Genomic DNA, 144,179 nt, shown 5'->3' on the forward strand with positions numbered 1-144,179 from the left:
ACAAAACATCGCTAATGTGAAGGAACCCACTGGTAACATGGGATTCACTTAGATGCCATTTGTAGCATTGTCGCATTTAAAGAAAATCATGCGATTTTCTTGCCTGTGTGAAAGCGACCTTAATCTACAATGACACAATGGCGCAAATATGAATTCTATTCTTTTGAATGAAGTCATACATGAGCGTTGCTGCAAGGTAAAAAAAAAATCGTTGTATGGCCTTTTTTTTCGCTTCCATCGGAACGCATCGCCCGTTGTTTTCAATAGGGCAGTCAAACACCTTGCAGGCCGTGCGATGTGATGTCATGGAAATCAATAGGAAGCACTTGCCGATTCTGCGATGCGCTTGAAACAAGCGCTGGAGGATTACAATTTCCCAGAATCGTTGGTGTTTGTGCATGAAAAACGCCGCGCATCCGCGGGTAAAACGCACATTGACGCCTGATATCGCGCTCACCTGTGATTACAGCCCTGCTCTGATTACATCTGGATGTGAGAAATCTGCAACGACAATTCTACAAGCCGTCCTTAATTACCCAGCAGAAAGCTTTTCCACTGCGGAATTTGAAGTAAAGATGCGCGGACTTTAAGACATGCGGAAGTCCAGCCCCATAGTGACGACAATGTGACGCAGAAATGTCCGCGTGGACCAGTTTCGTCCCATGTGAAAAATCTCTTAAAGCAGCGGGGCATACTACTTGGAGTTGGGACGGGTTCACATCTGTCCCTGGACCTCGCAGATCCCGCATAAAATACTGAAAGAAATAGCGCTGTGGGCAGCTGAGCACAAACTGAGCGGACCGTATCATAGTCAATGGGGTCATAGAATGGTAGAGTTGGAAGGGACCTCCAGGGTCATTGGTTCCAACCCTCTGCTCAATGCAGGATCACTAAATAATCCCAAACAGATGTCTGTCCAGCCTCTGCATGAAGAATTCCATTGAAGGAGAACTCACCACCTCCTGTGGCAACCTGTTCCACTCATTGATCCATTGATTCCCTCTCAGTCTAATATCTAATCTGTGTCTCCTCCCTTTCAGTTTCATCCCATTGCTTCTAGTCTTTCCTTGTACAGTTGAGAATAGGGCTGATCCCTCTGCACTGTGACAGCCCTTCAGATATTTGTAGACAGCTATTAAGTCTCCTCTCAGCCTTCTCTTCTGCAAGCTAAACATTCCCAGATCCTTTAACCGTTCTTCATAGGACAAGATGATGACCTCACGTGATCTAGACTCTATGCTTCTCTTAATACATCCCAGAGTTGTGTTTGCCTTTTTGGCTGCTGCATCACATTGTTGACTCATGTTCAGTCTATGATCTATTAGTATACCCAAGTCTTTTTCACATGTGCTGCTGCTTAGCCCAATTCCTCCCATTCTGTATGTGCTTTTTTTCATTTTTCTTGCCGAAATGTAGGACTTTGCATTTCTTCTTGTTAAATACCATTCTGTTAGTCGCCGCCCACTGTGCAAGCTTTTCTAGATCTTTTTGAATCCTCTCTCTCTTCCTTTGTATTAGCTATCCCTCCTAGCTTTGTGTGGTCAGCAAATTTGAACAGTTTCCCATCAATTCCCTCCTCCAGATTATTTGTAGAAATGCTGACCAACACTGGGCCTAGGACAGAGCCTTGTGGTTCCCACTTGATACTTCATTTGAAAGGATGAAATCTGCAGTAGATCCGGGTGAGTTTTTACAGAACGAACAATGCTTTTTTGCACGCGTATCGGAGTATTTTGCTGTACTTTTCCTGCCTGCAAAATATGGTCATTTGCACACGGCAAACAGCAAGCACCACTTGAAATGTCTAAAAAGTTCCAGATGTGTTTTTTCTAGCAGAATTACGCAGCGTATCACGTATCTCCTTCATGTTGCACACCCCACATTAACTTTTTTGATTGGCCAATTCAAAAATCCCGCCTCCACAACATGATTGGCTGAGCAGAGTTTGAAGAACCCAATCTATGCAGAACTGGATGAACCAGTCAGAGCCATCGCTTCCTGGAGGAGGGATTTCTGAGTCTTCTGTGGGTGAATAAGGACTACAGGATGACTGGCGGAGCTCCGGCCAGCAGCGGGAGGACCCAGACCCAGCCTTTTAGGTAAGTAATCTTTTTTTTGCAGCTAGGCTTTATTTTAGGGGTAGGGAAATGCATCGGATCTTACGAAAAAAGCTAGTTCTTGAGATGCGATAAACAAGGAGGTTCCATAGGGTGACGTGGGCTACAAAACATCTCCGCTGTATAGAGCATACCGCAATTATTTCCCCCTGCAACATTGCACCCGGCAAAACATCGCTAATGTGAAGGAACTGATTGGAAATCACGGGCTGCACATACACGCGATTTGTAGCGCTGATTTTGTTGCCCGTGTGAAAACGGCCCAAGTCCTCATGTTACAGAAATGCCGTGTAAAATCTGCAGCGCAGTTATTGCGGATGACATTTCAAGAAATCCCATTCACACGCTGCGTAAGCTGCCACGTGGCGCGGATTTTAAACCTACAGCATGGTCGGATTACGCCCCGGATGTCAGCTCTTTAAAGAAGCGGGAGAAAACGAAAGCAAAATCCACATTTAACAACTGCAGATTTTGATTGAAATCCGCACCAAAACCCGCAAGAGATTTTCCCCAGTGAAATCGATGAAACACGTGAACTGAACCGCGGGCGCTGGGATACTCGAAAACATCCGGTGTGTATAAAAAGCAATGGCAGCGACTTTTCTTGCATTGAAAGCGCCCGGCCTTGTTGTTTATCGGCTCATACCGAACGTCTTCTATCTGCACGGAGCGGGTTGCATGAACGGGGAGTTTGCTATTTTAGTATTTCGCCGAGCTCAGCACTTCTGAGTGATAATTCCCGAAGCTCTGGAGTCCGCATATCATATGGAATTCTCAGTGAAGGCGGAAGGAAAGTGCCGAGAGGATGTTCTTCATCATCATCCTCATCATCCTCATCATCCTCATCATCCTCATCCTCCTCATCCTCCTCTCTACAGATGGATGCAATGACATTATATTACCTTCACTAATGTAATCCTACGCCGCCAGAGATATAATGAATGGCCCTTTATTAGGGCCCCCAGCCCTCTCATGATTGGCGCTTCCCTGGATAGTAATTCCCCTGTGACCCCGGAGTGCGGCATAAAATTACGTGACAAGTTTTCCGCGGATCCGTTTCAGTGTGAATCCACATTAGATGGGAAAATCCAGCGATCGGAGCGACTTCCAATGTGGTCCGGTCATCGGTGCTAGACTAGCCGGGGTCTCACTGCCAACCGCGGGGTGGCTTCTCGTGTAACAGTGTGGAGAGTATACCGATAATGGCGCGATCGAGGAAAACCTCCAGTGAAAGGGGATCCTGCGGACGGAAACAACTCATCACTGAAAGGGGTCGGAGGAGGATGTCAGGAATCGTTCTGACCAACAGGCTGCACAGTCAGCTGAATACAACGCTGGAGCTCCAACTAACGTGTCCGAACGCACAACTCGCCGTTCCTTAGAACAGATAGGCTATAACAGCAGATTGTCAATTCCTGCGCCATTGTATCTGAGAGAAACTGAAAGACTCCAGCGGGCAAAAGAGCGCAAAACTTGTATCACTGAGCAGCGGAAAAACATCTCCTGGTCAGATGGATCCAGATTTCTGTTGCTGATGGCGGGGTCAGAATTTGAAGCAAGCAGCATGAATCGCTGACCCCTTCCTGTCAGCTAGTCAGAACATGTCAGCACCTCCATCTAATCTGCAGCAACTACAAGAAGCTTCCTGTCCGCAGGGGCCAATATTCCTGCAGAATGATTTCAGCACCCAGTGGAATCTACCACTATCCAATTGCTACTAAATGGGGGTCTAAAATGTAAAGTAATGAAACTTTTCTCCTTGTCATTAATAAGATTCTATTCAGTAATGTTACAGGTTTTATCTGTTTTCAGGAAAGCTGGGTGACAACATGGGCGGGGGCGAAGCAGCCGCACGGAGGCCTTAGCACCATAGGGCCCTCTGCTGTATTATAAGCAGCACCTATATGGTACAGGAGGGTATTGGCAGTTGGAGGGTCCGCCTCTAGTGTGGGCTGCTGCCCAGCTTTCCCTGATTCCTGCATGTGCAGCGATACATCCTTTCCTAGGAAGAGATAAAACTCAGAATGGATGTTGTGAGACGACTGCAGGAAGGATTACTGACGGCTCCATATGATGTGCAGCACGATTATGGCTCTACGACGCAGCAGTCGGCGTGAACGTGATGGAAAAGCAAAGGATGAAGGAAGCAGCGGGAAGCGTTTCCACATTCCTCCGTTAACCCCTGGCTGCCCGCTGCTATGTTATACACCTACTACCAGATGGAGGGGCCAAGCCAGACGCTTCGCTCATTGGATGTATGGATTTGGCAGCCACCCACGTTTCATGCTGGCGGCCATAAAGTACAAACCGCTCATTGTGAAAGGACGAATGTCTCCAATCTGCTCAGCACTGTACACATATAGGGGAGCGACCCCCCCCCCCCCCCAGATAGTCACATCCTGGGCATTCTGTGCATCAACCCCAAAAACAGAATGTGGCAATTGGGGTGAAATACATGTCCCTAATGAAGTAGCAACGCAGAGCAAAGTATGTCAGAACGCACTGATCTGTCCACCTATGCGGTATTAATAAGGAGAGGGGTGTAAGGGACAGAACCTACTTGGTCAACCCAACTGCCAGTGTGTCATTATCCCGTCCCCCAAGTGTCAGCGTGTCATTATCCTGTCCCCCAAGTGTCGGCGTGTCATTATCCTGTCCCCCAAGTATCAGCGTGTCATTATCCCGTCCCCCAAGTGTCAGCGTGTCATTATCCTATTCCCCAAGTGTCATTATCCCATCCCCAAAGTGTCAGCGTGTCATTATCCTGTCCCCCAAGTGTCGGCGTGTCATTATCCCGTCCCCCAAGTATCAGCGTGTCATTATCCCGTCCCCCAAGTATCAGCGTGTCATTATCCCGTCCCCCAAGTGTCAGCGTGTCATTATCCTGTCCCCCAAGGGTCAGCCTGTCATTATCCTCTCCCCCAAGTGTCAGTGTGTCATTATCCTGTCCCCCAAGTGTCAGCGTGTCATTATCCAGTCCCCCAAGTGTCAGCGTGTCATTATCCCGTCCCCCAAGTGTCAGCGTGTCATTAAGTGTCTGCTTGTCATTATCCTGTCCCCCAAGTGTCAGCGTGTCATTAAGTGTCTGCTTGTCATTATCCTGTCCCCCAAGTGTCAGCGTGTCATTAAGTGTCTGCTTGTCATTATCCTGTCCCCCCAGTGTCAGCGTGTCATTAAGTGTCTGCTTGTCATTATCCTGTCCCCCAAGTGTCAGCGTGTCATTAAGTGTCTGCTTGTCATTATCCTGTCCCCCAAGTGTCAGCGTGTCATTATCCCATCCCCCAAGTGTCAGCGTGTCATTATCCCGTCCCCCAAGTGTCAGCGTGTCATTATCCCATCCCCCAAGTGTCAGCGTGTCATTATCCCGTCCCCCAAGTGTCAGCGTGTCATTATCCCGTCCCCCAAGTGTCAGCGTGTCATTATCCCGTCCCCCAAGTATCAGCGTGTGATTATCCTGTCCCCCAAGTATCAGCGTGTCATTATCCCATCCCCCAAGTGTCAGCGTGTCATTATCCCGTCCCCCAAGTGTCAGCGTGTCATTATCCTGTCCCCCAAGTGTCAGCGTGTCATTATCCCGTCCCCCAAGTGTCAGCGTGTCATTATCCCGTCCCCCAAGTGTCAGCGTGTCATTATCCCGTCCCCCAAGTGTCAGCGTGTCATTATCCCGTCCCCCAAGTGTCAGCGTGTCATTATCCCATCCCCCAAGTGTCAGCGTGTCATTATCCCGTCCCCCAAGTGTCAGCGTGTCATTATCCCGTCCCCCAAGTGTCAGCGTGTCATTATCCTGTCCCCCAAGTGTCAGCGTGTCATTATCCCATCCCCCAAGTGTCAGCGTGTCATTATCCCGTCCCCCAAGTGTCAGCGTGTCATTATCCCGTCCCCCAAGTATCAGCGTGTCATTATCCCGTCCCCCAAGTATCAGCGTATCATTATCCCGTCCCCCAAGTATCAGCGTGTCATTATCCCGTCCCCCAAGTATCAGCGTGTCATTATCCCGTCCCCCAAGTATCAGCGTGTCATTATCCCGTTCCCCAAGTATCAGTGTGTCATTATCCTTAGTTTCCACCTATCAGTTACCACTAGTGGATCTAACAGTCGTATGTCAGCGACTATGTCACAAAGTATGTCAGAACGCACTGATCTGTCCACCTATGCGGTATTAATAAGGAGAGGGGTGTAAGGGACAGAACCTACTTGGTCAACCCAACTACCAGTGTGTCATTATCCCGTTCCCCAAGTGTCAGCGTGTCATTATCCCATTCCCCAAGTGTCAGCGTGTCATTATCCTGTCCCCCAAGTGTCAGCATGTCATTATCCTGTCCCCCAAGTATCAGCGTGTCATTATCCCATCCCCCAAGTGTCATTATCCCATCCCCCAAGTGTCAGCGTGTCATTATCCCGTCCCCCAAGTATCAGCGTGTGATTATCCTGTCCCCCAAGTATCAGCGTGTCATTATCCCATCCCCCAAGTGTCAGCGTGTCATTATCCCGTCCCCCAAGTGTCAGCGTGTCATTATCCTGTCCCCCAAGTGTCAGCGTGTCATTATCCCGTCCCCCAAGTGTCAGCGTGTCATTATCCCGTCCCCCAAGTGTCAGCGTGTCATTATCCCGTCCCCCAAGTGTCAGCGTGTCATTATCCCATCCCCCAAGTGTCAGCGTGTCATTATCCCGTCCCCCAAGTGTCAGCGTGTCATTATCCCGTCCCCCAAGTGTCAGCGTGTCATTATCCTGTCCCCCAAGTGTCAGCGTGTCATTATCCCATCCCCCAAGTGTCAGCGTGTCATTATCCCGTCCCCCAAGTGTCAGCGTGTCATTATCCCGTCCCCCAAGTATCAGCGTGTCATTATCCCGTCCCCCAAGTATCAGCGTGTCATTATCCCGTCCCCCAAGTATCAGCGTATCATTATCCCGTCCCCCAAGTATCAGCGTGTCATTATCCCGTCCCCCAAGTATCAGCGTGTCATTATCCCGTCCCCCAAGTATCAGCGTGTCATTATCCCGTTCCCCAAGTATCAGTGTGTCATTATCCTTAGTTTCCACCTATCAGTTACCACTAGTGGATCTAACAGTCGTATGTCAGCGACTATGTCACAAAGTATGTCAGAACGCACTGATCTGTCCACCTATGCGGTATTAATAAGGAGAGGGGTGTAAGGGACAGAACCTACTTGGTCAACCCAACTACCAGTGTGTCATTATCCCGTTCCCCAAGTGTCAGCGTGTCATTATCCCATTCCCCAAGTGTCAGCGTGTCATTATCCTGTCCCCCAAGTGTCAGCATGTCATTATCCTGTCCCCCAAGTATCAGCGTGTCATTATCCCATCCCCCAAGTGTCATTATCCCATCCCCAAAGTGTCAGCGTGTCATTATCCCATTCCCCAAGTGTCAGCGTGTCATTATCCTGTCCCCCAAGTGTCGGCGTGTCATTATCCTGTCCCCCAAGTGACAGCGTGTCATTATCCTGTCCCCCAAGTATCAGCGTGTCATTATCCTGTCCCCCAAGTGTCGGCGTGTCATTATCCCGTCCCCCAAGTATCAGTGTGTCATTATCCTGTCCCCCAAGTATCAGCGTGTCATTATCCTGTCCCCCAAGTGTCAGCGTGTCATTATCCCGTCCCCCAAGTGTCAGCGTGTCATTATCCCGTCCCCCAAGTGTCAGCGTGTCATTATCCTGTCCCCCATGTGTCAGCGTGTCATTATCCAGTCCCCCAAGTGTCAGCGTGTCATTATCCCGTCCCCCAAGTGTCAGCGTGTCATTATCCCGTCCCCCAAGTGTCAGCGTGTCATTATCCCGTCCCCCAAGTATCAGTGTGTCATTATCCTGTTCCCCAAGTATCAGCGTGTCATTATCCCGTCCCCCAAGTATCAGCGTGTCATTATCCTGTCCCCAAGTGTCAGCGTGTCATTATCCCGTCCCCCAAGTATCAGCGTGTCATTATCCTGTCCCCCAAGTGTCAGCGTGTCATTATCCCGTCCCCCAAGTATCAGCGTGTCATTATTCCGTCCCCCAAGTGTCAGCGTGTCATTATCCTGTCCCCAAGTGTCAGCGTGTCATTATCCCGTCCCCCAAGTATCAGCGTGTCATTATGCCGTCCCCCAAGTATCAGCGTGTCATTATCCCATCCCCCAAGTATCAGCGTGTCATTATCCCATCCCCCAAGTATCAGCGTGTCATTATCCCATCCCCCAAGTGTCAGCGTGTCATTATCCCGTCCCCCAAGTATCAGCGTGTCATTATCCCGTCCCCCAAGTATCAGCGTGTCATTATCCCGTCCCCCAAGTGTCACCGTGTCATTATCCCGTCCCCCAAGTATCAGCGTGTCATTATCCCGTCCCCCAAGTGTCAGCGTGTTATTATCCCGTCCCCCAAGTGTCAGCGTGTCATTATCCCGTCCCCCAAGTATCAGCGTGTCATTATCCCGTCCCCCAAGTATCAGCGTGTCATTATCCCGTTCCCCAAGTATCAGTGTGTCATTATCCTTAGTTTCCACCTATCAGTTACCACTAGTGGATCTAACAGTCGTATGTCAGCGACTATGTCACAAAGTATGTCAGAACGCACTGATCTGTCCACCTATGCGGTATTAATAAGGAGAGGGGTGTAAGGGACAGAACCTACTTGGTCAACCCAACTACCAGTGTGTCATTATCCCGTTCCCCAAGTGTCAGCGTGTCATTATCCCATTCCCCAAGTGTCAGCGTGTCATTATCCTGTCCCCCAAGTGTCAGCATGTCATTATCCTGTCCCCCAAGTATCAGCGTGTCATTATCCCATCCCCCAAGTGTCATTATCCCATCCCCAAAGTGTCAGCGTGTCATTATCCCATTCCCCAAGTGTCAGCGTGTCATTATCCTGTCCCCCAAGTGTCGGCGTGTCATTATCCTGTCCCCCAAGTGTCAGCGTGTCATTATCCTGTCCCCCAAGTATCAGCGTGTCATTATCCTGTCCCCCAAGTGTCGGCGTGTCATTATCCCGTCCCCCAAGTATCAGTGTGTCATTATCCTGTCCCCCAAGTATCAGCGTGTCATTATCCTGTCCCCCAAGTGTCAGCGTGTCATTATCCCGTCCCCCAAGTGTCAGCGTGTCATTATCCCGTCCCCCAAGTGTCAGCGTGTCATTATCCTGTCCCCCATGTGTCAGCGTGTCATTATCCAGTCCCCCAAGTGTCAGCGTGTCATTATCCCGTCCCCCAAGTGTCAGCGTGTCATTATCCCGTCCCCCAAGTGTCAGCGTGTCATTATCCCGTCCCCCAGGTGTCGGCGTGTCATTATCCCATTCCCCAAGTGTCAGCGTGTCATTATCCTGTCCCCCAAGTGTCGGCGTGTCATTATCCTGTCCCCCAAGTGTCAGCGTGTCATTATCCTGTCCCCCAAGTATCAGCGTGTCATTATCCTGTCCCCCAAGTGTCGGCGTGTCATTATCCCGTCCCCCAAGTATCAGTGTGTCATTATCCTGTCCCCCAAGTATCAGCGTGTCATTATCCCGTCCCCCAAGTGTCAGCGTGTCATTATCCTGTCCCCAAGTGTCAGCGTGTCATTATCCCGTCCCCCAAGTATCAGCGTGTCATTATGCCGTCCCCCAAGTATCAGCGTGTCATTATCCCATCCCCCAAGTATCAGCGTGTCATTATCCCATCCCCCAAGTATCAGCGTGTCATTATCCCATCCCCCAAGTGTCAGCGTGTCATTATCCCGTCCCCCAAGTATCAGCGTGTCATTATCCCGTCCCCGAAGTATCAGCGTGTCATTATCCCGTCCCCCAAGTATCAGCGTTTCATTATCCCGTCCCCCAAGTATCAGCGTGTCATTATCCCGTCCCCCAAGTGTCAGCGTGTCATTATCCCGTCCCCCAAGTATCAGCGTGTCATTATCCCGTCCCCCAAGTGTCAGCGTGTCATTATCTCGTCCCCCTAGTATCAGCGTGTCATTATCCCATCCCCCAAGTGTCAGCGTGTCATTATCCCGTCCCCCAAGTATCAGCGTGTCATTATCCCGTCCCCCAAGTGTCAGCGTGTCATTATCCCGTCCCCCAAGTGTCAGCGTGTCATTATCCCGTCCCCCAAGTATCAGCGTGTCATTATCCCGTCCCCCAAGTATCAGCGTATCATTATCCCGTCCCCCAAGTATCAGCGTGTCATTATCCCGTCCCCCAAGTATCAGCGTGTCATTATCCCGTCCCCCAAGTATCAGCGTGTCATTATCCCGTTCCCCAAGTATCAGTGTGTCATTATCCTTAGTTTCCACCTATCAGTTACCACTAGTGGATCTAACAGTCGTATGTCAGCGACTATGTCACAAAGTATGTCAGAACGCACTGATCTGTCCACCTATGCGGTATTAATAAGGAGAGGGGTGTAAGGGACAGAACCTACTTGGTCAACCCAACTACCAGTGTGTCATTATCCCGTTCCCCAAGTGTCAGCGTGTCATTATCCCATTCCCCAAGTGTCAGCGTGTCATTATCCTGTCCCCCAAGTGTCAGCATGTCATTATCCTGTCCCCCAAGTATCAGCGTGTCATTATCCCATCCCCCAAGTGTCATTATCCCATCCCCAAAGTGTCAGCGTGTCATTATCCCATTCCCCAAGTGTCAGCGTGTCATTATCCTGTCCCCCAAGTGTCGGCGTGTCATTATCCTGTCCCCCAAGTGTCAGCGTGTCATTATCCTGTCCCCCAAGTATCAGCGTGTCATTATCCTGTCCCCCAAGTGTCGGCGTGTCATTATCCCGTCCCCCAAGTATCAGTGTGTCATTATCCTGTCCCCCAAGTATCAGCGTGTCATTATCCTGTCCCCCAAGTGTCAGCGTGTCATTATCCCGTCCCCCAAGTGTCAGCGTGTCATTATCCCGTCCCCCAAGTGTCAGCGTGTCATTATCCTGTCCCCCATGTGTCAGCGTGTCATTATCCAGTCCCCCAAGTGTCAGCGTGTCATTATCCCGTCCCCCAAGTGTCAGCGTGTCATTATCCCGTCCCCCAAGTGTCAGCGTGTCATTATCCCGTCCCCCAAGTATCAGTGTGTCATTATCCTGTTCCCCAAGTATCAGCGTGTCATTATCCCGTCCCCCAAGTATCAGCGTGTCATTATCCTGTCCCCAAGTGTCAGCGTGTCATTATCCCGTCCCCCAAGTATCAGCGTGTCATTATCCTGTCCCCCAAGTGTCAGCGTGTCATTATCCCGTCCCCCAAGTATCAGCGTGTCATTATTCCGTCCCCCAAGTGTCAGCGTGTCATTATCCTGTCCCCAAGTGTCAGCGTGTCATTATCCCGTCCCCCAAGTATCAGCGTGTCATTATGCCGTCCCCCAAGTATCAGCGTGTCATTATCCCATCCCCCAAGTATCAGCGTGTCATTATCCCATCCCCCAAGTATCAGCGTGTCATTATCCCATCCCCCAAGTGTCAGCGTGTCATTATCCCGTCCCCCAAGTATCAGCGTGTCATTATCCCGTCCCCCAAGTATCAGCGTGTCATTATCCCGTCCCCCAAGTGTCACCGTGTCATTATCCCGTCCCCCAAGTATCAGCGTGTCATTATCCCGTCCCCCAAGTGTCAGCGTGTTATTATCCCGTCCCCCAAGTGTCAGCGTGTCATTATCCCGTCCCCCAAGTATCAGCGTGTCATTATCCCGTCCCCCAAGTATCAGCGTGTCATTATCCCGTTCCCCAAGTATCAGTGTGTCATTATCCTTAGTTTCCACCTATCAGTTACCACTAGTGGATCTAACAGTCGTATGTCAGCGACTATGTCACAAAGTATGTCAGAACGCACTGATCTGTCCACCTATGCGGTATTAATAAGGAGAGGGGTGTAAGGGACAGAACCTACTTGGTCAACCCAACTACCAGTGTGTCATTATCCCGTTCCCCAAGTGTCAGCGTGTCATTATCCCATTCCCCAAGTGTCAGCGTGTCATTATCCTGTCCCCCAAGTGTCAGCATGTCATTATCCTGTCCCCCAAGTATCAGCGTGTCATTATCCCATCCCCCAAGTGTCATTATCCCATCCCCAAAGTGTCAGCGTGTCATTATCCCATTCCCCAAGTGTCAGCGTGTCATTATCCTGTCCCCCAAGTGTCGGCGTGTCATTATCCTGTCCCCCAAGTGTCAGCGTGTCATTATCCTGTCCCCCAAGTATCAGCGTGTCATTATCCTGTCCCCCAAGTGTCGGCGTGTCATTATCCCGTCCCCCAAGTATCAGTGTGTCATTATCCTGTCCCCCAAGTATCAGCGTGTCATTATCCTGTCCCCCAAGTGTCAGCGTGTCATTATCCCGTCCCCCAAGTGTCAGCGTGTCATTATCCCGTCCCCCAAGTGTCAGCGTGTCATTATCCTGTCCCCCATGTGTCAGCGTGTCATTATCCAGTCCCCCAAGTGTCAGCGTGTCATTATCCCGTCCCCCAAGTGTCAGCGTGTCATTATCCCGTCCCCCAAGTGTCAGCGTGTCATTATCCCGTCCCCCAAGTATCAGTGTGTCATTATCCTGTTCCCCAAGTATCAGCGTGTCATTATCCCGTTCCCCAAGTATCAGCGTGTCATTATCCTGTCCCCAAGTGTCAGCGTGTCATTATCCCGTCCCCCAAGTATCAGCGTGTCATTATCCTGTCCCCCAAGTGTCAGCGTGTCATTATCCCGTCCCCCAAGTATCAGCGTGTCATTATTCCGTCCCCCAAGTGTCAGCGTGTCATTATCCTGTCCCCAAGTGTCAGCGTGTCATTATCCCGTCCCCCAAGTATCAGCGTGTCATTATGCCGTCCCCCAAGTATCAGCGTGTCATTATCCCATCCCCCAAGTATCAGCGTGTCATTATCCCATCCCCCAAGTATCAGCGTGTCATTATCCCGTCCCCCAAGTGTCAGCGTGTCATTATCCCGTCCCCCAAGTATCAGCGTGTCATTATCCCGTCCCCCAAGTATCAGCGTGTCATTATCCCGTCCCCCAAGTATCAGCGTTTCATTATCCCGTACCCCAAGTATCAGCGTGTCATTATCCCGTCCCCCAAGTATCAGCGTGTCATTATCCCGTCCCCCAAGTGTCAGCGTGTTATTATCCCGTCCCCCAAGTGTCAGCGTGTCATTATCCCGTCCCCCAAGTATCAGCGTGTCATTATCCCGTCCCCCAAGTATCAGCGTGTCATTATCCCGTCCCCCAAGTATCAGCGTGTCATTATCCCATCCCCCAAGTGTCAGCGTGTCATTATCCCGTCCCCCAAGTATCAGCGTGTCATTATCCCGTCCCCCAAGTATCAGCGTGTCATTATCCCGTCCCCCAAGTATCAGCGTTTCATTATCCCGTACCCCAAGTATCAGCGTGTCATTATCCCGTCCCCCAAGTGTCAGCGTGTCATTATCCCGTCCCCCAAGTGTCAGCGTGTCATTATCCCGTCCCCCAAGTGTCAGCGTGTCATTATCCTGTCCCCAAGTATCAGCGTGTCATTATGCCGTCCCCCAAGTATCAGCGTGTCATTATCCCATCCCCCAAGTATCAGCGTGTCATTATCCCATCCCCCAAGTATCAGCGTGTCATTATCCCATCCCCCAAGTGTCAGCGTGTCATTATCCCGTCCCCCAAGTATCAGCGTGTCATTATCCCGTCCCCGAAGTATCAGCGTGTCATTATCCCGTCCCCCAAGTATCAGCGTTTCATTATCCCGTCCCCCAAGTATCAGCGTGTCATTATCCCGTCCCCCAAGTGTCAGCGTGTCATTATCCCGTCCCCCAAGTATCAGCGTGTCATTATCCCGTCCCCCAAGTGTCAGCGTGTCAATATCTCGTCCCCCTAGTATCAGCGTGTCATTATCCCATCCCCCAAGTGTCAGCGTGTCATTATCCCGTCCCCCAAGTATCAGCGTGTCATTATCCCGTCCCCCAAGTGTCAGCGTGTCATTATCCCGTCCCCCAAGTGTCAGCGTGTCATTATCCCGTCCCCCAAGTATCAGCGTGTCATTATCCCGTCCCCCAAGTATCAGCGTATCATTATCCCGTCCCCCAAGTATCAGCGTGTCATTATCCCGTCCCCCAAGTATCAGCGTGTCATTATCCCGTCCCCCAAGTATCAGCGTGTCATTATCCCGTCCCCCAAGTGTCAGCGTGTCATTATCCTTAGTTTCCACCTATCAGTTACCACTAGTGGATCTAACAGTCGTATGTCAGCGACTATGTCACAAAGTATGTCAGAACGCACTGATCTGTCCACCTATGCGGTATTAATAAGGAGAGGGGTGTAAGGGACAGAACCTACTTGGTCAACCCAACTACCAGTGTGTCATTATCCCGTTCCCCAAGTGTCAGCGTGTCATTATCCCATTCCCCAAGTGTCAGCGTGTCATTATCCTGTCCCCCAAGTGTCAGCATGTCATTATCCTGTCCCCCAAGTATCAGCGTGTCATTATCCCATCCCCCAAGTGTCATTATCCCATCCCCAAAGTGTCAGCCTGTCATTATCCCGTCCCCAAGTGTCAGCGTGTCATTATCCTGTCCCCCAAGTATCAGTGTGTCATTATCCTGTACCCCAAGTGTCGGCGTGTCATTATCCTGTCCCCCAAGTGTCAGCGTGTCATTATCCTGTCCCCCAAGTATCAGCGTGTCATTATCCTGTCCCCCAAGTGTCGGCGTGTCATTATCCCGTCCCCCAAGTATCAGTGTGTCATTATCCTGTCCCCCAAGTATCAGCGTGTCATTATCCTGTCCCCCAAGTGTCAGCGTGTCATTATCCCGTCCCCCAAGTGTCAGCGTGTCATTATCCCGTCCCCCAAGTGTCAGCGTGTCATTATCCTGTCCCCCATGTGTCAGCGTGTCATTATCCAGTCCCCCAAGTGTCAGCGTGTCATTATCCCGTCCCCCAAGTGTCAGCGTGTCATTATCCCGTCCCCCAAGTGTCAGCGTGTCATTATCCCGTCCCCCAAGTATCAGTGTGTCATTATCCTGTTCCCCAAGTATCAGCGTGTCATTATCCCGTCCCCCAAGTATCAGCGTGTCATTATCCTGTCCCCAAGTGTCAGCGTGTCATTATCCCGTCCCCCAAGTATCAGCGTGTCATTATCCTGTCCCCCAAGTGTCAGCGTGTCATTATCCCGTCCCCCAAGTATCAGCGTGTCATTATTCCGTCCCCCAAGTGTCAGCGTGTCATTATCCTGTCCCCAAGTGTCAGCGTGTCATTATCCCGTCCCCCAAGTATCAGCGTGTCATTATGCCGTCCCCCAAGTATCAGCGTGTCATTATCCCATCCCCCAAGTATCAGCGTGTCATTATGCCATCCCCCAAGTATCAGCGTGTCATTATCCCATCCCCCAAGTGTCAGCGTGTCATTATCCCGTCCCCCAAGTATCAGCGTGTCATTATCCCGTCCCCCAAGTATCAGCGTGTCATTATCCCGTCCCCCAAGTATCAGCGTGTCATTATCCCGTCCCCCAAGTATCAGCGTGTCATTATCCCGTCCCCCAAGTGTCACCGTGTCATTATCCCGTCCCCCAAGTATCAGCGTGTCATTATCCCGTCCCCCAAGTGTCAGCGTGTTATTATCCCGTCCCCCAAGTGTCAGCGTGTCATTATCCCGTCCCCCAAGTATCAGCGTGTCATTATCCCGTCCCCCAAGTATCAGCGTGTCATTATCCCGTCCCCCAAGTATCAGCGTGTCATTATCCCATCCCCCAAGTGTCAGCGTGTCATTATCCCGTCCCCCAAGTATCAGCGTGTCATTATCCCGTCCCCCAAGTATCAGCGTGTCATTATCCCGTCCCCCAAGTATCAGCGTTTCATTATCCCGTACCCCAAGTATCAGCGTGTCATTATCCCGTCCCCCAAGTGTCAGCGTGTCATTATCCCGTCCCCCAAGTGTCAGCGTGTCATTATCCCGTCCCCCAAGTGTCAGCGTGTCATTATCCTGTCCCCAAGTGTCAGCGTGTCATTATCCCGTCCCCCAAGTATCAGCGTGTCATTATGCCGTCCCCCAAGTATCAGCGTGTCATTATCCCATCCCCCAAGTATCAGCGTGTCATTATCCCATCCCCCAAGTATCAGCGTGTCATTATCCCATCCCCCAAGTGTCAGCGTGTCATTATCCCGTCCCCCAAGTATCAGCGTGTCATTATCCCGTCCCCGAAGTATCAGCGTGTCATTATCCCGTCCCCCAAGTATCAGCGTTTCATTATCCCGTCCCCCAAGTGTCAGCGTGTCATTATCCCGTCCCCCAAGTATCAGCGTGTCATTATCCTATCCCCCAAGTATCAGCGTGTCATTATCCCGTCCCCCAAGTATCAGCGTGTCATTATCCTGTCCCCCAAGTGTCAGCGTGTCATTATCCCGTCCCCCAAGTATCAGCGTGTCATTATCCCGTCCCCCAAGTGTCAGCGTGTCATTATCCCGTCCCCCAAGTATCAGCGTGTCATTATCCCGTCCCCCAAGTGTCAGCGTGTCATTATCTCGTCCCCCTAGTATCAGCGTGTCATTATCCCATCCCCCAAGTGTCAGCGTGTCATTATCCCGTCCCCCAAGTATCAGCGTGTCATTATCCCGTCCCCCAAGTATCAGTGTGTCATTATCCCGTCCCCCAAGTATCAGCGTGTCATTGTCCTTAGTTTCCACCTATCAGTTACCACTAGTGGATCTTACAGTCGTATGTATTCCCGCAGCTCGGGTTGTACACCTCTGATCTATATTGCGCTGCTGCCGGCGTTTGCTTAGTAGCAGACATGATCAGACGCTGTTACCGGAGGGGACATCTTACCTACAGCTCATCTTGGGACTTTCAGGCCTTTAATATGTCTTGTATGCGGATAAATTCCTTTGTATTAGGATGTGGATGGGGCTGTAGACACCGGCTCAGCCCAGGAGCTTTCAGCACAGCCGACAGGTCTCTCTAATGCAAGGACGTATCCAGCCTTTCCGGACATTACCCTTGGACAGCGGCAAACGGCATTTTTGAAATGTTCATGTCATGTTGCAAACCTTGCGGAAAGTGATCGATCCGCTGTTACTAAATGTTTGACTCCGCCTTTCTACGGAGGGAGGCAAGAATGGCGCTAGCTGCTACTTGATACAGTGTAATCCATGAATGTAGTCTTAGACTTTGTGTTACTTTTTAAAGCTGCTCATACATTAACCACATGGTTGCCATACGCTCAGTAAGGCCAGGCCTACAAGACGCATCATGCCACAATGGCGCCAAAGACCGACACTGAGTGCAACTTAATGGGGAGAGTTTCTAAAGCAATTTCGTTGTCTGTCCTGGCCGCCAATCTTAGGGTTTCTTCACATGTAGTAGAAATGCTACGTGATTTTCCACAGCGGCCATACCAAAAGTGTGGGTGTGATTTCAAGACATTTCATCCAGACGTTGTGGTAAAAATGTGTTAATTGACCTGCGGGGTGGATTTTAAATCCACAGAATGTGAATGTATATTGTGGCTTACACCTCTTCAAAGGAAAGGGTAAAATCCGCATCAAAACCCGCATGTTACATGTAGAAGAGCACCGAAATACACGGAGGAAAATATGCTGTGTGCATGTAACAGTCGGCCCTTTTACATGCAGCGGATTTTACTACGGATCTAAAGAGGAATCAGCGACAATTCCACAACAAGTCGGCTCTTGGCTGCAATGGAAATTCATGTGCATAAAAAAGTGACCCGTCTCTTCTTAACACAGATTGTGTATAGGGAAATCTGCACCCCGATTCACTCTATTGGGGGTGCGTTCACACGAAGCAGACTTAGCGCGGCTTTTCTACAGGGAAAATCCACACAAGCCTGAGGATTGCAATTTCAGAGAAGCAATGCGAGGCATGTTAAGACGCCTTGCATCAGTGTGAAGAGCTCACGTTGGTAAGCGCAATATCGGGCCATGTGAATGTAGCCTTAGTATGAAATCTGCTGCTGATCCACATCGAAAGGTGCAAATCTGCACCAACATTCGCAGCACAAAATATACTGCGGAATTCGGTGTGGATTCGCACTAAAATCCACCATGTGTGAACGCACCCTGAAAAGGGCTAAATCTAGTGATGAGCGAGTATACTCGCTAAGGGCAATTGCTCGAGCGAGCATTGCCCTTAGCAAGTACCTGCCCGCTTGAGACAAAAGGTTCGGGTGCCGGCGGCGGGCAGGGAGCTGCGGGGAGGAACGGAGGGGAGATCTCTCTCTCCCCCCTGCTGACAGCCGCTACTCACCGCTCCCCCGCATCGGCACCCGAACCTTTTGTCTCGAGCGGGCAGGTACTCGCTAAGGGCAATGCTCGCTCATCTCTAGCTAAATCCACATGCACATTGGTAATAAACTCAATTGCAAATTTCTGAGCCTATGCTCCCATGATGCAGATTTACTATGAATGTTCTACTGCGAAAAATCCACAGCAGCAAGATCCATACCAAATTGTGGGGATTTTGCCTCGGAGTTGGTGTGGAAATGCTGTGGATTTGCCACAGATTTCACCTACTTATCTGAAAGGCTGAAATCGATGCTGAAAGTCCGCAGTATTAATAGACGTGTTCTGGATTTAAAATCCACAGCAACAACCACTTTACACGGCGCTTTTTCTTTCGCAGCGTGTGGACGACGTTTGTTTAAACTTCACCGCCCCTCCTCGTGCTGTAAAAATGCTGCATATTTTCTGCAGTAAATCCCGCTGTAAAAAATCCACAGCATTCCCACAACACACAAGGATTTTACTTTACTGATGCAAAATATTGGCGTGTGCTTCAGATATCTGCTTTAGGAAATTTTCATGGTAGGTAGAACTTGGCATCGTTCAGTAATGAGCACCTACCGCGGGTGATGGCACTCACTACATTCCAGATGATCAATCTGTCCCAATGCACTGATGTCACTATGGTCACAGAAAGTTACAGATGACTTTTGTGCGATGGCCACGCTCCATAGAAATGAGTGGCAGTTGCATGTCATCACCACAGCCACATGATGGCTTCGTTGACTTCTAGTGGGAGGAATAAAGTCTAATTAAAATCATACCAGGTGGGCTGAGTTACTTGAGATCTTTAAAAGGGTCGTCCAGATATAAACCATTGATAGCCTATCCTTAGGCTAGGACATCAATAATAGATAGGCTGGGGTCCACCTCCCAGGAACCCTGCTGATCAGCTCTGGGCGGGTGAACTGAGCACATTTCTGCAGGAAGCAGATAGCTCCATTCCCCCTGCAGCGCCAAGGTTTGGTATTGTAGGCATAGTTCTCATTGAAGAGCATGGCTTGTAATTATAAGCCTGCCCACTGCAGTGAGAATGAAGCTGTTTGCTTGCTGCAGAATTCAGCTCTCTGCATGAGTGCACCAGCCCAGCAAACAGTTGATCAGCGAGTTTTCAGGCAGGAAACTTCAGCTGATCTACTATTGATGGCCTGTCTTTAGGATATGCGATCAATAGTTTGCAACTGGACACTCCTTTATAGTTTGAGCACCCCAGTCTTACCTTATTATGTTTGCAGACTATTAAACACCATTCAGCAGAGATTTTTTTCATTACGTTTATTGATTTCCAGACATGACGGATTCTTCATCTTCATACATCATCCCCAACCCATAATTCATCCCTCCCTCCCAACATCCCTTCCCATTAATTCTTATCCACCCCTCCCCCTATTATATCCTGATCCATCGGGCTAGAACTTTTTTTTAAGTCACAAATTGGCTCCGTTCTGTGAAAAAAAAACCCTAATGTGCAAATAGCATGATCCCATGGGACGTGATGACACTGCTTTGTTGGTAACCCCAATCCCTCAGTGCCCCAGCTCTGACGGTTCTCCAACTGCTCAGTGTCTCCGCCCTGCTGGCATCTCTGGAACACAAGACTTCTTTTGTGAATCTGGTCAGTCCCACCATCAAATGTCTTAGGCTCCGAGTCCTTACAATCAAATATGAAATCCCTGCATTAAACCTTGAGTTCCTGAGCAAGTCAAATCTGAGAAATTCACAAGACGGGGAGAGGATACCTAAAATATACGAAACATCGCCCTATTCCTCACCCCACCCTTATCCCTAAACATAAGCCCCCAGCTTGAAAGAATGAGCCCATCCCAATGTCCTGCCCCCCAAAAATATCTGTGTCCCCCAAAATACCACCCCCTAACAAGATATACCCCACCCTAAGGAATGCATTTTGGTCCCTCAAGTTCTGGCGCTCTTTCCTGTGCTGCCCCTGCCAATATATAGGCACATGCATCTTGGTATATAAATATACAGAATATATACAGTGTAAGGGTGCATTCACACTGGCGAATGAGATATTGGTTGGCGAAACTCGAAACCGATTTTGCACTTGCAATTCTGCGTTTCTGCTGTTAGAGCGATGCGGTTTGCAAGAAAGAAAAACGCATCACATCTCTGCGGCATGCGTGAGAAATCGCATATTGTTTCAAAAGCGAATATAGAAAAATTGCATCGCACTCGCATGAAATTCGCATCTACGTGGGTAGAATCACCCAAAAATAGGGCGTGCGGTGATTTTTCCCATTTGGACCGTCGGTCGGTGACAGGAAGCAATGCGTTCTTTTCACACGCGATGTCTGACTACATCGCAAGCAGTCAGACACGGTGCGTGAAAATCGCCCATGTGAGTACACCCCGATTGTGAACGTGACTAGCACGGTTATTGCACAGCGGAGACCGAATGCTGCACATTGGAGGTGCAGCGCAGACATACATAATATATACATGCAGCGAAGCAGACAATGCACCTATGTACAGACACGCGAGAGACTCAGCAACCAGACGGAGTGATATATATGGAAAGTGGCCGGCTGTGAGGAGCTGGAAAGTGGCTGGTCGCCCCCTCCTTGCTATACGAGGGGTTCTGAGGTCAGTAACGTTTCCTGAGAGCTTCGGAGGATAAAAGTGAGACGAAAGGGAGGGGGATTGAGTGCCGAGGGGGTCCTGAGGTCTGTAGAGGGTTTCTGAGCCCCTGAAATACAGGGAAATTAGTCCTGAGGTCTCGTCCTGAGGTTCATCATTGTATAGAGAGAGGGGTGAGAAATTGTCCTGAGAGAGAGAGACAGCGCAAAAGATGATAGATAGATATTAGATAGATAGATAGATAGATAGATAGGATAGTCCTTACCTGTCTCTTAGCTCTGAGTTAGTCACACCTGTCCTGAGTGCAGGGCAGACAGACAGTGGCACACGTGTGTTGTATGGAGACATGTATGTGCACACTGTAGCTAACCGGCCCGGAGATGACGGCAGCACGGGAGAGAGCGCTCACTTTGGAATGACAGACAACTCTTTTTAGGGACAGCTGCAGAGAGTGAACTAACAGACAGCTTAAAGAGACAGTTAAAAAAAAGATTCAGACAGCAACGTGAGCGAAAGCGGGGAAGCCTGTCTGCGAGCTGGAAGCTGAAAGAGACAGCAGAGAGCACCCTGAGAAACTGTAAAAGTGTCTGCTGGAGAGACAGTCAGGACGGAAAGTGCTCAAAGACTGACGGCAGAGAGTGAGAGTGTCCATGCGTTCACCTTTTCTCGTTGGGCAGGTGGGGGTAGATGACAGTTCCGGGAGGTGTTACCTGCTGCTGACGCCTCTCGTTAGGTTTGGGTTCAGAAGGAGAACACTAGGTCGGACACACTGCCGAGGAGACCGCTCCCGGATATCATCTCCACCACCTCAGGGGTGCAGTGATCGGGAAACTCGAAATGGGACCCACTGCTTGGAAGAAGCTCTTTCTCTGGAGGGACGCAAAGGGACCCCGAACAGAGCCCAGGCAGACTTTCTTCCAGGGTCTCTTCATCTTCAACTGGCTCTGGGGAGGAGGGCAGAGAGCGGGCATGTGAGTAGGGGGGCATTTCTGGGCTGCGTGCTGACGACTCCCGATTCAGCGTCTCTTCTGATTGGCCTGCTTTGTGCCCCCCCCACCCGGGATTTTCCTCCCCCCAGTGCACGCTGGAACCCAGATTCACTTCCGACTGGCACGGCGAGGGAGCAGGTTGGCACCTAGACGTGGTACGGGGCAGCCTGGCACGTGTTCTGCTTGCTGGATCCCGAGTACGTCGGCGCGGCCGATATTTGTAGTTGGGATAGTCAGCCATGTGTTTGAGCCGCAGACGTTCAGCCTCCCGGACGTAAGGGATTTTATCTGTGTCCTCCAGTAACTTCCAGCGTTGGCCAAGGCTGCGAGAGATGTCAGCATTGTGCATGTTGGGGCACAGAGACATTAGCTTACGCCTCTCTATCTGAGACCATACCATAAAGGCATTCATTGGACGCTTGATGTGCCCGCTAGGGGTCTTACACCAGCTGGGACCCCCAGGAACAGCATCAGGTGTCTTTGGGTTTCCCCCAACAGCCTTGTGTTGCACCATCCTGAGATTTGAAGCTGCTACAGAAATGCCATGCTGCTTCTAGCAGACAGTCCAGAAGTGTTGAGTTGGCAGGTGAAGTGGGTACCAGGAACCGGCTGCCCACGGCAAGGATGCAGGACAGGTGGCAGTGGGAGGATGTGAGCACTGCAGGAGAAGGTCACGGTGCCAATGAATGCCCAGGAATGTCTTTCTCTGTCTATCACCCCCAGTTCTTCTCTCTTCTCTTCCTTCCTTTGTCTCTGCTCTTTCTCTCTCTGTCCCAGACGCTGCCTCACTGCCTGTCTCCCCACTTCAGTCTGGGGGGGCCGGTGTAAACACAAGTCTGCCTGCAATCCCCCCCCCCAACTCTTCTCCTGAGCTGCCATTGGCTGCTGGGCGGGTCTGAGTCTGCACCAGCTCATTAATGGGCAGAGAAACCGAGATCAGCTCAGAAAAGGCTGCTGCTTTCTACCGACCGTGTGTGTGTATGTGTGACAGCACAGAGAGCCGTGTGTGACTGGGAAGGGAGGGGGGCAGTCGGCACGTGTCACCCTGTGTGTGTGGGGGGTAGATGGGCGCATGCACCCTGCATGCATCATTGTAGTGCCAGACACCCGGGCATGTCTGGAGTACAAGGATGCTCCAGCAGTGTCGGACTGGGATGTCTACGGCCCAGATGCAAATATTACCTGTCTGCGATGCTGCATGCTGCCTGCAGTGCAGAGGGTGTACTGTGCACCATGCATGCAGCAGGCGGGGGCGCCCTCCTGGCTCACAGCCCACCGGGGCATTCACCTGTTCCCTTGTGGGCCGGTCCAAGCCTGGGCTCTAAAACTTCAAGTGTATTTCATAGATACAACATGGGGGACAATAAGTCTTCTTACCTCCCGCTAGGTGAAGGTGTCATTATCCAGGTAGTGTCCAAGGCAGGAATTCCAAGGACGTCTTCTGGGTCACGTTCATCCCAGGGGATCTGCAGGAGGTGAAGTGTTCAGCCTCTGTCTGCCGGCAGCCATGAGTTCCGGATTTAACCTCCGAGCTCCCAGCAGCTGGAAACAACCTAAATGGAAAAACCATGAACGTTAGAAAGGAAAACCATCTCTGAGTGATCAATATCCTTCCATCCCGGACCTATAGACTCCTATGGATCTGTCGTAACCTTAAAGGGAACCTTCCACTAGAGCAGGAATAGACTGCGCTCCCCTATAACTCTTCGTTAGACAATGCCCTTTAAGTGGCAGCTCCAAATGCAAATAAGGGGTCTTGTTATTGCTTTCCATATCCGCCCCCCCCCCCCCCTCCTGCTGTACATTATATTGTTACATATATACTGTATACTGCTCAGACTCATAGGGGATTGGTATAGTGAAGAGTTCATTTACACGTAGCTATAATCATTCGCCCGAGCGGAGGCACAAACCATGCCACAGTTCGCTCAGTTATAAATAGTTTATTAGTTTTTTACAGGACGGTTCAGTCTCCGTATAACTGAATGAGAACGAATGACCGATCGGGGTTTAATCCGAAAGATCAGCGAACGAGACTGTGAGGATTTTCATGCTACTATGAAATAAACAATGAATCATAAGCAAATTATTGTTCGTCGTTCCATCGTTGCCCCTGTTTACACCGAACGATTATCTTCTAATTCAAATGATCATTCTGTATAAAAGCACCTGAACCCCTTCCTGGCATCCACCGCGCCCACGCCATCCGCAGCGGGAGCCAGGTGTGACTGACGAGATTGGTAAGAAAATCAATCCCCAATGTTAACCCTTTACATGCCAAAACAAATGTTGATCACAGCATGTAAAGTGTTGACAGAGGGAAGGCGCTCCCTGATCTGCGATCACTAAGAAAAGCAATAATGCATTGCAGTACAGAGGTACTGCAGTACATTATTGCTTACAGAAGCACTGCAAGGTAGTATCAGTGCGATCATAGCATCACGGGTTTAAGTCCTCTACACGGACATAAAAAGAGGGTAGTATTATAGTAGTTGTATTGTTGTACATAGGGGAAGTATTACTATAGTAGTACCACTAGTGAAACAATGAGTAGAACAGCCAGGGTTAAGGAGAATATTAAATTCATGCCTGATCCTGAGTCTTTTAAATAGGGGGCAATATAATAGCAGTTATATTATTGTACATAGAGGCAGTAACTACCATAATACTGCCTCCTATGTATAACAATAGAACAACTATACTACTGCTCCTATGGACAACAATATAACTACTATAATACTGCCCCCTATGTACAAGAATACAACTACTATAATACTGCCCCCTATGTACAAGAATATAACTACTATAATACTGATCCTATGTACAAGAATATAACTACTATAATACTGCCCCCTATGTACAAGAATATAACTACTATAATACTGCCCCCTATGTACAAGAATATAACTACTATAATACTGATCCTATGTACAAGAATATAACTACTATAATACTGCCCCCTATGTACAAGAATATAATTGCTATAATACTGCCCCCTATGTACAAGAATATAACTACTATAATACTGCCTCATATGTACAAGAATATAACTACTATAATACTGCCCCCTATGTACAAGAATATAACTACTATAATACTGCTCCCTATGTACAAGAATATAACTACTATAATACTGCCCCCTATGTACAAGAATATAACTACTATAATACTGCCCCCTATATACAAGAATATAACTACTATAATACTGCTCCTATGTACAAGAATATAACTCCTATAGTACTGCCCCCTATGTACAAGAATATAACTACTATAATACTGCCCCTATGTACAAGAATATAACTACTATAATACTGCCCCCTATGTACAAGAATATAACTACTATAATACCGCCCCCTATGTACAAGAATATAACTACCATAATACTGCCCTCTATCTACAAGAATATAACTACTATAATACCGTCCCCTATGTACAAGAATATAACTACTATAATACTGCCCACTATGTACAAGAATATAACTACTATAATACTGCCCCCTATGTACAAGAATATAACTACTATAATACTGCCCCCTATGTACAAGAATATAACTACTATAATACTGCTTCTATGTACAAGAATATAACTACTATAATACTGCCCCTATGTACAAGAATATAACCACTATAATACTGCCCCTATGTACAAGAATAGAACTACTATAATACTGCGCCCTATGTACAAGAATATAACTACTATAATACTGCCCCTATGTACAGGAATATAATGACTACAATACTTCCCCCTATGTACAAGAATATAACTACTATAATACTGCCCCCTATGTACAAGAATATAACTACTATAATAGTGCCCCCTATATACAAGAATTTAACTACTATAATACTGGGCTCTACTTATAATAGTTATATAATTGTACATAGGAGCAGTATTATAGTAGTTATATTCTTGTACATAGGGGGCAGTATTATAGTAGTTATATTCTTGTACATAGGGGGCAGTATTATAGTAGTTATATTCTTGTACATAGGGGGCAGTATTATAGTAGTTATATTCTTGTACATAGGAGGCAGTATTATAGTAGTTATATTCTTGTACATATGGAACAGTAGTATAGTAGTTATTTTCTTGTACATAGGGGGCAGTATTGTAGTAGTTATATACTTGTACAGAGGGGGCAGTATTGTAGTAGTTATATACTTGTACATAGGGGCAGTATTATAGTAGGTATATTCTTGTATATAGGGGGCAGTATTATAGTAGTTATATTCTTGTACATAGGGGGCAGTATTATAGTAGTTATATTCTTGTACATAGGGGGCAGTATTATAGTATTTATATTCTTGTACATAGGGGGCAGTATTATAGTAGTTATATTCTTGTACATAGGGGGCAGTGTTATAGTAGTTATATTCTTGTACATAGAGGGCAGTATTATAGTATTTATATTCTTGTACATAGGGGGCAGTATTATAGTAGTTATATTCTTGTACATTGGGGGCAGTATTATAGTAGTTATATTCTTGTACATAGGGGGCAGTGTTATAGTAGTTATATTCTTGTACATAGAGGGCAGTATTATAGTATTTATATTCTTGTACATAGGGGGCAGTATTATAGTAGTTATATTCTTGTACATAGGGGGCAGTATTATAGTAGTTGTATTCTTGTACATGGGGGCAGTATTATAGTAGTTATATTCTTGTACATAGGGGGCAGTATTATAGTATTTATATTCTTGTACATAGGGGGCAGTATTATAGTGGTTATATTTTTGTACATAGAAGCAGTATTATAATAGTCATATCCTAGTACAAAGGCAAAGTATTAATGTAGTAGTAACAGTAGTGCAACAATGAGTAGAAGAGCTAGGGTGAGGGAGAATATGAAATTTATCCCCGATGCTGAATCTGCTTGGAATATATTTACCATTTAGCTTAGGCATAATCACTGCAGCATTGATGTGAATATCATTAGTAACTAGAACAGCTCTATGTGCATCATCAGCCACTTTTGGGTACAATGTTTACCTGCCTCCAGGCATTTATTTATTCAGCCCATCTGTGCTAAATAGGATTATAACGTGATGCTGCGGCCATCCTCCGGTCACCGTGATCTCAGCTAAATTCTCCAATGTGTGTATTCAGCATTAGGTACTTAATAATGCGGCTGTTGCAGACAGATAAGCAGTGCTTCATGGGAACTGAAGATCAAGGACTATGAACATCTGAGAAGATGTAAAAGAAGATTAGAAGAACACGAAATAAAAGGAATATACATGAATACATCTTCAGGCTCCTCCGGATTCATAAAGCAGCCAAACTGAACAATTATTATTTGCTCTGCAATCTGCAGTGCCTTGTGAGTCAGGGGTGAAGCGGCCCAGGAACCTAAAGTGGCACCTATGTGTTGGTACAGCAGAGCTTAACCAACGGGTTCACTGGGGCCTATGGATCGTCAGCAGAGCCATCACAGTTGGGAGAGTCACCCATAATATAATTATGTCTACTGCCAGAATTAAAGGGCAAGTTCACATGAACACCATGTAGAACCTTCTGATATAAAGCTCTAAATCCACTACTAAGCCAAGACGTCAAAGAATATACTAAATGGGCGGCATGGCAGGGACGCTGGCATGTGGGGCAGAAGGAGCCCCACAACTAGCCTCTGAAGCTGCTACGAGCTGCATGTAAATGACGTTGGAGTGGTCTGATGGGTGGTCCAATGCTACACAGTAGTCCTGGATTACTGCATTATGTGTTCGTCAACCCCTTCCCTGGATCTTGATTGACAGTTCAAGTATGATGCGAGCAGCTGATCAAGAGCCAAGAGGAGGGCTTAATAACAGCTTAGTGCAGAAAGCTCAGGACTGCGTCTAGCAATAGAGAACCCTTTAGACTGCTCTACAGTCATTTACATAAAGCACCTGATGTTTCAAAGGCTGATTTCAGGGCTCATGAGGTAGGAATGTATGTAATCTGTTCATGTCGGTGTCCCTGACGTGTTGCTTGTCGAGTTGCTGCAGGGACGCAGATAGAGGTTTTTTAAATTATTCAGAATTCTAAGTGCTTTTTGCCACCACTAGGAGGAGCTCAATGCCTACAACTCCAATTGAGCTCAATTACAATACATTTTCAGTAAGCTGGTAAACTCCCCCTAGAGGTGGCTGCAGGCAGAAGGAATTTCACCAACTGTGTCTGTGTGAAAGGAAGCAGGAGATTACGGAGACCTAAAAACAAAATGGTGTTAAAAGACAGGCAATCATTTTAAGGTCGCACTCCATTATCTGACTCTTGTCAGCGCTGCTGGATACTTAATGCGCTGTTCAAAAAAGTTCAAGACCATGTAGATATCCTAGTACAACCCAAAGTCACTTACAGCTCATTCACACAGGCGTATTCAGTTTCGGTCCATGAAATATGCAGCTTTTTCATGGACAGAAACTGAGCATATTATGTGCTTACTGCGTTTTATTTTCTGTATTCATTGTTTTCCACATGCGCAAAAAAAAACAAAAAACAAAAGGCCGCCCTATTAATTTAATTGGTAAATACCATGTGTATTCACTGCGTTTACAAAATCCTATTGATTTTAATGGGATATTTTGGTCTCATGCGCGTGCAAAACGCATGCCGGAATACCAAAATGCAAATCATAGAATGGTAGAGTTGGAAGGGACCTCCATGGTCATCGGGTCCAACCCCCTGCTCAGTGCAGGATCACTAAATCATCCCAGACAGATGTCTGTCCAGCCTTTGTTTGAACACTTCCATTGAAGGAGAACTCACCACCTCCCGTGGCAACCTGTTCCACTCATTGATCCCCCTCACTGTCTAATATCTAATCTGTGTCTCCTCCCTTTCAGTTTCATCCTATTGCTTCTAGTCTTTCCTTGTGCAGATGAGAATAGGGCTGATCCCCCTGCAGTGTGACAGCCCTTCAGATGTTTGTAGACGGCTATTAAGTCTCCTCTCAGCCTTCTCTTCTGCTAAACATTCTCAGATCCTTTAACCGTTCCTCATAGGACATGATTTGCAGACGCTCACCATCTTGGTAACTCTTCTCTGAACTTGCTCCAGTTTGTCTATGTCTTTTTTAAAGTGGGGTGCCCAGAACTGGACCCAGTATTCCAGATGAGGTGTGACTAAGGAAGAATAAAGGGTTAATGACCTCACGTGATCTAGACTCTATGCTTCTCTGAATACATCCCAGAATTGTGTTTGCCTTTTTGGCTGCTGCATCACATTGTTGACTCATGTTCAGTCTATGATCTATTAGTATACCTGTCTTTTTCACATGTGCTGCTGCTTAGCCCAATTCCTCCCATTCTGTATGTGCTTTCTTCATTTTTCTTGCTCAGATGTAGGACTTGCATTTCTCCTTGTCAAATACCATTATGTTAGTCGCTGCCCACTGTTCCAGCTTTTCTAGATCTTTTTGAATCCTCTCTCTCTCTTCCCTAGTGTTAGCTATCCCTCCTAGCTTTGTGTCATCAGCAAATTTGATCAGTTTCCCATCAATTCCCTACTGCATTTATAACAATGTTGACCAACACTGGGCCTAGGACAGAGCCTTGTGGTCCCCACCTGATACATTCTTCCTCTTGGATGTGCAGCCATTTATGACCCCTCTTTGAGTACGATCACTCAGCCAGTTGTGAACCCACCTAACAGTTGCCTTGTCAATCCCATATTTGGTCATTTTTTCAATAAGTATAGAATGAGATACTTGGTCAAATGCTTTACTAAATTCAAGATATACTATATCCACCGCATAACAAGTCCCATTACAGAACATCAAACCCTCATGGAGTCTGTGTATGACAGTCTGGTCTTAGTCCGCTGGGGGGTAATTTTGTAGGTCTGTTTCAGTGTTCCTCCAGTCCTGATGCCGGGTTCTTTCCCTTCTCCCTGTCCAGTCCTTCTCATGTAACGGTCCGGCTGTCTGCTCCAGGCTCTGGCGACTGTGTTGGGAGACACAGCAAACCTTCTTGCTCCGGCACGTATAGATGTACTACCCTGGAGAAGCAGGACTACCTGTACAACCGGTTGGGCTGCAGGTACTCCTCATGTACCAGTAATGACGAAGACACCAGCAACATGCAGAACTGGAGAAGAATTCGTCAGGAAGGAGTGGGGAATTGTCTCCAGTCCCTTTTTGGGATTTCTTGCTGTCGCCTTTCCTGTTGTCACTAAAGCCCATGAACTGGATTCACTTCTGCTTCCCAACTGGACAGATTGATATTTCTAAAGCATTAGGCTGGATTCACACGGGCGTGTTGGCGCTCTGTATTGTTTTGGGCATTTAAGGGCTTCTTCACACAACCATATTAGCACACGGAAAAAGTGCAATACATGGAGAATAGAAGCCATTGATTTTCACCAAAGAGCGCCAGAATTGGCGGATCCAGTATTGGCACCCCATCCTATTCACAGGTGAGAGCAGGTTCACACTGCAGATAATGGAGGTCAGTGAGATCCCATGTGTGATTTTAGTGTTTTTTCTTCAATTTTTGAAGCAGAGTATTATTAGGGCAGCTGGACATTATTAATTGATTTGACATAGGCTATATTGGGGAGAGGAGGATAACAGATTATTACACTGCGCAGCAAAACTCAGTATCAAAGCAAACGACCGACAACGTGCTCCATTACAAGATCCAACAATATAGCCATTATAGTCACGATATATAAAGTATCTATTCATGGTTCCGATCCCTGGCGTAACTATAGAGGATGCGGTTGTACCCGGGCCCAGGAGCCTTAGGGGGCCCATAAGGCCTCTCTTCTCCATATAGGGAGCCCAGTACTATGAATAAAGCATTATAGTTGAGGGCCCTGTTACAGGTTTTGCATTGGAGCCCAAGAGCTTTAAGTTACGCCTCTAGTTTCGATTCATGCTACCATGGATTGTCAGCTCTTGTGGTCAGCATATATATGCATGTGATATTAGATGTCACATGGGCAGACACAAATGCCGCTATATACAGAATATAATAAGGTTATCTTGCCCGTGATAACCTGACACAGAGATAGGCACCCGTTATTGGATAAGCTATGGTCCTGATATATGGAGATGTCCAACAATCTGCTCTCTGTTAGATAATTGAGAACATAAGGCTCCTTCATTTCCTCATAAGAGACGGAGGTGTAATTGATAAATTGAATCAGAGCTGAGTATCCTCGGCTGGGAGTCTCCGTACAGACAGCTGGATGAAACACTGGGCCATTTAAAGGGCAATTCATATTTTAAGACGCATCAGCATCCGTACATAGATATAGAGCTAGCGGTGATTTACCTTTAAACCGTTTAGGACCATGATGCTTTACAGTATTCAAATGTCTACTTGTCTGGTGAGGTTTTCCATCCTAGCAGGGGGAACCTGTTGAGGTGGGTGCAAGACCTCCGAGCATCACAAAGTATTTGGAGTATTTATACTATGTCACAGTTTACAAACGGAAATAACCTACATAAAAGAAGTGTCACCTTGTATGTACATGACTAAGGCCGCCTGCAGACGACCAGGTCAGATCCGGCTGCAGCGGGACCCGGCCCGAGCGCCTGCAGAGAGCACCGCGGACTCACCTGCTCCCGCAGCTCCTGCTCTTTCATGTGCCGGCTGCGCAGAGCGGAGCTGGCAGCGGGTGAGTGACGTTTCTGTGTGGGGCTCTGCGAGCCCAGCACAGAATTAGTGCATGCCGCGGTTTGTTTGCTGCCCGTGATTTCGCGCAGACAAACCGCGTCCGTCTCCATAGGATTGCGTGCTGTAATACAATCCTATGCAGACGTCCAGGGGCGGAAATTCTGCGGGGAATCCCGCCACGGAATTTCCGCCCGTCTGCAGGCGGCCTTATCCTGTACTGATCCCTGATTATATCCTGTATTATCCTCGAGAGCGGCACTCACTATTCTGCTGGTGGGGTCACTGTGTACATACATTACTGATCCTGAGTTACATCCTTTATTATATTCCAGAGCTGCACTCGTAATTCTGCTGGTGGAGTCACTGTATACATACATTACTTATCCTGTACTTACCCTGCGTTACATCCTGTATTATACTCCAGAGCTGCACTCACCATTCTGCTGGTGAAGTCACTGTGTACATACATTACTTATCCTGTACTGCTCCTGAGTTACATCCTGTATTATACTCCAGAGCTGAACTCACTATTCTGCTGGTGGGGTCACTGTGTACATACATTACTGATCCTGTACTGATCCTGAGTTACATCCTGTATTATCCTCCAGAGCTGCACTCACTATTCTGCTGGTGGAGTCACTGTGTACATATATGACTGATCCTGAGTTACATCCTGTATTATACTCCAGAGCTGCACTCACTATTCTGCTGGGGGAGTTACTGTGTACATACATTACTTATCCTATACTGATCCTGAGTTACATCCTGTATTATACTCCAGAGCTGCACTCACTATTCTGATGGTGGAGTCACTGTGTACATACATTACTTATCCCGTACTGACCCTGAGTTACATCCCGTATTATACTCCAGAGCTGCACTCACTATTCTGCGGATAGAGTCACTGTGTACATTCAGTCTGTCTCTGTAGACATGAGATTTTCTGCAATTATCTAATACTGTATATATAACCACTGCAACACCAAAATAGTGCATCAGGCAGCAGCAGGCCGCACCCCGTGACCGCTCAGAGGCGGCATCACACACCCCCTTCTCTCCAAAACTCCAACTCAAGTTCTGTCCCGTGCAAATGATTAAGTTCAGCCTCGGGCCATTATGGACATCCTTATATTGCTGGTTAAGAGTCACCACAGACATTTCAGACTGCAAGCGAGAAGAGACACGGGGCAGTGATGCACAGCAAGGAGGACCTCAGGTGAGAGTTCTGCATGGGGCACGTAGGGAGGGCTTAGTCACTGAAGTGATTTCCACATCTGTGTGTTGCCAGTGTTTGCAGCCGGCCGCACACGGACCCATGCACACGTTATTTTTACATGCACTAAAGATCCATGTGAAAAAAACAAATTACAGCATATCCTATTCTGATCTGATTTCTTGAATTCACCCATTCAAGTCAATGGGAGCACAACCCCCCCCCCCCCCAAAAAAACACGGAGCAGCCCGCTGCACTTCATACAGGGAGCAGAAGACTGTATGTCATCCCTTACATTGAGCACACATTAAGGAAAGAGGCGTGGCCTATATGTGACAACATGAGACAAAGTTTTCGCGCAAATTAAGCCAACTAATTAAGCCAACTATAAAGTTGTACAACTATCTACAAACGCATCGTGCACCTTTGATCACTGTGATTAATTTGTCGTACCTTTAATTTTCCCATTGCGACTGAAAGCCATGGTCTGATTGGCTGCTACGGGCAACACCTCCATTTTTAGTTTGCACTAAAGGCTATACTTATCCCCTCCGACCCCCCACATCCTCCCCAAAGAAAACATCTCTTCTACCATTGTCTCCTGCCTAAACAGATATGAGGACTGCGAGGAGACGGCTCGTTGGCTCTTGGACCGGATCCAGTCTCCCCCGGACATTGCCATCATCTGTGGTTCTGGTTTGGGTCTCCTTGCAGAAACATTAAGTGACCCCAAGACCTTTGATTATACCCAAATCCCACATTTTCCAGCAAGTACGGGTAAGCGGCAGCGGCAATCTATGCAAGGAATTTCTGTAAGTAGTTTAAAGGGTTTTTTGGGAACATTTTTTAAAAAAAGTTTACAAATGGTTAAAATGAAAAAAATTGAATACTCCCCTATACCTGCTGCAGCCTCGGTGCCCGCCGCAGGGAACCCTGAAGAAGCAGTGGGCGATCGCGTACCATTCAGTGTGCAGCTGACGCTCAGCTAGTCACGGGCTTCACATTTGACAAACTTTCCTTTTTTTAACAATTTAGGAGACGTACAAATATAACATTAATTATTAACATTTTGAGGAACACTTTTTTTCCTGCATCAAGCCAACATTGCAAAGGCTCATGGGTGTCAGAATGATAGACACCCCCACAAATGACCCCTTTTTAAAAACTACACCCCTTAATGTATTCACTGAGGGGGTCAGGAGGATTTTGACTCCACAGTTTCTTTTCAGGAGTCAATGCGATTTAGAGGAGAAAACATAAAATTTAATATTTTTAAAATGGTATTTTAAAGACAGGATTTTTTTCTAGAGTGAACATGAAAATGAGGATTTGCAGCCCAAAATGGATCCCCCTGTTTGTCCTGTGCTCAGAAACATACCCGTTGTGGCCCTAATATTATGTCTGGATGCACAACGGGGCCCAAACCGAAAGGAGCAGCCGGTGGCTTTTAGAACAGACATTATGCATGAAGGTGATTTAGGCCCCATTGCACCCTTGTGGAGCCACTGAGCGGCCAAAACGATGGAGAACCCCCACAAATGACCCCATTTTGAAAACTAGACCCCTTAACGAATTCATCTAGGGGGGTCATGAGTATTTTGACTCCACAGTTTTTGAATTAAACTAAGCAAAGCAATTTTTCATTTTTTGGGCAATTATGTCATTTTAAAAACAGTTTTTTTTGTAAAGCACACCTATGAATGAAGACCTTCACCCCAAAATAGATCCCCTTGTTTGTCCCGTGTTCAGAGACATACCCATTGTGGCCCTAATCTTCTGTCTGCATGCACAATGGGGCCCAAACCGATCAAAGCGTCAAACTTCAACTGCCTTTTAAATTTTACATGATGGCCGTTATCATTGGATAACGGTGACCACATGACTGGAGATCGCTCACCGCGGCCCTCGGTCACTGTTCCAGGCTCTCAGCTTGTAGATTTTAAATTTCCCGCCCATCCGCAGCTTCTGCGTTTGCGTCTGCCATTTTGGCAATTGGTGTATGCGCTGAAGTTGGGGAAAAGTCCACGAATAAAAAAGACCCCATCAGGGGAAATCGCTGGAGGCCTTAGGTAAGTAATTTCACCTCTCCTCACGAATCGGATCTGTGACGGGAGGTGAAACTTTAACATTTTTTTTTACTTTTACGTGATCGCCGTTATCCATTGGATAGCGGCGATCACGTGACCAGGGAATGCATACCGTTGCCCCCCCGTGCAACGTTCAATAGCCAAAAGCGGGGAGATTTTATATTATCCCGGCAATCTGCAGCGGCTCCTGGTGACAGCTCCCTGCTCTCGGCTACTCATACCAGCAGGGAGTTTTTAAATTTCCCGGGCCTCTGCGCAAGTGCATGACGTTATGCCGTCTGGCGCACATACATAGATGCCGGCGTCAGCTCCTGAAGGGGGAGAACGCCACGGGACACCGCGGAGGACGGGGTGAGTATCCTCAGTTCCCCTTACAGATCTGATCTGTAAGGGGAGCAGAAACTTTTTTTTTAACTTTCCATTGACTTTAATGCGATCGCGTGACCAGGAAACGGGGCTTTCCGTTGCCTCCCACGACAGCTCCAGGTTGTCGGCTACCTCCAGGAGCCGGCAGCCTGAAGCTGCTATGTCCAGAGCCTGCAGGGCTTTAATCCCCAGAGGATGCATGTTTATACGTCCTCGGGGATTAAAGCCCAATTAGGCAGGACGTAAAAACACTATGGGGTGGTCACTAAGGGGTTAAAGAAGAAAGCATTTTCACAGTAAGAGCCGACACTTTGTATCACTGTTAAGTCACAGGCCTCAGTGGGGATTCTCCTATGGCCGCTGAAGCCTCTGAGTTGCTGAGCATCTTGGGCGCAATAGACGGAACGTCACCTTCAGCCACTACAGGATGGGCAGCTGCGGGGGCAGGGGAGTACAGTATTCAATTTTTCTTCAGTTTAACCTTTTATAATTTGTTTTTATTTTCCCGGAAAACCCCCTTAATACCAATAGACATTATCGGGATATTCTCACACGTTGTGGAACAGCTGCAATCTCAGTTCAATCCGCAGCAGGCTGAGCTTTGGTGTTCTGTCTCGGATTTCATGTAGATTCACACGCAGATTAAGCCCCATTCAATGCGGCAAATCCCCGTGCAGCACCCGGCGCGGTTTCCGCACCAAGAACTGACTTGTCAATTCTTTTTTTCTGCGACGCAGATATCAGAAACTACATGCAAAAAAAACCCACAACATATGAACTATGTCATAGACTTCCATAGCATTCGATAGAATGCTAAAACGGTGCGGATTTAGTCCGTTTTGGGCTTAAAATACCGCCGTGTGAACGAGGCCTTAGGGTATGTTCACACAATAAAACACAAGTGAGATTTCATTGAAAATCCTGCAGAGGAAATCCACACGGCAATTGCGGATTTCTGCCATGGATTCAATCAGGCCAATCCAAGTGCAGAACACCCAACATGGATTCCATGCAGAATCCGTGTAAAGTGATGTCTATTTTTTATCCATACTGCGGCATAACTAGGTAGATTTGTCATTCAGGACTTCAGGAAAGTTGAAATTGCAAATGGATAATGTGCCTGGTTATGCTGTGATATTGGAAGGGGTGAGTGCTGCTGCACAACCAAGCAAACTTGTCCTTCAGAAGTCTGAGAAAGTTGGGTGACAACCCATGTGGGAGTTGTAAATGCAGTTATGTTGGTTGTCACCCAGCTTTCCCAGGAACAGATATAACCTGGAAGAATATTTTGAACTGTCTGCATTGACTCTTCTGTGTTTTCAGTGGCGGGACACTCGGGGCAGCTGGTGTTTGGCACTCTGCAGGGCAAGTCATGCGTCTGTATGAAAGGTCGATTCCATGTCTATGAAGGATATCCCCTATGGAAAGTAAGACCTGAGATCTGTGCGTGTGACAACCTCCTGATCAGCTGTGTTACATTGTTTCCCACAAGACACTTTATGTAATTGCGCTCCTATTTAAATGGCTCCTGTGGCACGATATGACTGCCGCCAGGAGGCTGCTATTCTTCTGAGCCTGTCAGCACGGTGTGCAGCGAGATAGTCCGACAGACTGCTTGTTAGGGATAAGCAACCTTTTAAGAGGGTTGTAAGGCAGCCTTTCCCTAGCAAGTTGGTCCTTTCTTGGAGAGGCAGAGAAGGGCAGAATTAGAGTTATTCAGATAGGCATGTTGTGTCCAGGAGACTCAGGCGCAACAGACGCCCATCCGTGTGTTACCTGTTCTGCACGGAGAGTGCATGTTGTATGTCCTATTCATGTCTGTGAAAATGGATTAGATTAGGACATACAGGTTGGCCTGGCTAAACATGCATATATTCTCAATGGGGAGACAGGAATAAGCCGCTGCCAGACTGCTGTGAACCCTCCAGATCCCTCTGGCAGCAGCTTATTTTTCTTGAAAACATAAGAATCCAACTGGCTGATCCTTTCTTTCTGCCATCAGAGGAGACCCGGGACATCACTATACACATTATATAGTCAGCAGATCTGTCAAAATCAGCAAATCAGCCAACATTCAGCTAATACATGTGGTCCACCTTACAGTTTAGTATCTGGAATACTGTATATAGGCACTGCACAGTTCGTCTGCCTTTCTGTATGCTGGGTGTAATTGCTATTAAAAAGTTTGTACCAATATTACCTTCTATCACCCCTCCATAGGATAGGGAATAAAAGTCTGATCTGTGGGGGGCTTACCACTGAGACCCTGTATAATGCCAAAAAAGTGACCCATGTCCCCCTCATATGCTCACAGCACCCTCCACAGTGAGGACGAGATTGAATGCAGTGACGGTCACACACGCGCGGTGCTGCTCCATTCATCTTCAATGACAGAGATAGCAGAGTGCTTGTACTCTGCTATTTTCATCAACCTCATTGAAATGAATGGAGCTGCTCCGCACATGTGTGACCGTCGCTCCATTCAATCTCCACATCACTGTGGGTGGGTGCAGCGAACACTCAGTGATGAGAAGAGAGGGACAGGGGACCCCTGTCCTTGCGATCAGTGAGACCCCCACAGATCAGACTTTTATCATCTATCCTGTGGATAAGTGATAGAGGTCAATCTTGGTACAACCCCTAACCTTCTGTATAATATTACATGGTACTTCTCATGCCCTGTATGCTGAGTGCAATTCTCATTGTCAGGGCTTATTCAGACGACCGTATTTTGGCTGGGTATTCACGCCGGCCGATATACGGCATACCTCTCTGCAGGGGGAGGAGGCTGGAAGAGCCGGGAGCAGTGCACTGAGCTCCCGCCCCCTCTCCGCCCCTCAGCACGATTTGCAATGAGAGGAGGCGGGGCAGAGTTAAGTTTCAGGGACTTGGCTCCACCCAATCCAGCCCCCTCCCATTGCAAATAGTGCCGAGGGGCGGAGAGGGGGCGGAAGCTCGGAGCACTGCTCCCGGCTCTTCCAGCCCACTCCCCCTGCAGTGAGGGACGCCGTATATCGCGCGGCGTGAATACCTGGCCTGAGCCTGTATTTTGTATATACAGACACTACACAGTACCACGTATTCTGTACAGTACTTACGGACATTAAACAGTGCCATTTCTTACTCTGTAAGGGCCCTTTTGCACGTGACGACAGTTGGAAACAGATGCCCAATGGGTCATCCCAGCGATAATCGTTCCTGGCCGTTACACAGGAATGAGTATTGCTGAGCAAATGGAAGCGGAGCGGAGATTGTTACGGCCCGTCCGCCTCCCATTCACAGTAAACAGGCCATCATTCACAATGGGCTGATCTATCGTCCAGTTTCATGCATGCATAAAACTGAACGACGAAGGAGAAGAGAACGATAGTTGTTCAGATTCCCGCTGGATGCCAAAATCTGAATGATTTATCGACCCGTGAAAAAAGGCCAACAGTTAAATGGGGATTTCCAGGAATGAACTATTGATTGCCAGGGGGCTGCTGCTTGGGACCTCCAGTGATCAGCTGTTTTCAGGCCCACCATCAGTGTACAGGGAACCGTAAGCTAACAACTCCCTCTCCATTGTAGCAAAATGGGTTGGTAATGCAGGCGCAGCTCCCATTTAATTCAATGCAATACCAACCCAAGCCGTCAGAGATTCCAAGCAGCAAACCCTCATCAATGATCTATTACTGACCTATCCTGTGGTCATTAGTCCCAGAAAGCCCCCTCTAATGGATGAATAACGGCACAGCACCACTAAGCAGTATATAGCGTTTACTATATTTGCATTCTCCATACATGGCATCCACTGCACAGTACGGCTTCCCTTCAATTGGGTATAGGGATTAAATCACAGAATATGTACGTACAGAGAATTACACGGCACGGGTTCCATTGGTACTGTTTAGATTCTCTGTATGTATGGAGCTTAACGCTATAGTTCTTACCTTAAACCATAAGGGCGGCTTCACACGGGCGTATTTGCGCACGTAATATGCAAGTAAGGGTGCGGGCAGACGAGCGTAGGCGTATTTACGTTCGCACAAGCGCAACGTATAATCGCCCGAGCGATCGTTTTTCACTGATCACGACCAGAGCTAGAAAGCGTATTTTCGTTTGTTCCTACTTTGCAAACGGTCTTTTCGGCGATCGAATATGCGTTGGCGCGTATTTCGGTCGCATATGTTCCGTTTTTTTTTTCGAATTGCCGTTTTTACGTGCCGTAAAATCGCCCATGTGAACGAATACATTCGAAACCATTGCCTCAGATGGTCACGTATATACGTTTGGTCGCAAAAACGCGCCGTTTATGCGCTCGTCTGCCCGCACCCTAATAGAGCTAATTGGTATCAATGAGTAAGCACTCTTTCCAAATTTTGATAGCACCAAAAAACAACACACTAGCTCCTCTTCTGCGCATTTGAAGGGTCCCCATAGAAGTCTATGGGGGGTGGGCAAATGCACGTGCAAGGAGATGCACAATCGGCTGCACAATTTCGCTTGAAAAAGGACACATCTGGAACTCGTTAGACTAAATAATCATTTAAATTGGGGCATGTTTCTCTATAAACTAACATGCCCTGCGGGCACTAAAGTTGCAGTAATATACGCCGACATGTGCACAAAAAAATCTTGTTCATAGAGCAAATACTGAGGCGTGTGCAATTGTGCATAAACCAGAGTGAAGCCACCCTAAATCTGTGACATTCTGATAATGTTCCTCCAGGTCACTTTCCCAATCAGAGTGTTTAAGCTTCTGGGAGTAAAGCTGCTGATGGTGACGAATGCGGCGGGATCCCTCTGCAACACCTACAGACCAGGAGACCTGATGATAATTCGGGATCACATCAACATGCCGGGACTGGCTGCTCTGAGCCCTCTGCGAGGTCCCAATGATGAGAGGTGACTGCCGGGTGGGGATATAAACCAGCAACCAACTAATACTTCCATGGCTTCTGCTTATCAGTACTCAAAACCTGGAGAGTAAACATAAAAAAATCAAGATAAGTTCTACCGATATATACATTCATGCAGGTTTTTACTTATACTGTGAGGAGGTTCTGCAGCAGATGAGGCAGTGTATTGAACTATAAACTACAGCTACTTTAGAGCTTCGTTAACCACAGAGTTAAGCATTGTCTGTCGACTATGGACTGACTCCATCCCATTGTGAGGGAAGCAAAGATTGGTCACTGACCATCAATATTTTTTACATTTCTTGCAGGTTTGGCCCGCGGTTTCCCTCTCTCTGGGACACATATGACCATCAGCTGCGTACTACTGCTCTGGAAATCGCCAGTAAAATAGGTCAAGCCGATCTGATCCACGAAGGGGTTTACTGCATGGTGGGGGGTCCAAACTTTGAGTCAGTTGCAGAAGCCAGATTTCTTCAGAAGCTGGGGGCAGACGCTGTAGGTGAGTGTTGTGTAAAAGAGGTAGGAGCTACTACCAGACTGCCATTAATCATTTCTGATCCGGTGTTGGACCAACTATAATACTGCCCCCCTATGTACAAGAATATAACTACTATAATACTGCCCCCTATGTACAAGAATATATCTACTATAATACTGCTCCCTATGTACAAGAATATAACTACTATTATACTGCCCCCTATGTACAAGAATATAACTACTATTATACTGCCCCCTATGTACAAGAATATAACTACTATAATACTACCCCTATATACAAGAATACAACTACTATAATACTACCCCCTATGTACAAGAATATAACTACTATAATACTGTCCCCTATGTACAGGAATATAACTACTATAATACTGCCCCCTATGTACAACAATATAACTACTATAATACTGCCCCCTATATACAAGAATATAACTACTATAATACTGCCCCCTATGTACAAGAATATAACTACTATAATACTGCCTCCTATATACAAGAATATAACTACTATAATACTGTCCTCTATGTACAAGAATATAACTACTATAATACTGCTCCTATGTGCAAGAATATAACTACTATAATACTGCCCCCTATGTACAAGAATATAACTACTATAATACTGCCCCCTATGTACAAGAATATAACTACTATAATACTGCCCCCTATGTACAAGAATATAACTACTATAATACTGCCCCCCTATGTACAAGAATATAACTACTATAATACTGCCCCCCATGTACAATAATATAACTACTATAATACTGCTCCTATGTACAAGAATATAACTACTATAATACTGCCCCCTATGCACAAGAATATAACTACTATAATACTGCCCCCTATGTACAAGAATATAACTACTATAATACTGCCCCCCATGTACAATAATATAACTACTATAATACTGCCTCCTATATACAAGAATATAACTACTATAATACTGTCCCCTATGTACAAGAATATAACTACTATAATACTGCCCCCTATGTACAAGAATATAACTACTATAATACTGCCCCCCATTTACAAGAATATAACTACTATAATACTGCCCCCTATGTACAAGAATATAACTACTATAATACTGCCCCCTATGTAGAAGAATATAACTACTATAATACTGCCCCCTATGTAGAAGAATATAACTACTATAATACTGCCCCCTATGTACAAGAATATAACTACTATAATACTGCCCCCTATGTACAAGAATATAACTACTATAATACTGCCTCCTATGTAGAAGAATATAACTACTATAATACTGCCCCCTATGTACAAGAATATAACTACTATAATACTGCCTCATATGTACAAGAATATAACTACTATAATACTGCTCCTATGTACAAGAATATAACTACTATAATACTGCTCCTATGTACAAGAATATAACTACTATAATACTGCCCCCTATGTAGAAGAATATAACTACTATAATACTGCCCCCTATGTACAAGAATATAACTACTATAATACTGCCCCCTATGTACAAGAATATAACTACTATAATACTGCCCCCTATGTACAAGAATATAACTACTATAATACTGCCTCCTATGTAGAAGAATATAACTACTATAATACTGCCCCCTATGTACAAGAATATAACTACTATAATACTGCCTCATATGTACAAGAATATAACTACTATAATACTGCTCCTATGTACAAGAATATAACTACTATAATACTGCTCCTATGTACAAGAATATAACTACTATAATACTGCTCCCTATGTACAAGAATATAACTACTATAATACTGCTCCTATGTACAAGAATATAACTACTATAATACTGCTCCTATGTACAAGAATATAACTACTATAATACTGCTCCTATGTACAAGAATAGAACTACTATAATACTGCTCCTATGTACAAGAATAGAACTACTATAATATTGCCCCCTATGTACAAGAATATAACTACTATAATACTGCTCCTATGTACAAGAATATAACTACTATAATACTGCCCCCTATGTACAAGAATATAACTACTATAATACTGCTCCCTATGTACAAGAATATAACTACTATAATACTGCCCCCTATGTACAAGAATATAACTACTATAATACTGCCCCTATGTACAAGAATATAACTACTATAATACTGCCCCCTATGTACAAGAATATAACTACTATAATACTGCCCCTATGTACAAGAATATAACTACTATAATACTGCTCCTATGTACAAGAATATAACTACTATAATACTTCCCCCTATGTACAAGAATATAACTACTATAATACTGCCCCCTATGTACAAGAATATAACTACTATAATACTGCCCCCTATGTACAAGAATATAACTACTATAATACTTCCCCTATGTACAAGAATATAACTACTATAATACTGCCCCCTATGTACAAGAATATAACTACTATAATACTGCCCCCTATGTACAAGAATATAACTACTATAATACTGCCCCCTATGTACAAGAATATAACTACTATAATACTGCCCCTATGTACAAGAATATAACTACTATAATACTGCCCCCTATGTACAAGAATATAACTACTATAATACTGCCCCCTGGAGATAAGACTATGGATCACGATGTGCTTTTCGATCGATTGAGGACATTACACCATTTGGGCTTCTGTCCATTATTATTCAGTATATGCATTACTAGAAGGGCTGTTTTCTCTCTGTCCTCTGGCATTCTGGGACTTTTCACGCACCAGTGGGTTCCTTATATTGGTCACTGAACCCTGCATACAGGGCAGGGGGCTTCAGAGTTCAATCTCGACTGAGCTGAAAAGAAAAATGTTTGTCGGTTTAAAAAAGAAGCCCCTGTGACCATACCCCTTCAGATCAGCGGCTTCTACTTCTGTCCAACTTTGTAACAATATTTCTCCTCCATAAATTGGTCAGAAAATATTGATTGTGTGAATGTGTAATTACTGAGAACAATCACATTTGGCTGCGCTGAGACACAGCTGCTTATGGGGGAACTGCTTACATAGCAATCCCTGAATTGATTACTGCAGAATGGAGAATGGCTGAAAACCTGCCTGCAATTCTGCATCACAATCCACAGATCTGCTGTGGAATTCTCCAGCTGCGGATTTGGCTGCGCAGTTCCATCCCGTGTGAGAGGTCCTTTACCACAAGCCTCCAGACTGATACATTGTAACAGACTATCAGGAGGAGAGAGATTTGTGCTGCTGAAGTGTTCATCTAGGAGTTTCTTACAGTTTATAATAAAGGGGCTTCTTCTAGAGAAAAGGGGGCCAAAACTGTACAAAAATTCACCATGTGCCAAAAAGTGGTGCAATTTTTGTTGTGAACTAAGGCCTCGTGTCCACGGGTAAATTAATATTTAAAATCCGCAGCGTTTCTCCCGCACGCGGATCCGCGCCCCATAGGGATGCATTGGACACCTGCAGGTAGTTAAATACCTGCGGATGTCATTTTTACCGTTAGGCGCGGATCCGTGTGTGGAAAAAAAAAATGGACATGCTCCATTTTCGTGCGGGTCTCCCGCGAGGACGGCTCCCGAAGGCTTCTATTGAAACCTATGGAAGCCGTCCGGATCCGCGGGAGACCCGTGCCTGAATTAAACTCACCTGCTCCAGACGATGCGGTTCTTCCCTTCTTCGCGTCCGGATCTTCTTTCTTCGGCCCGGCAGATGTGCCAGCGCATGTGCGCGGCATGCCGAGCACATCCGCCGGGCCGAAGAAAGAAGATCCGGCCGCGAAGGAAGGAAGATCCGCATCGGCCGGAGTAGGTGAGTTTATTCTGATTTTTAGGCCTCATGGCCGCGGGGCAGGAGGGACCCGCTGCAGATTCTACATGGAGAATCCGCGGCGGGCCTGATTTTCCCCGTGGACATGAGGCCTAAGCCAGCTAAAAAGGTGGACTAGACAGCCTTACAATGTAGCAGATATATCGTGTAAACCTGACGCATTCTAAGACGGTCTAGGCCAAAGTTTGCAGCATGAGGGCGCATTCAGACGACCATATATCGGCTGGGTTTTCACGCCGGCCGATATACCGCGTCTCTCTCTGCAGGGGGAGGAGGCTGGAAGAGCCGGGAGCAGTGCTCTGAGCTCCTGCCCCCTCTCCACCCCCCTGCACTATTTTCAATGAAGAGAGGCAGGACAGGGCGGAGCTGATTCCCAGAATTTAGCCCCGCCCCCATTCTGACTCTTCATTGCAATAAGTGCAGGGGGGCGGAGAGGGGGCGGGAGCTCAGTTCCTGCTCCCGGCTCTTCCAGCCTCCTCCCCCTGCAGAGAGGGACGCCGTATATCGGCCGGCGTGAAAACCCGGCCGATATACGGTCGTCTGAATGAGCCCTTAGACCGTATTAGTAAATAAGCCCCAATGTCTCCATTCTCTATGGTGTCTCTCGCCAGGACAGAATTAGCTGCGCGCCACTTCACTGTATAGACACAGTACATCCTTGTTGCGTGCGCCAATCTCAATGCCCTATCTGGGCATGTATATGCGCGTAACACGCTGCAAAGCGCTGCAGAATAAGTTGGCGCTATACAAATAAAGATTATGATAATAGGACATTCTGTAATTTTTCAGTTTTGCGCACGTATTTCGGAGGCACAATTAAATTCTATGGGAGATTGGTACTCTGTATCACCTGATGTTTAACGCCGGCACTGAGATATCACTCTTCTTCACAGGTATGAGTACGGCCCCAGAAGTGGTGGTTGCAAAGCATTGTGGGATGCGAGTGTTCGGTCTCTCGCTGATCACTAACCGGGTGGCGCAGGCGTACGAGCGGCAGGAGACGGTGAACCACAGCAGCGTCCTGGAGGTGGGGAAGCAGCGCTCGCAGCTCCTGCAGGCCATCATCACCGACCTGGTGCGAAGCGTCCAATTCGAGAACCACCAAGAGCCGGCAGCATGAGGCAGCGCACGGGACGGCGGCAGGACCTGACGGGACACCATCGTCATGTACTCCAGCCTAGAGGAGACGGGACTGCGGCGGCACGGACGACCGCACGGGATTTACTGCTTTATATTGTAGACCTCATACAATGTGATAGGTCAGAAATAAAAGTATATGGTAACCAGAGAACCGCGCACTACAACCCCCATCATGTGATAATGTCCCATCAGCCTCGTGTCTCATCCTCTAATGAGTGATACAGTCTCCTGAGCTTGTATCTAATCCTCTCATGCATGATACTGTCTGCTGGGCTGTGTATCTAATCCTATCATGCGTGATACTGTACTCAGTGCTGTGTATCTAATCCTATCATGCGTGATACTGTACTCAGTGCTGTGTATCTGAGCCTGCTGTGTGTGACACTGTACTCAGTCAGGGGCGTAACTATAGAGGGTGCAGGGGATGTGGTTGCACCCGGGCCCAGGAGCCTTAGGGGGCCCATAAGGCCTCTCTTCTCCATATAGGGAGCCCAGTACTATGAATAAAGCATTATAGTTGGGGGCCCTGTTACAGGTATTGCATTGGGGCCCGGGAGCTTCAAGTTACACCTCTGTACTCAGCGCTGTGTATCTGAGCCTGCTGGGTGTGATACTGTACTCAGCGCTGTGTATCTGAGCCTGCTGTGTGTGATACTGTACTCAGCGCTGTGTACCTAAGCCTGCTGTGCGTGATACTGTACTCAGCGCTGTGTATCTGAGCCTGCTGTGTGTGATACTGTACTCAGTGCTGTGTATCTCTGCCTGCTGTGTGTGATACTGTACTCAGTGCTGTGTATCTCAGCCTGCTGTGTGTGATACTGTACTCAGTGCTGTGTATCTGAGCCTGCTGGGTGTGATACTGTACTCAGCGCTATGTATCTCAGCCTGCTGTGTGTGATACTGTACTCAGCGCTGTGTATCTGAGCCTGCTAGGTGTGATACTGTACTCAGTGCTGTGTATCTGAGCCTGCTGTGTGTGATACTGTACTCAGCGCTGTGTATCTGAGCCTGCTGGGTGTGATACTGTACTCAGCGCTGTGTATCTGAGCCTGCTGTGTGTGATACTGTACTCAGCGCTGTGTACCTAAGCCTGCTGTGCGTGATACTGTACTCAGCGCTGTGTATCTGAGCCTGCTGTGGGTGATACTGTACTCAGTGCTGTGTATCTCTGCCTGCTGTGTGTGATACTGTACTCAGTGCTGTGTATCTCAGCCTGCTGTGTGTGATACTGTACTCAGTGCTGTGTATCTGAGCCTGCTAGGTGTGATACTGTACTCAGTGCTGTGTATCTAAGCCTGCTGAGTGTGATACTGTACTCAGTGCTGTGTATCTAAGCCTGCTGTGTGTGATACTGTACTCAGCGCTGTGTACCTAAGCCTGCTGTATGTGATACTGTACTCAGCGCTGTGTATCTGAGCCTGCTGTGTGTGATACTGTACTCAGCGCTGTGTATCTAAGCCTGTTGTGTGTGATACTGTACTCAGCGCTGTGTATCTGAGCCTGTTGTGTGTGATACTGTACTCAGTGCTGTGTATCTGAGCCTGCTGGGTGTGATACTGTACTCAGCGCTATGTATCTCAGCCTGCTGTGTGTGATACTGTACTCAGCGCTGTGTATCTGAGCCTGCTAGGTGTGATACTGTACTCAGTGCTGTGTATCTAAGCCTGCTAGGTGTGATACTGTACTCAGCGCTGTGTATCTGAGCCTGCTGGGTGTGATACTGTACTCAGCGCTGTGTATCTGAGCCTGCAGGGTGTGATGCTGTACTCAGCGCTGTGTATCTAAGCCTGTTGTGTGTGATACTGTACTCAGCGCTGTGTATCTGAGCCTGCTGGGTGTGATACTGTACTCAGCGCTGTGTATCTGAGCCTGCTAGGTGTGATACTGTACTCAGTGCTGTGTATCTGAGCCTGCTGTGCGTGATACTGTACTCAGCGCTGTGTATCTAAGCCTGCTGTGTGTAATACTGTACTCAGCGCTGTGTATCTAAGCCTGCTGTGTGTGATACTGTACTCAGTGCTGTGTATCTAAGCCTGCTGTGTGTGATACTGTACTCAGTGCTGTGTATCTAAGCCTGCTGAGTGTGATACTGTACTCAGTGCTGTGTATCTAAGCCTGCTAGGTGTGATACTGTACTCAGTGCTGTGTATCTGAGCCTGCTGGGTGTGATACTGTACTCAGTGCTGTGTATCTGAGCCTGCTGGGTGTGATACTGTACTCAGCGCTGTGTATCTGAGCCTGCTGGGGGTGATACTGTACTCAGCGCTGTGTATCTGAGCCTGCTAGGTGTGATACTGTACTCAGTGCTGTGTATCTAAGCCTGCTAGGTGTGATACTGTACTCAGTGCTGTGTATCTAAGCCTGCTGTGTGATACTGTACTCAGGGCTGTGTATCTGAGCCTGCTAGGTGTGATACTGTACTCAGTGCTGTGTATCTAAGCCTGCTGAGTGTGATACTGTACTCAGTGCTGTGTATCTGAGCCTGCTGGGTGTGATACTGTACTCAGCGCTGTGTATCTGAGCCTGCTGTGTGTGATACTGTACTCAGTGCTGTGTATCTAAGCCTGCTAGGTGTGATACTGTACTCAGTGCTGTGTATCTGAGCCTGCTAGGTGTGATACTGTACTCAGTGCTGTGTATCTAAGCCTGCTAGGTGTGATACTGTACTCAGCGCTGTGTACCTAAGCCCGCTGTGTGTGATACTGTACTTAGCGCTGTGTATCTGAGCCTGCTGTGTGTGATACTGTACTCAGCGCTGTGTATCTAAGCCTGCTGTGTGTAATACTGTACTCAGCGCTGTGTATCTAATCCTGCTGTGATACTGTACTCAGTGCTGTGTATCTAAGCCTGCTGTGTGTGATACTGTACTCAGTGCTGTGTATCTGAGCCTGCTGTGTGTGATACTGTACTCAGCGCTGTGTATCTGAGCCTGCTAGGTGTGATACTGTACTCAGCGCTGTGTATCTGAGCCTGCTGTGTGTGATACTGTACTTAGTGCTGCGTATCTGAGCCTGCTGTGTGTGATACTGTACTTAGGGCTGTGTATCTGAGCCTGCTGGGTGTGATACTGTACTCAGCGCTGTGTATCTAAGCCTATTGTGTGTGATACTGTACTCAGGGCTGTGTACCTAAGCCTGCTGTGTGTGATACTGTACTCAGGGCTGTGTATCTGAGCCTGCTGTGTGTGATACTGTACTCAGGGCTGTGTATCTGAGCCTGCTGTGTGTGATACTGTACTCAGCGCTGTGTTTCTAAGCCTGATGTGTGTGATACTGTACTCAGGGCTGTGTATCTGAGCCTGCTGTGTGTGATACTGTACTCAGCGCTGTGTATCTGAGCCTGCTGGGTGTGATACTGTACTCAGCGCTGTGTATCTAAGCCTGCTAGGTGTGAAACTGTACTCAGGGCTGTGTATCTGAGCCTGCTGGGTGTGATACTGTACTCAGCTCTGTGTATCTGAGCCTGCTAGATGTGATACTGTACTCAGGGCTGTGTATCTGAGCCTGCTGGGTGTGATACTGTACTCAGCTCTGTGTATCTGAGCCTGCTGTGTGTGATACTGTACTCAGCGCTGTGTATCTGAGCCTGCTGTGTGTGATACTGTACTCAGCTCTGTGTATCTAAGCCTGCTGTGTGTGATACTGTACTCAGCGCTGTGTATCTGAGCCTGCTGGGTGTGATACTGTACTCAGGGCTGTGTATCTAAGCCTGCTAGGTGTGATACTGTACTCAGGGCTGTGTACCTAAGCCTGCTGTGTGTGATACTGTACTCAGCGCTGTGTATCTGAGCCTGCTGTGTGTGATACTGTACTCAGTGCTGTGTATCTAAGCCTGCTAGGTGTGATACTGTACTCAGTGCTGTGTATCTGAGCCTGCTAGGTGTGATACTGTACTCAGTGCTGTGTATCTAAGCCTGCTAGGTGTGATACTGTACTCAGCGCTGTGTACCTAAGCCCGCTGTGTGTGATACTGTACTTAGCGCTGTGTATCTGAGCCTGCTGTGTGTGATACTGTACTCAGCGCTGTGTATCTAAGCCTGCTGTGTGTAATACTGTACTCAGCGCTGTGTATCTAAGCCTGCTGTGTGTGATACTGTACTCAGTGCTGTGTATCTAAGCCTGCTGTGTGTGATACTGTACTCAGTGCTGTGTATCTGAGCCTGCTGTGTGTGATACTGTACTCAGCGCTGTGTATCTAAGCCTGCTAGGTGTGATACTGTACTCAGCGCTGTGTATCTGAGCCTGCTGTGTGTGATACTGTACTTAGTGCTGTGTATCTGAGCCTGCTGTGTGTGATACTGTACTTAGGGCTGTGTATCTGAGCCTGCTGGGTGTGATACTGTACTCAGCGCTGTGTATCTAAGCCTATTGTGTGTGATACTGTACTCAGGGCTGTGTACCTAAGCCTGCTGTGTGTGATACTGTACTCAGGGCTGTGTATCTGAGCCTGCTGTGTGTGATACTGTACTCAGCGCTGTGTATCTGAGCCTGCTGTGTGTGATACTGTACTCAGCGCTGTGTATCTAAGCCTGCTGTGTGTGATACTGTACTCAGCGCTGTGTACCTAAGCCCGCTGTGTGTGATACTGTACTCAGCGCTGTGTATCTAAGCCTGCTGTGTGTGATACTGTACTCAGCGCTGTGTATCTAAGCCTGCTGTGTGTGATACTGTACTCAGGGCTGTGTATCTGAGCCTGCTGTGTGTGATACTGTACTCAGCGCTGTGTATCTGAGCCTGCTGTGTGTGATACTGTACTCAGGGCTGTGTATCTGAGCCTGCTGTGTGTGATACTGTACTCAGCGCTGTGTATCTGAGCCTGCTGTGTGTGATACTGTACTCAGGGCTGTGTATCTGAGCCTGCTGGGTGTGATACTGTACTCAGCGCTGTGTATCTGAGCCTGCTGGGTGTGATACTGTACTCAGCGCTGTGTATCTAAGCCTGCTAGGTGTGATACTGTACTCAGGGCTGTGTATCTGAGCCTGCTGGGTGTGATACTGTACTCAGCTCTGTGTATCTGAGCCTGCTGTGTGTGATACTGTACTCAGCGCTGTGTATCTAAGCCTGCTGTGTGTAATACTGTACTCAGCGCTGTGTATCTAATCCTGCTGTGATACTGTACTCAGTGCTGTGTATCTAAGCCTGCTGTGTGTGATACTGTACTCAGTGCTGTGTATCTGAGCCTGCTGTGTGTGATACTGTACTCAGCGCTGTGTATCTGAGCCTGCTAGGTGTGATACTGTACTCAGCGCTGTGTATCTGAGCCTGCTGTGTGTGATACTGTACTTAGTGCTGCGTATCTGAGCCTGCTGTGTGTGATACTGTACTTAGGGCTGTGTATCTGAGCCTGCTGTGTGTGATACTGTACTCAGCGCTGTGTATCTGAGCCTGCTGGGTGTGATACTGTACTCAGTGCTGTGTATCTGAGCCTGCTAGATGTGATACTGTACTCAGGGCTGTGTATCTGAGCCTGCTGGGTGTGATACTGTACTCAGCTCTGTGTATCTAAGCCTGCTGTGTGTGATACTGTACTCAGCACTGTGTATCTGAGCCTGCTGTGTGTGATACTGTACTCAGCTCTGTGTATCTAAGCCTGCTGTGTGTGATACTGTACTCAGCGCTGTGTATCTGAGCCTGCTGGGTGTGATACTGTACTCAGGGCTGTGTATCTAAGCCTGCTAGGTGTGATACTGTACTCAGGGCTGTGTACCTAAGTCTGCTGTGTGTGATACTGTACTCAGTGCTGTGTACCTAAGCCTGCTGTGTGTGATACTGTACTCAGGGCTGTGTATCTAAGCCTGCTGTGTGTGATACTGTACTCAGGGCTGTGTATCTAAGCCTGCTGTGGGTGATACCCTGTTGCCGCCGCCTGCTGTCTTCACCTCAGACCAGGTAAAGCAAGTTCCCGCCTCTTTGAGGAAGAAGCTACAGTTGCCGCGCGCTCCCCCTGGCATTTCAGCCGCAGTTCAGCAGCGCTGCTGAATAGAGCCACCTGATTGGCTCTTCGGCACCACGTGACTACACAGCGTGCACGCTCAGCCGTGCACTACACACTACACTTAAGCAGCACGGGGTTAGGTTTAGGTTTACCTAAACCTAACCCTAAACCCTAACCCCGTGCTGCTTGCGTGTAGTGTGTAGTGCACGGCTGCTGAAGGCAATCCGCGTGCACGCTGTGTAGTCACGTGGTGCCGAAGAGGCAGTCAGGTGGCTCTATTCAGCAGCGCTGCTGAACTGCGGCTGAAATTCAAAATATGCCTCCCCCTGCTGGCCAGCTCAGCCATTACACTCTTTAGAGGGAGCCGCAGTATCGTGTAAAAATGCATAGCCACATTGGTACACCCCCTGTTGTGGGGTGTGGTAACATGGCGGCTGGTGATGACGTCAGCTTGTTGCCACAGTAACGGAAACAGGTGAGAATAGAACGGAGAATGGAGAGGCAAATACAGAGAAATCAGACACAAAAGGAGCGCAGGACACCGCCGGGTACCGTGTGCAGACCGTCTGATAATGTACGCCGAGGCTGACATAATATACCCCTTCCTCCAGAGACTGACTGATAACTGCACCCCCGGAGACTGACTGATAATATACCTCCCCCCCCCTCAGAGACTGACTGACAATATACCCCCCTGAGACTGTCTGAATCTACACCCCCCCCCTCAGAGACTGACTGATAATATACCCCCCCGAGACTGTCTGATGATATACCTCCCCCCCTCAGAGACTGACTGATAATATACCCCCCTGAGACTGTCTGAATATACACCCCCCCCTCAGAGACTGACTGATAATATACCCCCCTGAGACTGTCTGATGATATACCCCCCCCCCCAGAGACTGACTGATAATATATCCCCCTGAGACTGTCTGATGATATACCTCCCCCCCTCAGACTGACTGATAATATACCTCCCCCCCCCCCCCCTCAGAGACTGACTGATAATATACCCCCCGGAGACTGACTGACAATACACCCCCCCCTGAGACTGTCTGATCATATACCCCCCCCTCCCCCCGAGACTCTGATAATATACCCCCCTGAGACTGTCTGATGATATACCCCCCCCTCAGAGACTGACTGATAATATACCCCCTGAGACTGTCTGATGATATACCTCCCCCCCTCAGACTGACTGATAATATACCCCCCTGAGACTGTCTGATGATATACCTCCCCCCCCTCAGACTGACTGATAATATACCCCCCTGAGACTGTCTGATGATATACTTCCCCCCCCTCAGAGACTGACTGATAATATACCCCCCTGAGACTGTCTGATGATATACCTCCCCCCCTCAGACTGACTGATAATATACCCCCCTGAGACTGTCTGATGATATACCTCCCCCCCTCAGAGACTGACTGATAATATACCCCCCTGCGACTGTCTGATGATATACCTCCCCCCTCAGAGACTGACTGATAATATACCCCCTCAGAGACTGGCTGATAACTGCACCCCCAGAGACTGACTGATAATATACCCCCTCAGAGACTGGCTGATAACTGCACCCCCAGAGACTGACTGATAATATACCTCCCTCATAGACTGACTGATAATAAACTTCTAGAGTCTGACTAATCCCCCCCCCCTCCCCCAAGACTAACTGATAATATACCCCCCCTCATAGACTGACTGATAACTGCACCCTCAGAGACTAATAATATACCCCCTCTCAGAGGCTGACTGATAATATTCCACCCCCCCCCCCCAGAGGCTGACTGACAACATACCCCCCTTAGAGACTGACTGATAATATACCCCCTCAGAGGCTGACTGATAACTGCCCCCCCCCCCCCATGGACTGACTGATAATATATCCCCCACACCCCCTCAGAGATTGACTGATAACTGCACCCCCAAGAACAATATACCCTCTGAAGCTGACTGATTCCCCCCCCCCCCGAGACTGACTGATAATATTCCACCCCCCAGAGACTGACTGATAATATACCCCCCCTCAGAGACTGATAACTGCACCCCCCAAGAACAATATACCCTCTGAAGCTGACTGATCCCCCCCCCCCAGAGACTGACTGATAATATTCCACCCCCCAGAGACTGACTGATAATATACCCCCCCCCCTCAGAGACTGATAACTGCACCCCCAGAGACTGACAATATACCCCCTGAAATTGACTGATAACCCCCACAGATACTGAGTGATAATATTCAACTCTTGCAGAGACAGACTGATGATATACCACCCTCAGAATGACAATATACAGCTTGAAACTGACTGATAGTATACCCCCCCCCCCCCCGAGTCTGACTGATAACTGCCCCCCCCCCCCCGAGACTGACTGGTAATATACCTCCAGAGACTGACAATATACCCTCTGAAACTGACTGATACCCCCCCCCCCAGAGACTGACTAATAATATTCCACCCCTTCTGAGACTGACTGATAATATACCCTCAGAGACTAACTGATAATATACCCCCCCTGAGACTGACTGATAATATACCCTCAGAGACTAACTGATAATACACCCCCCAGAGACTAACTGATAATACACCCCCCAGAGACTAACTGATAATATACCCCCCCCCCCAGAGCCTGACTGATAATATATCCCAAGAGACTAACTGATAATATACCCCCCCAGAGACTAACTGATAATATACCCCCCAGAGACTGATAATATAGCCCCTCCAGAGACTAACTGATAATATACCCCCCAGAGACTAATTGATAATATAGCCCCCCCAGAGGCTGACAGATAACGCACCTCCAAAATGACTGATTGAAAATGTACACTGATTATACTGAAACTGACTGATGACAACCCCCCCCCCCCCACCTACCCCAAACTGACTAATAATATTCCTCTCCCCCAGAAACTAATAATGTACCCCCAGAGGCTGACAGATAATGTGCCCCCCCCCCCCCCAAAGACTGACTGATATGGTAATATACACCCAGAGACTGACTGATAATGTAGCCCCTCCCCCCCACACAAACTGATAATATTCTCCTCCCCAGAAACTGATAATGTACCCCCAGAGACTGACTGATAATATAGCCCCCTCCCCCCAAACTGATAATATTCCCCTCCCAAGAAACTGATAATGTACCCCCAGAGACAGACTGATGATATACCACCCTCAGAATGACAGCATACCACTTGAAACTGACTGATAGTATACCCCCCAGAGTCGTCTGACTGATAACTGCACCCCCCCCCCCCCCAGAGACTGACTGACAATATTCCACCCCCCAGAGACTGGTGATAATATACCCCCCCTCTGAGACTGACTGATAATATACCCCCTCAGAGGCTGACTGATAATATAGCCCCCTCCCCCCAAACTGATAATATTCCCCCCCCCCCAGAAACTGATAATGTACCCCCAGAGACAGACTGATGATATACCACCCTCAGAATGACAGTATACCACTTGAAACTGACTGATAGTATACCCCCCAGAGTCTGACTGATAACTGCACCCCCCCCCCCCAGAGACTGACTGATAATATACCTCCATACCTCCCTCCTCAGAGACTGACTGATAATCTACCAACAGAGACTGACAATATACCCTTTGAAACTGACTGATTCCCCCCCCCCCCAGAGACTGACTAATAATATTCCACCCCCCAGAGACTGCTGATAATATACCCCCCCTCTGAGACTGACTGATAATATACCCCCTCAGAGGCTGACTGATAATATACCCCCCCAGAGGCTGACTGATAATATACCCCCAGAGACTGACAATATACCCTCTGAAGCTGACTGATACCCCCCCCCCCCCCCCCCTGAGACTGACTAATAATATTCCACCCCCCAGAGACTGGTGATAATATATCCTCCCTCTGAGACTGACTGATAATTTACCCCCAGAGGCTGACTGATAATATACCCTCAGAGACTAACTGATAATATACCCCCCCCAGAGACTAACTGATAATATACCCCCCCCCCCCGAGACTGACTGATAACGCACGCCCAAAATGACTGATTGATAATGTACACTGACTGTACTGAAACTGACTGATGACCACCCCCTCCCCCAGACACTGACTTGATAATATAGCCCCCCCAACCCCAAACTGACTAATAATATTCCTCTTCCCCAGAAACTGATAATGTACCCCCAGAGGCTGACAGATAATGTACCCCCCCAAAGACTGACTGACTAATAATATACTCCCTCAGAGGCTGACTGATAATATACCCCCCCAGAGGCTGACTGATAATATACCCCCAGAGACTGACAATATACCCTCTGAAGCTGACTGATACCCTCCCCCCCCCCCAGACTGACTAATAATATTCCACCCCCAGACTGACTGATAACGCACCCCCAAAATAACTGATTGATAATGTACACTGACTGTACTGAAACTGACTGATGACCACCCCCTCCCCCAGACACTGACTTGATAATATAGCCCCCCCAACCCCAAACTGACTAATAATATTCCTCTTCCCCAGAAACTGATAATGTACCCCCAGAGGCTGACAGATAATGTACCCCCCCAAAGACTGACTGACTAATAATATACTCCCTCAGAGGCTGACTGATAATATACCCCCCCAGAGGCTGACTGATAATATACCCCCAGAGACTGACAATATACCCTCTGAAGCTGACTGATACCCTCCCCCCCCCCCAGACTGACTAATAATATTCCACCCCCAGACTGACTGATAACGCACCCCCAAAATAACTGATTGATAATGTACACTGACTGTACTGAAACTGAGTGATGACCACCCCCTCCCCCAGAAACTGACTTGATAATATAGCCCCCCCAACCCCAAACTGACTAATAATATTCCTCTTCCCCAGAAACTGATAATGTACCCCCAGAGGTTGACAGATAATGTACCCCCCAAAGACTGACTGATAATATAGCCCCCCCCCCCCCCACCCCGGAACTGATAATATTTCCCTCCCCAGAAACTGACAATGTACCCCCAGAGACTGACTGACAGACATCACTACCCTCTACCAGACAGTCTGACATAACTGCCCGCAGAGACTGTCTGACTATAATTCTTGTCTGATTGGCCCAGAGCTCCTTGAAGATAGACGAGGATGCAATGCCACATGCTTCCACAAGGTGGCGCACTGCACTGCAGGAACACATTATACAGCTATGACCTCTGGGCAGAGGATAACAGATTGAATTATGTATCCGTCACCTTCTCTTATGTCACATGCACCCTGAATACTGTCCAGACCCCCCGCCGCGCTCGTGTCACACTACAACTCCCAGCATCCTCTGCAGGCTGTCCAGTAGGCCCGGGTACCACCACTACATGAGGCCTCGTATGCGGTCATGTTGATGGGATGTGATCACTTGTATACAGCCCCTCCACATCTCATATTGTACTATTCTCTTTGTTTAGGGTCACATCATGTCTCAGCCGCTGATGCCAAGTGGACATCACTGTACGGTCAATGGAGGGACCGCCGCCTGCCGCCATGTGACTCGCCGAACGCACGAGAATATGACGGATACCTCTGTAAAGAGATGGATGGGTAATACTGGGGATTGTACTGACCTATCAGGATACAGCTTTTGTTTTCTACTATCATTTAACCCTTTCATGGGTGCTTACAGGTGATGAGAACCTCACAAAAGTGAGCGCTCAACGAAACGCCTCAGACTGTCAGCTACGTAAGAACTGTAATACGGAAACAAGCAAAATCAAAAGCAGCGGTCTCACTCTGACGGTACGTGTATCTCTATGTATTTATCTGTACAAATCATGTTCTTACGGACTATTTAACATCTTTGAAATGGGGGCATTGACTCCTCTGTGGTTCCTTCAACCCCCATCAATGCCCGTTCATATATTGGCTTATCTTTGTGTATGCAGTACTTCTATTTACCAATAGATGGCAGCAGAACAACAGGAAATATTCTCTTATCACATACAGATGTAGGGTTTATCAATCACCCATTATAAGGGTCCAGTCGCATGTAGCATTCGCGCATAGCTGGGTTGTGACCGTGATGTGGCTGACAATCTGGATGGGGATACAGGTCCATGCAGCTTGTTAATGAACTTAATGTTCACTAGCCATAACTTACAGAAAAAGAAGCCAAATACGCACCACCTGATAAACTGTAAGGAAGGAGCAATCACCATATACCCTAGTGGCATGCAGAAAGCCAGATTGCAATATGGAGGAACTAAATGTTCAGTGCAGACTAATGAGCAACCACTCAACCCAATATTGGGGAAGGGGTGACGGCTGGCAAACATAGTCTGCATATATGGACCAATACCAAGGATGCCAGCCATAAATAAATGTCCACACCATGCAGGAATAACCCCCCTACTGGCAAAGCAGTGGATTGGCCTGTATCACCACAGTGCCCCTCACTGGCAAGGCATCCTAGGCTCCCCCAGCATCTATAGCACACTGATAAATGTAGGTGTTAGCTTGTATTTCGGCCAAAACACGTAAGCTGACGAGTCGCAGTAAATCCACCACACGTCCGTCAGAACCCACGCTATCTCACTAATAACCAAATTAAAATCACAGAGGTGAGAGAAAAAATGTACAAAGACATGACTCACAGAAAAAGAAGCCAAATACGCACCACCTGATATACTGCAGGGCAGGCTCAATCACCATATACCCTAGCAGCATGCAGAAAGCCAGATTACAATATGGAGGAGCTAAATGTTCATGTGTTAATGAGCCACTCAACCCAAGATGAGGGATGGGGTGACTGCAGACAAACATAGTCTGCATATATTAACCCTTCCCAATCCACTGTCTGACGTCTCAAGACATTCTGATTGAAGGCTGTACAGCTCCTATGTTGGAAGACATAGGGTATTCTTACTGTAGATTACTGGCCGCGGTGTTGTCGGGGACCTCTCCAGCATGTCCCATACTGCAGTACTGGCTCTAGCCAGCAAATGGCGCCTTGGTATAATGGCAGAAAGAGAGAACCCCCTAGGAAACCCTGAATCCAAAATTGGATTGCAAAGAGTTAACCGTTACCAAGGATGTCAGCCATAGATAAGTACATACAGCAATGCAACCACTACTGGCATATTGTAATCTGGCTATCTGCATGCCACTAAGGTATATGGTGATCGAGCCTGACCTGCAGTATCAGGTGGTGCGTATTTGGCTCCTTTTTCTGTGAGTTATGCCTTTGTACGTTTTTTCTCTCACCTCTGTGTTTTAAGTGTTCACTGGCTGTTCATTGTTAATAGCCATGTGATTTAAAGGGGTTGACTTTACTATTGATAGCTTATCCTCAGGATAAGCCATCAATAGTCGATCTACGGGGGTCTAACGCTCAGAATCTTGCTAATAAGCTGTATGCTGGGCCCACTGTCAGTGTGGACAGAGCCAGAAGCAAACAGCTGTCAGCAGTGCAGCGGCTCGGGTTACTATTGAATGGAATTAAGTGGAAACTGCACTTGCAACACCAACTCAGGCCGCTGCATTACGGACAGAGCGGTCTGCTCTCTCCGCAGTGAGAGTGGGCCCTGCGAACAGCTAATCAGCGTGTATTATGAGCAGCAGACCCCCACTGATCAACTATTGCTGACCTATCCTGTTCTAGAAGTTTCCCACTGCGTTTCTGGACTCCCTGAGGGTACATTCACACAGGTGACTGCAATATTGGTCTGTGAAACTCAGACTGATATCATACTTGCAAACATGCAAATTTTCTGCAAGTGTGATGAGTCTTATAAGAAAACACATTGCATTGCTGTAAATGTGAATTTGGCGTGCAATGCGATTTTTGCCTCCCATAGGAAACAATCGGTGATATTGCCCAAAAATCGCACGTCAATAGATCCATTGCGAATAATGGGTTCTATTTCGGTGTGTGTTTTGTGCATCTCACAATGCATGAAATTCACACTATAAGGGCGCATTCAGACGACCGTATATCGGACGGGTATTCACGCCGGCCGATATACGACGTCTCTCTGCAGGGGGTGGAGGCTAGAAGAGCCGGAAGCAGTGCACTGAGCTCCCGCCCCCTCTCTGCCTCTTCTCCACCCCTCTGCACTATTTGCAATGAGAGGAGCCGGGATGGGGCGGGGCTAAGTGCCAGGAATTAGCTCCGCCCCCATGCCGCCTCTTCTAATTGAAAATAGTGCAGGGGGGAGGAGAGGAGGCAGAGAGGAGGCGGGAGCTCAGAGCACTGCTCCCGGCTCTTCCAGCCTCCTCCCCCTGCAGAGAGGGACACCGTATATCGGCCTGGCGTGAAAACCCAGCCAATATACGGTCTTCTGAATGCACCCTAAAATTGCCTGTGTAAATACAGCCTTAAGTTATGGCCACATGGGATATTTCGTTTCCAGAAGCAACAAAGTGGATGGGATTTCACCAGATCTTAACACGCTGTGGGGAAAAAAACAGAATTGATCTGCAGTGTGCATTTGAAATCTGCAGCATGTCGAGTGTTTGCTGCGGATATTCACTGCGGAATTCACTCCTTTCAACAGAGTGAATTTCAGGCAAACTCCACTTGTAACCCTGTATAATTCATTACTGAGTCGTTGGTGAAGTTTTCCACAGGATTTGGTAAAATCCATGGCAGAACTTGCTCTATGGGCGTTACACCCCGTGTGGCAGTACTCTGTTGAAAAGTAGTTAACCACTTAAGGACCAAGCGGCACTTGGTCCTGGGCTTTAATCCCAGCCGATCGCAGACATACGACACGGGATTAAAACCTCTGCTTTTGCAATCAAGCAGGGGTAGGTCGGGTTCCCAGCGGTTAGTCACAGCTGAGAACCTGGAGGAGAAGGGAGAAGCGGTTTTTAACCACTTCTGCCTTCTCCTTCCCTCCGGTGCATAGCATACATATTATATATCAAAATGTCTGAAACAAACTGGAGGAACCATATCTATACTTTATTTTAGCGTAAATATACTACAAAAAAAAAACTATAAATGTTAAAAAAATCTTTTTTTTTAGCTTTTTACCCGCAATAAAACAAAAAAAGAACGGGAAAAAAAAGTCAGTGGAAAAGATATTTAACCCCTTAACGACCAATGACGTACCGGTACGTCATTGAGTCGCGGGGTATGTATGAAGAGAGGTTGCGTGGCAACCTCTCTTCATACAGTGCGGGCGTCAGCTGTTTATAACAGCTGACACCTGCGGGCAATAGCCGCGAGCGGCCGCGCGGCCGCTCGTGGCTATTAACCATTTAAATGCCGCTGTCAGTTCTGACAGCGGCATTTAAATCCCCCGAATGATGTTCGGGGATCCCCCACGGCCCCCCCCCGCGGTGAGATCGGGGGAGCCGTGCAGGTGTCATGGCTGCTGGGGGCCTAATGAAAGGCCCCAGGGCTGCCTTAACAGACTGCCTATGAAGCCATCCCCGTGGGGTGGCTTCATAGGCTGCCTGTCAAAAAGCAGTATGACGTAATGCTATAGCATTACGTCATACTGCAGGAGCGATCAAAGCATCGCATGACTTCAAAGCAATGTAAAAAAAAAATCAATAAAGTTTTTTTTAATGGAAAAAAAAAAAAATTGCAAAAGTTTAAATCACCCCCCTTTTGCCATATCTATTATTAAAAAATCTTAATAATAAATTAAAAATATGTATTTGGTATCGCCGCGTCCGTAAAAGTCCGATCTATCAAAGTAGCGCAGTATTTTTCCCGCACGGTGAACGTCATCCGAAAAAAAAAAAAAACAACGCCAGAAATACACTTTTTTAGTTACCCAGTCTCCCAGAAAAAACGCAATAAAAAGCGATCAAAAAGTCGTATGTACTCCAAATTGGTGCTATCAGAAACTACAGAACATCCCGCAAAAAATGAGCCCTTGCTCAACTACATCGACGGAAAAATAAAAAAGTTATTGCGCGCACAAAATGACGGCAGAAAATAATTGAAAAAAATTCAATGTCTTTGAAAAAAAAAAGAGGAGTATAGTAAAAAAAAACCTATACAAGTTTGGTATCGTAGTAATCGTACTGACCCATAGAAAAAAGTTATGTCATTTTTTTTACTGTTTGTGCGCCGTAGAAATAAGGCGCACTAAAAGATGGCGAAATTTCGTTTGTTTTTTTTTTCATTTTACTCCACTCAGAATTTTTTTAAAGTTTTTCAGTACATTATATGGTACTTTAAATAGCACCATTGAAAAATACAACTCGTCCCGCAAAAAACAAGCCTTCATACAGCGACGGTGATGGATAAATAAAGGAGTTACGATTTTTTTAAAGGGGGAGGAAAAAACGAAAATGGAAAAAGAAAAAGGTGCCGCGTCATTAAGGGGTTAAGCATAGCCCTACATGTCATGAAAAAAAACAGCCCAAAAATAATTTTGGTAGCTGAAGGAAATAAAAATAGGGCAATAACACCAGCGCATGGGTAAAATGCCTAAAGTGTCTGGTCCTTAAGGGGTTAAGGGCTATTACCTGCTATTTCTTTTCTGTAATGCCGGCTGCCTTTCAGCTTCGCTCCATTAGGTCACATCAATCAATAACCTTTGCTCAGCTTCAGGCTCTATTGGAAATGTGGGTAGAAATTCATCTCTTTTCTCATCAGAGGCTCATCTGTCCTTTCCTCATGCTTTAGGGCTTATTCACATGGACGTATATTGGCCAGGTTTTCACACCCGGCCGATATACGCTGCCCCTCTCTGCAAGGGGATGGGGCGGGAGCTAGTGTGCTGAGATCCCGCCCCCTCTCTGCCCCTCACCACTGTTTGCAATGGGAGGGGCGGAGCTTAGCTTCACCCCATGCCGCCCCTCACATTGCAAACAGTGGCAGGGGGCGAGAGCACAGCATACTAGCTCCCGCCCCGTTCCACCTCGACTGATGCAAAAGGGCCCTTAGTGTATAAAGGACTGATTTTCATCATGAGTACAGGATGATCCTAAAACACAAGCAACAAAACCCTCAGTGTAGTCTTCATTGATTGGTTGACAGTATAGCCTCATTTCTGGGGTCCGTGTTTTTGGTGTAATGCGAGCTCCGGGGTCAGACTATAGCAGTGTATAGATTTAGTAGTGGGCTTTTCTCTATGTCTATGTTCGTGTCTCTTCCTCTTCCAGTCTTATACAAGGCCGCCCCTATCGAGTCTGGTCTCCCAATGTGAGCGCCTAGAGGAGGTGAATGCCTGCATGCACAAACGAATCATGGAAATGGAAGACAAAGCCATGAAGAACGCCACCCAGCAACTTGAGCAGTACGACAGGGCAGACGTGAGTTCGCATCCGCATTTATTTGATTTATTAAAGACTCTTGCTTCTGTCCGCGTTTGATATAACTCATTATAAGGTCATGATTACACGGGCGATCCTCCATCCCATTGGGGTACACAGCTCTAGACCATGGGATATACGACTCACAGCTACTGATCACTAGGAGGCGGCACTAAGCAGAGAAGTGTTAGCCCCTTACTAGCTATATCCCTCCTGCTGGCACTGAGCTGACCAGTTTTAGCTTAGTGTCTATAGGAGGCAGACCTACCTATCACACGTCCGCGAAGCAGGGTGATAATGGGAGGCAGGATTCTCTCCCGTTACCCCGAACGAGGCAGGCGAACAGAGGACGAATCCTTACTTTACTGTTGTCAGCGCCAACCTCTGAAGAAAAGGTGGCCCATGCACTGAAAACTAACAGGCTTGTTAACCCGCCAGCTATAGTGTGCCCCTGTAATTTATATACGGAGTACCCTCATACCTTGCTCTAAAGGATGGTTGCTGTAGGGGGTACTGCTGGAGGCCAGGACTGCTTTTTCCTTCTCTCTACAGTGGGTGAGTAAGGGGTCCCTAGTGGCAAAATATCTGTCCTGGGCCGAGGAACATCTGTTGGCTCACTCAGCCATTCACATTCTCGGGGTGAACAACTGGGTGGCTGACTCAGCAGGAGGACGGCTATCTCGTGGGAGTGGGAACTGCATCTCGAAGTATTTCGGTTGATATGCCGCAGGTGGGGCCAGCCAGACGTGGATCTGATGGCCTCCAGGTTCAACTACAGGTTACCGACCTTTGTGACCCGATCCTGGGATCCCCTAGGTGGCGCGGTAGACGCACTCATAATCCTGTGGGAAGAATTCGGGTTCCCATATGCATTCCCTCTGTTCCCGCTGATCTTGCGACTGCTCAAGAAAATCAGGCAGGAAGGCCTTCCAGTCATCGTCGTGCCTCCAGATTGGCCATGCAGAGCACAGAACGCGGAGCTCATCGACCTCCTAGTCGACACTCCATGGCACCTTCCAGTACGACCCCACCTTCTCTATCAAGGACCCCTCTGCCACCACAATTTGCCCACGCTACATTTATCGGCGTGCCTATTGTGACCGCCGTCTTAAGATCTCACAGCTTTGGAGAGTCGGTCATCCAGACTATGATAAAGGCTAGGAAGCCCTCTTCTCCCAAGGTTTATCATTGGGTATGCAGGAGCTTCTTCCTCTGGTGCAAGCAGCGGAATGCTCACCCTATGTGGTTCTCCCTGCCCCGAATCCTTTCCTTTTGGCAGAGTGGTCTGGAGTTGGGACTGGGCCTCAGTTCCTTAAAAGGACAGGTGCCGGCCCTCTCGGTGCTTTTTCAGCATCCTCTGGCCTCAAGGTCGGCGGTCTGCACCTTCTTGCAGGGTGTCGCTCATGCCGTTCTTCCCTATCGTTCCCCGGTACCACTGTTGGACCTAAACTTGGTACTGACTGCTTTACAATCTCACCCCTTTGAACCACTGAAGGAGGTTCCTGTGCATCTCTTGACGTGGAAGGTTGCCTTTTTGGTGGCTATTACTTTCATTTGCAGGGTATCTTAGTTGGTAGCTGTCTCGGCTAAGCCACTGTTTAGGGTGGTATTATAACCTGTTCCGTCATTTCTTCGTAAGGTGGTATCGGTCTTCCACTTTAATGGGGAAATCGTTCCTCCCCTTTTTTTGCCCTGCCCCCGATCATCTGAGGTCACGGGCCCTCCATAGGCTGGACCTGGTGCAGGCTTTTAAGATCTATCTCTCGCAGACGGCCTCTTTCAGGTGTTCTGATTCTCTTTTTGTCATCCCTGAAGGGTCTGATACGCAGGGCTTCTCACCTCCAAGATAGCTATCTCCCGCTGGATTCTTTTGTCCGTCTCTGAAGCCTACCATGCAGGAGGAAAACCACCCCCCTTCCGGGTCACACCACATTTGGCTCGGACAGTAGGGGCTTCTGCCAACCAAGTGTGTAAGGCCGCCACTTGGTCCTCCTTGCACACTTATTCCAAATTTTATCAGGTCGTCAATTTAGCATCCACAGACCCCACTCTGGGGCGCAGAGTTCTGCAGACTACCATCAGCTGATTGTATATGTTCTCGAACTCCCACGAGCGCCTTGGCTCAGCCAATCAGAGCCAGTGCTCGATGAACCAATCACAGCCATTCGACCGAAACGTTGCCGTAATTTTTGTAATGGGGAAATAAATCTTGTATTTTTCTACATTGCTGAATGCTGCCAGTCACTATTTCCTTATAGCCATTCAGTGATGTCATTCACTCTGATTGGCTGAGCCAGTGGTGCTTGTGATCTAATGACAGCACACGCTTGCTGGAGGCGGGAAGTATTCAGAGCCCCGTTACCAGGAAGAGAATGCTGTCAGTGCAGAGGACACGGCAGCCTGCCACAGCGCGAGGGACCAGGATGCTGCCGGCTAGGTGAGTATTGCTGTTTTTTTTTAATCTATTGTAGCTAAGGCTTATTTTTGGGGGAGCGTTTATATTTCAAATTGCGGTAGGCCTTATTTTGGGGGAAACATGGTGGTACATTGGGCCTAACTCAATGGTTTCTGTATCCTCACACAGAGTAATGTCCATACAGTACAGATTTGGGCACAAGAGCAGATTCGCAATGCTGAGCGGGATCTGGAGCTGACCAGGAACAGGAGTGAGAAACGTGTGAACGGTAAGAGGTCACTAACTCCTTCCTGCATTATAGGTTTCCTTCGGGGACATGGACGCTGCAGATATTCCTGCCTGGGGACAATCTGCCGCCTTTTACAGGATCAGCCATTGGATGAGATTCAGGAAGTCTCATCCACAGGCTGCAGAATAAATCTGCCACGTAAACGGACCTGCGCTGCGGATTTTACATTTAACGTGAATTTAGGTTACAGAATTTCATAGAATGCAGATCACAATGATCCCATGAGCGGATCTAGCCTAAACATCCTGTGATCCGGCGTCAGTGGAAGCAGAACAGTGGTTGGTTATTAGAGGGAATCCATCACTTGTAGCCCTGTAAGGGCTTCTGGCTGAACGTAGGCGACCTGCTGAGTCCGGGGATCCCTAAGCGAACTGCACATCTGGATTATCAGGTGCCGGATTAAAAGAATGTTACTGTATTTAGGCCTAGTAAAAAGAAAAGTGGGATTGGCCAGTAAGGGACGCACCCCCGGCAGGGAGGTAGTCGTTTTGGACTATAAGGCCTCTTGTCCATGGGGAAAATCAGGCCCGCCGCCGATTCTTTATGCAGAATCCCGCTGCGGGTCTCTCCTGCCCCGCGGACATGAGGCTAAAAAGGAGATTAAATTTACCTGTCTGGACGCTGCGGATCTTCCCTCCTTCGCGGCCGGATCTTCTTTCTTCGGCTTGGCGGATGTGCTCGGCACGCCGGCCGCGTGCATGCGCCGGGCACTCCATTTTTTTTTTTTAACCCTGCTCTCCCGCGCCGGAGAGCAGAAATTCAGGTACTGGTGTGCCGTGGATCCGGACGGCTTCCAGAGGCTTCAATAGAAGCCTGCTGGAGACCCGCACTAAAAATGGAGCATGCCGCGGGTGTTTTCCCGCACACACAATCCGCGCCTCAGGGGAAAATGACATCCGCAGGTATTTAACTACCTGCGCGTGTCCAATGCATCCCTATGGGGCGCAAATCACGCTGCGGATTCTTAATTTTATTTTAGCAGTGGACATGAGGCCTAAAGCTACACACTGGTGATGTGACTGGTTAATAGACTCCCGCCTACCATTAAGGCTATACCTCTTTGTTGTCTTTTATTTATCCATGCTGCAAGATGTAGCGTCAGCTTAGGCTATTTAGCATCTAGCTGGCAATATGGATGAAGGAGTAGCATAGGCACCAAAGATGAGTTTAGGCTGAAGAAAAAGAATGTCTGCACTATACACCTGGTCAATCATTAGACAGCAGGTCTTTGTGTCCGTGTCAGCAGTAGAAAGCGTTCACACCTATTTGATGTGTACGCTCCTACTATTTATACGAGTAACAACTAGTAAATTAGGAGTCCTTCAACATTGGGTTCCTTCCTGAATATAAAGAATTGGTTCCTGAGAAGTCGGAAACAACAGAAATGCGTTGAACCAAACTTCATAGAGTTAAATCATAAGAAGTCAATGACCCGATTGTCATATCTGACATTTGATATCTAGTAGGACAGACCTTTATATATCTGCGGCATCTGACCTACTCTTCACCTAGTGCATTATTTGTAACTCGACACACCAATTTATGCAGTGATGCGAGCAGTAATACTTATAAATGAATGATTGATCCGGAGGACTAATGGCTGGTTTAGACGCAACGATTCTCGCTCAAAAGTCGTTCGAAGGACATCTTTTGAGCAATAATCGTTGCATGCATTTGCAGGGCAAGGTGATCAAATGGCAGTTTGATTGACAGTTTTGAGCGATCACTTTGCGCTCCGAGCGGGGTATACAGAAGACATCTGGAGCGCTGTATACTCCTGCTGTGTTCACGGAGCGCATAGCTGTTATACAGCTGTGTGCTCCATGCGGGGTATGCAGAAGACAAGCGGGGCCACCTATCTTCTGCATCCAGCTGTTCTCTTCTCGCAGCACTCAGCCGTTATACAGCCGAGCGCTCCGAGCGGGGTATGCAGAACACAGCCGGACCGCTCTGTTCTTCATACCCCGGCTGTGTTCATGGAGCCGTAACCCGCTGAGAACTCCTGATAAGGCTGATCATTCTCTTTCAGCATGCTCTCCGTTGAGCGATAATCGTTGTGTCTAACTGAACCATTGCAGTACCCCGATATTAGTGGGGAATAATTTATTGGGGCAGCCACATGTTGATATATGCCCTTTGAGTGTTGATGCCAGTCGGAGTATCTTGAGATTGGCATAAAGTATATGCGCTCCAGGCCCATAAATACACCTTAGAACATAAGGAATAGATGCGATCGGAGTGATTGGCATTGCTGAATGTTATGGTACGCTTACTGTATATGTGAATCCCGGCTGCTCAGGGATTGGCATAATATAAAAAGTATATATACACTGGGTTCGACCTTAGTGTTTGGCTGTGTTGTATGTCCTCCTGTTTTATAGTTTGTTTTGTCTATCCGGGCATTTTTTTTATTATCTGGGAATTAAAAGTTAAGTTTTATAAACTTCCAGAAATCAGAACTATGAAAATAGTTTAAAAAAAAGGCAAATTCTAAAATATCTGCTCACTTGTGAAAATTCTAGTATTGCTTTATTTTAATATAAGAAATATGAAAATGTCTTAATATCTTATGAAAGATCACGAAACATGAAGCCATGTCTGATTTCACAAATACCCAATAGGTAAGTCATGTGACTGCGCCCTGCCGGGAACGTTCACAACCGACCAGGAAACATATTTTGTATTTCCGCCGCACTTCAGTAGCGGTGAGCGATTCCAGCGGCCTGATTGGTTGTTGGGGACACCCCCCCCTTTGGAGATCTGCACGAGTGGGTGGCCCGTTAAATAAGCAGCAGCACGGCCGTAGAAGGGTCGGCAACTAACCCTAACCCTAAACCCTAACCCCCAACCTTAAACCCCAACCCTAACCCCTAACCCCCCCACGGGTCTCGTGAAGTAGTACTCGTGCAGAGTACTACTTCAAATACACACTCCAAAGGGGGGGGTGTACCCAACAACCAATGAGGTCGCTGGAATCGCTCACCGCTACTGAAGTGCAGCTGAAATACAATATATGCAACCAGGAATCTGTTATTATTACACAATGAGACCTTTCATGGAATTTGCACTTGGCAGCCATTGGAAAACTTTTCTCAAAATCTTAAACTGTGGTAATTCCTTAATTGCCCCAAAGACGGTAACATTAACTCCGTGTAGCCGCGCTTGTGGAAGGCAGAATGTGCTGCGATGGGGGCGAAATGTGTAGAATTCACCAATTAAATACTATATTATAACCTTCAACGACGCGTCAAAGTGTTCTTAAATGGACACTAAACTGATATTCTATCTGCTCTGCAATTGCAGTGACGTCTATTGCTAGCTGTTATCAGCCGTGCAGCGAACTTGTGTAAGCTGGGGCTACATATAGACTTTCTGGTGCTGATACAGATACATGGGACGACTATTGTCCGAATATTCGCTCAGTAGAGTAAATGTAAGTAAACACGGCCACCAAGCGGTGGATGACCGAGAGTTTCTTTACTAGTCGCTTCACCTAAAAGTAGTCGCTGGTTCATTAATTTTCTTCTGGTGTAAACGGGCAATTGTTTGTCTTTCAACAACTTGCCAATGATTTTGCCGGGCGGTGTGCGCTTCAGCGAGGGGAAAGCTGGATGACTGGACGATAATCGCTCTGTGAAAGCACAGAAACAACACTTGTTCGTATGCTAACAGTTTGCTGTAGCGACTACTTCTGGGGACTGTTCGAACGATAGTTGTCCTGTGTAAAGCCACTTGTAAGGCACGGGCACACAGATACTGATCCAGCCTGTGATCCGTGGCAGGAAACCACAGATGAGCCACGGAGTTCTGCCACAGATTGTACATGCAGGTACCACGGGTCCACATATGGATGCAGCCCATCTTAGGGCAAATTCACGTGCAGAATCCACTTTTTGCACAACGTTGAGTTGAAATCCGTGCGTGGAAAAAATCTGCACCTTATAAAATACAACCTGGATTTTCATTCAGATGAGGGGGACACTTATTTATGTGGATTTCGCCGCGAATCTTATGCGAAATCGCCTTGAATTTCATACAGATTCCACTTCCAATACTTACGCAATCCGCCATGTGCGCGGCCCCGGGGTATGTCCACAAGGGGCATGTGGCAGCGAGTCCTCAGCAGAACCCACATATTGCAAGCAGATTTGGCGCAGATTTCCCTTGAAGGGGTAAAATCCGTTGCAAAGGTTGACATATTGTGGATATAAAATCTGCGTCATAAGTCGGTTTACGCGGCGGATTTATTCCGCAGTATGCGGATACGGTTTGGGAAATCTCATCTTTTTTGTTACTGCAACACACTGCGAATTTTCCACATTCAGATCCGCAGTGAAGTATATGCAGCCTGTAAGCTACACGTGATTGGACTCTTGGGCTTCATTCACACGGGTGTAAACTGGACCAGTGTCGCCGTATGTGTATGTGCGTGTTGTATGTGTGTATGTGCGTGTTGTATGTGTATATGTGCGTGTTGTATGTGTATATGTGCGTGTTGTATGTGTGTATGTGCGTGTTGTATGTGTATATGTGCGTGTTGTATGTGTGTATGTGCGTGTTGTATGTGTATATGTGCGTGTTGTATGTGTATATGTGCGTGTTGTATGTGTGTATGTGCGTGTTGTATGTGTGTATGTGCGTGTTGTATGTGTGTATGTGCGTGTTGTATGTGTGTATGTGCGTGTTGTATGTGTGTATGTGCGTGTTGTATGTGTGTATGTGCGTGTTGTATGTGTGTATGTGCGTGTTGTATGGGTGTATGTGCGTGTTGTATGGGTGTATGTGCGTGTTGTATGTGTGTATGTGCGTGTTGTATGTGTGTATGTGCGTGTTGTATGTGTGTATGTGCGTGTTGTATGGGTTTTTGTTGTGTATGTGTGTTTTGTTTTTTTACATCCATCAGTTTTTCACTGCATTTGGGCAAAAAAAATGCAAGTAGGCCAAATTTTTGGTAAATCGCGAGCGCTAGCGCCGTAGTAGTAATGGGGTGATTACTGGAGTTGGAGATTCCTCTTTCTGATCCTGAATTCTGTTGTCTCCAATTTTCAGTTTTGCATCTTCAGCTGCAGAATTGTGAGGAAAGGATGCAAGAGACCCAGAAAGACCTCCAACAGCTGCAAGAGTACCGGGACCGCGGCCATTCAGTACAATCGCTTCAAGCTGCAGAGCTCGATAGACAGTTGCTTGCGCTAAGTGAGCTGCATCAGGTGAAAAGGGTCATGATTTGGGGGGATTGTTCAGGGAGCCGACTTCACCCTCCGTTCATTAGTGTGGTGAGAACTAACCTTAGTTTCATCTATGCAACCGTAATAGGATGACTGTCCCAGCTGACCTGCGGTCATACTACCCCGAACTCAGACCATCAGAGGAACCTATAGTGCTCTGTGTTCGGGTCAGTAGATCCGTGGTTGGGACGGGACATTAGTCCATATTATGGGCACATAAATGCACCCGTAATGTGAATTTGTAGCGTTCCAGTCCGTAGAGCTTCCAGCGGGTCTGGACACTCACCCACATTATGGCATAAATGCACCCGTAATATGATGCTCTGAGTTTTGGTTAGTAGAGCCGCAGTTGGGCCATAACACACGTCTGCAGACATGTGCCCATAATACACGCCACCCCAACTGCACAGTCTGAACGCACCTATTCTCTGTGTGTAATGCAGCGATGCGGCTGTCATGCTTCACCAACTCACCTACAACAGCGTTCAGCGTTCTCCTCCTGGACGCCACTCTGCTCCTGCACCATGGCACTCTTCTCACCACTCTGCTCCTGCACCATGGCACTCTTCTCACCACTCTGCTCCTGCACCATGGCACTCTTCTCACCACTCTGCTCCTGCACCATGGCACTCTTCTCACCACTCTGCTCCTGCACCATGGCACTCTTCTCACCACTCTGCTCCTGCACCATGGCACTCTTCTCACCACTCTGCTCCTGCACCATGGCACTTTTCTCGCGGGTAGTGTGCATGTGCTGGCTCCCAGGCTTTTAAAGGGATAGTGCACTCAATGCACTAATGTACCCCAGCCTTCTTAAGGATCCTACTCCCAGTGCTACTAGCTCAAACCATAAGGACCTTTTGCCTCCTGCTCTCCACAGAGGTGTTTGTTTCTGCTTTTTCTGTTTCCCATCCGACTTCCTTATTTCACCATGTCTACCTACCTGCTACACATCCTGACCTCAGCTTGTAATAATAAGGCTGGGTTCACACAGTCCAGAATTTCAGTGCAGCAGATCCGCCTGCGGCCGCTAAGCCCAGAATTAGCCGGCCATCTGGATGAGATTTGTCAAAAACCTCGTCCACATGGGACGGCCAATCCATCGCGGCACAACTGACAGAAGCCGGCACTGCGGCGCAGAAAATCCCCCGGGCGCAGGATGTCAGGTTTTTTTCCCCGTTGCGGCCGTGCTCTCCTCTATGGGAGCACCGGCCGCAACAGAAAAGCATGCAGCCAAGATGCTCCAAAACCTGCGGCTAAGTGCCGCGGGTTTTGAAGCAGTGCTTTCCTGGCGGAAATCTCGCAGTTTTTCACTGCGGCCAATTCGTGAGATTTCCACCAGGAATACATCCTGTGTGACCCCAACCTAATAATCTTTATTTGTATGGCGCCTTTTTATTCCGCAGCGGTTGTGTATTGTTGCTGACCAAGCACTGTCTGACTAGGATTCCTGTCTGCTGCCTTGACACCCCCTCCTGGTGTCTACTTTCCATCTATGCACCAGCCATTGCCAACGGAGACTATTCTGAGGGTAGCAGCCTTGGGGATTCCTTGTGGAAAAGTCCAAACTTCCGTACAGGAACTAAGAATGAAGGATGCACCATCCCTTAAGGGCCTTTTACATGGCCCAATGATCGAACAAAAGTGTTCATAGGAACGTTCATTTGCCTGATCATCGGGTCGTGTGACAATGTGGCTGATCACCCCATGACCGAACAAACGCTCAGTCATGGGGTGATCACATATTTCATGTGGCACCAAAAATCACTGTTGTCGTCAGCATGTCGGTCCTTGTGCTGCAGATGGCGATGAAACAGTGAGGGGCTAACAATCGTATAAAGGATCCTTCGTTCTCCATACATTCTGAATCGGCCTACGTGAAGACCAGATAGATAGGCGCCAATCTCGTTGATCGGTGCTCATTACACATATCAGATCGCTCCTTCTAAAAGGACCTTTTACATGCAGCGGAAAGGGTGCGGCAAATGGAAAATCCACGGCAAAATCTGCATTATTTCTGCATCAAAAAAGGCACAGCACTGGTATGGATTCTGACTCGGATTCAGCTGTAGATCCTCAGCTGATTTCACCCACCGCTAGGACCTAGCAAGAGCGCGTACACACACCTACAAATGGCCGCTCACTGCCAGGACATAGCGGCGCTGCTCTCACCTCCAAATACAGAGCACTCACAGCCGGCACCAAGAGCGCAGCGCACACCATCACCCCGCAACCGCTACTGAATGCCACCGCTAGTCAGGTGATGCAGAAGTAGGCTGCCTGTCACCGGGGCAAAGATGGCGGTACTCATTAGTGGTTGTCGGTTGACGATGCGCGCTGCGCTCTTGATGCTGGCATTGAGCGCTCAGTATTTGGAGGCGAGAGGAGCGTCGTTATGTGCTGGCAGCGGATGGACATGTACAGTAGGTGTGTATATGCGCTCCTGTTAGGTCCTAGCGATTGCTGAAATCAGCTGTGGATCTGCAGCCGAATCGGAGTATAAATCCTCATCAGTGGTGTGGAATTTGCTGCCGATTTTCTGCTACGTGTGAACGTACCCGAAGACTCCGTTACCTGGTTTAGTCTCTAGCCAAATCCTTTAGTGACCCTGTGGAGTCACTGGTCATGTTTGCCCCCCTGCACACTCACAATGGGGGATCCTGACTCCACTAAAGCTGGTTTCACACATTCGTATGCGAGTTGCGCTCAAGATATTCGGATGCAACTTGCATCGGACCACACACAGACGCTCGTCCTTGTGCTGTCTGATATGCGCGGAGCTTGGACATTGCATATCCAGATGAGAATAAGGGCAGATTCACACGAGCGAATGCGCAAAACCCCTTGCACCATGAACGATGCACTTCTGCGCACATTTTTGGGCATATTACTGTCCTTTTTGCACTTCCAGGGCCGGTTCACATGGGCGCAGGTCACACTGCCACCGTGATTTGTGCACGCAAAAAAATGGCGATGTGAATGAGCTCGTTGAAATCAATGAGTTAATTTCTCTGCGTATTGCATACACAAATACGGTCATCTGAAGGGCCCCAAGACTTGCAGCGACTCTCTTATACACGGACCCTCAGTGCCGTGCGATACATCAGGCATGTGACTAGCCTCATAGGCCGTTATGTTGCTGTTTGCTTCCTGGGGAATACATGAACAGCACACGGCCTGGATATACGCCCGTGAGAATCGGTCCCTACGAAGTCCCGCAGTTGGTTAGCTGAGGTTTATTAAGTCTACTGCAAAACCCTTCATTTATGTGTGCAGGGCCTAAAAAGTCCCTGCGGCTTTACAGCGTTGTCCTTTACTTCTCCTTCCTCAGGACCGGGCGGCTGATGTGGAAGCGTTGGCACAGAGAGAGATTGCAAATGTGTTGGAAAGTCATCAGAAACTGAAGGACGACGTGCTGGAGGGAGTGGTGGAGGTGAGCAAAGCCACTAGACTGTTCTATGGGAACTACTACATGTATGGCCGTCTTCTGGAATACTTGGAAGAAGGATCTGGTTGCTGCAGGACGGTCCGCCAGTCCATCAGTACAGCCCTATTATTACCAATGTAGATAGAGGCTGCCTGGAACTGCTGGGGCCACACATAGACTTTTTTAGTGTAACAATCATAATGGCCTTCATGCTAAGGAACGGCGTGCGTTCGGACACGTTAGTTGAAACATTAGCATTGCATTCGGCTGACTGTGCAGCCTGTTGGTCAGAATGATTCCTGACATCCTCCTCCGACCCCTTTCAGTGACGAATTGTCTCCATATACTGGATCTACTTTCGCTGAATGTTTTCCTTGATTTGTTGACTTACAACATGGGAGAGAACAGATACAAGAAAAAAGGATACAAAAACCACAGTTACATGAAGTAATCAGTTGCTGGAATCAATAGTGGCGAGAGTCCTGCTCCAACGAGCTTACATACTACAAGTAATGGGGTGAGACAGAAGGTAAAGGGGCTGGAGATGTGCAGGTATGGCGGGGTGGAGATGTGCAGGTATGGCGGGGTGGAGATGTGCACGGTATGGCGTGGTGGAGATGTGCACGGTATGGCGGGGTGGAGATGTGTACGGTATGGCAGGGTGGAGATGTGCACAGTATGGCAGGGTGGGGAGTTAGGGGTGCTATACACATAGATAACGGTCAGACATAAGCTGTACAGTGGCTGAATCGGTGTGACTGCAGGAGCAGTTTATTATGGCTAGCAGGAATTGCAGTCGGTAGGACAAGGAGCATGCTTTCAGGCGGAGTACAGAGGGGTTTGGTTTAGGGGATAGAGGTACCTTTTTAGAGCACACCTGAAGTTCTGCGAGTCCTGGATTGCTCGGGTAGCCTTTGGTAGTGCGTTCCAGAGGACCGGTGCTGCTCTGGAGAAGTATTGGAGGCGGGAATGAGAAGTTCATATTAATGTGGCACTCAGTCCTATTTCATTAGCGGAGCGGAGGGTGCGGACTGGGTGGTGGATTGAGATGAGGGAGGCATTGTAGGGCGGCGCTGCGCTGTGGAGGGCTTTGTGGGTGAGGATGGTGAGTTTAAATTGAATTCTGTATATGACAGGCAGCCGGTGCAGTGACCAGCACAGGGCAGAGGCGTCCGAGTAGGACAGGAAGATGAGCCTGGCTGCTGCATTCAGGATGGATCGGAGAGGGTAGAGTCTGGTGCGGGGAGGCCGATCAGCAGCGAGTTGCAATAATCGAGCCGGGAGTGGATGAGGGCAACAGTGAGCGTTTTTAGTGGATTCACACTGAAACTGATCCACAGAAAACTTGTCACATGATTTTATGTTGCACTCCGCGGTCACGGGGAGAATTACCGTACAGGGAAGCGCCAATGGTGAGTTGGATGGGGCCGTAGTGAAGGGGCCATTCAGTACCCAGTGCTGCCTCTTTTAATGCAGTCTTGCATATTGCTGGGTGAGATGTTCTTTGCATTCGCTCGAGCGGTGAGTATAGACAAACCTTATAAACCATGTACAATGTATAGCCTCCTGCATCACCTCTAGAGATCTGCAGTAGATTTGTATCAAGCACAGGAATCCCTGGCGCGGCTGCTGGGGATATCAGGGGATCTCCTCGCTTCCCGGAGGTATGTCTGGCACGCACCATGCTGGCTCTGCGCTGCCTCTGTTTTTTAAGCTGCATTCTTCCTTTGGGTAAATCTTCCAGAAACGCTCCAAAAAAGGAGCCGAGTCATTTCACCCATTTGGTCAGTACAGTTTAGTGCCGCTACCATTCCCCCTATGCATATACATGTTGGTGCCCCATTAGTCCTGGTTGGCACTGCTGCCCTTTATGTAGGTGAAGATCACTCAGGCGCATACAGTAGATGGGAGGTGAAATGTGATGCCTACGTTATAAACGTGGTTAGTTCTTGACATGGAAGAATGATTTCCATACATGCCAGTTATCTATTTCATCATTAACCCCTTAGTGACGGAGCCTCTTTGCACCTTAGTGACTCATTGGCGCATTCCAAGAGCCATAACCTTTTAATTTTTTCGTCGACAAAGCCGTATGAGGGCTTGTTTTTGGCAGGACAAGTTGTATTTTCTTTAATGCCATTATTTTTGGGTACATATAATGTATTGTACTTTTATTATAAAAAAGTTTTAGGGGGATTTGGCACAAAAATACCGCCTTGTGTTTTTATTTCATTTTTACGGCATTCAGTGCGCAAAATAAATAATGCGATAACATTATTCTCTGGTTCGGCCCGATTCCCGTGACACCAAGTTTATACACTATTTAAAATTTTTGAAACACTTTTTCTTTTAAAGATTTGCTTTTATGTCATCGCGTGCCAAGAGCCGCAGTATTTTTGTATTTTTCCATCTATGGGGGCTTGTTGTTTGCCGGTTGAACTCCTGTCTTAATTTATCCGATTTTGGAGAACATGTAAACATTTTGATTGCTACAGTGCTGAATTGGGAGCCACCGGGATAGGCGAGCGTGAATTTTTCTTCATTTTAAGCCCTTTTAACTATTTTTTGAATGTCCCGGAAAACCCCTTTAACGGATTTCGGGAAGAATTTTACAGCTTATGTCTCAATCTTGAGTAACTGTAATGATCTTGAATTACATCTTGCCTTTTACTTCAATCATATCCAGAGCTGCATTCACAATTCTGCTGGCATCTTAACACTCTGAAATCTGCTTGTTCAGCAAATTCTCTGGGAGATGTTTTCTTACTTTTTTCTTTTCTGTCCCCAGCAACAATTGGAGTCCGTGCCTCCATCTCTGAAAAGGATGTGTCTTCAGAACCAGGAGATGAAGAGCGAAATCAAAGCCCATCAGCAGGTGACTGTCACAGCCAATGGTTATTGATGATGCCTGATTACTGTGCTGCAGTTCGAAGAGGAAATGGTACAATGCTTTTGCAGCGCCTCCTATAGGAAGGCAGCTTCCCTATACGTGCAGGGGCATTATACCATCTCCTATTTGCATATCAAGTTTCCCAGGGAGCATTGCATGACCTATAAGTCTCCCTATGCCTGCTTCATGCTCTCCACAAGGAGAAATGGTACCTAATACAAGTCATGCTGCATCTGTGGGAGTAGGAAAGGTTTTATATTCTTCATTCTAGCTCCTCATGCTCCTGATGATAAACAGTCTCCATTTGTTTAGTCTTATTTATTATCTCTATAACTAAGAAAAGACTTGTCTTATTCTGAAGAGGAGACAGACTGCTCTGTTTTCAGCAATACATTCTTTACCTCTATCAGTCTCTTCCCACAGATGATTATGGACCTTCAGGATGACATTAAGAAGTTGCTGGAAACTGGAGAATCTCTTCGTAAATCATGGAAAGTGGAGACAGACAGACTCTGCAAAGAGCTGCTGTTAATAAACCCCACGTAGGTATAATGCATTGTTGTATAGAAAGCTTATTCAGATGAATGTGTCCAATTACAGTCTGCAAAAAAGGTTGCAATGATAATCCGTGTGTCATCAGCTTTTCTTGGCTGCGTCATTGGGAAACACAGCTTGAACCATGGGTATAGCTACTGCTATTAGGAGCCGGAAACTAAGCAAAAAAGTGTTAGCTCCTCCTACCAGCTTTACCCTTCCTGCAGGCACCAGGCTAATCAATTTTAGCTTAGTGTCCGTAGGAGGCAGACCTCTTCGTTCATTGGTCTTCAACTGTGACCTTCCAGACTCTCGTAATACAGGTCTGGCACTAGAGTCTCTTTCTGATGCTGGCCCTGCCTCAGAAAGCAAGGAGGCACGGTCAACAATTATTTTAACCCTGACCTGCCAACTATAGTGGCCCCACTAGCTGAAGCACTTCCTTCCTACTTAAAGGCAGGAGAGCACAGGGGCTCATACCGCTGGAGCTGTGTCTTCCCCATGGCGGAAAGGTAAGTGTACCTTCAACGTAGGTAAGTATTCAGCCCCTTCCCACCCCATCCTATCGTTCTCCTTGCCACTACTACCACCACCACCATCATCTCCACTAACCCCTTTCCTGAAGCCTGCTCCTCCAGCTGCTCTGGGACCTAATTACTGTACCTCTCATACTTTAGAGGGGTGCAGGTAACTCCTCTTCACCCTCCCTGCTGCTTATTCTGCAGCTGTGTTCCAGGAGGGGGTGGGTGTTTTTCTTGCTGTGCGTGACCCAGGCTGCTGTATTCTCCCACGGGGTGGAGGTCCTCCCGCTCCTGGCTGCAGACGCTTTTCTTCCGCTGCTTCTCACTGCTGCCCCCTTCCCTTCCGATTCATATGTAGCATGCACCATGGGTCTAGCAATGGTGAGTGCAAATGTTCCAACAGCACTGTTTTGTATGACGCAATCAGGCGGCTGCGGGCACATGCGATTCCGGGAAGGGGGGCTCTCCATGCCGGTGGGCACAGCCGCAAATCTAGGCCCTAGCTTCAGGCCACTCCCATCAGGAGTTGCTCCCTCCAATCACGGCTTTGCTGTGCCTGGGGGTAGATTTTCTTCTTTCAATTCCTTTATTGCGTGCGAATGCTCTGTCCTGCCATTGGATCCCACCCTTTTGTCCATATAAAGCCTGCCCTCAGGTGCTCTGCTACATACAATAGCCCTCAGTTCTCCTCACACCAGCAGGCTGAGATCAGTAGTGCTTCCAGGCTGCTTCCATCATATCATAGTGACCGAGTGGCACTTTAGCTCCTCTGTCAGACCAGATAAGCTCTGCCTGGCAGCTAGCTCCCCTTCCATATTGCTCCTTCTGCAGTGCCCAAAGCAGGCCTATACAGCAGTGCTCGAAACTATCTTTGCGGCCTTCCGTACCATGTCCGACTCCAGAACTAAAAGCTCCATACAGGGCGCAGCCAAAGCCGCATATTTTGTGTGCTCTTGCTGTAACACTAAATTTTAATGCAGACAGTCTGAGCCGTTTTGTTAGAACTGTCTTCTATCGAGGCAAGCTACCATCAAACCGCCTACAGTCACCCCTTCTGTCCAACCTCCATCGGTTGCTGAACCAGAATGAGCGCGATCCCTGTGCCGTGCGATTTTGGACCTTACTAAAGCATCTTCTGCCATCATAGACAGGTTGGACTATACTACCCATCAACTGTCCCCAAATGTGTCTGAGGGAGACAAGTCCTCCACGCATGACCTCTCCTGTGGTAGACCCCAGACGTGGACTAAGCCTTGACGCTCAAGGCAGTCTTCCAGGTCCCGTGTATCGCCATCTCAGCCAATCTCCATTGGGACGCGATCCAAACCCCTCCTCCGGAGACGATAGTCAATCAGAGGGTGAAATTTCCGACTCTACCTCAAATTCTGATTTGGAAGATCTAAGATCTCCACATCATTGATAGCCTGATAGTCACCGTAAAAGACACCCTTCAGGTGAAAGATCAGACACCTACCTACAACATCTGCAGAAGCCTTTTCTTTCAGATGCCCAAAACATTCTCCAAAGGTATTCCTCTCTCATATGGAGTTTGTGGGACATCTAAGCCAGTGTTTGTACAATATGCATCCCTTTACGGATGAGTTAGTCAAGTAGTGGTCATTTTCACCAGCTGTATAAGATTTCCTAGTGTCACATTTATCAAAACACTACCCTTACGATGGTGGACGCTTAGTTTTTTCAGGATGTGCATCGCAAAAAGCTGGAATCACTAGATAAAACATCCTTTGAGGTAGTGGGTTCAGCACTTCGGCCTGTTTTTGCTTCTACTTAGGTCAGTAGGGCCACTACTGAATGGACCAAGCAGTTACACTGGAGCATTTCTTGCAGCTATTCTCCGGAAGAATTAGCAGACATTGTGTTTCAGATAGGCTAAATGGGAAAGTTTATCTGCGAAGCCTCCCTGGATATGGCCAAACTCTTGGCTCACACCTCGGCAGCTTCAGTAGCCGCACGCAGAACTCTGTGGCTCAAATCCAGGGCTTTGGATGCCGCCTCTAAGAGATCCCTAGTTGGTCTCACTTTTGTAGGATTGCGCCTCTTTGGCACTAGAGTGGACAAAGTTATCTTTGAAGCCACTGGTGGCAAGAGCTCCATCTACCGCGAAAAACAGCCATGCGTGGTCTACCTAAAAGAAAAGGCCTCAGTTTCATTCTTCTCATTGATCCAGTCCCCTGGTCTCGGAGAACAAGAAATCATCTCAGGAACAAAAGCAGAGCCCCTCATTTAAACCAGGTTCCTCCTAGCGCCCCACAGCTGTCTTCTACCAAATCCTCCGCATGAAGGGTGGTCTCTATCCAAATCATCGAGGGGTGGGGGGTCTTTCCCTATTCACGACGACCTGGCTTGCTCATATCTCAAATGCCTGAGTTTGGATGGTATTTCCTTGGGCTACGCCATAGAGTTTTCAGCACACCCTCTGGATCACTTCTTCAGCTCCAAAATTCTAGGGTTTCCTTTAAAAGCCAACATTGTAGGTCAGGTGATACATGCGCTATCCACCCAGGAAGTAATTGTAGATGTCCCTCCCTCAGAACCTTTCAAGGGATTCTATACCAATCTCTTTGTGGTTCCTAAAAAGGATGGCATTATCAGACCCGTACCGCATTTGAAGAAGTTGAACCAGTATGTCAAGGCTCGACACTTCTGCATGGAATTGCTAAGATCTATCATTGCATCCATGTTCTGTCATCCATCGACCTCAAGGGTGCCTATCTTCATCTTTCAGGCCCATCAGCGATTCCTCCACCTCTCCATCCGGTTAACACACTACCAATTCATGACCCTACCATTCGGCCACTGGAGATAGTTGAGATCAAGTAATCCACTGTCTCTAGTATTGTCATTCCAATGAATGGAGTGGTGGCCCCACTGTCAGAACCTCAGGAAGCACCAGGGGTGAAATCTGACTCTACCCATTGACAGTGACCGCTGAGGTCTACCCACTTGGCACATTCCAAGGAGAGCCGGTACGAGGGAACTGGGGTAAGTATAAACAAAAGAAAGGCTGTCATAGAATCAGTGGGGCCACAACTACAAAGCTGCACAGCCAGCCCCGCTGACATGAGGATGTGAGGTCCTCTTTAAGAAATGCATGAACACGGTATTGTGCCTGTATAGTGTTATAATGGATATGTATAACACCTACTGTACTCTGATTCCCATCCTCTCGCCTCCCTACAGATGTCCACCTGATGAAGACGTGGTCCTGAACATCCCCCTGAACCAGCAAATGTATATCTAGCGCAAGACCCGGTCTGTAAGCTGGAGACTCGCTCCATCCTTCATGTCAGCTAGCACTTCTTAAACTGAGCAAAACCTGGAACTTAATGACTCTGTCTCTGAATTTAAGTTAAGATGCCAAAAGGTCCAGTGTGATGTAGGTAAGGGCAGAGGCTCATGTCCATTGGGGCGTCAGACCGAATAAGGACATCAGCTTGTGTACATCTTGTTGACCACCAGACATGCCTCCAGGACGCAATCAAAGAGATTTTGTCCAGTTCACAGAGTTTCATTCGATTCCGCTAACTCCTTCTAGGAGCTTGATATTTTCTGACAAGGAGTATCACTGAGCCTTCAATTGACCTTTGATGGGAACAATATTCAGAGGTGTTTCACACGTAGGCTTTTGTTGCTTTTTTTTTCTTTTTAGCCAAAGCCAGAAGTATATTCAACGTGAAATATGCAGACAGGACGTCTCCTTCTCCTTCTTACTGGATGCACTTCTGGCTTTGGCTCTGTGGCATGAATAACTAGCACAAAAACCTGCGTGTGAAACACCCCTAAGGCCACCATCCGCACCATTGTGACTTGCAGTTGAATGCTATGGAAATTTGCATTGTAGGTTTATACAGCATAAAAATTTCCATGTGCGGATTTTGTAATCCGTTTTATTAAAACTTTTTCAATACATTCTATGGTGCAATAATTGATGCCATTCAAAATTGCAGCTCGGCCCACAAAGATCAAGCCCTCATACGACGATGTTGACAAAAAACAAAATTATAGCTCTTGGAATACAGGGATGAAAAAACTAGAATGAGAGTGTTAAGGCAGCAGAAATGCAGTCCTAAGCTCTCGCTCATGACCTGAAGGTTGCAGGTTCAATCCCCACTTGGTACGGGTAGCCGACTCAAGGTTGACTCAGCCTTCTGAGTTCGGTAAAATGAGTACCCAGCTTGCATGGTAAAATGGTGGAGGGAGGGGAGAGAATGGCCGAGTGTAAAATGGTGGAGGGAGGGAGGCGAGAGAATGGCCGCATGTAAAATGGTGGAGGGAGGGAGGCGAGAGAATGGCCGAGTGTAAAATGGTGGAGGGAGGGAGGGGAGAGAATGGCCGCGTGTCAAATGGTGGAGGGAGGGAGGGTGGGGAGAGAATGGCCGCGTGTAAAATGGTGGAGGGAGGGGAGAGAATGGCCGCGTGTAAAATGGTGGAGGGAGGGGAGAGAATGGCCGCGTGTAAAATGGTGGAGGGAGGGGAGAGAATGGCCGCGTGTAAAATGGTGGAGGGAGGGGAGAAAATGGCCGCATGTAAAATGGTGGAGGGAGGGAGGGGAGAGAATGGCTGCATGTAAAATGGTAGAGGGAGGGGAGAGAATGGCCGCGTGCGTGTAAAATGGTGGAGGGAGGAAATAGTTAACAATGATCATAAAAAGGTTGTAAATGACTAGATTTTGTATATTGTGTAAACATTTTGGGTAGAGGTGCCCTTGTGAAAAAAATCGCATGTGAACATTGACATTCAATGCGGAATATATAATGTCGTAATAAGCCACACCCTAACCATGCCCCTGGCCACACCCTAACCATGCCCCTGGCCACACCCTAACCATGCCCCTGGCCACACCCTAACCATGCCCCCTTTTGGTAGGGGCGCCGCACCGTAAATTTTTTTTTCCAGGGGTGTCCCAAGGCTGAAAAGGTTGGGAGCCACTGCTTTAGAGGCAGGGCTTCTCTCACACCGATTGAAGCAGTTTCTCATGAGACCTCAGTAAACGGCCTTGCATTCCTGTGATAGAAACAATAATATGTTGTAAAGGACAGAGGGAAAGAAGAGCAGCTTACAAGACAAAATGAAGAATGGAAAATCTTATAGCTCCTCTCCCTAAACGTAACAAGTCTAACACTGACGAATGAATACATAATGTGACCTGTGCTTACTTTAGAAGAGTCAAGAAATGTGGACACAATGGCTAAATATGGTCTCCAGGAAATGTTCAAGCCCCCCCCCCAAGTATCGAGGACATTTCAGTCCAGCTTTCGTTGCTTCATGAGCTTTGGGCTAATCTATATTAACCCTTGGATAACAAGTGTAACAGAGAAGGCCTTCACATCTTCCTCTTCCCTTTTGATTGCACTTTTATTCCCAAACAAGCTATATCCCATGGGCTAGTCCCACAGGGAAGACCTCAGTGCTTCACCCTTCTGGAGCCTCCATAGACAACTTGTCTTCACTCCATTCCCCAATTTGAGAGCTCTTCTGTGTTCAAGAAACCTTGAACACTATGTGACACAGATTTTAGTTGTGACAGGGGGTGAGCATCTTCACCTGGGCGTTCGCTAGGGCCCACAACTTTGGTAACTCGTTTGATTTGTTTCTTACACATTGTAAGCAAATAAGGTATAAGCCATTAAGATTCTAAATGCGGCACAAACAGCTAAGAATAGCAATAATATTTGGAACAAAGCTTGAACCAGATCCAACCCAGTAAAAATCTGGTCATCACGATAGTCAGCGGCTTCTACTAATTCATTCCACATTTACATAAGCATGGGATATAATATCGCATAAAAGCAGATCTAGTTTTACCGTTTTTTTGTCTAATTCTATTAACCCCTTGAGTGGTGGGTTTCCTACCACCCTGTCGTGCCCACCAGGGCAGGTTTTTTAAAATGGTCTAATCATTGAATTTCAACTAATTTTGCAGTTGCGTCTCAAGAGCCATAACTTTTTCATTTTTCCGTTGACATGGCCATATAAGGGCTTGTTTTTTGCGGGACAAGTTGTGATTTTTTAAACAGGGGGGAGGAAAAAAAGAAATGGGGAAAAAAGAAAAAAGGGGCCATGTCATTAAGGGGTTAAATAATGTATTACCTTCCTTCTCTGGGTCATTACGACGCATGGATACCACATGTGTGATTGTATTTTTGATTTTTTACAAAGTAAGGCCGCCTGCAGACGAGCGGGTCGGATCCGGCAGCGAGAAATCTCGCCGCGCGATCCGACCCCAGAGCCTGCAGGGGCGAGCGCGTACTCACCCGCGCCTGGCGGCCCCGGCTCTTTGATGTGCCGGCTGCCGCGCAGCCGGCGCATGCGCAGACCGGAGCCGGCGGCCAGGTGAGTGCGTGCTCCGCACAAAATTAGAACATGCCGCGGTTTGTTTGCCGCGCGAGATTTCGCGCGGCCAAACCGCGGCCGTCTGCATAGGAGTGCGTATTGTAATGCACTCCTATGCAGACTTTCAGCGGCGGAAATCCCGCGGGAAATCCCGCGGCGGGATTTCCGCTCGTCTGCAGGCGGCCTAAAGTGAGACAAGTCTGTTTATTATTTTTTTATAATTTTTTTCCTTTTTTTTTTAAATTTTTTTTTTGTCCCTTTAGGGGACTTCCACAGGGACCCATCAGGACCCCTGATCACATTCCGGGGGTCTGTGGTGACAGCCCTTTACATGCTGCAGTGACAGCCCTTTACATGCTGCAGTCACATAGACTGCAGCATGTAAAGGGTTAACACAGCAGAGATCGGAGGTTTTCTCTGATCTCTGCTATAAGAGCAGGTACGTAGCTGTCCTCTGACAGCTAACAACCAGCTCTCCCTGCCACAGAGACCATCGGCTTGCTTCTGACAAGCCGATGGTCTCTATGGCAACCTGTAAACAAACCAGTGCAGGAGTTTGCCGGCATATCGGCAATATCTTCTGCTGGTTTTTCATAGCCCTTGCTTTGTTTTCTGTGTGGGTCTGTGCAGGCAGAGCACACTGTCACAGCTTGTGGCATTGTGCTCTGCAGCTCCCATAGTGATACATAGCCCGGAAATCTTCGGGGCTATGTCGCTATGAGCAGTGGAGCTCGGCCCGGAAAATTTCCGGGCGTGCCACTCAAGGGGTTAAATGCCTCGGTCCTTGTGCAATCATTCTTCCCGCTGCATATACCCTCTGACGAGTAAGAGTAGGCCTAATCATCCTTATCCCTCGACAAGTGAGGCTAAAGGTCTTATAGTTGTCCATTGGAAAGGACTGTTTTGCTCCTGTCATTTCAGACACACTCTTGCACCGTCTTAAGCTGCTTCTTAAGACATAACGTACACTTGGCTGTCTCTCTTTGTCTGATATGAGTCGTCTTACAAAGGGGAGAGGGGCTTGTAAGTATCAGACTGGCATCAGTGACAGATCTAGTGCTATGAGAAGCAAACAAGGTGTAAATATTTCCAAGATACATCTGATAATCAATTTAACAATAATGGTGAAGCAGACGTGTGCCGCTATCAGTGTCGGAACTAATATATATCATTCCAGAAACTAAAACAAACCATCTTGCAATGCCCCTGGCCCAATTTTATAGGGTTTACTTATAAATCCCCATCAAATGCAGGTACCTTGTACCATTCTGTGCAGAGCTTGTGTCTGTTTAGGGGCCCCACTCTATACCCGGGGCCAAACAAGATATAAAGGCTGAAGTGACGACTTTCCATCAGCTGTTCCCGATATACAGTCATAAGTAGACATTATCCTTGGTTTCGGTTTCTCCTCGCTAATCTTACAGGTTGAGGCTCCCATTGGGTCCATCTTCCTTCCACTACTTTGTGAAGTGTGAGAGACTTGTACAATCACCAAGACATTCTGAATCCTCTCTAGAACTCCAGTAACAATATGTGTCCCCCTATCACTATCACTATCTATTACCTGAAGGGGCTCCATGTTGACATGCTACCTCAGACATCAGCTTCTGGGCCATATTCTTTTCTAGCTGCGGTCACAACCTAAAAAGAGATCAAAACAGTCAAGGATACACTCATATCAGCCTGCCGCTGGCAGTTGGATGAGGCCCACTTGCAGTCTCTGAAACGGGCAAGATGGTCATACAGCGTGTTGGGCGCGTACCTTCACCATTTTACCTGGGCTATGACTGGCACAGACAACACCGGCCCATACAAACCTTGTTGTAACACTGTTGAACCCTGGAGCAATCCAAGCAGAAGACACTAAGTCACACATTACCTCCTTTGACTGATTTTTCAGTCCAAGGGTTAATCCTTTCCACTCCAATTTGTATCCTGGTTTTCCTAGGGGGCTTACTCTTTGTCTGTCGTTATACAATGGCGCTATATGCTGGCTAAAGCCAGTACTGCATGAGGAGACACGTTGGATAGGCTCCGACAGCAGAGAGGCTGGCAATATACAGTAAGAGAACCCCGATGGACGTCTTCCAACATCGGAGCTGTACAGCCTGAAATCATAATGTCTTCAGACGTCAGACAGTGGATTGGAAAGGGTTAAATGTGTCATCATGGGGTATAACACTCGTGGGAGGCAGGTCAGTTTACCTCTTCGCCAAATACCATCTCTCTGTTTAGCCCTTTTTGCTTTCTACTCCTCCAATTTCTTCTGTGGTGCTTGTGCCTGCAAGACCGATAACAAGGAAAGGTCCATACCCTTTTCATGGGGGGGCGCTAGAGGAGCCAACATTAGTTTGGATATAAGTAAAAGAGCTGCAGCCTTAGCAGCATTATTCGCCCTCTTGTTTCCTCTGGCCTCTGGAAGAAGGTCTCTTCGGTGTGAGCCTGGACTTTGGCAATTGCAACCTGTTTGGGTAGAGTTAGTGTCGACAACAAATCTGTTACAGCTTCTGCATGTCTAATTGGGTTGCCCGAGGACCCCACAAAGCTTCTACTACACTAATTGGCCCATAATTGCAGGCGATGCTCAAAGAGTACCTGGACCATGCGGGAAGCTTACAGTCTTACCTCCAGCCATCTTACATGCCTCAATAAATGCTGTCAACTCCACCTCCTAGGCGGACATCCTAGGTGGGAATGGTTGTCGTAATAGTACTTCACATTGCATGGCCAGTGCACATCCTGTCTTCCATGACCCGTCTTTGTAATATCTGAGGCCATTTACAAAAAAAAACCTTAAAAACTATTTTAGCAATGGACTTCTTGACATTCCTTAATTTTCTGATTTCATGAGTTAGACAGTTGTAGTCTTTACCGTATTTCTGATTCCTCTTGTGTTCCCTTCCTCCCTTTTGGACCCATATATAGCTGGGTTCAACACAGAAAATCTCCTAATGGTGAGATTGGATGGGGTTAGGAGAACGCCCTTGTATTTTTTTCTTTCTGTAATTTTTATTTGAAATTTTCAAATTTTACGATAATGCAGTAAACATTTAACTGAAATACTTCACAGTCTCAGTAGAACACAACAAAAGTATATAGATTGGGGGGAGAGGAAAAAGACAACATGGCTGGAGTTACATTTTTGAACAGTCTTCTCCCCATTGTCCCGGTCCAATCTTGAAACTAGACTGTAAGTTGAGAACAACAGAATACTAACGGCCAGGCCAGGGCCTTACCTGAATAAAAGGGGGGATTGGGAAGATTTGGGAAAAGGTAGAACGGGGGAAGGGGTGACTCCTGAGACAGGTGGAGTTTTTCCCATGGGGTGGACACTACAAAACACAGCCTCGGGCTATTGGGTGGTAATTCAGTAGGCATGTATGATTGCTTTTGTTTTCACAGGGAGGCTAGGGATCTATTATTTTGCAGGGGGAGGGAGTATTCTGGCCATGGAGTCCATATTTTCAAAAATTTCTCATGCCTATCAGTTAGAATAGAGGTCAGTTTTTCATTTGTTAGATACCAGTCCATCCTGCGCTTAACCTCGGTAAAGTCCAAGGAAGCTTTGTGCCACGAACGGGCAATGACTTGTTTCGTGGCCAGAAAAAGGAAGGAAATTAGTTTCCTAGAGTCGGGGGACATTACTTATGCCTTTGTTTAACAGCGCCTCCCAATGGTTTTTGCGTATGTTGTGGCCTGTGACTGAGTAAATTAGGGAGTAAACCCAAATCCATAGCCTTTTAACCCAAGGACAGGACCACCAGATATGGAGCATATCTCCCGAAACCGAACATCCGCGGAAACAGTTGGGAGAGTGTCCGGGTATTGCATGGGCTAATCGATCCGGGGTTAAGTACCAGCGAAACAAGATTTTAAATGAAGTTGAGCACCCTTGATTTAGTGAGCCTGGCAGCAGAAAGGTAGTTAGTTTGTGTCTGATGAAGAGTTTCCTGGACTCCATTAAGAAGAATTAAATAATATTCCAGGTTATACCTGTGACTTTTGCTGTGAGAGATGTAGCAGCGCTATGACATTAATACCCGTAAGGAGGCCAGCATGTAGGTGCACAGCAGTAAACCACCTATCTATGGCTTAAGACGTAATACCTTCAAAATAAAGATCAGGCTTGTCCAGTACACAGTTGAACACGAAGCCCTTCATTCTGAATCCATCATCATTTAACCATCATTTACAATCACTCTCAAACATTACACTATAAAACAAATTTTAACTTTTTTTTCTGTCCTTGGGCATTAATTGTGTTTTCCTGTTTCCCCATGTCTGGAAAGTACAGAAAATAGCCAGTATACCTTCCAACGTTTGCTTTTGTGCTCAGGAGAACGAGTTTTATATTTTGCATATCCCCGTATACATAAATGGGTAACACATTTTTATTTTTATAAACAGGCAACATCTAGATCAAAAGTAATGTTTATTTATACTTCAAAATAAATACAATATTTAGAAATCTGTGGTTTTTCTAGATTTACGGTGGTACTGCGCACCACTTTCTCGAATTAGTCCCCATGTGTCGTCTCCCATCATGCTCTCATTGTACTGTCCTTGGTATCGACGTTCAAAGGCCATAATATCTTGGTGGAAGCGTTCGCCGCGCTCCTCTGAGTATTCTCCCATGGTCTGCTTGAAGTGATGCAAGTGAGCATCAAGGATATGAAGTTTTAGAGACATCCTGCAACCCATCTTGCCATAGTTCTTAACCAGAGTTTCAACCAGCTTTACATAGTTGTGGGCCTTGTGATTTCCAAGGAAACCTTTAACTAATGCCACAAAGCTGTTCCAAGCTGCATTTTCCTTTCTGGTCAGCTTCTTTGGGCATTCAGCGCACTTGATGAGCTTCTTTACCTGTGGTCCAATGAAAACACCATGATGAGTTAATTTTCTCTGGAACCTCAAATAGGCCCCAAAAACATGGAGCCAATTTGTAAGAGGGTACCCTCAACCTAATATTCTTCGAGAAGAGCTAAACTTTACCCCCAGGTGCAAAGTTGGGGGGCAGCCTTTGTTTGCGATCGGAAAACCTCTTTATGGCCGCCACCGATTTTGCAAGATTTGTCTCTACAAATTCTCTACCGAGGATGCTGCCGCAGAAACCTCAGAGGTGGTAGACATGGGCCACGGAATCCCTGGTTGCTGCCCATAGACAATGAAGAAGGGAGAGGTCTTAGTAGAGTCGCCAACTTTCTGGTTGTAGGAGAACTCTGCCCAATCATTCTGATGGGCATTGATGAAGTGACAGAGGTACTCAAACAGAATTTGATTCGTCCTGTCACCCGCTCATCATTAGACATAGGACAAGAAGTCCAGGGATATAGCTTGCAGAGGGAACTCCAGAACTTGGACATAAATTGTACCCCTCTGTCCAATACAATATGTTTAGGAAAGCCGTGGAGGCGAAAAATGTGTTCAATAAAGCTCTTGGCCAGCTGCTCCACGGAAGGCAGACCAGGCAAAGACACAAAATGTGCCATTTTAGAGAAGTGGTCGACCACTACCCATATAACAGTACAGTTGTTGGAGGATGGTAGATCCAGATTGAAGTCCATGGCAATATGTTGCCATGAGGTCTCGGGTATGGGTAATGGACACAGAAGGCCCGGGGGTCTTGACTTCATCGTTTTGTTCTGAGCACAAGAGGTACAGGCTGACACAAACTCACGAATATCATGACCTATGGACGGCCACCAGTACTGCCGGTGGATGAGTTCGTTGGTCTTTTGTAGACTGGAGTGCCCAGCTAACCTGGACCCACAGCCCCAGGCCAAAACCTTCCTTCTTTTGGCCTCAGGTACGAAGGTTCTCCCAGGTGGCACATTTCTTAACCGGACAGGTGCCACGGTTACCAAACTAGCAGAATTGATAATGTACTGTGTAGGCTACTCTATGTCCTCAAAATTGAAGGCTCTAGATAGCGTGTCTGCTTTGATATTCCAAGCAGTGGGTCGGAAATACAAAAGGAAGTCAAAGCGTGTGAAAAACAAGAACCATCGAGCCTGCCGAGAGTTGAACTGCTGAGAGGTCGGTAGGTATGTCAGGTCTTTATGGTCCGCATAAATTATGATAGGATGAGAGGCTCCCTCTAGTAAATATCGCCAGAACTCCAAAGCCATTTTAATGGCCAACAGTTCCCGATGGAGTAGTTCCGTTCTGCAGGAGAAAATGATTTTGAGATAAACCCACAAGTTTTCCTTTTGCCAGATGTGGCTTTTTGCAGTAAGACCGTCCCTGCTCCAGATGAGGACGCATCGAGCTCAAGAAAAAATTGTTTCTACTCCTCTGGTCCATGTAAAACCAAGGCCGACGCAAATGCCTCCTTAAGTGCCTGGAAGGCAGATTCTGCCTCTGAAGGCCAATGCTTGGCACCTACTCCCTTTCTCCTGAGGGCAGATATCGGCGCCGTCAGGGAGCAGGAATGCGGTATGCATTGCCGATAGAAATTGGCAAACCCCAAAAATCGCTGAGTAGCTCATAGTCCCAAAGGACGAGGCCAATTCAAAACCGCCAACACTTTCTCTGTGTCCATTTCCAAACCTTGCTGTGAAACAATGTAGCCAAGAAAAGGAAGAAAGTCTCGTTCAAAGAGACAATTCTCTAACTTGGCGAACATACTTTTCTCTCTCAGATGTTGCAGAACTGTACGGACCTGTGTTCGATGAGTGTGAATGTTTGGGGGAAAAAAATCAGAATCTCATCCAGGTACACAACCACACATAGATGAAGAAGGTCCCGAAAAGCATCATTGACAAAATCCTGAAATATGGCTGGCGCATTGACTAAACCGAATTGCATTACCAGGTATTCATATTGTCCATCATGGGTATTAAAGGCCGTCTTCCACTCATCGCCATCACGGATGCATATGAGGTTATAGGCGCCATATAGGTTGAGCTTGGTAAAGACTCGGGCCCCTGTAAGCGATCAAATAGCTCAAAGATCAATGGCAATGGATACTTGTTTTTCACCGTGGTAGCATTAAGCCTTCGGTAGTCAATGCAAGACCTCAGAGATGTATCCTTCTTTACAAAGAAGAAACCTAGTGCTGGGAAAGAAGATTTATGAATAAAGCCTTTCTCTAGGTTAACCCTAACATACTCGGTCGTTGCCTGAGTCTCTGGAAGAGACGAGGAAAAAACTCTGCCCCAAGGTGGTACGGTCCCTTGCATAAGTTCAATAGGACAATTGTATGAACGATGCGGGGCAGACGTTCAGCCTCTCTCTTGTCAAACACGCCTGCAAAGTCCTGGTACATCTCCGGAATGCCCTCCGGATTTGAGGATAGGTGAGCAATGCACACCGGACGAACAGCACACAGGCACCTAGAATGACAGGTCCTTGGCCACTCAAACTCCTCGCCTGTCCTCCAATAAAGGGAAGCATTATGATACTGGAGCCAGGGTAAAACCAGAAGTAGCGGGCTAGTGGCCCCAGGAAGTACCAAAAAAGAGATTATTTTGGAATGGAGAGCGCCAACCCGTAGTTCCAAGGCCTCCAAAGCTTTATTACAGAAAGTTCCCAGCAGCACTGGAGTCCAGAAAGGCTACCACAGGAACTGGGACCTCTAACAAAATCAGGGTTACTGGTAGATTCAACCAGGGAGAGGAAACATTCTCACCCAGGACCGCTTCTTCGACTGATCTGAGGTGGTGGAGTCCTCCAATCTGTGGGAGGGATAGTGGTCTCCAAGCTCTGGGGCTTGTCTGTAAGAGCCTTCTCTCCTGTCTAATCTCCTTTGACCTCTCCTGAAACCTCAAGTCTATCCTAGTAGCTAAAGAGATCAGGGTTTCCAATGAGGCCAGAACCTCGCATCCTGCCAAATCATCCTTGATATGTCCGGTAAGCCCCTCCAAGAACGCGGCAACCAGAGCTTCATTATTCCACCCTTATTCTGAAGCCAGAATGCGAAACTGGATGATGTACTGACCTACGGTCAGATCACTTTGACGGAGGCGTAGCAGCGCAGATGCGGTTGAGGCTGAACGACCTGGCTCATCAAAAACCTGGCGAAAAGTATCAAGGGAGAGAACAAAATTGTCAGCTAGGGGTTTGTTCCGCTCCCAAAGGGGGTTGATCCATGCTAGTGCCTGACCTAAAAGGTGTGACATAATAAACGCAACTTGACACAATCAGATATGAAGAGGTGGGGTAGGATATTGAAATGTAATGTGCACTGATTCACAAATCGTCAGCAAAGTCCAGGGTCTCTCTCATAGCGAGGTGGAGACTCCAACTGAGGTCCAAAAACCAAAGCGGCACTCGCTAATGAAACTGCAGCGGCAGCCAGACTGGTAGAAGCCTGTGATGTCGCCTTCGCAGCCAGTATGAAGAAATGCCAGAATCTGTCCCTGTCTCTATTGTTTTACAGTAAGTTCCTGAAACAACTTCAGCAGTAATGCGTGGTGAGAATCAGCAGGATCCATGGCCTTGGTGTGCTGTAATGATACGGTTGTGGATACACTGTGTCGTGCTGCCAAGTGAAACCACCTCGCAGGATGGACAGCTAATACAGATGAGCGAATGTACTCGTTTAGGGCGATTTCGCAATCGAGCACCGCTTTTTTCGAGTAACTGATTACTCGGGCGCTAACTCTGAGGCAGAAACTACATAAAAGCTTGGACTACCGGGGACGAGAATGGACCTGACCCTGAACTGGGAAGGGTTAAATGTCCCTTACCTGGAGGTACCCCGAAGGTGGGGAGGTGCAGGCCGCCTCTCCTATCCCTAACTCCTAGACTTCTCTACCTACCTGGTGACAAATGGAAGCCAGAGGCAGGTGTACCGAGCCAAGCAGATATGGAGGAGTAAAGGTGAGGAAAGGACAGGACACAGACCTACACAGAGGTAAGAGACACATGGGAAAATGGTAAACAAGCTGCAGGAATCAGCAGCAAAACAGACAGAAAGCTGAATTCATACAGGAGCAAAATACCATCCAGCATACACACACAAGGAACTGGATGCAGACAGAATAGCTGCAGCAGCTAACATGCAGTCATGAAAGGAAGTACACAACAACACCAAGGCATTCTGGGAAAGGTCTAGGGAGGTTAAATAGGAGGATAATTGCATATCACCACCAGCTGGGTGGAGGAACCAGGCACAGTAACCCTGTGGGTGCTGGAAGAAACAGAAGCAGACTCAGGAGGTAGGACGATGCCTCCATCTGCTAGACTTAACAGTATAATTCCTCAAACAATTAATACTAACGAAAACTTCCCCAAAGTCTTTTCATCCACTGATTCAGAATCGTTGCTGCAATGCCATTCCTTGAATGACTACCTAATAAATACTTCCCTGAAGTCTTTTAACCTGTTAGTCTGGAGTCCCAGGCTCTAGTTGCAGCAATTGGGCAGTCGGACAGCCCTTAGACTGAATAAACACAAAGCTACCAGTATGACACTGAAACCTTCTACACAATGTACATCTATGAACACAGATCAATCCCACAACATGGTACATTCATTTGTACAGGTTGGTAATGTGTACTCCTCTATGGTGACAAACAAATCTTGTTATTCTACCGGAGTGTATGCAGTATTTGTTATGACCAAGATTCACCAGACAAAAGAGATTTCTTCATATTCTGGTAGTTTGTCGGGGCACACAGGGTCACTGAGAGCACCCACTACATTCCAGCTCAAGTCTAGTTATATCTGTATCATAGCTTATGGCCCATTTACACATAACTACGATCGCTCAAAATTTGTTCAAACGAACGAATTTGAGCGATAATCGTGCAGAGTAAACATAAAATAAATCCCTCACTATTCATTCACAAGTCTTTATCAATGACTTTCAGTCAGCATAAAGACGATCACTGGCTTCTCGTTCCATATAAATGTTCCTTGCTCAGCACTTCACATAGAAGGTGAAGTGCTGAGCGAGAACCCAGCGATCCAGCGGCGAAGTCTGTCTAAATGCTCTGCATGAGCGCTAACGACCTTAGTGGTGACTTCAGCGCTCCTTTAGTCGTTTACCCGACTGTTGTCCTGTGTAAAAGGTCCATTAGGGGGAAAAAGAGCATGGCAATTGTAGATCCTAAATGCTTTGTTTTGTCTGCCTGTGAATCTTCTAACAACAAATGGGGGTGTTATAAACACACAAATCTACAAGAGTCACTTACTGAATCCACCTTAATAGAACATATGGATTCAAAACAACATAAATGAGACATTCGATTCATACATGAGAGAAATCACTTTGGCAGACTGTCAAATCTGTGACTTCACGATGACAGAAGCTAAAGCGGCAGTAAATAGTTGTAATGAACACAGGTTGTTACTTACTGTGGCTTTTAATTTACTGGTGCTTAGACTTCATCCGTATTTGGGAATTCACTGGACTTCTTAGTCTGCCCGCATTCTCCACCAAAAACCTGTTGGAGTACTTCTTTAAATTCAAAATCTGCAATAAGGCTACTGAGATTTGAGTTCTCTTATGTGTCCAAATTAATTAATGATGATCATCAGAAAAAGCACAAGAGACACCAAGTGTGTGCAGTCACCACTGTGCTCTTTCTGAGCGACCAATTCAGTGCTAACTTTATTTATAATGCAAAGTAGAACAAAGAAAGGTATATAACAAGAGTATCACAGAACACTTTTGCAATGGCAGGCGGGAGATTCTTTTGCACAAGGGGCTTTATTGCTAGCCTATATTCACCCTATCACAGTTCTAACTGCGCTGGTTCCAGGGTCAACATATTCACCACCATGGACTGGTGACCACAGATGGCAGTGCCAGGCCATCTGATCAATTCCTTCTAGTACAAAGTGAGATCATTTATTCTTCACATTGCCTTATTCCAAAACACCTAGGTGCCGGATTAAAGGGGTGTTATATAAAAATAAAAAATTGCTGCATACTGAAGTATTGCAGAATTTAGTAAAAGGGATGAAATGATCCCAAGCTCAAGTCCCCTGTGGGGACTGAATAAAAGTGTGAAAAAAAAGATCTATTATGTCACACGGCTAGAAATGTCCGACAGTTGTTGAAAGAACACGACCAAGACTTCCAAGTACTTCCCTAACCCTCTAATTCCCAATTGAGCCTCTGTGAGACCACCTCGATCGTCGTGTTCGCCCATTGGGTCACTCCCAGCCCATCTAGCTGCTGTCTGTGTGGCACACAGCGCTTAGGCTCCTTTTACATAGGTCAATTTATCGTTCGGACGAGTGAATGTTGGCAGAGTTCGGTCTTTTGCTCGCGCAGCTTGTTTATACAGGCAGATACATATTTCACTTGCAAATAGTTCAGTCGTTCGTTCACTGTACCAGCGAACAGACACCATTTACACGCAATGATGTAACGCGAATCATCGTTTGATTGTTGGCCATGTTCACACTGAACAATTATCTTTCAAATTCGCACGATCCAACGATTTTTTGAACGATGATCGTGCCGTGTAGAAGAACCCTAAGGCTGGGTTCACACAGGGCGGATTTGCTGTGGTTTTGCCGCGGTTTTTCCGTTGCGGTTTTGCCGCAGAACTGCTTCTGCGGCAAAACCACTTCAAAGGTTAATTCGGGCTTGCGGATTTTTCTGCGGATTTTCGTGCGGAAAAATCCGCAAGCGTTTTTTTTTCCGCAGCACTTTTTTACTTTTTGCCGCGTATTTGGTGCGGATTTGGGTGCGTCTATAGACGTCTATGGACAAAAAAGCGCTGCGGAAAAGACCGTAGAATGAACATGCTGCATCTTTTAAAACCGCGCCGCAGTTGCATTTCCGCACTGCGGCTGTGCGGAAAAAATCCGCCCTGTGAAAACAGCTTTTTGGCAAATCTCATTTGTGCTGCATTGCACTGCAAACGCAGCGGTTTTGCCGCAGTGCGGATATGCAACGGCAATCCGCGGCAAATCCGCCCTGTGTGACCACAGCCTAAGGACTCCGTCACACAAACGTGCGCGCTTCAGCGCAACATATTTGTGCTATGAATGAGTTGGATTTGCATGCATATCGGCGCTTTGTAGTTTTTGCGCACGCAGCAAACAAACACGCCTTGATTTAAATGGCTATTTAGCCTAAGGAGGTCCAGATGGCTGCTTCTTCCAGCGAAATTGCGGAGTGTTTTGTGCATCTGTGTGCGCTTTAAGCGTGCGTTTGCGCACCATTCATTTTATGGTTTAGTTTTGACTATGGGGATTCTCGCACATTAATACACATTATCTTCCCGCTTTTTTTTCCCCACTAGCGCCGAGTTTTAAAAGTCCGAAAAAACCAAAAACCCAGTCCTTGCACTAATACGCTCCGTAGCAGCGAGCGTAGTAGCGCATATGTCATCTGAAGAAGCCCTTTATCCGCCGCTGTGAATTCCGAACCAAAACCCTCAAGTCTCATTGCGGATTTTGATGCAGAATTGCTGGCAGAACAAACCAATTTTGTACTTCGCATCAAACTCCGCAGCGAGTCGTACGGAATTTACCGCGGCTCGTCATGAGGAATGCGGAAACCTTCCGCTCATGTGAACGGCCCCTTAGAAATTGCAGAAGTTTCCATGACACGGCAATTAATCTGCGCTCCGGGACGGTTCTGATCTTTTGTCTTCTGGGTGCTGCTTAAGCTTCTTCTACATTTCGGCTCCTCTGCCTCATTAACCCTTTCCTTGCAGCAGTGCTCTGCTTTACATGAGGTAATGGGTGGTGAAGCAGGAGGTGGGGTTCTATCGCTGGGGGCTGCTGTTGTCATATAAAGCACAGCTGTCCCATACTTGACTGCGAGAGAGCTGGATGCTGCGAGAGACGGTCACATCCCAGAGGGAACGCCGTACCGTCCTCGATACCAGGAGACCATCAGCAAGACGAGGGAGGTCGGGACCCAGCAGAGTCCTCCACGGGGCAGAGGTAAGACCGGGATGACCTCAGGTTAGGGTTAAACATCGAACCTAGGTCGGACTGCGACATCGCAGGTGATGGTTGTAAATGCGGTCGCGTTACGACACACGTTGTGATGCAACCACGACACGACCGTCACTAAAGACTACTGGATTTTTGACCACGGATCACAAATCGCAGGTAACTTCTGCAGCGTAGAGATCAATGTAATTGGCGCGGAACTGTGACTAAAGGCTTAAACACACCATTGCTTTGCGGGGCGGGACTTATCTTTCAGCTTTTTTTTGTACAATAGCGCAAAATTTGGGAAAAAAAAATAGACGTTTGCCAGGTTCACACGTAAAGACGTTCTGTAGCAGCGAGCGTATTTGCGAATGTGTCCGTGTCTTTAAGCCCTAAACCGTTAGCAAAAAACAGACCAGTTGGAATCCGTGCGTCAGCTGTATGCGTTCCGCGTGTACGTTTTTTACTTCCACGTGTCATGCTTTTTTTTGTTACGTATGCAAAAAAACGAAAGGACACTTGATTATTTTTTTCTAGTGTTCCTTAGCAACAATCTATGAAAAATCCATGTGCGCTCCGTTTTTTGTACGCCCACTGATGCGAATGGACTGTCCTTTGAGAAATTAGACCGGAATAGGGCATGTTACGATATTACGCAAACCACGTAAAATATGCATATTGGAAAAGTCCTATTGGCTGTAGTGATTTAGTGCGCAGCTCATTACACACACGGACAAGAATTACACCCGTCTGAATAACTGCGCTTGCCTCGTTACGTATCAGCAAATTTTTTTCTTTTTTCTTAAATGTCTGTTGGTTGTCCTAAATTCCAAGCAACGCACAACTTATTATACCCTAAAGTAGTCCTGTGACTTCAACGGCAGAAGGATCACAATTTGACCTCACATGACCAAAGTCACTACGTGGCTTCAGCTTTAAAGGGGTTTTCCAGAACTGATGGGATGTGTGGGAGCCCCAATCCTTGCCACTTCGATCCTGGAAGTAGTTGCTCTGGTCACATGACCACTTAACGGTCTAGTGCTGTACATGTCAGAATCACCACTAAAGCCTGTGATTGGCTGAGCAGTCACATGTACAAAGAGCATCATGTGACCTGTGAAGTTTCTGGGATCGCAGCGGTGGTGATTGGGCCACGGAGCCAGGAGGTGAGTCTGGCTTATGCCGGCTAACCAACAGCGCCACACATGTACCAGTGCCAATGAGGGATGGGCACATACAAGCAGCTTTAGGCTCTGTTGCATTCGAAAATGATGCATGAAATAGTGCAACATGCTGCACTATCTCGTCCTGGAAAAAGCATAATGAAAGCCAGATGGACCCTGTTATAGTCAATGGCGTCTATCTGGGGCCATTCAGTTACGTCGTAGGGTGGATCAACTTGGCAGGGATTCCATAACTCTTCTCCCAGGACAGAGAAAACCCGAACTGCGCCCCATCGCTGGTATGAAACCAGCCTTAAGAGTGTACCGAACAGTAGAAAGCTGGTGGACTCGGTCCTGCAGAACGCTGCACAGCTAGCACTATGCAACGCTCTGCAACTCAGCGTGTTACTAGACGGCGGTCTGAGGGTGCGTTCATGTGTCGCTGATTTGCTGTAGGTTTTGATGCCGATCTGTGGCAGCTTTCACTTCTCAAATCAGAATTGAAAGGGTAAATGTGTTGCAGATCCGCATCAAAATCTACAGCAAATCAGCGACATGTGAACGCACCCGAAATGTTCTACAGGCTGTAAGAGCATGCTGAGAGTTGTAGTTTCATCAGAGTTCGGACAGTTCCCTCATGTCTAATGTGACAACCCGGTTCCACTTCGTAGTAGTCCAGATTTATCGTTCCTGACACCACTGCAAACGGAGGCACCGGTGGGGGTCAAAGGCCGTACATGTAATGGGGCCTGTGAGACCAAATGTCCTTCAGCCAAGAGCCTGGAAATGGTTCAGACAGACACAGGGGAGTAACGATGGCGCCACCTGTCTCTGGATGGTGGACAATGAAATAGTTGGAGCTGCTGGTGCTTGTGGGACTATCAGACACACCTCTCTACTAGTGGTCTGTCAGAGGTCGACTTGTGTGCCCTCACACATCCATTGGTCCAAACACCGCCTAACAGTCTGGTCAGACATTCCTCTCTACTGGTGGTCTGTAGGGGGCATCCTGAGCCCGGTCACCTTGTGTGCCCCCATTCACTGGTCCCAGCACCTCCTAACAGTGTGGTCAGATGCTCCTCTCTACTGGTGGTCTGTAGGGGGCGTCCTGAGCCCGCTCACTGTGTGTGCCACCCATCCACTGGTCCCAACACCCCCTAAAAGTCTGGTCAGACGCTCCTCTCTACTAGTGGTCTGTCAGGGGTCCTGAACCCGGTCACCGTGTGTGCCCTCACACATCCACTGGTCCCAACACCCCCTAACAGTCTGGTCAGATGCTCCTCTCAACTGGTGGTCTGTAGGGGGCGTCCTGATCCCGGTCACCTTGTGTGCCCTCACACATCCACTGTTCCCAGCACCTCCTAACAGTCTGGTCAGACGCTCCTCTCTACTGGTGGTCTGTAGGGGGGCGTCCTGATCCCGGTCACCTTGTGTGCCCTCACACATCCACTGGTCCCAACACCTCCTAACAGTCTGCTCAGACGCTCCTCCCTACTGGTGGTCTGTAAGGGGGTCCTGAGCCCAGTCACCTTGTGTGCCCTCACACATCCACTGGTCCCAACACCTCCTAACAGTCTGGTCAGAGCGGTCCGGTGGGAGGCAATTCATCAATACGACCATCCAACTTCTCACATACCAATAATGCGCCCCCCACTGGTAACAGGGTGACATCTCTTCTCTGCGTCGTAGAGGCGTCTAGTGGTCAACAAGCTCTACACAAGCGGAAGAAGAGGTCACTACACACAAGGAGCCTCCGAGAGCCTCTTATAGGCCAAGGGGGGGAACCACTTTTAGGGCCTCCGGTGACAAGACCGTCCATCTAATCACCACAACTCTCATCATTTACAGATCTGCCGGAGATGGAACTGCAGGACTAGTTTTACAGCAAAATGACAACTTCTTCGGGGGGGGGGGGGGGGGGCGCACGATTGCTTTTGACAATGTGTGTATATTTTGATGGGACGGGATAAGAGATGTCGGTTTTTACTGTAGAAAATGCGCCAAAATAATGCTATTTCCCACTTGGGATCATCGTTGATTGTAGTGATGACGGCGCTCAGATTAGTTCACATGATTTCATCGTCCACAAAATTGCCACGCATGTAAATCCAGCAATTGATATTGCAACCTGCGGGGTTATATACTGAGCGATGACTGCATTAGGAGCGGCTGACCCGGGACATCTTGTGATCAGTATCGCGGTACCACGTGATGGACATGTCATGATCTGCTCTCAGGTTCTGTGTTGACCTCTCCTCGCTGCAGCAGAATGCAACATTTGGGTAAATGTGGTGACTTGAGTGACTTTGATCACGGGCAGACTGTGGGTGCTCGGAGGTGTGGTGCCAATATCTGCATCAGTCGCATCTGTTTGCTGTTCCTGAACTGCAGTATCAAGAGTGTACAAAGACTGGTTGTACCACGGGGAGGCCTCTGACAGAGGTTCACACAGCAGCAGGCCGGGAGGTGAGCGTCGGGTGGCACGTCTGGTATCTCAGCAACAACGTGCCAGAATGGACCAACTGGCCAACAGTACAATAGTGGAGACGTTAGACTAATTCCCACAATGACCATGCAGCGTACCTTGTGTCAACTGGGGTTCAATAGCTGAAGACCAACAAGGGTGACACTGATGACCCTACGTCAACACCAACATGGGCCCAGGAAAGACGTCAATGGACCGTGGATAAGTGGCAGAAGGTCGTCTGGAGTGGCGAGTCCCATTTCCTACAGATGGCCGTGTCTGGCAAAAACAACATGAAGCCATATCTCATGGGTGCGCCGTTGGGGTTCAACAAGCCGGTGGTAGCAGTGTCATGGTCTGGGGAACATTTTCCTGGCATGGCCTTTGTACCGTTGGTCACCACAATCTCTAAATGGTGAACGCTACAAGGACCTGTTAGCTGACCATCTGCACCCACATCTTCAGGAAGTCTTCTCCAACTACAGCGCCATCTTTCAACAGAACAAGGCTCCATGTCTTTAAATTCGGATCACTAGGGAGCGGCTGGAGGAACACAGCAATGACTTCTCCAAACTGCCGGACTGTAACCCCATTGAACATGTTTGGGATCTGCTGGAAAGGGCTATGAGATCTGCTCAAAGTGATGGCGCTGCCGCAGTGGCGTTGCCGCAGAAGGTAACCGATGGGAGGCGTATTTTATCAGTACTGTATTATGCTTTCCTCATGACCGGCGCCATTTTTTTAACACAAATTACGCCACTTTCCTGGCACATTTAATACATGTGCCAAGAAATGTGTCCAATGACTTACCATATGGCTGCAACAAAGTGGCACCAGCACCTCTGACAGGAGGAACTTCAGAACGATTTAAAGCGATAGTAACACAACGGAAAAGTCATTCGGCTGCAATCGTACATATTTTAGTGTCATGTGACTCCATTATGGGTGTTGTGTGGGAACATTTGACCTAATAGCTCAGTGACCCACTCATACTACCCCAGCCATTCGATGGATTGTATAAATAACCACATCTGGTCAATACTTCACGCCGTATCACGCAGCCGGCTGCAATTAGGTCAGAGCTTTGTGCATCTCATTGCTGGGTTAAAGGAGTTTCTGTAAAGGAGGTTTAATTGGCATAGAATGAAATGTTCTGCAACTTTCTCATACACTTTGTGTTTCAGGATCACTGCTTGCTGTCAGTGAAGGGAAACTTGTTTACATTGAATATGATAAGTAGTCCTGGTTTTGTCCTGCGAAGTTTGACGACGGGGCCCATTACTGAGTAATCACACTTGGTACTTGAGTCGCAGTATTATCTCGGTTTTGGCACTATTTTTGCCAAGCTGTAGTGTTTTTGCTGTGTTTTCGTGAAAATCGTACTGAAGTGGAGAATCCCTTTAACCTCGTATGGGTGTAAACAGACAAACGTGTTTGCGCATTAAATTCACGCCCGTAAAACGTGACAAAGTGAAGCCATTGATTTCAGTGGGTTCATTTTCTCTCACGCAAATTCTGTGTGCGTGAAAAGGTCCCGCGCGATCTTTGTCCGTGTTACGCAGAGAGCTGACATAGAAGTCTATGGCAGATTGAAAAAGGGGGCGGAAGGGAGTTACCTTCAGGAAAAAAGACAGTTGGTGCTAATTTGGCGGTAAGTTGCCATCCTATTCCACGAAAAGGGAGCGTTGAGTGCGTGAGCTGGTATTTCAAGCGCAAAAATTACCCTACTGGATGCCGGCACGAGTGTATCCGCCTGACATCTCCAAACTTAGTTCATGCGCCAATTTGTTCTGTTGCGCCGACCATATTTGCGTATTCGTTCGTCTGTAGAAGCCCTCAGGAGGTCCCCCAGCTCGACACTAAGGAAACACAGGCAGTATTTTTCATGTGCAGCACACAGTTAATACGCATGTACACGCATATCTGCTGCATATGTTAAATCCCCACGGCTTATATGGGTGCAGATTATGTGTGTAACACCCCAAAATAGGAAATGCCGTGGTTTTGGGGGTGTATTATGGCCGTGAAAAAAAAAACACAGGTGTGAGGGGCCCAATCAGAATCATAATAATAATCTTTATTTGTATGGCGCCAACTTATTCCGCAGCGCTTACAAGACGGGAGAACAAAGACAATACAACAATTACATGTAATATACAATCAGTTTGAAGTCAACGGGGTGGGGGTGATACAGGAGATACAAGGGGGGGGGGGAGATGAGGTGCGGGGAACACAGGCGGTACAGGAATTACATGTGGAAATCAGTTATTAAGAAGCAAACAGGGTGGGGTGGTCAGGAGGTGAAGGGGTAGAGCAGAGGGGTAACTTGAAGATTCGGGGCCCCCATGCAAAATCTGTAACAGGGCCCCCAACTATAATGCTTTATTCATAGTACTGGGCTCCCTATATGGAGAAGAGAGGCCTTATGGGCCCCCTTAAGCACCTGGGCCCGGGTGCAACCGCATCCCCTGCACCCTCTATAGTTACGCCCCTGGGGTAGAGGTCGTATGTGATAGGAAGGGTGAATGGTATGGGAGCCATAGGGAGGGCCAGGGAGACTAGGCCAGGAGGTTTGGAATGCCTCCCTGAAGAGGTGCATTTTTAAGGCCCGTCTGAAGTTTCCTGCATCGGGGATTATCCGGATGTCTTTGGGTAGAGCGTTCCAGAGGATGGGTGCTGCTCTGGTGAAGTCCTGGAGGCGAGCGTGTGAGGTTCGTATTAGAGGGGGGTTTAGTCTGAGTGTGGCAGCGGAACGGAGTGAGCGGGCTGGGTGGTGTACAGACAGGAGGGAAGCGATGTATGCTGGCGCGGCGCCATGGAGAGCTTTGTGGGTGAGGAGTTTAAATTGAGTTCTGCAATGGATGGTCAGCCAGTGCAGTGACTGGCATAGTGCAGAGGCGTCTGAGTAATTGCTGGATAGGAAGATGAGCCTAGCTGCCGCATTTAGTATGGACTGGAGAGGGGAGAGTCTGGTGTGGGGAAGGCCAATGAGCAGGGAGTTGCAGTAGTCAAGTCGGGAATGGATGAGGGCGACCACAAGTGCCGTTAGCTTGTCTGTGGTGAGGAACAGCCGGATTTTAGCAATATTCCCGAGGTGCAGGTGGCATGTTTGGGGCAGAGATTGGATGTGGGCGGTAAAGGAAAGGTCAGAGTCCAGTGTGAGCCCAAGGCATCGGGCATGCCGTCTGGGGGTTATGATGCTGCCAGACACTGGAATGGAGATGTTGAGGGGAGGTCGGCTGGTTGAGGATGGAAGGACGAGATGGTCAGTTTTAGAGAGGTTAAGTTTGAGAAAAGGGGAGGACATAGTATTAGAGACAGCGGACAGACAGTCGGTGATATTTTGGAGGAATGGTCCAGAGATCTCACGAGAGGAGGTGTATAGTTGGGTGTCGTAAGCATAGAGATGGTATTGGAGGCCGAAATTGAGGATGGTTTGTCCAACTGGGGCAGTATAGATAGAGAAGAGAAAGGGGCCAAGGACCGAGCCCTGGGGGACCCGAACAGCGAGAAAAAGTAGAGAGGAGATAGAACCAGCAAAGGAGACGCTGAAAGAGCGGTGGGAGAGACAGAAGGAGAACCAGGAGAGAGCAGTGTCATTAGGGCCAATAGAGCGGAGCATAGTGAGAAGGAGGTCATAGTCAACAGTGTCAAACGCAGCAGACAAGTCGAGGGAGATAAGTAGGAAGTAATCACCTCTAGACTTTGCCGTCATCAGGTCATTTGATACTTTTGTGTGGGCGGCTTTGGTCCAGTGTAAAGAGCGGAAAGACTGGAGAGGGTCAGGGAGTGAGTTGTCAGAGAGAAAGCGTGTGAGGTGGGAGTAGACCAGGCGTTCTAGTAATTTGGAGATGAAGGGGAGGTTGAAGACGGGTCGGTAGTTGGCAGCGTTGGTCGGGTCAAGTGTTGGTTTTTTAGCAAATATGATGGAGTGTTTGAATGAGGAGGGGAAGGTGCCAGAGGTTAGGGAGAGGTTGAAAATGGTGGTGAGGTGGGTAATGAGAGCTGGGGAAAGGGAGCGGAGGAGGTGAGAGGGGAGAGGGTCGCTAGCGCAGGCGGTGGGGCGGGCAGCAGAAAGGAGCCTGGAGACTTCTTTCTCTGTCGTTGGTTCTAACATAGAAAGTGAGTGGGTGCTGGATTCAGTGCTGAGGAGACTGGGACCGGGGCTAGCCTGCCGTTTTTGGAGATTTCTTGGATTTTTAGCACCACATATTTTGCCTATGAAATACGCCTGTGTGAGTGAACCCTTAATAAGATGACGAGCTGTAGTTTTCATTGATACCATTTTGGGCACATATAATGTATTGTATAACTTTTATTTATTTTTGGGGGATGTGGAGAAAAACCCATCAATTCTTCCATTGTTTTTTAATATTTTTATACAGCGTTAACTATGTGGTATAAACAACGCGATAACTTTTTTTCTGTGGTCAGTACGATTATAAAAATACCAAATTTATATGTCATTTTTTCCTTAGGTTTTTCCACTTTTGCACAATTCAATGACCCAGAACTCTTGTGTTTTTCCATCCCCGACTCTGTGATGGCTTGTTTTTAGAGTGACAAGTAGTTTTTATTAGTACCATTTTGGGAAGTGAAGTGGACAAGAGGAGAATTTTATTGCATTTTTGGGAGGTGAAGTGGACGAAAAAAAATTATTTTTCTTTTTAATAGCATTACAAGTATAGAAGTGTGTCCAAGGTATTGTACGGGTCGTTATGGATGTGGCAACATCAAACTTTTTTTCCAAAGGTTATTTTTTTAATATAGATTCTTTTTTTTACTACTGCTATTATTTTTCACCTTTTTTTGCCCTGTAGGGGACTTCAACCTGTGATCCTATGAGCACTCAGATAATACACTGCAGTTCTTCTGTATTGCAGTATATTATCTGTATTCATATTACATGCCATGGCAACCCATCGATCCTCTTCGATTTCATGGTGAAGAGCCGATGACATCATAGAGGGAGCTCCATTCTTCTGCTAACTCTGTACATGCCCCACTCAACACTGATTGCAGCGTTTAAGAAGTTATTAGCAGGAATCGGTGTTCTCTCCAATCCCTGCCATTGCAGCAGAACCCTGGCTGTCAGTCGCAGCTGGCTCCTACTGTGGATGGTGCAGCTCAGCTCCTGAGCCCGTGCCATCTATATGCTATACATGTACATGATAGGGCGGGAAGGGGTTAACTTACCTCCACTTCAGTAGTTCTCGTGTTCTCCATTCATATATTCTATGGGCTTAAAGGGGATTTCCCATTAAAGACCTTTATCTCTATCTACAGAAAAGGGTATAAATGTCCAACCGCTGCGACCCTCAACAATCCCAAGACCAACGTATCGCAGGGCGGTGGTGTGACACTGGTTCAGGATGGCGCGGCGATGACAGGCCGAGGTGGTGGCAATATATTTGATAAAAATGTATTTTACTGAATGGGTTAATTAGTGCTTTTGCTCCATGGAGGTGCGGGGGCTTTAAATGTTACATATACATAAAACAGATGTCACACACCAATAAGGGGTATCTCCGTCCCCTGCAGCATGTTGGTTAAATGCACGGTAGGTGCCGGGGTACATCTCTTCTCCTGCCTCAGGGCGACAGGGCACTTTGTACTGTCCGGTTACTCACATCTTAGTGGTCCGTGGCATCACTACCTCCCAGCCCAACACACCGTAGGTACATCCATAGAGTACATCCTAAATTTCGGAGCTTCGCCCCACTGCAGACTCTCACACTGTAGGTGCAAACAAACATCTACCTACATTTTCATCTTACATCTCTCAATGGCACATAGAGCTGTTAACCCCGAAGTGTCCTGTTACAATGTCTTGCATATCACATCAACGGACCTCATGACTCCCATCGTGTGAACCTCCTATACAGGGGCATAAGTAAAGACTCAGGGGCCCTGATGCAAAAGATGAGCCGGGCCCCCCCCCTCTATCTGTATCTGTACCCGTACCCATACCTAAACCATGCTGCACAGAGACGTAACTTGAAGCTTTTGGGCCCCAATGCAAAACCTGTAACAGGGCCCCCAACTATGATGCTTTATTCATAGTACTGGGCTCCCTATATGGAGAAGAGAGGCCTTATGGGCCCCCTAAGGCTCCTGGGCCCGGGTGCAACCGCATCCCCTGCACCTTCTATAGTTACACCCCTTCTCCTATAACTCTCACCAGGACAGTCACAGCCTAATTATAACCCCCAGTCCGTAAGAGTCTGTCATAGCCTCTGTAGTGTACGCACACTGACTGGCGTGTTGGACCGATCTTACGCCATTCTTGCAGCTTTCGCCATTCCCAGGTTCACTGTGCTGTCAGGGGCTTTCAGGGACCGAGTCCCTTGCAGGAAGGGAGACTCCCTCACCTTCCACACCGTCTATTTTGACCCCCTGGTCGTTAGGGTGATTTCGGTTGTCTCTTGACGGTGCCTCCCCCCAGCATGGCGACTGTGCTAGGGTTTCCACACTCACTGTCCACCGCCACAAAGTCCACGGCCCTCCTTTACGCTTCCTACACAAGGACGAGTGCGGTATCGGGCCACGAAACTCAGCCCAATATCGCACTTGTGTACGTGTGATGACTCCACAGACGCGAGGAGGTTTTGGGTCAAAAACTCCTCCGTAATACCAATAGAGTTGCGATTCTCTCATGTCGTGTGATGTTTCTTCCAGCTCCATTGAAAACAATGGGCGATGCGTTCCGAGGGAACTCACAAAGATAGAACAAGCTGCGATTTTTTCCTGCACCGCAATGTGATGCGGGGGGAAAAAGTCGCTCATTTATGACCCCAATCAAAAGAATGGGGTTGGTAGCGGTGTGAGATTTGTGCATCGTGCATTGCCCAAATCTTGCGTAATTTTCATGGCCGCGTGAAAGCGGTCTTACTGCAGCGTCTGCCGCACGGGACCTGCTGCTGTGCAGCACGCACACTGCTGCTCCTCGCCTCCGTGTCTGGGACTGGAACTGTGACGCAGCTCCAGCCCTTATATATGCCCCCTATAGAGCGCCAGAATCTCCTCCCATCTACAGATGCACCAAAATGCCCCATGTGACTGAAACGGTAGTTCATTGCTCCATCACCGCCTGTCGGTCGAGCATGTGCACACTGATTCATTCACATGGGGCACTAGCGATCACTGAGGGTCTCAATTGTTGGGCAATTATTCCCTGTGCTGTGTCTTTAATTTAAGGGGAAAACCCCATTAAGTGGTGCATTTTTGCAACTTTGGGGGAAATTTAATAAGATCATCATTTCAAGCAGCAGTTGTAATATTATTCCTGTCCGTGCACGCCATCGCGGCTCCTCCGTGCACGCCTCTTCATATATGAGCAGCATCGCGGCTCCTCCGTGCGCACACACAGAAATCTACGTTAGCTAAGAGCCAGCATAGATGTCTAGTATAATTTGAATGACCACGCCCCTCCTTACAAGCCACACCCCTTTTTAAAGGAGCACATTGTGATCTGGCGTACCTGTCAGAAAGTTGCTAAACTTTTGCTCTTTTGCAACTTTTTTTTTTTTTACGCCTGGCATAAACTGTTTAATGAATTCCCCTCTTTTGTGTTTCAATTTCTCAACATTTTCAATATCTCTGCTTGCTGTCACTTATCCTGTTTTCATCGTACTCACAGCTTAGCCTTTGCTATGATCGCATGTAGCCTAGGCAATCCTCTGCTTTGTCTTCAGATTGATACATTGTCTCAAAACCCAGTAACAAAACGCTGAGCTGTGCGAAATATCAGTGATGAATGGATACATAAAGTGTAATACAAAGTTTCAGAAAGTTCCAGAAGACTTGAGATCCTCTTTAAATTACTCTTAACTAACAGTCAAGACTCCCGGTTGTAGACTGCGGACTGTAAGCGTTGGGTTCAGACGGGGTGGACTTTTTCCGCTATGAGACTGCGGCGAATCCGGGGAAATTTTGTCTGTTACAAATGTGGATCTTGCGGTGGATTTCTCACAGATTTCATGCAGGGGGGGTCAGGTTGTGAGGGGTCTGCACGTTACTCTGGATGTCTCGCTGTCCACCATCTTGGCAGACCTGTACGTAAAGCGTGTGACGAGCTCCTGTCTCTGCTCTCCTTTAGATGTGTGCAGCTCGCGCCCCCCTGCGGAGGAGAGCCAGCACACCCCTACCCTGCGCACATCAGAACCGTTCACAAATCGCCAACCCCATGATGGAAGTTTCTGCTCCTTGTCAGTTTGCTGCTGAAACAGATGGAAGTGGTCCGTCGGAGTCCCAGGGGTCCGAGGAGATATGTGACGGACTCTTCAGGGTCGCTCTGCTGGGAGATCCCGGTGTCGGAAAGTCGAGTCTGGTCGGTATATTTAGAAGAGAACAAGACAGAGAAATAACAGAACAGCCTGGTGAGTGCTGGGAGCGTGTGAGGGGCAGACTGCTGTTCTGCTACTGTAAATGCAGCGATTGTCATTATACCGCCCCCTAGTGGTCACATCAGGTGGAAAAATCTATACCAAACTTTTACTGTAACTTATTGTAATTGAAAAAATATGGAGGACGGGTCAAATACTGAACTAGAGACCCCAAAGCTTGATGCCGGGGCTACAGAGTGGATTCTCTCTTTGGTCAGAGACGTAGTTTGAAGCTCATGGAATGGTCTCTGAGGCCGGCTTCACACAGGCCTATTTGCGCGCACAATACGCTGAGAATAGAACTCATTGATTTCCATGGCTTCATTCACATTTTCGTATTTTGCGTGTGCATTTCGGTTGCGGAAAAAATATAGAACATGTTCTATTTTTCTGCATATTTGCGCATCAAAGGTCCCATTAGAAGTCAATGAGGTGCGAAAATGTGTGAAACACTGCAAAAGTCCGCTGGAAAAGAACACATCTGGAACTCATCAACTAATTAGCCATTTCAATTGGTGCGTCTTTGTTTGCCGCATGCAGATGAATATACCTTGCGGGTGCAAAAAGTGCAGTAAAATATCCCGATGTGCGCACAAAAAAGCATCGCCCCTTCTGCAAAAACACTACGCCAATGTGCGCATAAATGCGCTTGTGTGAAGCCGGTCTTAAACAAGATTGGGGACTTATGTTACAAGTCAGCCCCCAGGAGTAGGAGCTCAGTTGTGATTGATGTCTCTGTACCCTATAGTTATACCACTGGCCCGGTTTAAGGGGTTTGTCCACCCATGTGAACAGTTTTGATTACGAACTTTTAGTGTACACAGTCCTTATGCAGAGCTGTGTGTCACCATGGTTACAGACTACAAACAAAGCCTGCGTAGTCTGATCCTGCAGTCATGTGTTACTCCACTCTTTCAACCCAGTTGCCTGTTGATAGCCTACAGAGGAGGCAGAAAGGGAAGAGTTAGGGCATTAACAGATGAACATATGCACAAATACACTCGCCGCAACGGAATGTATTTGCGCATGAACAAAGGTTGTCCGCAGGGTCACACCATTCCCCTTGATTTTTCTAAACCTGCCATAAACTTCTATGGCAGCTTTCTGCATAATACGTAGAAAGATAGGGCAAGACCTATATTTTCTCACGCTCAAGAATTGCGCACGAGAAACATAAGATTGAACCCGTTGAATCATGTTTTGCGGCATGAGTTTCATACACACGAAAACATGTGAAAACATGGTTGTCTATTTAAGCCCCTCAGGGTCCTTTACTTGGCTAAGGCTGGATTCAGACGAACGTATATAGGCTCGGTTTTCACGCCAAGCCGATATACGTTGTCTCTCTCTCTGCAGGGGGGGAGCCTGGAAGAGCCAGGAGCAGTGCTCTGAGCTCCCGCCCCTTCTCTGCCTCCTCTCCGCCCCTCTGCACTATTTGCAACGGGGAGAGGCGGGGGCGAGGCTAATTCTCGAAACTTAGCCCCTGCCCCTGTCCCGCCTCCTTTCATTGCAAATAGTACAAAGGGGTGGAGAGGGGGTGGAGAGGAGGCAGAGAGGGGGCGGGAGCTCAGTTCCTGCTCCTGGCTCTTTCATCCTCCGCCCCCCCCTGCAGATGAGGACGACGTATATCGGCTCGGCATGTACACTGAGCCAATATACGGTCGTCTGAATTCACCCTTAATCTGTAATGAACACCAATCCATGAGATCGGACGATTCAGAATGTATGGTGGAAGAACATTTATATATAAGATCGTGTGTCTCCCATACAGTTCTCAGGATCAGTGGGGTCCCAACGATCAGACCCCCACGATCCTAAAGTTATCTTGTGGATATGGGCTAACTTGAAATCTTCATTCAACATGACTTCAGGATCTGACTACGCAGAGTTTGCTCGTAGTCTGTTGCCGTGGAGACACACAGCTCCGCACAGACACTAAACTCTAGGATCTTTTTAAATTAAAACTATTTGCAAAGTTGCTTCATTTTTTTACTTTAGTTGCTGCACATTGGAGTAATTATAGGAAGGGCTGGTCCCTTCGAGGTACATTTTTTATTGAGCAGATCCCCCATGACAAGCTGAATGCAGGGGCTGCAGGGATCAGCACCAGTAACCAGTACTCTTTCCTTCAGAGCTGTACCAGTGCACACTGACGGTGGACGGAGAGGACACCGGCCTCCTCCTCATGGACATCTCTGAAATCCAGGTAAGCAGCTTAGTTGACTTCCACCAGATCTGTAGATGACCGTCTCTCCATCCTGAAATGGCCGATAACAGGGAATAATAGATTGAATTCAGCTGCGGAGCACACAGAGATACGACAGACTTTAGGAGCAGTGCCCCTTTAAGGAGTCGTACCATGAAATAAAGTTATCTGCTATCCAGGGGAGTGAATAGTGGCTTCATAGAGTGAATGGAATGCGTCATTTACACGGGACGACTGTCGGCTAAGCGAGTGCACGAGCGGATCGCGTCACCGCTAAGGCTGTTCTCACTCAGCGCTTCACATTCTATATGAAGCGCTGAGCGGGGAGCGTTTAGACGCAGCGAGAAGTCAGCGGTCCAGCGATGGTTTTTATGTTGGTTGAAAGTGAGCGACTAACGAACCGCAAACGAACAGTAAACAAAGTTACTGCATTTAGACGGAACGATTAGCATGCATTTGCGTTTGAACTAATTTTGCGCAATAATCGACCTGTGTAAATGGCCCTTAAGCAACAGTTCCGTGTAAACACGGCCAACAACTGGGAATTTATTCACTAGTCGCTTAATCTCAGCTCACCTATAAGTAGTCGCTGGTTGATGAATTACTTTGGTGTAAACAGGTAATCGTTGTCTTCTAACGACTAGCCAAACAACAAACAAACAGCAGTCATTGCACCCCAAGGCTGGGCTCACATGGGGCAGATTTGCCGCGGAATTTCTGTGCGGCAAATCCGCCCGCAGCTCCTAATCTCAGGATTAGCCAGCTATGTGGACGAGATTTTGCAAAAATCTTGTCCACACGGGGTAGCCAATTCGTCGTGGCGAAGCTGGACAGAACCAGAGATGCGGCGCGGAATTGATAGTCACAGCATTTCAATTCTTTTTTTGGGGGGGGGGGGGGGGGGTAGAGAAAGCCGCAATGGAATGCCGGCGGCTGAACCACTCCAAAACCCACGGCGAAATGCTGCAGGTTTTGAAGCTGTGGAAATCTTGTGGCTTTTCGGTGCGGCCAAGCCGCAAGATTTCCACGGAATTTCCGTTCCGTGGGAACCCAGCCTTAAGCCACTATTTGAAGTCACAGCTCAGACAATAGCTGTCACGTGTGAAGCCACTCTATGTGGAAATACAACCACTGGGATCACGGGGGTCCGCAAAGTCTCCAAATGGAGCGATGGTCACACACCCGCACCGCTGCACCATTCAGCTCAGTGGAATGGCAGGAGATCGTCAAGTTCAAGTATTGGGCACACCACTGAAATGAATGGAGCAATAAGGCACGTGCTCAACTAGCGTTCCATTCATTTAGGGCTTTCTGGACCCCCCATTCTCATGATCAGTGGGGGTCCCAGCAGTTAGGACCCCACGATCAGATAGTTGTGTATTTCATGGGACAACCGCTCTAAAGGGGTCGCACTACTACGGAATAACTCACTGATCTGTGACGGTCTCACCGCTGAAACCCCGCCAATCTCGAGAACGGGGGTCCCTTGACCTCCATCCTCCTCCCTGCGGGTTACTGCACCCCCTACAGTGAGAAAGAGAATGAATGGAGCGCTGGTCGCACAAGCACTCTACTCAGTGTCAGGCCGGCTGCACACGAGCGGGTCAGATTCAGCATGCATAAACCCGCATCGGAATCCGACCCTGCGCCCGCCGGCGTCCGCGCATACCTGTCTTTTCTCTTCTTTATCTGTACTGTGGATGCCGGCGGCAAGCCGCCATCAGACATGCGCAGTACAGATTTTTTTCTTAATGTTTATTTTTCCCGCACCGTCGCTAGGTGATGACGCGGAATCAACGACCTTTCTGCAATGCCAACTGCGTAAGGGCCGGGGGTTGGACAGCTTCCATTGACTGCAATGGAAGCTGTCCGTGCGGAATCCCCATGAAAATGGAACATGCTTCGATTTTTCATCACTCCCGGAAATCGCAATTCCATTCTGCGAGTGTGCAGGAAGAAGCGATTTTCCGTAGCATGCTATGAACGGCATTCACTGCGGATCCGCAGTGCGCAGCCAGCCGCAACGGGACTCTGGAGATACTCGAGGGGCCCCTGCTCCACTATTTCTGTCAGCCCCGCTGAAATACATGGAGCTCTGGCCATCCATTCATAGTGACATCACTGCGGGGGGAGAAGGGACCCCCACAGTGACAGGCAGAGGGAGACACGGGAGTCCCGTTTAGCAGATCAGCGGGGGTCCCAGCGGTGAGTATGGTGGGTACGGGACAAGCAGTAACTATCCCCCTTCCGTTGGGAGCCTCACGTGTCGCAGTCTTCCTGGTCGCATTGGAACACGTAGTAACGAACCTCCAGCTGTGACGCCCCTCTCCTGCACACCCGCCAGTGCTGAGCTGCACATTACGGATTATTAACCTCTGCATCTTCATTTACCCTCAGAAGCGAACGAACAGATGTGAGAACGCGCTGCGCGTGGGGCACGCCTACATCATTGTCTACTCCGTCACCGACCGCAACAGCTTCGAAAGCGCCTCCGAGTTACGGATCCAGCTGAGACGCACGCGTCAGTACGAAAATATCCCAATCATCCTGGTGGGGAACAAGACAGACCTGGTCCGCAGCCGCGAGGTGTCCGTGGAAGGTGAGTGATTGGGGGAAAGCGAAACCTGCGCCATAATATGGCAGTTGCCCAGCGACTCGCGCTTCACTCATCCGCTGCCAACCTCTGTTCCCGTCCCAGAAGGCTGGAAGCGGTTCTACGTAAAGCCTTATAGTCATATATTAATAGTCACCACTTTGTTTCTCTGTGTGAAGCCTGCAGTGTAAAGAATGGCGGTTTGTTCTGTGTGTATGCAGGTGAATGCACCTTCTCTGCTAGTCTATACTTATATACTGTGCACAAGCTCTGTATGGAGGAGCGTATGTCCTGTAGGGATACCCACGCGTCTGATATGGGGCCCTCGCACATTACCGGATTTCTCTTATGGCCCATCTTCCATCTTGTACCCCTCCCCCACTCCCCGGACTATATCATATGTGTGACATTTAATAAGCAGGTAGACTTATTATATAGAATATACCCAAAAGCAACACAATTGCACTACAGATCTATACACGTCCCTGGGCGTAACCATAGCAACAGACTGTAAACAACCTCCATGCTTTACACTCCTGCCTGCTCTTATGGTGCAAAATAGAAGTAAGCTGCATTTATTATTCAACGAAGTGCATTAATCCAGCAATTACTCCAGCAGCCCCTGTGATTGGTCCATTCCAAGAATACGGACTGACACAAATGGCGCCATTTTTTTCTTGCAAACAGCAGCCATGTAATTTGTGTTTGCACTCCGGGATGCCGGACGTTCATTGCAGCTGTGCTTCTTCTTGACTGCTAGCGGGAGTTATCAATTAAGGAATCTGCAACTTTCTAATATACATCACCATTTTAAAGATGTCTGCTTGCTGTCAGTGAATGGAAGCATTCATGGCTTATATCCCAGAAGTGCAGAGCTTGTTCCTTCATATCAGAGCTCTGTATTGTGATGAGCCCCGCACCTGGGTGAGTTGTAAAGGGTCCAGTGGGGTTCGCAGTCTGTTTCCATTCACTGACAGCAAGCTGAAATCTCAAAAATGATGAGGAACTGAAGTAAAGAGTATATTAGAAAGTAGCAGAATAGAAAATATTTCCGTCCTCATGGTTGGTAGGGGCTTCACTCCCATGGAATGGATCGGTGGTCGCATGTGCTCACCGCTGCTCATCTTATCGGGACTGCCGGTGACAGCCAGGTTCAAGCACTTGTGACTATTTCCGGTAGTCCTGTTTCAATGAAGGGAGCGGCAGCGCGCTCGTGCGACAGCTGCTTAATTCACAGACGTGCCGGACCCCGTTCTCATGATTGGTAAGGGTCCCATCCCCTGTCTTGATTTCATCGTAAGACCCCTTTAAACGTCACCAGTGACCTGCGCTCTTTTTTTCGTACAGAGGGCCGAGCCTGCGCCGTGGTGTTCGACTGTAAATTCATCGAGACGTCGGCCGTCCTACAGCACAATGTCGAGGAGCTGTTCGTGGGGATGGTGCGCCAGATACGGCTACGGAGAGACGGGGCCGACCCGGCCGAGAGCGACCGCGTACGAAGCCAACGCAAAGAAAGCCTCGGCAAGCGGGCACGCAGATTCTTGGACCGCATCGTAACCCGCAACAGCAAGACGGTCTTGAGAGTACATTCGCGGTCGTGTCACGACCTGTCCGTCCTGTGAAGGGTTAATTCACGGACAGCGCAAAACTACAACAGAAGGTAGACACAATGCGGACAAAGTGCGCACTTAACCCGCCCGCAATTCACGGAGGTGGAAGATGCGACTCGGACGCTATCATGGCGGCTTCCGCAGACGTTTTGAAGGATGTACATTCTTATTGTTTTTCCGCCGTCTCTTCTTCGCACGCTTCACTCTCCACTATAGCGATGTGATGAGTAGGACCGCGACGCTTTATGACTGACCCCCTGTATAGACGAAACCTGCATCTCGGAGGATCTCGCCGCGGTCGCCGCTCGCACCTCTCCTCCACAGTCCTCTCCGTCTCTCTCCTGCTCTCCTCTCGCAGGACTTTATGGAATTTTGCCCAGCGCCCTTTTAATCCAACGCTGACCAAACAGTGGAAAATGTGAGCTCAGTGTTTATGGCGCGAAGCCGGGAGAGACGGCGAGGAGGAGGGGTGGGAATGACTTGCAGATCGCATGTCTTAAGCTCGGGTTCCTTAAAGGGGGATGTTAACCCGCTGATGAACGTGTCCCGCCAGCAAGACCGAAGTCATATGTAGGAGCCTCGTGTGGCAGCAGTATGCAGTCCGAAGCTCTCGCTCACGACCTGAAGGTTGCGGGTTCAATCCCTGCTTGGTTCAGGTAGCCGTCTCAAGGTTGACATAGCCTTCCATCCTTCCGAGGTCGGAGAAATGAGCCCCCAGCTGGGGGGGGGGGGGGGGGGGTGATATATAAATTACCTGAAAACGCTGTGGAATAAGTTAGCGCTATACAAATAACAAGTCCCGCTATAGCACGTTGTACCCGAGAAACCTGGGAGCTGTCCGCATCAGACGGACGTGGATCTGCGCGGTGAACGGCCTATCTGCATCCGTGAAAACGAACAAGAATAGGGCATGTAACAATCTTTTTTCCACGAACCATCGGTCTGGATAATCGTTCGCGCGTTTCGCCACGTAGGTTATATTAGGACCGTGTGCTGTCCACGACCTACACAGGAAACCCTTAGGGCTTGCGCTCACCGCTACGGAGCCTATTAGCGAATGAACCAGTGTCTTCGTTTTTTTTGACTATTGCTGCGAGTTTGAAAAAAAAAATTGCGCATAATATTAATGCGTGAGAATCCCGCTAACGAAAACGAAACCATTAAAATCAGCGGTCTCGTCCCTTCCTGTTTTGCACCCATAATTTTCACGGCCGCAAAACGGGACAAAAACTTGCCCATCCGTTTAACCCCGGCCTGAATACACGGCCGTGTCTTTCCATGTTTGCAGCTGATTGCACACGGACAGCCCTCTGACCCACCAGGACAATGTTTTACAACCTTTCCAGCCTTGCCGACCCCTGCCAAATAAGGGGGTGTGGTCAAGGGGTGTGGCTAGGACTGACTTATTGATTTTACGTCTGATATTGCATCACCTGACCAGCGGCGCTGTGTTCACTAGACGTCGCCAGGTGCCCACGCAGGGAGCGCGGTATCTTCTGAAATTAGTTGGGGGACCGCAGCTAATTTTGAGTCAAAACCGATGGTGCGTTTTTTGACTCTGTGTCTTTTACGCTAATGCAGTGGGAAATCCGTGCCGTTTGGTGTGGGGTTTGATGCGGGTTTTATCGTGTATTTTCGCACGAAATTGAGAAGAGTTGGATTCTACAGCCGAAAAGGTGATAAAAGTGACAAGTGGAATTGAATTCCGCACCGCATGGCGATTTCCTCGCTGCTCCAACCCCTGTGCGGTGGCCGACGCTCGTCATTGCAGGCGCAGCTCTCATTGATTTCACCGAGCACCGGTCGCTACACAGGGGTCGGAGCAGCGATGCATCTCGGCGTGCGCCGCCTGGAGAACCCATTCAATGTCGGCTGAGTGATTCCCAGCGGGACCCCGTGGATTGGGGTGTGTGGACACGGCAGAATCCAATGCATCTCTAGAAATCCGCAGCGATGTAGGCATGGAGGTGCTCTTCAATGGGTAAATCCACAATTCCCGATGTGAAAACAAAGCAAAATCCGCGTAAAGAAGGGCACGTCGCTGCTATTTTTTTTACGCACGTGGATTTCCAATCCGTATACGTTTAAAAAATTAAGCCGTATGGACTACAGAAGTTGATGCAGAATCGGCGCAAATTACACAGCGAAAATCCACTGTGTGAGCTAACCCCTTACGTTTAGCGGAGCTCCGTGGATACGCGTGTCGCACACAGATCCATGCTCCTTGTAGAAAAAAAAAAGTCGCGGTGTTTTGTGTTCTGGTCCGATTTTTTTTTTTTTAGATTGTGTCATTCTTTGCGTAAAGAAAAAAAGCGCCCTGGAGGAGAGCCGTGAGCGCGCCGTTTTTCATAGATCATTGCTAAGCAATGCTAGAAAAAACTGGGCCTTCGCCTTTCGGCACATGAAAGGGAAGGAGGCGACACGGAAATAAAAAACTGACACAAACAACCCATACTGATGCAAAACGGACAAACACGCGAATAAAATCGGTTTCTTTTTCACAGACCAAAATCGGACACTTGTGTGAATAAGCCCTCATACAGTGAAATGCCTATAATCCGGCGTCTGATCGTCCAGAACAGAACATTCCTCTGTAGCAGAATATTGTGTTAAGGCCGTTTTCTTCAGTGTAAACGCGGCCAGCGATCGAACGGCGAACGGTACATTGTTTGCTTTTCGTTCAGTTGGGTATAAAATCATCGTTGGCTCGCTCATTAATCATTCGCTTTAAATAGCGATCGTTCAGTCGTTCTCAATACGTTCGACGCAACGGCGCACGAGAAAAAAAAAATAGGGCGAATCCTGTTTTTTCGCACATAGTAATATTGCGCAAGAATCACACTAGTAAAAAAAAGGAACCAATGAAATCAATGGCTTTGTCACCTTTTCGCAACCGTGATTTTTACGGCCGCAAAAACGGTCGTGTGTGTCAGCTCTTATACAGCGAATGTGATCGACTGAACGACTTCAATGAGCCAACGATGAATCTGCCGGTCCAAACAGCAAACTCCGACATGGTTCGCTCGAGAAGTCGTCAGGTCTAAACGGACGCTTACTTCCATTTGGGGTTTTCTTCCTGAAGGTTCTTTACACTTACAAGTGAGTTTTATTACTTTTCTATGAGTGTCCAGTAATCCAGAAGTTCTGATAATTCGGCTGCTATCAGGTCCCATGGATGGTGGATTAAAGGACTTTTACCGGATCAGTCTGTGTCAGTGGTCTGTGTCCTGCAACTGAGAGGTGGGTGTATTGTATGAATGGCGTTTTGGAGACACGGGCGTGTACCGATGTCTTACTTTTCATCTTGACTATAGCGGTGCGTTAAGGCTCATTTACACGGAACGATGATCGCTCAAAATTCGCTCAAATGACAGTTTTGAGTGATCATCTTTGAATAGCTCTAAGTAGCTAATTAGCTACTTAGGAGTTAATGCAGGTGGAACGGGATACTGCTGGGATAGCTCCGGGAACAAAGCAACTGTTTTGAAAATGCAAACAGCTGCATTGTTCTCGGAGCTTTCAGCTGATGTCCCACTGAGAACTGCCAGCAGGATACCAGCTGAAAGAATACTATCAGCGCCGTCCGTTGAGAACATCAGCATGCAGCGCTGATAAGGCTCATGGTTGATTTCTAGCTTGCTAGAAATTCCCAATTAACGAATAGTGCAAGAGTAGTGCGCAATGGCCGCGCGTTGAGATGGCTTTTCAGCAATAATCGTTGTGTCTAAATGGGCCTTTACGTAGCTATCATATCACACTTCTGTTACTGCGAGAGGTGGCCCGGGGCGATGTCCAACTCACCAGCATAGGCTGATGGAAGTGGTAGTCCCTGGGAGTTGGGGGCCTACCTGCAGTCTGGATATGGCATTCTAGGCCCTCATGTTGAGCCTCGTAGTCCAAGTCAGGCCTTACTAGGTGCCATCCTCCAGGCTTGTCCGGGCATCTTACTGCTGTGGCCGAAGCTCTGTGAGCCCCCTTTACCACCATGTAGTTCAATTTCTCGCCCACGTGGCCGTCGGATCGCGCCATAAACAGCTCATTGACAAAAATGTCTCTGCGGAGATAGACCCACGCAATCAAGCCAAATTCCCGAGCCGAGTCCCATTTGACCACCATCCCAAAGCTCCTCATCTGGGGGGTGCTCTGTCCCGGTATAGGTCTCCAACTTGCGATTCGACGCCAACTCAGCGCAGTATCGCGCACCACCACCCCCTCATCCCAGACCGGGAGCTCAGTCTGGGGCGGTGGTACATACTAGTTGGAGTACACGTCCCCGGCCTGATGTCACATTGGGCTCCTCCTGTCAATCCTTTGTGTGACGCAAAAAAAACAATACTGCAGGAAACAGGACACAAAAAACACAACACCCAGCAGTCAATAGAACACTTTCCATGATATTGGCGCTCATCTGCCTGGCCTTCACTGATTCAGACCCAGGTAAAAACGATCATTCTTCTTTTCATCATTGTCTGCAGTACATCCCCCCCATTTACCCGTATGAATGTGCTGCCAACAGCACCGACATACAAAAGGGTTCAATGGAACTGAGCTTTAATATCAGATACAACCCCTCGAACAAGAGTGGCGCTGTGCTTGGAAGAAACCAACCATGTTTTTCTAACCCTGGACAGCAAAGGGTTCAGAGAGGAAATGCGCGCCCTCTGTGACATCATCGGTCCGCGGCGATATCATGGTGATGGGCTGATGGGTTGCTGTGGCAATTGGACGACATTTCTTGGCATCCGGGTCTTCTATGGCATATGATCACTAACAATAGCAATCACGCAATCATGGCTTGAAGTTCCCAACAGGGACATAAAAAGTGTGTAAAAAAACCAAAAAAACATGAAGAGTAAAAAACAAATTGTGTAAACAAAATAATGGTTATTAAAAGCTTTTTTGTTCACTTTTCTCTCTTTGAGAAAAAACAAAACCCCTTATCTGGCATCACCGTGTCTATAACGGCCTGTACAATAAGTTGAACACACTATTTATTCTGTATGGCAAAAACTGTGAAAAAAAAACATAAAAACACTGAGCTAAAAGGCTTATCTTGTTGATTTCACTTCCCCAAAAATGCAATAAAAGTGATCAAAAAAACCATATGTACCCCAAAATGGTACCAATAATACCTACAGCTCGTCACACAAAAAACGAGCCCTCACAGAGCTCCGCCCATGGAAAAATAAAAAAGTTCTGGGACTTTGAATGTAACGATACAAAGAAAACTAACAATTAATTAAAAAAAGGAGTTTTATAATGCAAAAGTGGAGAAACCTAAAAAAAATATGTAATTTTGATTTTGTGATTGTACCACCGCACAGCGAAGCTTCAGCATGCAAGACTCAGGCTGTAAAAAAAAAGCAACAAAGAATGGCAAAATGTATGTTTTTATCCTCGTTGCCCTCCAAAAATCTTTAATAAATATAAAATACATTAAATGTCCCCAAGAAATGGTACCAATGAACACTACAGCTCGTCGCACAGAAAAACAAGCCCTCATACGGCCGCCTCGACGGGAAAATAAAAAAGTTATGGCTTTTGAAAATGAAAGATGATAATCCACCAAAAATCACTGTGTCCTTAGGCCCAAAATAGTCGGCGTCACCAAGGGGTTAACGGCGCCTTTATACAACTTCTAAAGCGAGTTGGTCATGCATGACTGTATCTAACCCGTCCGCCCAGTGTTCAACATTCAAAGCTTTTAATCAGTCTGAGAAACATGGAAAATCCTTCAAAACGGACCGGGACGCTATTCTGACCACCTCCTGGACCCGCGCCAAAGGAAAGCGTAAAATTAGCCTCAGCTAGGAAAAATAATCATGTAGAAATGAAACATTTAATGCTTGCTGGTCTTCAGCTTTCCCATATTCTCCTCAAGACATTCCTCCATGATTATCTTACCAATCTCCAAACCCTTACAGCAGTGGTGCCAACTTGTGGTCCTCCAACTGGTGCTCTGATAGCGGTAGGATGGAGACGTCAACCATAAACCATCCATACTGACTGATGCAAGACATGGGTACCAGTAAGGCTGTATGTAGCATTACCAAGAATGGGTGTGGGATAAGAGGCTGCCATACCCAACCATTGATACTTATCTCTAAGGACAACCTGAGGATCATACAGGTTCTTTCCCCCCAAATGTCCCATAGACATTAGATGTTTGGCAAATCCTGTCAGGCTCCATCAGAAATCTAATATCTATGCCCAGCTTTGTATGCCCACTTGGTTACTCAGTAGAGGAAAGCGGGCTCACGTGTCAAACCACTGCCAATTCATGAAGGCTAAATGGAAATCCTACACTTTTCTGTACCCTTGAGTGTACCATAGAAGGCAGCTTGATGGATCCAAGATACCCAACCTCAACTAGTCAATTGGATTGACCCCTACCTAATAATGACCCTACATAGGCAATTGACCCGCAATGCACCACCAGCAAGATGCCCCCCCCATAATTACAATACACTGTTTCCCTGAAAATAAGACCCTGTCATATTAATTTTCACCAAAAGAGGCACTAGGTCTTATTTTCAGTGGATATCTTATTATATTTACCTAGCAGGCTCGAGAACCAATCACAGCCATCACATTAAGGAGGCGGGATTCATGAATTGGCCAATCAATGCCATGGCTCAGGCGATTCATAAATCCCAACTCCACAACGCAGTAGCTGTGATTGGTTCATCCAGCACTGCACTGATTGGCTGAACAGCGCTCGAGAACCAATCAGAGCCATCGCTTCCTGGAGGCGGGATTTATGAATCCTGTAACCAGGAAGCAATCTTCTGTGGGCGGCCGAAGACTGCAAGAAGACTGCCGAAGCTCCGGAGGGCAGTGGAAAGGACATGGACCGAGTCTGCTAGGTAATGTATTACCTTTTTTTTTATGTAACGCAGCCAGGGTTTATTTTCAGGGTAGGGCTTATATTTCAAGCCTCCCCAAAAATCCAAAAAATCTGGTTGGGCTTATTTGCTGGGAAGCACGGTATTAGCCAATGCAGTATTTTTTCTTTAAAAATGTGCAATTATTGTTCATAAGTAGTAAAAAATAATCAAATAAAATAATTATTATATTTACCGAAAGGTGAACGCCGTAAAAACAGGACCCAAAAACAATGGCAGAATTTTTGGATGTTTTTTCCATCTCCCCACAAAAGTGTAATAAAGGTTCTACAACACATTATATGGACCCCAAAGTGCGGCCAGTAAAATCTACACCTCGTCCCACACGGCTCGGTCACCGAGTTATGGCTCTTACAATGTGACTATGAAAATCTCTTGGTCTGTAAATCACGAAATAGTCCGGTCACTAAGGGGTTAATATAGGCTACAACTTTTCTCTGTGTCAGGTGTCCTTAATAACGTAACGCTATTATGCGATTAAATAAGGCTCTGTCTTCCAAGACAAACTTACTGTATGCATACAAACACAGGGGGCCGGGGGGCTATGGAAAAATATTCTGCAGGGTAAACAGTTGTAATACTCATGACTCGTATGCCTGCTGCCGCGCGCCCGGATTCCTGATATGTGTTTAATGACCTGGCACACATCTGATAAACACAGGGTGCTGCGAGGCTCTGCCTGGTATTGATTTCCTGGGACACAGAAAGGAGACTTAGAGCCTGCGGCCCCTCGCTGTCTAACCCCCCGCTGGAGCCAAGGGGGGGATAGATGATGCACAACCTATAAGCACACAAACTATAAAGTATAACCTACTGTTAGAGGGATGGATTTAAAAAGTTACATTTAGAAATTGTCAGTAGGACAAAACCTATTATATTAGATTATTCCTAAGAGAGATAACCTAACCTGTGAAGTGCCTGGGCAGAAATACACTGACCGCTAAAGCCCATGATATTTCTCACTCAGGGTCTCAGTCAGGCAGACATAATAACCCTCCTCAATTCAACGATTCTACAGAGAGGACAGACTGCACAAATGTATAAGAATAGAACTACTATAATGCTGCCCCCTATGTGCAAGTATATAACTACTATAATACTGCTCCTATGTACAAGAATATAACTACTACAATACTGCACCCTATATACAAGAATATAACTACTATAATACTGCCCCTATGTACGGGAATATAACTACTATAATACTGCCCCCTATGTACAAGAATATAACTACTATAATACTGCCCCTATGTACAAGAATATAACTACTATAATACTGCCCCCTATGTATAAGAATATAACTACTATAATACTGCCCCCTATGTACAAGAATATATCTACTATAATACTGCCCCCTATGTACAAGAATATAACTACTATAATACTGCCCCCTATGTACAAGAATATAACTACTATAATATTGCCCCCTATGTACAAGAATATAACTAGTATAATACTGCCCCCTATGTACAAGAATATAACTACTATAATACTGCTCCTACGTACAAGAATATAACTACTATAATACTGCCCCCTATGTACAAGAATATAACTACTATAATACTGCCTCCTATGTACAGGAATATAACTACTATAATACTGCCCCCTATGTACAAGAATATAACTACTATAATACTGCCCCCTATGTACAAGAATATAACTACTATAATACTGCCCCCTATGTACAAGAATATAACTACTATAATACTGCCCCCGGTGTACAAGAATACAACTGCTATAATACTGCCCCCTATATACAATAATAAAACTACTATACTACTCCCCCCTATGTACAAAAATATAACTACTATAATACTGCCCCCTATATACAAGAATATAACTACTATAATACTGCCATCTATAGAGATGCTTCTATATTGTATTTTTTTTTAACCCCTTAACACTACAAGATGTAATTTTCTGTCCCTGATCGCTGTTTTTTGCCGCAACAGGACATAAAATTACGCACCCACGCGATATGCATATGTGGCTGGGCACCAAACCTTTGAAGGATTTCTCTCCCCGTCATGGATGTAAGGCCTGCCAATACATTCAGAAAAGTGGCACCTTTAAAAGTTCGACCAATGGGAAGACCTGCACTATCAGGGATTACATCAGTTGTAGGTTGTCCAATGTGGTGTACCTTGTCACTTACCCCTGCCCAACAATTAAGAATACGGGTATTAGCTCATGTGGGTAACATCAACCGTAATGAACCAACAAGTGTGCCAACCCATATGTGAGAGGCACATGATAGTAACCCGGAATTGGTTGTTTTCAGAGGTATTGAAGTTATAAGGCCGACAGGACGGAGAGGCAACGCTGACCGCAAACTCCTACAAAAAGAGGCGGCATGGGTATATCGCCTTGAGTCCAGTGCCCCCAAGGGACTTAACGAATGCCTCCCTTTTGTAATTTTGACTGTTACCATCAATAATGCCTGTGTGTTCAGACTTTTATATTAGATTTTTAACCCTTGATGAATTGAGGTGAACCGTGTGATTTATGATGGACTGAGGTTTTCCTCGCAGTATCACACCACGCCCCATTCTAGGCATATCTAACAATTCTCTAGTACCCGAATGTTCTCATTGTATTTGCCCTCTACCCAAGCATCGTCTGTACCTACCTTGGTTTGTGAGGGTATTTCTTAGTATATGCCAAAACAGTATAAAATTATCATTATACTATATTTAAGTGTCCTTATTGAATATCATTTTCATGGTATCCCAATTCTGGCGCATGCACCATACCGGGAGCGCTGCCTCACTATACTGAACATTACGGTCATGGCATCACCAATTTGGCGCATGGACTCTATCGTGGGCGCCACTATACTATAATCCATCTAGTACCAGCGATATTGTCCCGAGTGCGCATGCGTCTGACATCAGTCGAAACAATGCGAGAATTCAGTGACGTCAGTATATCACACTTCTGTCATGTGATTCAGATTGGTGACGTCGATTATAGTGCGACGTCGGCAGCGTCTGTGACGAGCTTCGGCACGGCACTTTTAATTGGCTAAGCACAGTTAACATCCAGGTAACTGGGGGCGGTACCCACGCTATTTAACAGACATCGAGTCATTACCAACCAGGTCTGTCAGTCTATATCGGGCCTACGGGCCCTATGGCTGCGTGCTAATACTGAGCTATCAGGCAATAAGTGTGTGTCAGTTACAACTGTCCTTTGTCTGACACTGCAGAAACGCGTTGACAGTTAGATACTTGATAGGTACAGGGGCGTAACTAAAGGCTCAGGGGCCCTGATGCAAAATGTGATCTGGGGCCCCCTTTTATCTGTATCTGTACCTGTACCCATACCTAAACCATGCTGCACAGAGACATAACTTGAAGCTTCTGGGCCCCGATGCAAAACCTGTAACAGGGCCCCCAACTATAATGCTTTATTCATAGTACTGGGCTCCCTATATGGAGAAGAGAGGCCTTATGGGTCCCCTAAGGCTCCTGGGCCCGGGTGCAACCGCATCCCCTGCACCCTCTATAGTTACGCCCCTGGATAGGTAGATACCTGGCTGATTACTATCAGCATTAGCCAGATCCCCCCTTTTTACTGTCTCCTAATCACCACATTGCGTGACTATTGGGAGTCATATATGATGGTGTATTACGCCATCCATGCACATTACAGCTCCATCATAGATCAATATCGATACGCTGTTATACTCCTTATGGAGATACCTATATCAATATCACAGTCTTGCTGTATGTGACCTTAGGTGGAATAAGGGGTAAGAAGTGACCTCACTTACCTGATTAGTTCCGTAACTTGCTACAATGTGACGGACGGTACAGTGATCTCCATACCTAATGGGCCGTGTATGTTGGCTACCATTAGCCCCCACTGATTACTACCTAAATAGTGGATTGCCTGGTGCACATCCTCCTTTAGTTTCCCCGCATCTGTTGTTTCCAGCTTCTTCCACATCGACAGACTCCTAGATTCCCTGTATACAGCGCACCCCTCTTTGTACTAGGGCAAGTATAAACCAGCAACTATATAAACTGGTAGTTGGTTTTATTTGCACCTAGTATACGGTATACACACCGCACTGCGGTCCCAGCTAGGGCCCTAGGGCTTACTATAGATGCAGTCTGGTGCTAGGACTATACAGATTCTGCACTGCTCTCGGTCTGTTTTGTGCGTCCCGTGAGGAACTTTTTATTTTTACCATTTATATCAATAAAAGTTAAATATTAACCGTTTGGTTCCCCTCAGTGATTGGTATTAGAGATGAGCGAACGTGCTCGGCCCCGCCCCTTTTTCGCCCAAATACCGCGATTTTCGAGTACTTCCGTACTCGGGCGAAAAATTTGGGGGGTGCCGTGGGTGAGTGGGGGGTTGCAGCGGGGAGTGGGGGGGAGAGGGAGAGAGAGAGGGCTCCCCCCTGTTCCCCGCTGCTACCCACCACGCCGCCACGCCTCTCCCCGCCCCCCGGCGCACCCGAGTACTTTTCACCCGAGTAGTGAAGTACTCGAAAATCGCGGTATTCGGGCGAAAAAGGGGCGTGGCCGAGCACGTTCGCTCATCTCTAATTGGTATATAATGTTGGAACTTTCTGTCAGTGAGGCCCTTTTGACCATTTCTCCGTTTAAAAAAAACCAACCTACTGCGTACGTTTGGTATCGCCACATCGTGTAACGACCCGTACAATGCGCTGAGCGCTCTGTGCATCCTGCATGTCAAAAAGTGTGAAAAATGTAACAAAACTGAGAGAAAATGCTTATTTGGTTCATTTCACTTCCTACTTAATGTAATAAAAGTGATCAAAAAACCCATATCTACCCCAAAATGGTACCAATACAAACTACAGCTCGTCACGCAAAACTCAAGCCCCCCCAGAGCTCCGCCCACGGAAAGTTTAAAAAGTTCTGGGACTTTGAACGAAAGTAGAAGAAAATATATACATAGAATGTTGGCGTGATCGTACCGATCTGCAGAATAAAGCCGTATCCTGTCCCTAAGGCCGCTCTCACACAAACCGCTATTTACCGTGATTAGCGCGGCGCCCCAAGTGCCGCTGTACAACGCTTCCGTTGATTATTGAACGCGGCACTGCGATTTTTTCGAGAGCTGTCTTTGTGCGTTTTCATGTTTACGCACCTCTTCACAATGATGGGGCGCGTTAAAAAGCATTGCGCGACACTGTACCGTGCGTTCAAAAGCGTCGCTGGAAAACGCAGTGAAGATGGCGCAATTTCGAGCGGTGTCTTCTGAAGGTGTGTGCGGCCTGAGGGGTGGGAAAATGAAAACATTATGGCTTTTGAAAAATGTAGATGAAAATCCTCAAAAAAAAGCACCACGTCGTTTGGGCAAAAAGAGCCCGCGTCACTAAGGGGTTAAGAACTGTGTGGGATGGAAGTGGGCGTGGTTAGTCTGGCTGGTCACCCTCATAGCTCCTCCCCTTGGTTACCGCCGCGCCTGGTCGTTAAGGAAGTCCTTCCTGCTGCCGTCGCCGGGATAGCACGTCACTTCCGGCAGCTTTGATAACGTGTCCTTACCGGTCCTCCTGCTGTGAAGCGTCTCCCGGCAGCACCTCGCGGACATGGCGGAGCTGGAGCCCGCGGCTCTGCACAACGAGAGCGATGCGGCCGTGAACGGCACCGCCAGGCTGGTCAGCTCTCCGGAGGGCACCGCGCTGGCATACGGCAGCCTGCTGGGGATGGCACTGCTGCCCATCTTCTTCGGGGCGATGAGGAGTGTGACCTGTGCCAAGGGGAAGGTGAGAGGTGCTGTGCCCTGCAGACATGGAGCTGCCAATTGGTGCCTGCAGCTGGCAGAGGTTGCAGTGTAGCTGCTGCCCGGTGGGCACTGCCAGCTGTGCATTATAACGGTAGTGATACAATGATGGGGATTGTTGTTCTTGCAGAATTCGTCGGACATGCCGGAGACCATCACCAGCAGGGACGCGGCCCGCTTCCCCATCATCGCCAGCTGCACCCTCTTCGGTCTTTACCTGTTTTTTAAGGTGAGTGTCTGTTGTTGTGTTTACGGTGGGGGAGGGGGTGCAGGGGCGCATGTACTGTACGTGCCGCAGCGCAGCCCTCGTGTGGTCATGTGACTGACGCAGTCATACCGGTAGACGGGCTGCAGCGCCGCATCACAGTGACGATCGTCAGTCTTGGCAGAATGTGACACCTGTGGTCAGATGCCCCCAGTAGTGGGGGAGGGGCGTCCCTGTAATCGGGGGTCCCAGATGTTGTCAAGACTTAGTAAATGGCGACAAGATGTTTTATTTTATTTTTTTTTACTCCTGTTGTCATTTGTGGTCGGCTGCGATACGAGACGATTATTCTGCATCTAGCGGATCTGCCGCATGTCTGCCTGGTGACCACAGGGGCCGGCTGGAGGAACGTTATCTCTGCCCTGCCTGCTGACGAGCTCCCCGCAGGCGCCTGGCATGAAGGGGGAGGGGTGAGCTCACAGTAGGAAACGGGAAATTCAAGCTCTCCTGTATAGCAAAGATGCAGAGAAATGCCCGGGGGCGCAACGCTCAAGCGGCACGTCGGCATAATATAATAGACTGTACTGGAGGTCCGTGGGCAGAGCGCGTGGTTGCTGGCAGAGTTGGTTGGTGCGGGCAGAGAGCGTGGTTGCTGGCGGAGTCGAGCAGGGGGCTATATTGGCATGGGCAGCTCCTTTGACTGCTGGCGAGGTGGTTGTATTGATGCGGGTAACTTGTGATTATTGGGGGGTTGGTTGGAGTTGGCAGCTCCTTGTGGTTGGTGGGGGGGGGTCACACGGACAGATTTTAATTTGCGATCACCGTCGGCGCTGACTTTCCGCTGCAGAGCGCGGGCATTGACGGGCATGTAGGATCGATGGATGGATATTCTTTCCCTTCACACTCGTGGATACGGATTGCATGTTCCGTGAACAGAACCTCCGGGAGCTTCCTAGTATTCATTGGGACTGATTTGGGTACATACATGATTTTGATAAATTTTTTGGAAGCCAGGGTAACAAGAAAAGGCCAATTTTTGCTTCTTATCTTCTTATTTTTTGTGCTCGTGTAAATAGTAGTGTTTTAACCCCTTAGTGACGGCCAATACGCTGTTTTATTGACAGCGGGGCTCCTGCTCCAACAGCCAGTTTTATTGTTCAAAAGCAGCGTGTTTCAAAAAATTAAATAAATACAAATTTTCAAAAATTTCTCTAAACTTTGGTATCGCATTCATCATGCTGATCCAGATAGGAAAGTTATCCTGTTTTTTGTTTTTCTTTCCTGAATGGTGAACGGTATAAAAATAAAACCCAGAAAATAATGGTGAACTTTCTGGACGTCTCTCTCAAAAAAAAAAAAAATTAATAAATCTCTACAACACATTTTATGGCCCCCGGAGTGTTACAATTAAAATTATACAACTCGTCCTGCAGAAATACAAATCTCCATACAAGATTTGCTTGGTCCTTAAGGCACAAAATAGGCCGGCCACTAAGGGGTTAATAGTTTGGACTGTTTCCAAGACGGCGATCCCAAATATGAAGGGTTTGTTAATGGTTCAGATATTTTTATAGGGAAAGGTGTGCGTTTTTATTCCGTTTTAATGCTTTTAGAGCATTCTTTTAAACCGTTTTCCACATTTTGTATTTTGCTCATGTAGGGGACTTGTGATCACTCGTACTGTAACCTGCAATACTTCAGTAGTGCAGTGTATTATGATTTTCAGTTGTGCTTTTTAAGCCCTGCCATAGACAGGACTTAATAGGCATCCATGTATAGTAGCCCTGGGAGCCTTCACTAGGCTCCAAGCTGCCTTGCTAGTTCATGGGCACCCCACAAAGATGCTGCGAAGTGGGCAGAGGGTGGGGCACAGGAGTTGGCCCCCTTCTCCCTCTGGCTGACTGTTCCGAGGCGCAGTCAACTTTGACCACGGCATCACAATAGTTAATTGCCACAATTCAAGCCAGCTCTGATCACGTCAGGTAGCAGCTGTCAAAAGCAGCTTATGGCCACCGGGTGTGAAGCGGACTCGGCTCCCAAGCCCACTCCATACACCCTTCATCCGCACAACGTAAATTTCCCATTGGCATTGTCGGAGCAGTTAAGATGGCTGTAGATTACAGATGTGACGCTGATACCTGTAGACGGATCCTACTTACTGGAAGTCTCGCTCCTTGGCGCGTGGTCCCTCATGGAAATGTAGGTTTTGACTCTTTCTATTTACTCTTCCTCCCCAGATCTTCTCCCAGGAGTATATTAACCTCTTACTGTCCATGTACTTCTTCATCCTGGGAGTCCTGGCTCTGGCGCACACTATAAGGTGAGAGGAAATAGATGGATTGCGGTATATGGGTGGATATAGGACGCGATCCCATATGGGTGACGCTGGCCTGTCGATTGGATTAGATTGTCAGCAGCTGGTCTAGTGTGACCCGGCATGGTCTGTAAATTTAAAGGGGGAAAATAATATTGATGCCCTATCCTCAGGACAAGTCATTAACGGTTAATCAGCTGGGGTCTGTCACTCGAGACCCCGACTGATCAGCTGCGCCAGCCACTACACAAGGGTCGGCACAGCCGCTTCCACTCTGACCTCTGTAATTGCGGCACAGTCAGCTGATTGGTCGGGTTCCTAAGTGACGGACCCCAGCTGATCAGCTGTTGATGAGCTGTCCTGAGGTTAGGTCATCAATATTATTTTCCCCCTTTAAATTTACAGAAAACCCTTTTTTAAGGCCGCTTTCACATAAGCAGATGAGTGTCCAGGGCTGACCGCAGGCCTGAACATGGGGCGGCGTCATGGGGGCTTTTGGCTCAGTACTCCTGGGGTCGGACCAGGCCACTCGTCCAAGTTAAGCAGTTACATGATTGCACCTGTAATACGCTTATATAAAGCTGGCCTAAGGGCGCTCTCGTACACGATGGGAGATCCGCCACAGACAAATCTGCACCAAAATCCACACTTTATTAAAGCAGAATTTCTGTGTATTTCGCGCTCGGCAAAATCTGCATGTAAACGTGTAGATTTGTCCGTACGGTGGATTTTTCCTAAAGGGGTTTATGTAATTTACAGTAGAATCATTGTATTCTCTTAAGATCTCTGCTTGCTGTCAGACAATTCTGAGGCTGAAAATCCATCCTGAACTACTGTAGTACTTGTCACTGCTGAGGGTTTGTTACAGTTGTATCCAGTCTAGATAATCCTGTGTGGTGAACAGCCCGGACTCTGGACTGATACAATGTAACAAACTATCAGCGCAGGAGAGATTTGTGCTGCTGACACACTTACTTCCCAAAGGATTGTCTGGATGCAATGTAACAAACCCTCAGCTGTGAATTGCTTGGGTCAGGATACAGATTCAGGAACTGAAGGTAGAAAGCATTCACGGACTTCAAGTAGAGGCCTTGGAAAAGGGGAGGAATCGAAGCGCAAGATTTATTAGAAAACTCTTAATTTTAATTTAGGCTTTGTTTACTTAACCCCTTCAGGACCAGAAATTTATCATGTGCTTTTTGTTTTTTTTTTTGTTTTTTTGTTTTTTTTTTTCGTTTCTTTGTCCTCCGCCTACTAAGAGTCGTAAATTTTTCCACTGACGTCGCCGTCTGAAGGCTTGTTATTTGTGGGATGAGTTGTATTCTTCAAATTGTACCATTTAACTCCTTGAGTGGCACGCCCAGAAATTTTCTGGGACGAGCTCCACTGCCCATAGTGACATAGCCCGGAAGATTTCTGGGCTATGTTTCGCTATAGGAGTTGCAGAGCACAATGCCACAAGCTGTGGCATTGTGCTCTGCCTGCACAGACCTACACAGAGCAGTGCAGGACTTTGAAAAACAGAAGCGGGAAGATATTGCAGATCTGCTGGCAATTTCCCGCTTCTATTTTCAAACTTCTGCACTGCTTTGTTTACAGGTTGCCATAGAGACCATCAGCCGATGGTCTCTGTGGCAGGGAGAGCTGGTGCTTGGCTGTCAGAGGATAGCCAGGCACCAGCTCTTACATAGCAGAGAAGAGAAAAAACCTCCGATCTCTGCTGTGTTAACCCTTTACATGCCGTCTATACGACCACAGCATGTAAAGGGCTGACAGAGGGAGGGGGCTCCCTCTGTCAGAGCATAGCTGGGCACCAGCTGTTACACAGCAGAGAATGGAGAAAACCTCAGATCTCTGCTGTGTTAACCCTTTAAGGGCTGCGGTCTATGCGACTGCAGCATGTGCAGGGCTTTCGCCATCGGACCACCGGATGTGATCAGGGGTTCTGATGGGTCTCTGTGGAAGTCCCCTAAAGGGACAAAAAGAATTTATTGTATTTATTTATTTTTTTAACTTTTAAAAAGGGGAGAAATTATTAAAAAAATAACATTTGTCTCCCTTTACCTTGTAAAAAAAATTAAAAATAAAATTCCACATGTGGTATCCCTGCGTAGTAATGACCCAGAGAAGGAAGCTAGTACGTTATTTAACCCCTTAATGACACGCCCCCCTCCCCCTTTTTTTATTTTTTGAAAAAGTTATGGCTCTTGGAACGCGACTGTAAATTTAGTTAAAATTAAATGATTGTCTCATTTAAAGAACCTGCCCTGGTGGGTCTGACAGAAGGTAAGAAACCCGACACTGAGGGGTTAATGTGCTCTATAATGTACGCAAAACATAAACCTTTTTAAGTTGGTAAAAATTGAGAAAATGCAGTTGTGTCGCTCTTGGTGGGTGAAGTTCCTACGGCGTTCACAGGGCATTAATGTCGTGCACTTCAGCTCTTTGGGCAATACGATTACGGTGATAACTAATGTTTTTAGGGTTATTTTTGTTTGTTTTTTCCTAATGTTTTTCTATTTTAACATTTTTCTTGAACAAATTGCTTTCTTTCACTGAATTCTGAGACTCGTAATAATATATAAAAACAATTCTATATTTCTTTCTATTGGCTGTGAGCTCTCACGTTCCGCTGGGTGAACCTTAGTCTTTATCCCCGCTCTGAGGTTCCGAGGCGCGCACATCTTGTTGGTCACTTTCAATTCAAATTCTTTTTGTAGCCGGGATCTTAAAAAAAAAAGCAAAAAAAAAAAACAGCAATTCTGGCATTCCTTCGTCGTGCTGTGTGGGGGTTTTTTGTATTTTTTTTTCTTTGCTTTTGATTTGTCTTTTTGTGTTTTTTGTTTATTTTTACATTTAGCGCCTTCACTATGCAGGATGAATGTTGTGTTGTGGTTTTTTATTTATTAATTTTTCGGACTTTTACATGAACGGTGATACTAAATGCGTGTTAGTTTCTGGCTTTCTTTTAGGCCTCATGTCCACAGGCAAAATAAGAATTAAAATCCGCAGCGGATTTTAACTCTTCTCCTGCACGCAGATCCGCACCCCATAGGGATGCATTGACCACCCGCGGGTAGATAAATATCCGCGGATGGTCAATAAAAGGGATTTTAAAAAAAATGGAGCATGAAAAAATCTGGACCATGCTCTATTTTCGTGCGGATCTCCCTGCGGGGACGGCTCCCGCGGGCTTCTATTGAAGCCTATGGAAGCCGTCCGGATCCGCGGGAGACCTAAAATAGGAATTTAAAAGAATTTACCCATCCGGAGCGGACCGGGAAGGTCTTCTCTTCCTCACGGCCGCATCTTTCTTGCTTCGGCTCGGCGGATGTGCCCGGCGCATGCGCGCGGCACATCGGCGACGTGTTGGCGACGTGCCGCCGGCGTGACGAGTTCATCCGCCGGCCGAAAAAGAAGATCCGGCCGTGAGGCTGAGAAGACTTTCCCCGCCCGCTACGGATGGGTAAATTCTTTTAAATTCCTATTTTCAGCGCTCATGTCCGCGGGGCAGGAGGGACCCGCTGCAGATTCTACATGTAGAATCCGTAGCGGGCCTGATTTTCCCCGTGGACATGAGGCCTTAATTGTTTAATATTTTGCAGGAAAAATTGAAAGAGGGTGTTTTTTTTTTTTTTTTGTTTGTTTGTTTTTTTCCTGAATGGTTTAATTTTTTTTTTTTTATTAAATCTTGCATTATATAGTTCCCCCCCCCCCCCCCCCCCCCCTCTCCTCCAGTAGACTCCAGGCTGCCATGCTAGCACATAGGACGACACTTGGCTGAGTTGGGTGCCTATCTACGTATAAATTCTGTCCTGGGTGGGCTGCACTGACAGCAGCCGCTTAAACCATTTCTTGACAACCCCTTTAAGGCTGGATGGTGGCATTACTCCTCCATTATTCCCCGCCCCCACCTTCTGTTTAGGTTCGGGTCTTGAATTAACCCTCTGTTGCCCGCTTCTCCTTTACCCTCAGCCCGGCCATGAACAGAATCTTCCCGGAGAACTTCCCCAACAAACAGTATCAGCTGCTCTTCACTCAGGGCTCCGGGGACAGTAAGGAAGGTGCGTACAGTGTGCCTGCTGACAGCCGGGGGGCGCTCCCCATGCAGTATTATATAGCACTGATTACGGAGTCGCTCACATTACTCACCTTCTTCCTGTAGAGATTGTAAATTACGAGTTTGACACCCGGGACCTGGTCTGCCTGGTGCTCAGCGGGGTGGTCGGGGTCTGGTACCTCCTGAAGAAGGTGAGGAGCCCCTCATGTAGGTTATCTGTGCCCTCGCCTATGTGCCGTCCGGCCTGACTACAAGTGTTGTGTCTCCTCAGCACTGGATCGCTAATAACCTGTTCGGCTTGGCGTTTGCCCTTAATGGGGTGGAGCTTCTGCACCTGAACAACGTCGGTACCGGCTGCATCCTGCTGGGGGGGCTCTTCGTCTACGACATCTTCTGGGTACGTTTCCTGCTGATACTGAAGCTCGGACTTTGTGGACCGGAAAGTAGGTTTTTGGGTTTTTTTTGTATTTGTTTTTTATTCCCTTTTTATTTAATTCTCTTAAGGTTTTCGGGACCAACGTGATGGTGACTGTCGCCAAGTCCTTCGAGGCACCGATAAAATGTGAGTATTGGCCCCCTCTACCCCGAGGCTTTCTCCGCAGGATTGCATTTGGTCAATTTGAATTTCGTCTTTTTTCCTAGTGGTCTTTCCTCAGGATCTGTTGGAGAAGGGGCTTGCAGCCAACAATTTTGCCATGCTGGGACTGGGGGATATTGTCATTCCAGGTGAGTCTGCTAGGGGGCGCCTGTAGTGTCATTCCAGGGGGAGTCTACTAGGGGGCGCCTGTAGTGTCATTCCAGGGAACATCCTGCTGGAGGATGCTACAGTATCATGTCATTCTGGGGGAAGGGGCTCAGTATAGGACACTATAGCAGTCATTCTGGGAGGAGGGATGCCACTAGAGGGCGCCGTAGATGTCCTTTCCCTAGATCGGCACTCTACAGTGCTGTTATGGCTTATCCCAACCAGTTTATGGCAACAGCAATGAATTGCATCTGGTCCCATGTTATGCGCTCTGGTTGGGCCTACCCTGTGCTGTTGCTTTGTCGCACTCGGCTGTGGCTATATACGAGTTTATTTAGTTGTTGCACGCTCAATAACAATAATATGCTTTTGCAAATGTATTTAAGATTGTACTTCCATTTTGTGTATACAGCTCCTATGCAGAGGCATGCGTCTGTTTACAGATTACATACCCAGAATATTCCCATCCTGAAGTCATGTGACACCACATGGCTGAAGACTTATTGCTCATACACACGTGTCACATGTTCCACTTTGTTTCTGTTTTTCAGGCATCTTCATTGCGCTGTTACTCCGGTTTGACATCAGGTGAGTGTTGTGCGCCCTTTTTTAGGTAAGCAAGTTTGTAGTGTGTTGTCCCCCCACCTCATGCTATAGTGCCCCATTGATGACTACCTACAGTCACCACTAGGGGGAGTTTGAGTTACGTAGTTATTGAGCTCAATGTGATCTGTCTATGCTGTGATCTCCCCCTAGTGGTAGCTGCAGGCTCTGAGCATTGTATGGTTTATCGTGTAGCTTCAATCTCCTGAAATTTGCACAGAATTTGTGATCTGTAGAAGTTTGTTTCCATCACTCTTACTGATCGCTCCGATTCTACAGGGACACGGGGGTATACAGTAACTGCATTGAACCCCACTGCGTTAGAGTCCAAGTTCGGTATAAGGTTTTCACCGTTGACATCCTCCAGTCTTCACTAACCGGGTTTATCTGTCTTTGCAGCTTGAAGAAGAACTCTCACACGTACTTCTACACCAGCTTCTTGGCGTACATCTTCGGCCTGGCTCTCACCATCTTTGTAATGCACACCTTCAAACATGCTCAGGTAAGTAACCACATGGCTGCGTACAAACAGTCACTCGTGACTATGGGAGACCACTATTTATGTTCTGAAGTGAAAGGGTTAATCGACAAGACTGCAGAAAGCCCAGGTCGGCACGCTCAGGTGAGACTTCCTCCAGATAAAGTCTGTATAATGTTATTAACAATGAAATGCAGTTTGTGCAGAATCAGGTGAGTAACGACCGCAGCCTCATTCACTTTAAACCCCCTGAGCTCTGTGCGCCTTCTGCAGGAAAAGACCATTTAGTTTAGAACGAGCTCCGTTTGTCCTAATCTTACAACCCAAATTTCAAAAAAGTTGGGACACTTTGTAAAATATAAAGAAAAGCAGAATGCAGTAATCTGGAAGTCTCCCCTAACCGTCTGGTATTTTTAGTAGGGCGCTTATCAGAGCGAGGAAGGGGAACATTTCACTTAATTTTTTAAAAATTCAACTTCTTTAGAAATTGATGGCGGCAACACCTCACAAATGTTTTTCATCAGTACCACTTACAAGTGGAGGGTCAATCTTCTACTAAGTCACATGACTGTATAAAAGTTCATGTTAGAGAGGCGGAGTCTCTCAGAAGCAAAGATGGTCAGAGGTCACCGATCTGTGAGAAACTGCAGCTAATAATTGTGGGACCATCTACAGTGCATAATATCATCAATGGAGTCAAAGAATCTGGGGAAAGTCATGTGCACAAGGCACAAAGCCAACAGTCAATACAGGCTGCTAGAGATCTGCCCGCCCGCAGGCGGATCTGCATGAAAACAGGCATGATTCTGTTATGCCAACCACTGCATGGTTCACTGTACAATCCACAAATGCAGGTTAAAGCTGGATCACATAAAGAGGAGGCCAGAAATGGCAGAGTCTTCAGTGGGCTAAAGCTCATTTATAATGGACTAAGGCAAAATGGAAAAATGTTCTGTGGGACTCGAGGGAAGAAGGACCATCCAGCTTATTATCAGCACTCCATTCAGAACCCTGCACCTCTGATGGTATGGGGTGGCATTAGTGCCTATGGCATGGGCAGCTTACGCAGCTTGAAAGGCACGATCAATGCTGAGCAGTAAATGGAGGTTGTAGAACAACACAGAGGTGTAAGTTGGGGCTTCTGGGCCCCAATACAAAACCTGTAACAAGGCCCCCAACTATAACACTTTATTCATAGTACCGGGCTCCCTATATGGAGAGGAGAGGCCTTATGGGGCCCCTAAGACTTCCGGGCCCAGATTCCCCCTACAGAGACATTTAAAAAAATGTGAATAAAGAAAAATAACAAACCCCCTTTTGTACACACTTCCCCTCTTTGTAAGCCCCCCCCCCCCCCACACACACACATATTTGGTATCATCGCATCCATAACGACCTGTATAGTAAATTGAGCACACTAGTTATCCTGCACACTACAAACTGTAAGGCCTCCCTCACACAGGCGCTTCTTATCAGGATTAGCGCGATATTCTGGGCGCCATGCTAATCGCGGTATAACGTTCCCATTGTTTTCAATGGAGCCCACAGACATCTGTTCAATCGCAATGCTGGAAAGCGCCGCAGTTTTCGAGTGAAGTCTGTACTGTGTTCAGCATTTAGGGCACCAACAGCTAACCCCTGCCTTTGGGATTTAAAAACGAAAGTTGGATCGTGGCAAAACGCCACGAATGAAATTGTGTCGCTGTGCAGCACTGCTGTGTGAGCGAGGCCTGGGGGGGGGGGGGGGGGGGGGCTCATCTTGTAAATTTTGCCTCCCGAAAGAACGCAATAAAACTGATCAAAGAAGCCGTATGTACCCCAATATGGTCCCAATAAACATTAAAGCTGATCACACAAAAGAAGCCCTCCCAGAGCTCCGTCGATGGAAACCTGCAGTAATGGGACTTGGATTGCAGCAATTCAATAAAACTTATTTTTAAACTTAAAAATAAAATTAAAGTGTTTTTGTTGTGAAGTATATCATTGCGGTCTCGTCATAATCGGACCGGCACACAGAAAAAAATGTGATTAATGTAGTAAAAATAAAAATGGCTGAATTAAAAGGGGTTTTCACCCAAAAAGATTAATACAAGTTTAACAATACATAATATGTACCAAAAAAAATGGTATCAATAAAAATCACAGCTCACCGTGCAAAAAACAAGCCTTCATATGGCCAGACAGAAACATGTAAGTGAGGATTTTTGAAAAGTGGAGAAGAAAGTAAAAAGAAATGAAGGGGCCTCCGTCACCCGTCATGCTGATTAGTGATATGTTTGCTGTGCAGAGCTGTGCAGATGGTTTTGAGAAACTTCTATTTAAGTAGTCCTCTATGTACCGGTATGTGCTGCTACTGATGAAGCAGTCCTGGATAGTCATGAGCTTGCAGGCTAGCTACACCCCCCCCCCCCACCTGACCTCCAGCCAATGATTTGTCTGCAGTCTGCCTATTACTGTACCTAGAGCATTTAAAGGGATAATAGTGTTGCTCAGCCAAGCGACTGCAGCTATTGCCCGCAGGTATCAGCTGTAATAAACAGCTGACGCCCGTGCTATATGGAGAGAAGTCGCCCTGCGATCTCTCCATGCACACCCTGACACTGCTTGACATAAACGTACGCCCTATAGCGGGAAGTAAAAGTTATGGCATACATTACAAGTACCTGAAGTTTGGTTCCTATAAAAAAGAACTCGTCCTGCAAAATCCAAGGTGTCCCTCCGCGACTCTGAGGAGAGAACTTTAGGGTTAAGACCGCTGAAGCACAGCAGAGAAAACGGTTTGCTGGATAAGGCTAAAATTCGTTGTCGCAAAATGGTTAAAAATGCACCTAAAGCGACGGCGTTCTGCACCAAATATATTTACATGAGATACAAATTCAGAATCTACAACTAAAAAAAAATACATTTTTGGGAGGGTTTGGGCAATTTTAATGTGACTTTTGTGGGATTAGACCCTTCTTGAGCGCATGATGTGTCTGTGTCCCCTGCAGCCGGCGCTCCTGTACCTGGTCCCGGCCTGCATCGGCTTCCCTCTGCTTGTGGCTCTGGTGAAAGGAGAGATTACCGAGATGTTCAGGTGAGTGACTCCTCTAGAGGTCGGATTGGGGAGGGGGCGGTAGAGTAGTCGGTTGGACACTCCTGGAAACGTTCTTCACATTTTTCTGCCTCCTTTTTTTTTTTTTTTCCCCTCCTTTCATGTTCTGCATTCACCCCCGCCTCCTCCATCTTCATGTTTTCCGCACCGTTTCTTCTGTTCATCATTTTGCATTTATTTGTATTTATTCTCCTTGTGTTTCTCTTCCTCCTGCCGCTTCTTCTCTTCCTCCTTCATGTCCCCCTTCTCTCCTCTTGTGCTGTTGCTCCTTCCTCTTCGTGTCTTCTCTCTCTTCGCCCTCCTGTTGCTCCTTCCTCTTCGTGTCTTCTCTCTCTTCGCCCTCCTGTTGCTCCTTCCTCTTCGTGTCTTCTCTCTCTTCGCCCTCCTGTTGCTCCTTCCTCTTCGTGTCTTCTCTCTCTTCGCCCTCCTGTTGCTCCTTCCTCTTCGTGTCTTCTCTCTCTTCGCCCTCCTGTTGCTCCTTCCTCTTCGTGTCTTCTCTCTCTTCGCCCTCCTGTTGCTCCTTCCTCTTCGTGTCTTCTCTCTCTTCGCCCTCCTGTTGCTCCTTCCTCTTCGTGTCTTCTCTCTCTTCGCCCTCCCGTTGCTCCTTCCTCTTCGTGTCTTCTCTCTCTTCGCCCTCCCGTTGCTCCTTCCTCTTCGTGTCTTCTCTCTCTTCGCCCTCCTGTTGCTCCTTCCTCTTCGTGTCTTCTCTCTCTTCGCCCTCCCGTTGCTCCTTCCTCTTCGTGTCTTCTCTCTCTTCGCCCTCCCGTTGCTCCTTCCTCTTCGTGTCTTCTCTCTCTTCGCCCTCCCGTTGCTCCTTCCTCTTCGTGTCTTCTCTCTCTTCGCCCTCCCGTTGCTCCTTCCTCTTCGTGTCTTCTCTCTCTTCGCCCTCCCGTTGCTCCTTCCTCTTCGTGTCTTCTCTCTCTTCGCCCTCCCGTTGCTCCTTCCTCTTCGTGTCTTCTCTCTCTTCGCCCTCCCGTTGCTCCTTCCTCTTCGTGTCTTCTCTCTCTTCGCCCTCCCGTTGCTCCTTCCTCTTCGTGTCTTCTCTCTCTTCGCCCTCCCGTTGCTCCTTCCTCTTCGTGTCTTCTCTCTCTTCGCCCTCCCGTTGCTCCTTCCTCTTTGTGTCTTCTCTCTCTTTGCCCTCCCGTTGCTCCTTCCTCTTCGTGTCTTCTCTCCCTTCGCCCTCCCGTTGCTCCTTCCTCTTCGTGTCTTCTCTCTCTTCGCCCTCCCGTTGCTCCTTCCTCTTCGTGTCTTCTCTCTCTTCGCCCTCCCGTTGCTCCTTCCTCTTCGTGTCTTCTCTCTCTTCGCCCTCCCGTTGCTCCTTCCTCTTCGTGTCTTCTCTCTCTTCGCCCTCCTCTTGCTCCTTCCTCTTCGTGTCTTCTCTCTCTTCGCCCTCCTCTTGCTCCTTCTTCTTCGTGTCTTCTCTCTCTTCGCCCTCCTCTTGCTCCTTCCTCTTTGTGTCTTCTCTCTCTTTGCCCTCCTGTTGCTCCTTCCTCTTCGTGTCTTCTCTCTCTTCGCCCTCCTGTTGCTCCTTCGCCCTCCTCTCACACCCAACACTTTCTATTATTTCCATCCCGTCGCTCCTCCTTTTTGCCACCTCCCATGTTCATCATTGTCCCTTGTCTTGTCCCGCCTCCTCACCGCCGCTCTCCCTCCTGTCCTCTGTTCTCTCACAGCTATGAGTCCTCTGCGGAGCTTCTACCTCACACTCCTCGCCTCTCTCACTTTCCGGTGGTGTCTGGATCTCCTGCCAGCCTGGCCGAATCCATGCAACAAAAATCCTGTTCCCCCCGCCGCAGGCGGCAGCTCAACCCCAGCTCCATGTGAAGGGTCCCACTCATATCTGCATTTGGACAGGTGCATCTCACCTCGGCCGCTCCCCAGCCTTACCTCCCATCCAGCACACTCCATGCCTACTGGGAGATTACTCCTACCCCCATCATCCGCATTATCACCCACTGTGAACGCCGCGGGTTCCATGTCTAGTGATAGAACAGCCGGGTACCAGGTGCGGATTCCATGATGCCGAGTAGTAGATGCTGCTATTACATGTCTGATCCATGGGGCCAGTGCTGTAGTATGAATCTCCGCTGGATGTAAAGACTCACATTGAGGGGGAGGCCCGGGGGGGTCTTTTCTTTCTTCTGCTTTTTTTTTTTTTTTTCCAAGTAAAGGTTTGGTTTGTACTTAAGATGTGCGGATGTTTAACAACGTTCCTTGGGTATCGCTAGCCTGGGTGGGAGGAGTGTGGGTCCATATAGCCTCCAGGGAGACCCCCCACTGAGAGATAATATGAAGGGGCATGAGCGCTATGCCCTCCAGCAAGACCCCCACTGTTAGAGAATATGAAGGAGCGTTAGTGCTATGCCCCCTGCTGTCTTTGTTCCTTGTCTATAGACTTCTAAGCATCCGTCTTCAGTTGCTGAGAAGAGCCGACAAGGAACGATGACAGCTGAAGGGGTACCGTGCTCGGATATGTGCTTGTGCCCCTTCATTTTGGCGATCAGCAGGGTCTCGGCACTCGGACACCCACTGATCAAAACGTTTGACATGTTAAAAGTTTTTCTTTAAAAGTGCAGGTACACTTCAAATCCTGTCTTATACTCTAGTCATATATAAAGCTGCACCCACAGTTTTGCTTTTACATCTCGTATTCTACTCCAGCCACAGCAAAAGCTGCACTTACAGTTTTGCTAATGCTTGTCAGCCATATTCTGTACATGCAGTACATGGCATCAGACAGCTGAGAAGGGAACACTGCAAGATCTCATCTTATACTCCAGTCACAGCCGAAGCTGCACTTAGATTTGCTAATTCCGTCAGCCGCACTGCAGTACATTGATGAAGACAACTGTGAAGCATGAATATTACTTCCCCTACAAGTAGATACTGACACAGTTGCAGTAACATGTGAGGTCCAGCAGCCAGAGAGCTAATTGGGGCCTGGCTGAATTCTGAATGCAGCTTTGGTTGTGACAGGAGGATGACTTGTACCTCAATATTCCATTGTTCACCTGCGCTGTGTGGACTGATTTTACTGCAGAGGCGCAGAGCTGACATTCTAAAGTCTTCGGTTTGTTAGTAGTGATTGTTTTTGGGAAAGCTTGGTGCCAACTGCTGTGGCCACTGTTATGGCTAGTGCCCAGCTTTCCTGCACCCCTCACTAAGCAGCTCTGCCATTCCAGGCCTTAGGAAAACAGGATGCCAATCCCACTGGCAGAAGTAGTGCCCATAGTCACCCAGCTTTCCCAGAAACAGAGGAAACTGGTAATGAACAGCTGGGCAAAAGTCGCCAACCGAAGGGCTGGGAATTTGAGGAGTTATAGCCCTAATGCAGGACTTGCAAGTGCTGAGTGGAGGGGCATTGCGACATGGGCAGCAAATGGGTAACTGGGCACCCTGGCCAGCCTGAGTGTCTGAACTGGCAGTGGTAAAGGAGCTGGTTGCGGGCGCGCGCCGGTCAGGGCACATTACCGGCACCTTATCATTTTCCCACCCTCCTTCTTCCAGATACGAGGAGAAGCCGAGAACGGACAAAGACGAGCAAGAAAAAAAAGAGGACTGAGTTCTGTGCCCGGGATATTCCATGACTGGGGAGGGCTGAGCGGGAGAGCAGGAGCGCCACCTCACCCTTATTCATTATTACTCCCCCTTTCTCCGCAATACGTGCGTGTGTGTGACCTGCTTCTGCCCCCTCATCACCCGGCGTGGGTGCGCGTCTGTGCCTGTCATGTGTCGCTGGGCCGGTATTTTTATATTTTGTATGGTGGATTTGCTTTCTATGGTATTAAAGTATCAGTGAAGATGCCCTTTATTTGCTTCTGTTATTCAGAGAGGAGTTTACAGCGCCACCTGATGGCCAGCAGTGTGCTCTACAGGTCTGTTCTGTGATCTGCCTGTGTCATACATGAACTGCAGTCCATATGGGATCTCCCAGTGTCTGTATATTATCCCTATGTTGTACAAGACAGGCTGGGTGTAAGAAGGTCCCTGCCAGGCTTCACTGTGAGCTGCACCTCCCATGCATCAGTTCTGTGCTATAGCGAATGTAGATCCCTTGTATGTGCTGCCAGGATCCACAACTGCTGCCCAGCCAGAGTTCCATCAGTATACACACCAGTAGAAGTTGTCGGATGAAACTCTGTGATTGTAACGTTTATATCAGTAAGTGATTACAATGTCAGAGCAATGGAGGATTTAGTGTGGAAAACTGGCCCCTTGTAGGGAGGCGCTAGTACCCTGTTGTATCGCCTCTAGCTTGGATACAAGATGTGATACGAGAGGCCATGGAGGCTCTAGTACCCTGTTCTACTGCGTCTAGCTTGGATACAAGATGTGATACAGAGGGCATGGAGGCTCTAGTACCCTCCTGTACCGCCTCTAGCTTGGATACAAGATGTTATATGGGTGAGCATGGAGGCTCTAGTACCCT

General features: G+C 47.6%; 5 protein-coding genes across 6 annotated transcripts; 4 read left to right on the forward strand and 1 right to left on the reverse strand.

Annotated features, from left to right (window-relative positions):
- Window positions 1-20,192: 20,192 nt before the first annotated feature.
- On the reverse strand, window positions 20,193-22,750 carry SOX12 (SRY-box transcription factor 12). The gene has a single exon (XM_066586528.1). The coding sequence runs from the start codon at window positions 22,411-22,413 to the stop codon at window positions 21,652-21,654; it is 762 nt and encodes a 253-aa protein (XP_066442625.1). The 5' UTR covers window positions 22,414-22,750; the 3' UTR covers window positions 20,193-21,651.
- Window positions 22,751-32,585: 9,835 nt separating this feature from the next.
- On the forward strand, window positions 32,586-45,652 carry LOC136587765 (purine nucleoside phosphorylase-like). The gene is made up of 6 exons (XM_066586527.1): window positions 32,586-32,720; window positions 33,331-33,494; window positions 36,494-36,597; window positions 39,882-40,057; window positions 40,380-40,570; window positions 45,239-45,652. Exons 1-6 carry the CDS (start codon window positions 32,698-32,700, stop codon window positions 45,463-45,465), a joined length of 885 nt encoding a protein of 294 aa, XP_066442624.1. The 5' UTR covers window positions 32,586-32,697; the 3' UTR covers window positions 45,466-45,652.
- A 6,261-nt stretch (window positions 45,653-51,913) lies between these two features.
- C13H20orf96 (chromosome 13 C20orf96 homolog) lies at window positions 51,914-81,303 on the forward strand. The gene is made up of 10 exons (XM_066586117.1): window positions 51,914-51,994; window positions 56,853-56,985; window positions 57,068-57,180; window positions 62,509-62,658; window positions 65,243-65,342; window positions 70,413-70,570; window positions 73,920-74,021; window positions 76,804-76,890; window positions 77,329-77,447; window positions 81,162-81,303. The coding sequence occupies exons 1-10, from the start codon at window positions 51,914-51,916 to the stop codon at window positions 81,220-81,222; spliced, it is 1,104 nt and encodes a 367-aa protein (XP_066442214.1). The 3' UTR covers window positions 81,223-81,303.
- Window positions 81,304-97,030: 15,727 nt separating this feature from the next.
- On the forward strand, window positions 97,031-116,259 carry REM1 (RRAD and GEM like GTPase 1). The gene is made up of 5 exons (XM_066586118.1): window positions 97,031-97,169; window positions 108,889-109,168; window positions 111,307-111,380; window positions 113,778-113,979; window positions 115,321-116,259. Exons 1-5 carry the CDS (start codon window positions 97,056-97,058, stop codon window positions 115,593-115,595), a joined length of 945 nt encoding a protein of 314 aa, XP_066442215.1. The 5' UTR covers window positions 97,031-97,055; the 3' UTR covers window positions 115,596-116,259.
- Window positions 116,260-127,967: 11,708 nt separating this feature from the next.
- HM13 (histocompatibility minor 13) lies at window positions 127,968-143,554 on the forward strand. Of its 2 annotated transcripts, none has more exons than XM_066585817.1 (12): window positions 127,968-128,234; window positions 128,382-128,480; window positions 130,694-130,776; window positions 134,746-134,834; window positions 134,936-135,021; window positions 135,102-135,227; window positions 135,335-135,392; window positions 135,473-135,556; window positions 136,127-136,163; window positions 136,578-136,680; window positions 139,647-139,732; window positions 141,424-141,623. In XM_066585817.1, the coding sequence occupies exons 1-12, from the start codon at window positions 128,058-128,060 to the stop codon at window positions 141,572-141,574; spliced, it is 1,179 nt and encodes a 392-aa protein (XP_066441914.1). In that variant the 5' UTR covers window positions 127,968-128,057; the 3' UTR covers window positions 141,575-141,623. The 2 variants fall into 2 exon arrangements, with proteins under 2 accessions (XP_066441914.1, XP_066441913.1); XM_066585816.1 differs by lacking the exon at window positions 141,424-141,623 and adding an exon at window positions 143,258-143,554 and having other exon boundaries at window positions 127,972-128,234.
- The last annotated feature ends 625 nt before the right edge of the window (window positions 143,555-144,179 follow it).

This window comes from Eleutherodactylus coqui, chromosome 13 (genome assembly GCF_035609145.1).
Source record: "Eleutherodactylus coqui strain aEleCoq1 chromosome 13, aEleCoq1.hap1, whole genome shotgun sequence".
In the NCBI taxonomy this organism is placed as follows: domain Eukaryota; kingdom Metazoa; phylum Chordata; class Amphibia; order Anura; family Eleutherodactylidae; genus Eleutherodactylus; species Eleutherodactylus coqui.

Bases quoted from the DNA above. Each gene is read 5' to 3' on its own strand.
- SOX12 (XM_066586528.1), bottom strand. From the start codon at position 22,413: ATGGTGCAACACAAGGCTGTTGGGGGAAACCCAAAGACACCTGATGCT.
- LOC136587765 (XM_066586527.1), top strand. From the start codon at position 32,698: ATGCACAGCAAGGAGGACCTCAG. The intron at 40,058-40,379 runs GTGACTGCCGGG...CATTTCTTGCAG, and splicing joins CGAGGTCCCAATGATGAGAG to GTTTGGCCCGCGGTTTCCCT. The intron at 40,571-45,238 runs GTGAGTGTTGTG...TCTTCTTCACAG, and splicing joins GCTGGGGGCAGACGCTGTAG to GTATGAGTACGGCCCCAGAA.
- C13H20orf96 (XM_066586117.1), top strand. From the start codon at position 51,914: ATGGAGAGGCAAATACAGAGAAATCAGACACAAAAGGAGCGCAGGACA. The intron at 62,659-65,242 runs GTGAGTTCGCAT...ATCCTCACACAG, and splicing joins AGCAGTACGACAGGGCAGAC to AGTAATGTCCATACAGTACA. The intron at 74,022-76,803 runs GTGAGCAAAGCC...TTCTGTCCCCAG, and splicing joins TGCTGGAGGGAGTGGTGGAG to CAACAATTGGAGTCCGTGCC.
- REM1 (XM_066586118.1), top strand. From the start codon at position 97,056: ATGCTGCGAGAGACGGTCACATCCCAGAGGGAACGCCGTACCGTCCTC. The intron at 97,170-108,888 runs GTAAGACCGGGA...GCTCTCCTTTAG, and splicing joins GAGTCCTCCACGGGGCAGAG to ATGTGTGCAGCTCGCGCCCC. The intron at 109,169-111,306 runs GTGAGTGCTGGG...TCTTTCCTTCAG, and splicing joins AGAAATAACAGAACAGCCTG to AGCTGTACCAGTGCACACTG.
- HM13 (XM_066585817.1), top strand. From the start codon at position 128,058: ATGGCGGAGCTGGAGCCCGCGGCTCTGCACAACGAGAGCGATGCGGCC. The intron at 134,835-134,935 runs GTGCGTACAGTG...TTCTTCCTGTAG, and splicing joins CTCCGGGGACAGTAAGGAAG to AGATTGTAAATTACGAGTTT. The intron at 136,681-139,646 runs GTAAGTAACCAC...TGTCCCCTGCAG, and splicing joins ACACCTTCAAACATGCTCAG to CCGGCGCTCCTGTACCTGGT.